The following is a 144179-nucleotide window of genomic DNA, read 5'->3' on the forward strand; positions in this document are numbered from 1 at the left end:
ACCATATCCTATGAAACTTATACACATTACTTATTACAACATGTATCACAAAACTCAGATCAAGTATAAATTTGAGTAGCATCACTTTTACCCTTCTTCAATTAAGTCCTTTTATAACTTTAAATGATATGCAAGCAGGGGCATCATCTGTGTTCATGGATCATTTCAAATTAAAGCAAGATTATGATTTTATCAGTATTTGTGTTTACAAACATCATAGATATAATGCAAATCTTAACAAACATACAATTATTTGTCAAAGATGCCAAAAACTTGTGTTGTTGAGTTTACAATACATGTATAGTACAACATGCTAGCATATACAATTTCAAAACAAAGGTAAACTTTTAAAGTATAATGAAAATACAACGATATATAAACTGAAAACAACACCATAAAAATGTCATGTGTTCAAAATAAATATCCACCTGTTCTCAAAAGGAATGCCCAAAGTCTTTTCAGACAATTTCTGATTCAAACTTGGTTTGGTAATGCACATTATTTGAAGAATATTGATTTGGATGTCATTAAGTCATGGTCAAATAAACAACCATTGTGGTTAGACTAAGTCTGAAACTTGAGTTTCTGAATGATTTAGTTTGAACCTTTTGTCCAAGTGATGCCAAACTTGCATGCTTTGATGTAGCCAAAAATATGTAATTGGGCAATATTTCAGTTTTTGATGAAATTTTGTATGCATTTTAGAACTCGTTCAACATCATGACTAGGAAAAAGAGAAAAGATTTCTGAATTGGAACCATTCCTTTTTTTGACATCTTTTCTATGGGGACATATTGTTGGACTGTTATCTCATTTTAAAATAAGAAACACAGCTCTGATTATGATCATTTTAAGTTCAGAATAAAATGCATTCACTATATCAAATCATTTTAATTGCAAAAATTATATTTAAACCCATTAAAACCGTCATCAAATAAGTTGATTCAAAAAAATCTCCTACTTAAGCTTTGTGTTTCAGATAAATAATTCAGAACAGAAAATTTGATTTTTTTTTTAAGTTATGCCCTACAAGTTCTTACTATCTGAATCATGTTGGCTGATGAAATCATTAAAGATGGTGGTTAAGGGGGGTGCTTGCACGAAAAAAACGTGAAATAAGACATAATTTCACGTTGAACGTGAAATAATTTCTGTGATGAACGTTGCACGAAAAATAAATACTTTCATGTGAACCTTTTGTGACTGAGTCACTGTCTTCTTGTATATATTAACACTTTGTTTTACTTGATATTCCCGATTTAGTATACACATTTATTATATATTTGTTTTATGGCTATTTTTACCATGATTCGTCAAAAATCCTTATTCACAGTGATTTGTCAAAAGTCTCAAATAATAATCATTATCTTTATTATAATTTTTTTTTTAATGTGATTCGTCAAAATCAGTTGATTTTTCTTTTGCTAAATGAAAGTGCATATTTTTATATCATGCAACAAAAATTACCGTTACGTCATTTGGCAAGAATTATTACTGTTATCCATCATGAAGGTATCCCCATTACCTTTCTCATATATAGTCGGCATGCAATCAATAACAAATAAAATATAATTGTTGTTTGGTTAAATTTGTCAAAGTAGTTTCAGCAAGGATTTGTATTGTATAGTACTGATCAGAACTATACAACTTACAAGTCATACAAAAAAGATGTTTAATTTTGTAACAGATTATTTTCGTAATTTTTTTTTATCTTTTACAAAGATCTTTTCCTGAAACTACTTAGACAAATTTAACGAAACTTGTTCCAGATTAATAAGAAATAGTGAATTTGCCAGCTCACTCTGGTACTGTCTAAAGAATAATTATGAATGAATTTTTAATTTTCCCGCCATAAAACTTTTTGTACGTTCGGAAATCCTCATGACTAAACCAAACCTGTTGTAAGAATCCCGAAATTTGAGATGGGCTGGTTTGGTAAGCATGAAGACTATGATTAAGACAAAATACAAATGTTTTTAATGAAATAACATTATCCAAATTGAAATTCGGGAAACAATCACACTAAGTGGAATCTCTGTGGTGCTGACAACGAATCTGAAGCACCAGTCTCCACTTTTCTGATGCAGGATCCTATGGGGGTCCTCAACAGGGTCTTCAGAATGTCGGATCTGTTTATTTCTGATTATGTTCAATATTTCGCATGTCAAGTAACTTTTCTAGATCATAAGAACATTTCTTAAATAATTATCAAGTATTATCATGATTATAAAATTTAATAATTAAAACAAACATGACAAAAAGACCACACTAAATTTAAACCCCATAATTCCTTGAACTTTTTGCACTGAGTTAGTGGTCATCAACAAAATCAAGCACAGGTACTATCAGCATTTCTTTTTATTATTTAAATATAGAATAGTCAGTTTTCTTGTTGAGCAAACAATGTAATGATTGAGTAAACCAATCTTAGCTATAGTCTTTTATGAATGATTGATACACTCTAATTTATTGCTACTCCGGCTTGACCTTAGAATTGGTGCCGCTTGAACTTTTGATGTCATACATGTACATAGCTGCTGGCTCTTAGGTCTTAAGAGCTAAGATACCATGGACAAATGATGGATACCGCAGATAACATGTACATCACCAGGCCCGTAGCCAGGAATTCCCAAAGTGGGGTTCGTTGGACTCACAAACTCGACTTTAACAGAACATTGACTTTAACAGTGCTTATTTGTTTTCAAAGGGGGGTTCGTCCAAACCCCCCGAACCCCCTCTGGCTACGGGTATGATCACTCAATATTTTATAGTGGTGTCAGATATCTTTTTAAATGACGTCAAAATTAAACGGGAACTTTGGTGTAACGGGAATTTAAGGTGTATTGATTGGAATTAACGCTTTTTCGTTGCAATCAGTTTTTTTTTGGTGGAAGCTTTTATGAATGAGTTATGTTGACCCTGGTTGACCCCAAGTAAATGTGTTCTTACTGTGTCATGATAACATAAGAATAGGTCATTTCTGGAATCATGTCTTTCAACTCCACAGAGCTGTTTTTGTCAAAATTTAATTCTAACACGTTAATTTTTACATCCCAAAAAGGTCAAGATAAGGGATTTTGGTAAAATTTGACAAAATCAGCTGGATTTTAACCAAAAAATGGACCAGGAAACACAGAGTGCTGGCCTCGACAAGCTTAATATTCAAATAAGACATGTTAAATGTCTTCACAAACATTATTTTAAAAGATCTTTGTTGTCGACGTATGCGCTCTATTTTTCCTGTCAAACAATCATTGGAAATTTACCCATTTTCCGTGATTTTTTCGTGAAAAATCAATACGAGTACAACTTGTGACGTCATAATGAAACGCAGAAACGTAAAATTTCCAACAAAATGGCTTTTATCCTATCTAGTCAATGTATGAGCTATAATTTATAGTGATATTTGTAAATAAATCCGAATTTGAAATTTACGCCAAAAAAGGGGGCCATTTTAGGACCTTTCTGTGTTTGGGCATTCCCAATGAAGGTAAATTTCGAGAAAGCACTTTGGAAACTCTAAATTTATGAAGTTTTAATGAAATTTCATAAGCATTGAAACAGATCATTTTATGAGTTGTTACATATATAGGGTTCCTTTACTTGCAGATAGCTTTTCGCTTTACCAAAAAATAGCATTGAATATAATTACCTTTTGATTCTAATAGAGTATGACTTGCTATTGCTACTTCCTGCACACAGGTGCAGGACCCTCTTTGGTTATTACTTTCCTGTCCCTGTTTCCCAAATGTGACCTACCAAATTTGATTTAATACTGGGTTTGTCCTAACAAGACCAACACAGAGGTGCCTAATGTGAAGCAGGATCTGCTTACCCTTCTGGAGCACCGGAATCAACTCCAGTATTTGTTGGATGTCTGTTGCTTAGTCTTAAGTTTGCCATGTTGTGTTTTGTGTACTATTGTTTGTAGGTCTATTACTCTTAAAAAGAGAGGCAATAGATATCAAAGGGACATTCAAACTCATAAGTTGAAAATAAAGTGACAACACCAGGGATCAAAGACTCTTTTATCCCTGGTGTTGTCACTTTTATTTTCAACTTTTTTAAGCAAAAAAAACCCATATCTAGTGGAAGGTCCTGTGAAGCCTTTTAACATTAGCTTAACAAATATTCACTTGCCAGTATCAAATGGATCAAAAGTAGAAAAAATAGAAGTACATTAAAAATATAAATATATTTGAAAATCACTTAAAAAATTATGTTATAGCTGATTAATTTTGATGACATTGACTCTGATATATATATATATTTTTTTATATACATTTTGATATTGCCTCACAAGTCTTTCCCTGTATATTGTTTATATATGATTCATTTTCTTCACATGAAAGAAAGGTTTAATATTGTTTGAAGCAATTGTTTTAGGGGTAAATATAAACTGTTACAAGTGTAACGATTTTTTCATTTTTTATAGCTGACAATGCGGTATGGGCTTTGCTCATTGTTGAAGGCCGTACGGTGACCTATAGTTGTTAATGTTTGTGTCATTTTGGTCTCTTGTGGACAGTTGTCTCATTGGCAATCATACCACATCTTCTATTTTTGTATTTAGTGTCTATGCACTTTGTTATGTATTGGTATGTAAATGGCCAGTTTTGCATACGGTACATATCATTTCCTTCTACTGGTACTTAAGAGTCATTTGAACAAATGTGCAAGTTTCTTGTTGACATGCAAAGTTTCTATAAAAGAAATTTTGATAAAAAGGAGGTTACTTTCACCTACTAGATTGAACTATTTGAAGGTATTTTTTTCTCTACGTTGTGTAAATACACGATACAATTGTCATTCAAATTATATTGAAAACAAAAAGGATAAAGGTTAATATTTTCTATAATGGGTTTAGTACCATGTATTCTTAAATGTCAGGTAAAACTAATCTATATTATGGTCTGACAAGGAGTAATGCTTTGTTAATACATTTTTCTCTTATATTCTTTTATCACCTTTTTGCATGTTTGAAATGAAATGCGTCCCCTGGGAAATATTTTGATAAACCATTTATCATAAAATATGGAAGTATAAATTGTTCATATGCCAATTTATCACAATATATCCTGATTCAAGGTCAAGGTCGGCTTTTGTTCAATTGTAGATCAATTGGCTTTGATCAATGAGGTTTGCAAGAGGGTGAAGAGGCTTATTTCATTTTGGAGGGTTTTGTCAATACTCTGATTTTTTTCAGTTCAACCTAAAATTGTGAATTTAAAAGCATCTGCCACAAGCATTCATTATCTTTTGTATTGTAGAAACATTTTTATGTTTTTTATGAGATCTGGTGGAACAAAAAAGATGGTCGATTAAATTTTTGTTTGCTCAGCCATTAAATGAAAAGGTGGTTGACTGATTGTTGAACTTCATTGTTTCAGGTCCGTTTGCCTATCAGCTCATGTCATCAAGTTTTTTTTAATGATTATTGATAAACAAGAAAGCAGCACAGTTTCTGAATGTATGAAAACCCAATTCGACCACTTCTAACAAGGATCTGATAAAAGAAGCTTGACACATCTAATAAAACATCAGTTTATCGGAAACTATGAATGTCTATTTTATAAGTAAAACATTTGAAATGAAAGTGAAAGTATAAACAAGAAAGTCTCCAAAACTACAAACAATAGGAGAGGGGGGTCGGAGGGGTTCTGATCCTGAAAACCCTGGCTTCAAAACATGAAATCCCGAGGTCCTGTCCTGAATTTACAGAAATTTAAATCCTGACATCCCTAAATTTGAAAAAAGAATTCCCGCATCCCAAACGGATCAATCCCGAAATCAGGAGCTTAAAATAAACACTTCATCCCAACGTCTCAAAAAAGGTCATGCCCTCATAGAAGCGTTTTAAAATATTTTGTTATCAAAAAAATTCATGTGTGAATCAAATCATTTATATTACAAAGATTTTTCGATAGTGTACCTTATTTTGGAAAAATATGCTATGCCCAGAAACTGTTGAAATGACAAATCAATCTGAATGAAACTTTATAAAAGTCTACAAAGTATTTCATTCTTCAAAAATTTCGGCTGTATGTTATTTGTAATTATTGATATAAAGATTTGCTTGTTATATTTGTGTTGGTCATGGTGGTAACATTATGTTTTTTATAAGTTATATAACTTATAGCAGTATATGTATAGGTGTCATGTCATAGTTTTATAGTTTATTGTTAATAAAGTCATATAATATGCAATATTTTCAAATGACGCCCCAACCATGATGTGTTATAATGGTTGTAAAACTAAAAGCAAATTTCAAAAAATAATTACAAAAAGTCAATATACCATGCAAGTCAGTTCCGCCATAATGTGCGTTATACAAACAAGTTATTGTTATAACACAGAGTTATTGTTGCAGTTCGTATCCGCCAGTGAGTGCATCTATTAAGCAATACACAATGATCGTTAAATTAAAAAAACTCCTAAATAAAGTAAATCTGATATTTATTGAATTTGTCTGGTCCATTAATATAAAGCAAAGTGAGTCAAATGTAAAGAAACGACCTTGAGCTACATAAAGGTTACAATTTTCTGGACTGATTTTAAACTGAGTTATTTATACATGGTATAATCATATATTGCTTCATTTCCCTTTGTGATATTGATTATTTTCTCATTAAATTATACAATAGACCTTATTGAACTCAGAAATACAGACTGTTTTTATTTCAAACAAACATGTAATTTTCGGTATTTATTAAACATTACTCAAATACATTTATAACCTGCAACAAGCCTTGGTTTAAAAAACCATTAGTATATACCAATTTTGTGAGAAATTTTCCAAGGATTTTGTGAAGTTTAGAAGTCCATGAATAATTTTGTCATGAAAAATCTCTTGATAATGGTTGAATATTATTTTAAGTAATAATCTAATTTGTTCAGCTTGCCTTGCTTGTAACTTGTTTTCAATTTGTATGCCTTGCCAGTTAAAGCAATTTGATTACCCAATTTTCAGCTTAAATTTGATAAGATTGTTTTGTTTGAGAGATCTGTTGACATTTGAACATATGAGAGGTTCAGTAATTTGTCATGAATTTTAACGATGTAAACAGAAAAGAAATGTATCTTAAAAAGGCAATAAAATAAAACGTTGATATCTGTTTTAGACATAGACACAGTTATACCAGTTGTAAGAAGAATAAAGTTATCTATTATTTACATCTGAAAGCAGTGACGAATTTCTTTTTATGTACTGTAGAGAAAATTGGTCAATTATGAAAATATATTTACTGTTACGCTCCCTAAATTTAGAATACAAATAAAAGGTGATAGCAACAATTAAGATTTAAATCTAAAGTGGAAGAGTTAGAAATGCATTAGAATAAATGAATTTGAAATAAATTCTTTTAATGAAGTTGTGACATTTCAAGTGTATTATTGAAATTTGATTAAAGAAAATGTACATTAAACAGAACTGAAGATTACAGTATAACACCCAATCAAATGTCATTATGTTGTACATGTATGCAAGTTGCAAAAGTTGGTTGTAATATTATGAATACTTAAATAGTGATGAAAAACAGCATGTTTGCATACCATAGCTTTTTTCACTTAAAGTCAATGAGAGTTTTCTGTTTTTCTCTTTTAGGATGTTTTTTGACACCATAGCCATGATTCTTATTATGCAAAATTCATTTGCTACAATGAAATAATTTTATTAATTAACTTCAAGTTCTCTCCAACTTTTTAATACTTTCAGGGTATAAAATTAGAAGGGCAAATGGGCCCTAAAATTTAGTGTTGGCTACTTAAATTTTCTGCTTTTCTTGTATAGGGCTATATATGTGGGCTACCCAATTTAAGCTGTGAGCTACCATTGCCAAAGTCTTACATTCTATCCCGAAGTTTGCTGCCACAAAGGTTTAATCTCCTGAACATGAAAATAATTAGTCCTTATACATGTACAAAAATAAAATATCCATGTGTTACTTTTTGGGATACTTCTTTATACATGTCTCACTTTTGTCTGTGTCCTCATTTACATACGGTACCATAAACTATTGAACCAACAATCATGTAATTTGATATACAGGTTTGTCTTGAAGAGTTTCAGTTCCTAGAATATACTCATATCATCATATATTTCTAAATGTAAATCTAAGTCCAATATAATTACTAATTCTCTGTTCCGTGTGCTTTGCTGGGTTTACATTGACAACCTGAAAGGTCAAAGCTTTGAGTTTGTAATGTAAGACAATTTAAGATCTTTGCATTAGTAAAATGTTGTAGTCACACCTAGTCTGATGTTCCACTTAGGCTCTGGTATTTTATTGCCCCATTTATGGCATTATGTTTTCTGGTCTGTGAGTCTATTTCTCTGTTTGTCTCTCATCTGTCTGTTCATCCATTAGTCCCTCTTGTCTTCCTCTTCAGGTTAACGTTTTTGTTCGAGGTAGTTTTAGATGAAGTTGAAGTCCAATCAACTTGAAACTTGGTACACATGTTCCCTATGTTATGATCTTTCTAATTTTAATGCCAAATTAGGGATTTTACCTCATTTTCACAGTCCACTGAACATAGACAATTATAGTGTGGATGGGGCCTCCGTGTACTATGGACACATTCTTGTTTTTGGTGTGTTTGTAGATATATTTATTCTGCAATACTGCCAATAGGTATTTTTTGTAAGTTATTTGACAAGGTAACCATTGTATACAGTCAAAACACAATGTCAATGTAAGAAGGTTAAGCATATATCAGATATTTTAACAGAAAGACACTGAGACTCCGACAGATACACTTGTAACTAGGGCACTGTAGGTCCAAAACAATTCATAATAATATATGGTACTGCTTTTTCATTTCTTCATGTTCTTTAACATGTTGAAAGGAAGTATCCGATTACAAGTAATGATAAAAATATATGTTATTGGTGATATGTTGCATTTTTTTTAATCATATTTAGGATTTTTCAGAAAGCAAGAACTGTAATATCATGTATATTTAATGGCTTTAATATTTAGATATAGGAAGATGTGGTGTGAGTGCCAATGAGACAACTCTCCATCCAAATAACAATTTAAAAATTAAACCATTATAGGTTAAAGTACGGCCTTCAACACGGAGCCTTGGCTCAGTACATTTGACTTGGGATGGAAAAAAAAAAATAATAATTTTGAAATTGAACATTTGTGATAAAACTACTAAATGACCATGGAGAACTGATAATAACATGTAATTTGAATGACAGGACAGTATCATGTGACCTGACAGTATCATGTTACCCTCATTGTATCACACACAAGTATTCAAACAAGTGGTACCACCAGGTAGGTGTAAATGAAACGTGTGAAATCAATGACTAGAGGGAAATCATTTCATATGAAACACTAATTTACCCCTTCTATTCTATGTTTCATTGTTGTTTTAAGGACATTTGTTCTTAGTAGGTATCATTTACTGTACTTTAAATTTGTTACAAAATGTTTTTTGCAAATAAATAATTTAAATATATATATATATATGTTGAAAGCAGGTAAATGTGTTTTTACACATGTACATTATTACTATTTGCACCTGTATGATAATTGCATTATAATGTAAATGTCTTTTTCTATTAGTTAACCGGTACATTGTCATTTTTTTGATAACACATCTGTATTGCTTACCACAAGTATCAAAGATAAGTGAAATAAGTCTCATCCCCAAACAAAGGAATGTTCAGAACTTAATCTTATCAGATAGACAGAAAACTCAATTTATTTTTGTCTCGTACCCATAATAAAAATCCTATTTTTCTACAAGATCATTTAATTTGACCACTGACCTTGCAATGCCAGACCCTCATAGGAAGTCAAGGTCGTTAAAACCCCCCTCATCATCTGATATTGCTTTAATGTGTATTTACGAATTTTGCAGTTACCTTCAGAACATTCTTATGAACATAGTTGGACTGGTTTTAAGACCACTCCATTATATTTTAGATAAACAGTCACTTATTATATTGATTTGAAAATTAAGATAAAAGGCAGTGAAAATTCAATCCAGAAAAACTGCTCTCAAAGGATTTTTTTTGGGGGAAATGTACTTGAAAAATGGTGCTTCCTGTGTACTTAGAAATGGAGCATAATTAACTTCCTGTTGACACAGAAATTGACTATAGTCACAACAAAATCAGCTGTTATTGATTTGATGAGGGGCTTTAATAAGCCTTATCTTCTGTTATAAAATTTAATATTGATTACATACATGTTATATTTACATAGTGATAATATTTTGTTACAGATTTGTGATGAAGCAGTATTGGCCATTAGTAGTTGAAGACCTTGAAGGTAATATTTTATAATTGTGTATTGACTAGGTATACATAAAACCTCTGATCCAATGCAGAAAAATGGGTTTTCCAATAACTGCATGCTATTTGATTTGGCTACTAGTTCACATAGTTCACATCTATACATAATACACTGAAGTACTAAGCTTCAGATTCAGCAACCAACTTCAGGTAAGGTACCTAGGGTAAGGTGTTATATTTTCAGATCAGATGTGGATTTAAGGGGTGGAAGGGGGTTGGCACCCTCTCTACGCCTTATGGAGCTTCAAATATAATGAATATGTCTTGTACAAGTATCATTCCAAACATTAGCTTACCAGCTCCTATATTTTCCAAATCCTGGCTCCACACTTGAAGATATTTCTATATCATATCAAGATTTGGACATACATTTAATGCTTGCCAAAGATGGAGTGAACTTTTATGAGTACTTTTCATTTATCAATAATTACATTAGATGTAAGTTTCATTATAATACGTTATTCTGATTGGCTAACATGTTATTCCGTAAACAATTGCATCAGACAATAACATTTATCATGCATGATGACACGAGGTCCAACAAAAAAAGTGCACAGGTGAATTAAATAAAACTGGATAAAAATCGTGTTTTCATGATTTTAGCTAAAAAATGTAATTATAAGTATTGAATACTTCTTTTTGAAACTTTATAGGGTTGTAAAAGTGTTGACCGAAGTACATTTTTAGAATGAAGCGCTTCCGCGCTTCATACAAAATGTACTTCGGTCAACGCTTTTACCACCCAATAAATTTACAAAAAGAAGCATTCAATTCTTAATTGAACTTTTGCATTTTCGTATACATTTTTCCTGTATGACAACCAAGGTGGTATGATTTAGACCTAGAGTTATCCAATGTACTGGTATTGATAATTGTTTTAGAAAAGTTTTTGTCACCATCATTAACAATTTATTCATCATACTAGGTCACTAAGGGGTATTGATGAGGACAAATATTTTTCATTTGTAAAAGTGTTCAAGCCTCTCAAATGCACTCAGGGTTCAAGTGTTGGACATAGACATTTTTATTCAAAAGAAATTTAGAAGTTAATTAGTATACACATTTTTATTCAAAAGAAATTAAGAGGTTGGTATACAGTCTACAACAATGGCAAAGCATCTACAAAGTAACATGCTATGTCAAGTTCTTTTAACATCACCTTGTCAGGGGAAAAAAGTTCAGTGTGAACATGTGGAGATTGCTTACTTAAAATTTTCATTCAACAACATTTATTCCAAATCCTGTATACAGAACCCGTAATATATGATATGCACTAAATGACTGCCTTAGGTCAGTTGTAGGCAAGGAACTAAGCCATATCACTGTGTCAACAGTATTTGAATGGTTTCAACAAGGCAACAAATCTTACTATATATGATAGTGCTAGTTCAAAACTACAAAAGTATCTTAAGGACATGCAGGGTAGAGGAAACACATATTATTTGTAAGCCTTTTTGCTCAAGGCTAAGTAATGCATATTTTTACCTTTATGACTTTAAATGGTCATTATTAACGCCTGTTTCACTGGTAATTACACCAAAACTTATCCTAATTATATAACCAACCATGTTAATTTGTACAATATTTAGGACAGAAATAGGCTTGATGTTGTGATGCTTTGTATTGATTGTCTCTTAATTGTATCAACTATGTCGCTAAACAATGTGTTAAACTCATTTTAGTCATTGCAAGTATTCAGAAATTTGCTTATGTCAGCATTTTGTTATTTCCAACTGATAATGAATTAGAAAAATGCCATTTACAGACAATAACAGTCTACAAGTTTTCTGATTAATATGCGGTTGTGCAGTTTTTGCTTGGAACAAATGCATTGTTAAATATTTGGTCTACCAGGTGAATAATATAGATCTTCAATATATATACAATATTTGACTCCATAGCACCTACAAGTACTTTGTATATGGAAAACCAGATAATTGGGTGTGAAGGCGTTGTGTTGATATTTGAACCCTATTTCAATATTATGCAGGTAGATAGCATTTGTTTTTCTAACTTAAATAACAATTGGACTTGATACATATACCAGTTTGGATGTAACATTTACATAATGATCTATTGGAAAAACCAGTAAGCTTGCATTATAAAGAACAAAAAAAAGACATTAACATAAATATTTTATTTAAAATACTTTTTGTGAGAAACCACTGTCATGCTTACTTAAATCTGCATCAAAATTTAAATCTTTCAGATAAAGTAAAAAAAAAAAAAATACCAGAATTTTATTGTTTTAGCTCTTTCTCAAAAACATAAATTTTTCCAATTTGTATTCTATAAAAGCAATGAGCTTTGGAAGTGTTATACATGTAATTGCTAATTTGACTAAACTTGTTCATATATGTTCAATGACCATTTTAAATTTGAATCATTTTATATATTGGTGATGACCATAATTTATAAAACTAAATAATGACATTGATGTATCAAAAATAGCCTTTGGTCATTCCCACTTTGTCATGTAATCAGTAATTTTGGACATAATTATACTTCTTAAGGTCTTACATGTAATACTTGTACTTGTTTTGTTGGTGTCAGAAAATTTGTCAGTTTGCAACTTTTCTGAAGATGATGTAAGTCCAGATTTGTGGTGAGTTTGTTGGTATTTTTATTCTGGTACATGTATGATAATGGTAAACTGTTGAAATACTATGCATTCATTTAGTCATTATGTTAAAAAATTGAGGTACTATTGTTTATGATTGCAGCATGCAGACATGTTTTAGAATACTGTAAATTCAGAAATGAGTGCATGTTTTTATTAATGCCAAAATAGGACAGTATCACTGGTCTGCGAAAACAAAATCATGTGTTACGAATTTCAGTTGTGATTTTCATCCATAACATTTTTGCAGTTGCATGAATTACATATTGCATTTTTGCCAGTGGTCAAGGATTCGCAATAATAAATATTCTGTATTAAACAAAAAAATAAGTAAAACTCATCTGATATGGAGATTGCTCCAATTGTTTTGGTCATTTCTTAATTTTTGTAGATTTTGCATTGCTGCTGTTTATTTTGTTAGGTATGTGTTATTGGAAAGTTATTTGTTGTATATATGGTTTGTTCAAATGTGATTGCTTCAAATAGATTTTGGTACCTCTGTATGTTTATAATGATAGTTGTACTACTGTTTGTGATAATTAAATGATATTTTCAGCATCTGGTAAAGAAATAATTCCATAGTTGCTCTGTAACCTTGTCATTGATTTTCTGAAGTTATTTCGTAAAGAATTGGTCCTATAATGGATTTGCATGGCATGGGGAGGGGGGGGGGGGTCTCCCCTTATGTTGTGGGGAAAATTGAAGCATGACTGAAGCATTCCCTTTCTTAGGCAGTCACTTGTGCCTTTTTTTTTTTAAGACTGGAAGTTTACTTCATGATGTCAGCATGAACTGTAAACCAATTGATTTTGCGGATACTTAATTTCGTGTTCTACCTCACAAAAGTTACAAAATTAAATCGCTCACGAAATAAATTTGGTTTACAGTTTTTATATGATTTTTTAATGAATTTTTGATTGATTTATGACATCCCCCAACAAAAATGATAAATATTATAGTTGCTTCTTCACTGTTTTTGTATAAATCCTTGTTTATATAGATTTGCTATAACTCTTTGGACTTCTTTTTTTTTAATACATGGCAATGTATTGGGGCTAAATATGAAAATAAAAATTTCCCAAATTGCATTATTTTTACTGAATGTTCAAGTGGAGGCCTTTCAAATTATGATTCATTTTGATACTGTATATCATATTAAAATATGAATTATTACTGTAATTGTTAGCATTTTATTTTTATGATCCAAAATTTGTAGGAATTAATAGTTTTTAAAAAGTCATTATATATATATATATCTATAGTGAGAACATAGATACTATTTAGTTGTAACTATTTAAGGAGTTATAAATGGATAATATATGCCATTTCTATTCACATGTTTTCATATTAAAGACTTTTATGAACTGGTTATTCTGATGGAAAATCCAGTTATGAATTTGAGGTACATATACTTACTCACTGTAGTTCATTTACAGTTGAATCCATATCCATGTCTTTAGGTCAAGGTTGTTTATAAAAAAGAAGATGTGGTATGATTGCCAATGAGACAACTCTCAACAAGAGACCAAAAATGACACAGAAATTAACAACTATAGATCACTGCACTGCCTTAAACAACGAGAAAAGCCCATACCACATAGTCTGCTATAAAAGGCCCCGAAATTACAATTTAAAAAATTCAAAACAGAAAACTAATGACCTTATTTATATTGAAAAAATGAACAAAAAACAAATATGTAACACATAAACAAAAGACAACCACTGAATTACAGGCTCCTGACTTGGGACAGACACATACATACATAATGTGGTGGGGTTAAACATGTTAGCGGGATCCCAACCCTCCCCCTTACCTAGGTCAGTGGTATAACAGTTCAACATAAGAACGAACTATAAAAATCAGTTGAAAAAAGCTTAACTCATCAGATGGACAAAAATATAAGTGGACGTGGCTGGGTGCTTGTACATCCCAACAACAAAATGACACTAGGAACATATCTGAGTAATACTTTCATTTTGGTTTTTTTACTTGTAATTTTAGACACCCCTTTGGCATCTTTCGTCTCTTTTTTACTGACAAGAACAAGTAATGGCTTCATATTTTTTTTTTTGGAAATAAATGATTAGTAAAACCAAGATATTGCTGTAGATGTTTACTCAATAGTTCATTGTTTAATGTCCACCTAGGCAGCTGTCAAGATGAGGACACAACACTACAAACACTGTTCCCATATATGTATGCATTCCTTGTATTTCATACACAATTATCCAACATATAAACATTCTTTTCATGTTGTTACCCCTTGAAAGTTGAAAATCTTACATAATATATACTTTGAGCTAAAGTTTTGATATTTTATGACTACTAAAAACCCTAAAATACAGATTAAGAATACTTTACTTAAGAAAAATTGACCACCTGCTTTTTACATATGAATCTTTTATGAAATAAATATTTTATTTTACCATGAATTATGAGATCCTTTGATTGCTTCCTAAATGATCCATTTTTCCAAGGTACTTAGTATTACAAATATCAGTGAAATAATCTTAATTAGATATACTGGCTTTTCCAAATAAGAAAAGTTGACTATATAATTAACTTTTATTAGTTGCTTTAATCGGCTTCATTTGGACTCCTTGTTGTTTATCTTGCCTTCATGATCATGTGTTACTTGCATTGTTGGCTATTTTACATTTTATCTTGTGTATCCTCCATCTCTGACATGGTATGTTGAACTTTAATCTTATTCCATTGAATTTCCATTGTATGTATTATTCTGGGGTGGACCCAGCCATTTTAAAAAGGGGGGTCCTAACCCAGGATAAAAGGGGGGGGGGGTTCCAACTATATGTCCCCATTCAAATGCATTGATCTTTCAAAAAGAAAGAGGCTGTTCCAACCCTCAGAACCTCCCTCTCGCCACTGTAACTAACATTTCATATGTAAAGCTTTACACTTGCCTTTATATTACCCTTTTATCAAGAAAACATATTATTTAATAAGCTTACATAAATATTACTTGTTCCAAAATTTAAAAAAAATAATATTAGAAAAGCAGCTAGTAATACCTGAATTCTTAACATCATATTTGAAAGGATAAAAATGCAATCTTTGACCCAATAATATACATTAGAATATAGTTTTGATCTAATATTTATGACGCTTTAGAACATAGCAATGTTAAATTAATATCTATAGGTATTATAGTTCATCTATTTCTTCACACTAAATTAATATCTTTATGCCTGTGGCTAATTAGGTTTATTAATAATTTACAAAGCAATAATCATTCGTTTTGTGCATGTAGGATTACTTAAGGTCATTATATGCTAATCGGTAGGTCACTAAGGGATAATTAACCTTATTAGGACAAATAGGATTTGGATATATACTAGAGATTGAATGGTTAGGTAAGGCATTTAATAATTTCAATATTGTAAAACATTTAAACCTGTATTTGGTATTTTAAATATATTTTGTTTTTGAGATTAAAGTGAAAATGGTTAAATTTATTAAAATTTAATTTGAAAGGAAGTTTTCTTTGTGAATGTAAGTATAGTTGTTTTTATTTTAAGATAAAAAAAAACAAAAAAAACTAAATAATCGTCTTCCTCTAGCTTTGAGATATACATATATGTATATTTAGGACAATTCATATTAGATTAGTTATACATTCATTGTATTCCAATATAGCTTTATCTGATAGTTGTACAAATAAGATATTTCGTGTTTACCACAAGTTGTCATGTGCAGATCATATAAAACATGTGCACATAAATTTCAGAAATGATGAGATCGTCTCATTAGGTTTGGTGAAAGACTTTTATTGTCATACTTTATTTAGCCTTTATTAACTTTTTTAATTCAATAGTCACTGATGAGTCTTTTGTAGAAAAAACGCACGTCTTGCATGTCTGGCGTACAATATTTTAATCCCCGTATCTATGATGAGTTTATTTACTGTATTTAAAGTGCCTCATGTCTGCCTAATATATTTGTTAACATGGTACTAATGTTATTTATTTCAAACACACATAGAATAGCATACATCTTTAAACCTTGAAAACATTTTATTTTCATGTAGTAATGAAGAATTAAGCCACTGTGGTTTTATACTTTTATACAGAGAAATAATAACGATTTTAGAAAGATAAAAAATTTGGTTCAAATTATGCAAATGTTAATAGAACATACGCTCACAAGGTTGTTTGGTAACTTTTATTAAATCTTGCACCGACAGCTGACAATAATTCATAAACATAACAGTTGTTACAACTGCTTTACTTTATTCCCATCCTTGTGCGTTTTATTGAACAACAGTTTATAATCTGTTTTCTGACATGCAAGATGAGTTTTAAAGTCTTCTTTGAACTGGCTTTTGACATTGATCAGAATGTTTTTAATATTTCGATCAACCATTTGAAATAATAAATCAACAAAAAGGCTTTGAATAGAAAGGAATAATGGATTTGGTACAGGTATTGGTTAATCATGTTATGAACTTACTATTAATGATTATAATTGAACAAAGAACTTTATATGTGGTTTTTGAAGAACAACTTTTTTTTACAAGAATGATTTTGTGATTGGATTCAATTCTACAGACAACCCTCATTACACCAGAATAAAAAGGGTTATTTCTTTATCAAAAATATATATAGCAAAGTAGAATTTTCAATATACTAATAGTATTTTAAAATATGATATTTTACATATGAAATAATAGATAGATGAGTTTTTAATACTTCCTTGCTGTGATGAAGGGAAAAAGAGAATATATTGAGGTAAAGATTTGATACTTCATCATATGAAGAAACTAATCCATAAACTTTCCAAGGAAATTTAAGGGTATTTTTTTGGTTAACTGAATGTCTGTTGCTTTCAAATGAAGGCTGTATTTAAATGGCGGACTTTTTTTATGAGAAGTAATGGTGAAGATGGTGAAAGAGTGACAGAATTATTTTTGTCATGTAGAGGCCTTTTATGGCTGACCATACAGCCTTGTTGAAGGCAGTGAGCTATAGTTGTTTTACATCTAAATTATTTGGAATCAAAATTGGTAATCATATCTCATCCCTTTATGTTATTTTTCACATTTGTACTACAGAAAATTGTCAGGAAAAGAGTTTGTTTTAGCATAAAAATCTGACTGTCTTTTAAGCAGTGAATTTTGTAACAAAAAAGAGAATTTGTTATTATGTAAATAACATTTCCTTTTCTCAGAGTAATTTATTTAATAAAGGCAGCTGTTTCCTGAAAGTCCATAGGTTTCCTCTGAGAACTGAATTGAATTTATTGCTTTTATTAATGGTTATCTAAAACAAAATGACTGTCTTCCAAAATGTGAATTAGAAAAGGAAATATGGGGTATATGTCAATGAGACACCCAACAGCAGGGGTAAAAAAGACTCATAACAACCTTAGGCCATGATTCCTTTCTAATTCAACAATTACAGTGTACTTTTACATATAGTAACAAAGACTTATGCTCTGAATGAGATACTTTTAACATGTATTCACTATTTTCTTTACGTTTGTTATAACAAATCATTCCATTTTTACACATGTAAGACAAACTCCACTTCAACAAATTCCTAGGTTGCTAGATGATGTGCATTTATTTTTATGCCCCACCTATGATAGTAGAGGGGTTTTATGTTTTCTGGATTGTGGGTCCGTTCGTCCGTTTGTTCATCCGTTCGTTCATTCGTCTGTCCAGTTTCAGGTAAAAGTTTTTGGTCAAGGTAGTTTTTGATGGAGTTGAAGTCCAATAAATCGAAACTTAGTATAAATGTTCCTTATGATACGATTTTTTTTATTTTAATGTCAAATTAGAGTTCTGACCCCTATTTCAGGGTCCACTGACAACAGAAAAGATAGTGCGAGTGGGGCATCCATGTACTGGGACACATTCTTGTTATGTAATGTTTGGGTCTATGAAAAACTCCCTTTCAATTGTGATTATTTTTAAATATGTCACTCATTTAAGTGTGATATTGTTCACTTGGAATTCACTGTCTTCCCTATTAATAATATTCATTAATTTTTGAAACCAAGAGTTATAAGACTCAGGCATAATTAAGTTATGATATTGGACCATAAGCTTTAATTGCTTTGTAAAAGTTGTTTATTATAATTACATATATAATTGAAAGGACCATTCATGGTATATTTTTAAAAAAATAAAAAAATAGACTTCTAAACAAACTTGACGTTCATAGGCCTAGTGGGAGGGAACAAAATTATGTATGTACCGTTTGTAATTACATTCTGAAAACATAACAATTAAATTTATATTGTTTGCGTGTCTTTGGTTCTTATGGAGAATAAGGAAATTTTAACGGCACGTTTGTGGGTATGGTTTATCTGAAGTAATCACACATTCTATCGTTACCCAAATAAATAGGACCTCCTTAGCTATTTTCATATCTGAAATTTACAATTAAAATATTTGTAAAAAAATAAGAATGCTGGTAGTATTGATTCGGTGCCAAAGAATAATCTTAGCCTTTTATGTTTATCTATATACTTAGTATTTATAAAGGTGAAAGGCTAATACAATAAAAGTCTAGATCTTGAAATTTTGCCAACATTTCTAAACACCACAAAATATTAAAATCACACATGATTGTATTGTTGGCTTAAGTACTTCTCTATTCCTTATTCTGTTTATTTGATGAAAAGTAAAAATATTCATCTAATATATAAATAATTTTGATAAGTCTGTATTTGGGCCTCGTCTCGATTTTCTGCTTGAAGAATTCTTTATGTAATCATTAAAATTTAATCTTTTCAACCCTTTAGGTTACTAAGCATCATAGTTTGTGAGAAAGTACAAACTCTAAAGGCATCTTTTCTCTGGCATTGATAGATTTATATGTCCCTCTAACCTTGGTCTCATGAATAGCAGTTACAGTGTATAAACAAATGTAAATATCTTCAGAATAAAAAATGTCTTTAAGACCAGGCTCTATACTTTGGATTCACAAAAAATATTTTAAAATACCGGTACATTCTGGAAATTGATATTGGAAATGAATTCAGATGTTTGTTATGTCTGAATGAGACAGCTACCCAAAACTAATGTAAGGTCATGTAATACAGGAAAGATCCCTTGTTGATAACAACTTAGTAGAACTTTAGAAATACAGTTGCTTACATCGGTTTTAAGTTCTTAGGTAAACTTTTCATCTAGTTAAGGTCAAAGCAAAACAGTACCCAACAATGGGCCAACATTACAAACAATTAAAACTTAAAAGACATCCATTTTTGTTCTGTTGTACTGTGGATTTATAATTATCCTTTGCATACCAATTTTGATGGATTCCGTGGGTACAGGGAAACCATGATTATAAATGATCAATAAATTACAAATTATCTATAGAAATTAAGTTATGCAGAATTTTGAAAAACCACAAATTAAATATCTCTGAGTTTTCCTCAATCCACAAAATTTGGTACTCTGACACCAAAATAAATGAATGATTATTGAGTTTTAAGGTTTTCTTATATCTATGAAATTTAGAGATTCTAGTATAGAACTGGGATTTTATGCTATTTTAAAACTGACTTGATAGGTTTTCATTTTTTTTTTTTTAGTCTATGCTTTTGTCGTTCTTGTATTAAAATTTGGCTGTGTTGAGCGTCTATTTTTGAATCTCCATATACCCTAATACGTTCAGTGATCTTGCTATCACATGTCAGGGTAACAGTTGAATTTGTTCACTGGAATATTGAAACAGACAATACCCAATTAATATTTTGACCTGGTTTGAACTTTTATCAGGCCAAACTATTTTTGTTTTTCGACCAAAATTGGAAATAACAGAAGCATGTTGGAAGAAGGGTGTAAGATTACATGAAGGGGCAATCAAACGTGTAGTTAAATCAATTACCGTAATGAAATCACAATGGATTAATACCTACCAGCCGAATTGTCACATTGCCAAGTATGTAATAGACTCAAAAATCCAATTAGGCTATAAAAAAAACATCAATAGATCTATAGAACAGGTAAAAAAGCTGTAACTGTAGAAGAAATATATTACATTTTAATTTAGATTATTGCTGATGAATTAGCTGGTATTGGAATATTGACAGAATTTCATACATGAATCGATGTACCATGCAACAGTATAAATTAAAAAAAACATGGTACCTGAAAATATGTTATTTTGCCTATTGACAGCTATCTAGAGCATACATATATTACACGCATTTAGTTTGTAACAGAAGAAACTTAAGAGAGAAATATTTTTAATAATGTGTTGAAATATATACTGAAATTAGGAGAAAGTTCTAAAAAGTCATTTAAATGAAATACATATTAAATATTTTTATATCTATTGGAGATTTACCAGGCAATGGTTCACTGTTGTTTATAGTGTGAATATTGGAACATTTCATCCATGTAGAAACAAAATGTCAACTAAACCTCAGATATTATCAATAAGAAAACACTTTTATTGCAGTTTTTTATCTCAACATTTTTCTGAAGGTTCTTATTGCTTACAACAAGATTGACATTCTTTTGAGCAATGACTTTTTTGGTTCTCTATAAGGTCATCTAAATCGATGGTCTAAGTTTACATTACTTCCCTTTTTTAATTTTCAAAAATATTTTTTCAATGAACTTGGAAGGTTGTTTATTTGGTCTAAATGAAAAATTAATGTAATGTCAATTCTTCTAATGGATGATAAGAATTTAGAGCCATGAAATGTATCTTATCTATCATGGGTAATTTTTTTCATTCGTTATTTATATCAGAATTCAAAGTTTGAATCACTTTTGCAATGCAGCTGATTGCATGTCCCCCCTTTTTTGAATTTTTAAATGTCTGTTTATTTGATTAATCATGGTCATCTCAGCCATTAACCACTTAGCAATAATGGGTACAAAGTAATGCCAAAATAAACTGCACTGTAAATTGTATGTACTGATTTGAATAGATAAAATAGGATACATATTATGGTTCATTAACTTATGGTTCATTAACGGGAAAGAAAACCACACAATTAAGATGTCACTTTAATCATACAGCAAACATACAACAAATTAAATTCTGTTCCAGTTAAATTAATTCAAAACTAAGATTTTGCTTTGAGATTAAAGTTGACAATATAGGTAGGCCTAAATTTTTCATTAGTTAACTTTGTGTGTGTGTGTTTGTGTGTAAGTAGCATTTGCCTTTCTTCTGATTCACTAAACTGTAATTTAGAGATAACTGTTCAAGTGACATTAACAGATAAAAATTTCTACTCCAACTATTATCACATGTATGTGTGTTTGAGTACTTTATTAGGAAATAGGAACAAAAAAACTTATATAATTTATGGTTTACTCATCAAAGTAACGTTTTCTCAATTTCCATGAAAATAAACCTAGAAACAATTTAAACAGTGACAAACTGAACGTAATGAGAGCTATTGATTTAAAGAAAACGTTTTCTATCAGCTGCTAAACAAACCGGGAATAATATCGTAAAAGGTGTAAATATTTGTTTATTATGGGGTGAGTAGTTAGGCTCTGTACACACCTATGTATTTGCTTGTGATTGCACTCTTCATTTATTTCAAGTACAATATCTTATTTACATATTTGACTGATAGTACCTATTGGTAGGGTAAAATATTCCCGTTATATTTGGCGTTTACGAGATTATCTGCATGAGTGGATCTGTATTACAAGTAGTTCACAGTGAGTTGGTAATCTGAAAGAACTTATTTATTTTTGTCATAGATGTATTAATATTTGTTGTCAAAAGATCTTGTGTTACAATTATATTTTTTCTGAACGCTTGGACTAAAGTTCATTGGATTCGAGTTCTGTTGATTGTGTATTAGATGTTTTATTTCTATGCAGTTTGTACTTTTTGTTGAATTGAAAGCTGAAAATTTAAAGGAAAACATCTCAATACTTTTTTTTCAAATTAAACAAACTAAATAACAAAACATTGATTTCAAAATATTAAACTTTTTTTGTAGGTTTAATGAATTGAAAATGTTGATAAGGACTTTATAATGTGAATTGTGTGGATGGCGTGATTCACCATGGAAAATATTATCATGTGGATTTGAATCCATTGTGGATTACAAGATGATTGCAGTGGATATACTGGCTGATAAGCTTAAGGACCAGAAACTTGAAGAATGTGCCAAAACTAAGGGAAAATCTCCGATTACATTTGTAAGTAACTTTACAAGTTACTAATACGTATTTAAAAAAATGAATAGTATGTTGGTTTTTTTTAATTCTAAACACGTATTAGATAATATTACATAATGTTGTTCATTTAGTATCAAATGTATGAGGAAGTTTGGGAATATATGTCAAAATACCATGCTTACTACCGCTTGTACCGACTTCAAAGGTATGTATTAGCTGATGAAGGAATTTAGTGCATGTTACGTGAAGGAAGGATGCAAGCTTAGTTGATTAATTGTTTGGTTAACATCCAGTGGCAAATATTTCATTTTACAATTAAAACTGGACAAGCAAATAATATAGTAATTGGAGAACAGGGAATATTATGATAACCTGAGGGCATATAAAGTCTAATAAGATTCCTTATATAGGTTGTTTTATGTGGCTGAAAATATTTGTGGTCATCAATGAGATCTCTATCATACATAAGATGTATTTATTACTGTCTAACAGATATCGGTCAGCTATCAGATAAAAATCCCTAGACTAATATATGTCATGTTGGTCAGTTATTGTATATCATGAGGACACAAAAAATAAATACACTAAAATAATAAGGATCTGAAGGGCAGGATGGGGTGAAAGGCAGACTGTAGTACAACTAAAGTCTTGGCAAAACATAAATTCCAAATACTGTTGAACTGTATGCCAATCGTTCATCCACCCTTTATCACACTGCGCAAAATATATCAGCAATTTTTTTTAAATCAAATTTAGCTTTTGAGGTATGATAGGACAAATTCTCAAGTATTTTATGAGCTAGACAAGTATTTATTGAGTGTTCAAAGATAACTTGAAGAGTGATTCTCACAATGTCAACAACTTTTATCAAACATGTCAGAGTAATTTTAACTTAATTGCCCAGTTATTAGTTGTTTGTCACCATAAAAGAAAAAGAAGGTCACTGTGATCTACTTTTGTTATTAACAGAATAGAAATTAAAGGTTTCACCTGATGTTTCAATTAGTTTGATTTCAAAAGAAACATATATTCCAGCTTTTTAATGTTCTTATGAAGATTTAAGCGTCATTGTGTTGCTTTTGTTATAAGTAAATATATTTTGTCCTTTTCTATAAAACGCTTTTAAATCATAATTGCATTTACCTTTGGGCATCGGTTATTAAAAACATGTACTAAAATTTATGATGTTCCCTATAACTTAGCCACACTATTACCAAAGAACTTAAGTAAGAGATTTTAGTTGTTTGTTGAAGGTGGAGACCGATTTCATAATGAAGCCATGACTGGACATTTACATTGTAAATTTGTAGTAAAGACTTAACATAAGTGTTTTGTAATTGTAGATACAGCCAGGAGAAGGGTTTAAATTGTCCAAGAATGCTGAGGCAGCCATTAAAGGCTCAGGTAATGTTATGCCATGATCTAATAATAGAAAACCTCTGTTTGTAAATATTTCCTTTGGGCCAACAGTATAATCTCTTCTGTTGAGTATACTGGTTGTGGACAAGTATTCAGAAATCAAATCATGGTAGTAGCAAACAAACAAAATCATATCTGGCTATTTTTCAAGAAACATCAGAAAAAGAGGGAGTTATTGCATGTTTCCTATTTAAAAGGACCCAATTCTTTAAGTAGGCCAAGATTTTTATTGATTTTTGTGAGAACTAGTCATTATTAGGTGATTTGAGGTAATTCAAAACATATTCTCACTGTTACTTTCATGTAATATTATTAGAAAAGAAGCAATAATAATCTAAATTCATTTTAAATGATCATTTTTTTGTATATATATGTTGGTCGGGATTTAGAATGATTATTTTTGGAAGGTATTTATTATCTTGATTTGAAATTTAATAGTCAGATATCTATTTTAACACCATTACTAGATTGGAAAAATTTCACTCTACTAAGTGCCCCTTAAGATTTGAAGTTTGAGTAACTATTTTACTGAAAAGGGTCAGCAAGACTGAATAACCCTTTTAATATTAGTTGTCAGATTCCCATTTAAAAGAAATCAAATTTCATACAGAGTATAAAACCATAGTATTGAAATGGGAAATTTGATGTCAGACTCCCATTAAAAAAAAATGAATTTCATACAGAGAATAAAACCATAAAGAATTGAGAATGGAAATGTCAAATAGACAACAACCCGACCAAAGAGATTTATTTGCTTACCACGATTTTTATTGTGGACAAGAAATTAAGTACCATACTTATTTTGAATTATTTTATAAGGTTTAGTGCACTTATCTCTTTTAAACTCTGAAAAGTTATGTCATCGTTGTTTATAATCACTATTCTAAAAAGTGTCCTCCCCAAATTATTAAAAGCCTAGGTAAGGTCGCTCATTTAAAAATATATATTATCAAATTATTCCTTGCAGGGATTTATCGCCAATGAGCCCTTTTATGTTTCTTTATCTAGTTCATCAGAGCGAAAATTGACGTAACAACAAATTTGATCTTCTATAGTAATGTCTTGAAGGGGTATTATTAGAAGTTGAATATAAAATAGAATTAATATCTCCTTTAGATCACACTGGAGTTGTCAATTCATTTACGTCTATTTCAAAATTGTGTTTAGTCATTTGTCATAGCACAGCGATAAAAATTTAATTTGAATGCATAGAGATAAAAAATTAAATAGGTATTTAGTCAATTCTAGTTAACAAAGTGCATTTTTATCTATATAAGACCAAAAGACTTTAAGATATAAGTTTTCTAGAGTTTTTAAGGTTATCTAAGTTTTCTCTGTAATTCAATGAATTTAAAGGCATTCCATCATATTAAATGCGTAGATAGTGCATTTTTTTATAAACGTGTACATAGAACTAATTGAAAGGAATTATACTTATGTAAAGTCAATTGAAATGATATTGTAAAGATTGTCATTCTGTGCAACAACAAAAAAAAACACTTTTATTAGTGTAATTCATCCTGAAGGTTGGTTTTCACTCCCTAACACCATCAGAAAATAAATCCTTCCATTTCTTTTCATTCAATGCTAAATTTTAATATCAATTATTTGGAACCTAGTTGGTTATTACATTCACAAAATCCTGTGTTAATCCTATTTGAATGTTTTTAAATAGGCTTGACCTATATTGTGTTTGAATTAATTAACGTTAGCAATAAAGACAATTTCCTGTTAATTTCATGTTCACACATAACACTACAAATTAAACCTGAAATCCATTTTTTTTCAAATGAAAATAATCTAGATTAATGTGTTCTGTTAAAATCATATCTATTGAATGTAAATAACCATGAAAATTTATAGCTGACATTGAAATATTTTAATTGACTTGGTGTGGTCATTATAGAAATGAGAGTTATACATGTTGCTGTTTTACAAACCTTTATGAGGGAGAAAAAAAGATTTATCCAAAGTAGTCATCAAAATCTTTATATTTTAAAAATCTATTGTGATAACTATACACCTTATTGCTATTTGTCCTCCATTACTGGATATCACAGGTTCCCGTAAAATCTTGACGTCATAAAACAAAATATCTGATGCCACAATGGAAAAGTGATTGTTGTATGCGTCAAAAGGTCGAGGGGCCGGGTCAGCCGGCCGAATAGGCTAATAGTGATAAGGTGTATTATTAAAGAATAACAAAATGAATTTTAAATATTATATTACATCTATTTATGTATAAACGATAGATTTCCTTTTACAGGGAAAAAAGTATGGACGGTTAAATTAAATTCTGGGGACCGAATTTCTGGTCTTACAAAAACAGAACCTCATTCCATTCGTAAGAAATCTGACGAGGGTCATCATAGGACAGATGGCCGACGCTCATATCATGATGACATTTTATCTAGAAAAGAGACTAGAAGATCAAGCCAAGACTTACAGAGGAGTAAACTGTCTCCACATAAACAAACAAGTCAGGATATTTGTGAGGATGAATTGTCTCAGATCTCAACAGCCTGTGATAACGGGAATTCCGTAGACCCGCCCACCAAAAGACATTGTACTGATGTGACATCAAAATGGCAGCCAAAAGAAACGGAAGTTTGGAAGCCAATTCCTGTCATTGATAAAGAACATCATTTTAGTCCAGCATTTAGTGATCATTTACACTGTGATATTTTTACACCACCGGAATCTCCCGTACCTCGTCCACTTTCAGCATCTACATATCCCGGTTGTTATGACAACATGTATAGTCCCATTGGTGCATCATGGCTTGAACAAACAACTTTTAACAAATTCAATGCTTTTAAAAACCGTAGTCTTTCTTTTGAGGATGAGATTTCGTGTAGTAACGCCTCAGGATCAACTTCATCTGTACAGTTAGTACATCATCATCACCATCACCATCATCGTAATAAAATACCTCGGTGTCGATCACAACCTTCAGTTCTCTACGACAGAAAATGTGGTATTAAACGTCGCAGAGATTATGAGCATCGACCAAAATTAAACTTTCACAAAATGACAGAGGTAATTGTGTAGATTTACTTATTATTAGTCTATCTTTAATAGTATATATACGTGGTAAGTGTCAATGAGACAGAAAACTATCTTTACTCTACATGTATATAAAATATATTTAAGTTAAATACAGCCTTGACAGTTAAGTTTTGAGTCCACAAGCCCTAACCCCAACTTTTTGTTTGTTTCTGTTGACTTGTAGAGAATATTTGTACAAGCCTGAATTTAATCTTATGAGCCTGGGCCATAAACTTGAAGTTGTGGTTAAGCGTGAAGACTGTTAATGTGCTGTTTCTAATAGATATTGCTGATGAATTCAATATTTAAAGATTTCAGTTAAATCGGTCAGCTTACTGCAGCTAAATATGTACTACATGTACTATCAAGGCTGCACTTCCCAGTAATTTAAAGAAAATAATCTTAAAATTCTTCTCTTTTTGGGGGGCAAAAGTCATTTATCATTTAAATAGGAGTAAGAATCTCAGGAATTGCTATGTTTTAACACGTACTTCATACATAATTCATAGGTTATAGATATAGTTTTCCTCTATGTATGTCAGTGTCATTTTTCAAATCAGTTTAAAGCTCAAACTGATTTTTACAGTTGTTTTGTTCAATATTTTTTTGCTGAATTGAAAGTTCAGGAACCTTTTATAGATAAATTGACTAACAGCAGGATTTTTGTTAAGCCTTTGTATATTGCAAACATAATCTTGGTTTACTTGATCTTTAAAGGTTGTATGGGTATTAAACAGAGACTGACAAAAATAGGACTTTTGAAAGAGATTTATTTAAAGAAAGTGTTTTATTTAAAGGCATGCTTATGTAATTGGTATAAATGTTAGGTTTCAAGATTGCACAAGGCTTTACCACAAAATTTCACGAATTGTAACCTTTTATATTTTTTTGGATGGAAAATTCATATTTTACAGTCTTGTAGTATTGTAGCCCCCTTTGTGTATGGTTATGGTTTGAAAAGCTGTCCTTTATACATGTTAAATATTTAATGTCCTTTATACATGTTAAATATTTAATAGAAACAGACTTGGCATTTTGAGTGGAAGTCTCAATTAGCTTATGCTAGTGACTTGTTATGTATAAAATTTACTCACTCTTTAAATAATTTACCAGCCTTGTATATACATCTTTTGAGTTTAGTGACAGAGGCCCAGACCAATCAGAGACTTCAGTCACTTCACTCTAATCTATGTCAAACTAATGGTAACCACACAATAATTTAACTGAATCCCAGTTTGATTAAAAGGAGAGGAAGAAACAACTATGCAACAAATTAAAAACAAGTCTACTTGTTTGACAGTAAATAAGTTTTGATGTCCATTTTATTGTGTGTAGTTAGTTTTCTGTCTCATTGATATTTGCCTGATATCTTTTTAAGTATTATTTTTTCTCGTAAGTCTCGTAGTGAATTATATTTTGTCAACTTTTCACCTTTTAGGTGTGTAGCACCTTTGTAAAGACCTCTATTATGACCTTTGTGAAATACCTCTAGACTATTATGTAGGTTCACAAGATTTAGTCATTATACATATTATGTGGGAGAGATTTTAACACTTTACCACACAAAGACTTTATTAATTTGATCCATTTTCACACTTTTGGATTGAAGTCTAGTTTTTAGACTTTCATAATTGATGAACTCTTACACACAACAAGGGTAGCATGATAGCATCCAAGGTCTATGGTATCATAATTTGGCAAATTGCAAAATTTTGATTCAGCAAACTATTTTGTTGTGTTTGAAATAGTATGACAATGAAAGTTGAACTTGTTTGTGCTTCATATTGATTCTAGAATTGTTTGAAATTGAAATATTGTGACCACACTTTCCTATATTCCTATTTATTTAACTTGAGAAAATTCTATAGAAATTATTGGTTACTTAAAATATCTTTTTACCACTGCTTATGTTTAACATTACCAAAGCATATAGATATATAAATAAGAAGATGTGGTATGAGTGTCAACGAGACAATTCTCCTTCCAAGTCACAATGTATAAAAAAGATAAAAATTATAGTTCAAAGTATGGCCTTTAACACCGAGCCTTTGCTCACACTGATGGCAAGCTATAAAGGACCCCAAATTGACTATTGTAAAACAATTCAAACAAGAAAACAAACAGTCTAACCTATATATAAAAACCAAGAAACGAAAAAACGCTTGATGAACCACATCAACAAATGGCAACCACTGAACAAAAGACATGTTCATTTTTATTTCACTTTGAAATTAAAAGATTGAAGCAAGATTTTCACAAGAATGAGTTAAAAAGAAAGAAGCCTTAGAAGGTCTAATAATATATCTATTGTTGATTCATTTAATTTTATGGGTACCAATTTTCAAAGATTGAGGGAAAATTGTATTCATTCTGAATTGAAATGTTGAGGAAGTTTTTCATTGCTGAAAAACAAAATTAAAATGCACAATCTATGCACAGGAACTGTATGATCAAAGGATGAAAACATTGGGTGTGAATTAAAACAAAAGCCAATGCATTCCAAACTAAATACATGTATTAAACTTATTGTGCAATTGACAATCAGGAATATTTCCTTGTTCAAAATATTATAAAACAAAGGGATGGCTTTTATCATTACAAATCAAATTGAAATATCGGTGAATGGTTTTAAAACAGGTTATTGAATTCATTACAAGAGAATGACAAGCCATCATAAAGTTGATTATAATTTCATATATATATAGAGCTATTTTAAAGGAATAAAAAATATTTTACAGTTCAATGTACATTTTTCTATTCAAACATTTAAATTGATTGTAATTTAACTGGTTATACATATAGGAATGAAGAAACCCATAAATAGTTTCTGATCAATAAACTTTGTCCTATTTTCAAACTTGAAACCACATGATATTAGTATATACAGTTTTTTGTCAACCTTTGACTTTACTTCAATGTGTATTGCTGTAATGAATATTGATGATTTTGGCTATAAAACTGTGTCTTTTGTAAATATAAAGCACCAGTATTGAATATCTAAATTGATTGTTTTTCTGCTTGATTTCACGTTTGTGTATATAAACCTTTACATTGAGAAAAATATAATTTGATCTTGCAAAAAATTGTCTTGTATTAGGTATAAGGTTCACAAGAACGTTTTTATGTATGTTTTTATGTATTATCGTCCTTATATCTGTTTAAAAGATCTTTAAAACACAGGTGACACCTTATATGTTTTTGTAAATAATTAATAATGTTTTGTTCTTAAAGTTGAAAAGGATCATTTACTTTTTACGAGTTTTGTACTATCTGGGGGATTTTTACTATCCTTTTCATTGGTTTTTATGTCGTTGCTTAAAATTTCAACATGCAATAATAGCATGCTTATAGGTAACATATAAATATTGCATGTTACCAACACATACTTAAAATCTAGAACAAGATCTAATGTAGAAAATTGTTTGACTTTTCGCCAAATCTTTTTGCTAAATGTCCATAAAATAAAGTAAAAAAATATGCACAATTAAAATACCTCAAGATTTTATTCTTCAAAAAGGGAGCTTGTCAGCACTTGTAAGACTTCAGATACATCGCCATTGTTAGGAGTACAAAAAAAATTGATGAAATGTTTTGCCTAACTTGTCAACTAATTTTGTCCAAGGCTATAGTTATGTGACTAAGGTACATAAAGTATTTTATACAAAAATAGCATGGATAATGATCATATTTTCTTTCTTCTGATCAAGATGTTACAAACACAAAAAAAAATCTGTTATGAGATAGTTCCACTTGTAGTATTGGGTAACAGAAATTTGGGTTATAATTGTTAAGAATAAATTCATTGTGGCAGTCAGAATTTGAAAATTAAGACTTGACTCAGTTATATTAAATTCAGATCTCAGACTGGATAAATTGAAACGATTATGATATGGTTGACAATGAGAACTATCCATCAAAGACCAAAATGACAGGGATGAGAACAAACTACAGCCATTTAACAATGAAAACCCTAACTGTAGTGTACAATAAGCTCCCAAGGACTCCGACTGGGAGAAAAAAAATGTGAAACATGTAGAAAAAATACCCAATGGCTTGATCTAAATTGAAACATAAGAAAATCAATGGTAGACAACCGACAACAACAACTGCTGGACTAAAGGCTCCTGCTTTAGAACCATTTTCAAATAAGATACCCAAATCTTAGCGTCTGAAATAATCTTTGTTGATTAAATAAATGGAAATGAGTGAGAGAAAGAGGGAGGGAGGTATTTCACAACCCATTCACTAGCTATCCCAATGAATACTCTGAACTACATTTAAATTCAAGGACAGACTGACTTTGCTGATATCATAAATGTCTGAAGCTCATGTTAATGTGGATAAGATAGTGTCAATTTTAACAAGTATATCACATTGTCCAATACGATGATAAATATGGTCAAGTAAAACGCTTTGACATGTTTATCCACTTTTAATGGTGTATTTAACATATGAACATTGGTCATTTTATTTGAAGAATCAATATTATCTTATCATTTTAAGGCACCATTTAAACTTAAAAGGGCTTAGTTTGTACACATAATATTGACAATAAGAGTCCAGAAGGTTAACTTTATATGTCAAGATATACTTTGGAACGGTCTACCGATAAATCAGTGACGTGGTTATTTAACTGCACTCTTACAAGTGCTAATATTGTTAGGTGCTAAATCTTTTAAGATTAGATTATAGTCCAGGGGTTTTATTATTGTATACCTCAATAAAAAAAATACCTTTAATTCAAGTTTCATTTTATTTAGGTATTAATTTATTGTTCCTTATTACGCTTTTAAAGATTAAGTGACAAGTGTATTATTTCTTTCGTCATATTTGAATATTTGAAATGAAGACCTACAAAAAAGATATTTAACACACCTGTATAGCTGAATATAGGTTGAAATGAATGCTGAATATTGCATATTATAATAACATGTGAATATCCTCTGGTTGAGATTCAAAGCTATTTTGACTTGCTAACAACTAGAAAAATATGTTTATGTCAGAATTTTTTTATTGTTGTTACGTAAAAGTATTCGAATTGAAATGACATCTCTTAAAATGTTGGATTTTTTTTTTCAGACAGCTTATGAGAAGTTTCCAAAATCAACACCAGTACCTACTTTGGGCAAAGAGGTTTGTATATTATAACAGACTTTTGAATAAGATAGATATCTTACATATAGTCCTTAGCCTTTTGACTCGGTCGATATTAAGTTTCTATACAACCTCCGGAAAAAAATTGGGATCGTATAATGGTATGATGTTGTCGTCCGAAGACACATTTAATTTCTGGACAATAACTTTAGTCCTGGTATCTATGATGACTTTATTTAGTTCAACTGAATGGATCTTTATGAACTTTGATAAGATGGTTCAATACCACAAAGGGAAGGTAGGGATTGATTTTAGGGATAATGGTTCCAAATGTTTAGGAATTAGGGGCCAAAACGAGCATTTTTCTACTTTCGGGATAATAACTTGTGTATAAGTATTTTTCAATTGCTCTGAAATTACACCACAAGTAGAAGGTTTGGATTCATTTTGGGGGTTATGGTGCCAACAGTTTAGGAATTAAGGGCCAAAAACAAACATTTTGGAGTTTCTGGCCAATACCTTACATGTAAGTGTATGGATCTCTCTGACATTGTACCAAAAAGTTCAATATCACAAAAGGAAGGCTGGGATTGAGTTTTGGGGTCATTGTCCAATTAATGTTGAAATTGGGAACCAAAAAGGGCCAAAAACAAGCATTTTTCTAGTTTCCAGACAATAACTTTTGTTTAAAAGTATGGATCTCTCTGAAATTGTACTACAAGGTTCCCTAATACAAAGGAAAGGCTGGAATTGAGTGTGCGGGTAATTGCAGAAAGAGGTGATTAAAAACGTTTGGGGGTTCCAATTATTTGCAGGGGTTCAAATTTTTTTTCAAATTTTTTTCAAAGTTACAAGAAAAATCTTCAACTGCAAGTATTGCGCAATAGATTCATAAGATCTTGACATTTATTTTGTATCAGAAATCTATACTATGTCAAAAATTTAAACACAATCCAAATTCAGACAGTATCAAGCTTGAATATTGTGTCCAAATTTGCGCCAGCTGTTCAGGGTTCAACCTCTGCGATGGTATCAAGCTGCACTCAGCGAAGCAATTTAGTAGTGTATGTATTTGCATACTTCTTTAAGAATCAGCAATGTAAATTAATGTTTTGGATTGTCAGCAATTTTAGAATTGAATTCATTTAAATAGAAAAATAGAAGGAATTCAGTTTTCAAACTGATTTGCCATTGAAAATCGTACAGCAAAGGATAATTTGGTATCTCTATTTCCTCATTAACTGAATTTGATATTTTAAATTAAGTTACTGCTAATCAGAGAGAAATAATTTAAGAAAGCTGTCAGTAATTGTTACTGTCTACTAAATTGATCTTTGAAAAATATTTCAAAGTTGTAAACATAACACTAAAAGCTACTATCAATCTCAAATCTTAAGGTAGACCAAGGGCACTTATAGTGACTAAGTTAATTTGGTTTCAGTGTTATTTCAAGGATTCATTTATTCAATTACAAAATCTGAAGTTGTATGTCAACACGAACTTGTAATTATACAAACTCTGATACCTCATAAAAACTTAAACAAACACACCTACACAACTGTTATTTCCACTTATAGTAGGACATTTTTGTGATTTTATTATCAAAATTAGTATATTTTAGATTTTGTTTATCTATTGAAATCTTTTTAAATCATAGATAAAATGAAAATTAAGAACGCACGTACTGGTACAGAAAGTAATTTATGATGACTCAACAGTTTTTGTAGTTTTAATTGTATAAATATTATAATATGTCAGCTGTATAGAAAAAAATGTCATTATATCAGTAAATTACAAAATATGTTTTTGACACAGCTAAGTCGACTTTTGAGTTCAAATATAGATAGATCAATAATAAGCTTAACAGACCAAAAACTAAATGACTGCTGTGAATATAAATACTTTCCCCATTTGGTTGGCTTGTTGGCATATCTCTTTTTGTGTAATTATAGAAATTCACTATTTATTATACAATCAATTGATGATTTAATAAAACTCAATGTGATAAAATTTGAACTTTTTTCTTTGTCTGAATAATGAATTATTATGAAGACTATGGTTTAAAACTGGATGTACTTGTGATAGTTAAGTTGTTTTTTTCAGGACATAATAAAAAAAATCCTTTAAAACAATTGAAGAGAAAAACAAAATAACCAAACAACCATTTTTAATGCTGTTTCAAAGTGTTGGTGACCTTCAACATTGAACAAAAGCTCAAATTTAGTTCAGTGTAAACCCTAGCACCATTTTAAGCAGAATTGTTTGCTTTACCTTGATAACAGTACTAGAGGAATATAGATGCAAAGTAGAAATTTACAGGTTAATTGGGACTTTCTAACATTTCTTTGCCAATCACACTATTAATTCCTTGTAATCTTAGATAAATGTTAAATCTATTCATAATCTTCATATATATACTGGTAGATGGAAATGTAATTTTTTCCCTGGATTTTCCAATTTCTATTGATTGATATTATGTTTTTTTAGGTTTGAGGTTTAGGAAGCTTAGGTTGTCATTCATATATTATTGATTCATTGTACTTTTCAATATAATAGTTGTAGATTTCCTAGGTAAAAAAAATATGCATTTAGAAACTAAGATATTCATTGATTCAATGTACATGTATGGATTTTTTTTTATTTAGAATATCCAAATTCCACAGTAACATGAATTTTGTGCAGTTTTAATCAAATTTTAAACATTATTTCAGAAATCAAGATTTCATGAAGAATTAGAGTCTGTGATGAGTTTAATGCCAATTGCTAGTTCTCCATTAGACAATGATTTTCCATTGAAAGCTGCTATGGAATCACGGACAAGTCCCATAACAGAGATGGAACATTGTCGCAGTGATAGTACAGAATTTATTGACTGTGAAAATTATGACGATTCTCTTGTCAAAGGTCCAGTAAAACTTGTTGGTGATGATGATGAAGATGAAGAAATTTTCAAGCTTCAGGAAGACCTTGATTTAGAACAAATTGAAAATCATTAAGAAAATTGATGAATGATTTTTTTTGTTGGTTGTTTTTGTTGATATTCTGCTGTGATTAAGCCTAATATTGTTTAGCTTTAAATAATGTTTTAAAACGTTCAGTATTTCTTTTTATTGATTTAAGATGTTAGAGAATACAATGTACTGGCATTTTTTTGATTCTTTTATAGGGTTTGAAATGTTTTTCATTGATAATGGTATTTAAAAATTCTAAATACTTTTAAAAATGTTCTGTTCATTTTAATTCAAGTCTTGTTCTTCTGTAAGAAACAATAGATCTCATTCAGTGTCTTGGACTTCTTCGTCAGCTAGTGCATTAAAATATAAACAAACCTATTATGGGTTGTACGTAATTTGCAAACTCAGTCACACCTGTACATATATAATCACTTGAAAGGTTAAAATGACCAAGAATTACATAGTAATTAGTGTTATCTTCATAAGATTTTGTATTTTGTATTCATTATGAATCACAATATATAATTTGAGTAATTATTATATAGTTACATGATAATTTCTGTAGAAATGAATGGTTATTTGTCAAACAAGTTAAAGATTGCACTGCAATGATATTGTGAAATTCTGCCTAGCCTTGTGATATATTGTTATCCTTTAGAAGGAGAAATAAAGGTATTATTGAAAAGGTTGTGATCAGTTAAGTGTTTCCAAAACTGCATAATGAATATCAAAGTTAAGAAAATTAGTTGTCATAATTTTCGGCAAGATCAAGGGAGGTTACTACAACAAAGAAACTTTGTCAGCATGAGTCATTATTGTAATATGAACTTCAGGCAACTAAAAATGTTCAATAGATGATGATGTCACAGTACTGTATTGTAGTTTTTAAATTACTTACATTCAAATCATTACATGTAACGTCACAGGCCATACTGCAGTATAAACACATAGAATATGACTAGAAGGTCACCAATAGTTAATTGAATGTATTACTACTATGGAGGTGTTATATTAAAAGTGTCTTGTACAGTTGACTTAGTGAATAGACCTGGATGAAGGGAAATAATTCATTTGTCAGTACATTTACCGTAATGGGTTTCCAGATGACTTTCCGGTATTTCTTTGAAAAATATCAAATATTATCTTTGTTAATTAGAGGAGGAACACCACTAATTCTTGGCCCTATTACTTTCAATGTTCTTCAACTTCCAGCATTTTAGTACTCTTTTTTTCTACTAAGGATTTTATATGACTGGATCCCATATCCTAGGTCTACTTTGTTAAATTTTGTACAAGTTTAATACTATTTACCATCACTGTGATTATTTAGTTACACATATTTATCCATCTTTTTGTCATTTGACATAAGTAGATAGAACAATACTCCAATGTATGGTAGCTAGTGTCACATTAGTTAGAAGCTAACATGTTTTACATAGTTTGACATAAATTACATTTTCATTGGTCACACTTAATTTTGAGTACTAAAACAATGGATATCAACCTTTTTTAAAATCGGGTGTATTTCACATATCTGTATTAATTGCAAAAACTGTACAGTAATTATTAAATTAACTGACCCTTCACAAGAAAATTGGTCATCACTAAGTCTGGCTGTTACAGCTTATAACATATTTGCCATCAGTTCTTACAATTCAGGGTATTTTTATAAGATATTAAAATAACATATTTCATTTGATAAATTCAGCGATTTTTTTCTAAAAGTTTTTTAATGATGGTTGAACGTTAGACATTTTCAGTCTGAGGAGAAAATATGGATGTTTTTTCCTGTTATGGACTATCATATTACACTAAACATTCCAGATTTTTGGAAACAATGCTTATGTCTGAAATATAATTTTCTGATGAATAATGTATAATTAAGTCGACCTGACCTTTTTCTGAATGCAAAATTGAAAATAAAATACAAGATTAAGCAGAAAACATTTTTCAATCTAATTTATTTTGATGACTATATATTTTTATTAAGCTTAAGATCAGATTACTGACAGAAAATTTGACAAGACTTTTGAGATTATGAATGGATTAATACCGTTAAAGGGTCAAGGTTGAGTGTTATCAATACTATGAACAAATCATGTTTTAATTAAAAGAGTACAACAGCTTATAATAATTTAATCTGTAAGTACTTATTATAAAGTTATTTGTTTACCTTTTTTAGATTTAAAAAATGAACACTTTGTGGTTTTTTGATTTATAATTTAAAATCTATTTTGTTTGAAGAAGTTTTAAAATCAGTCTGATTATGTATGAATGATTAGGCTTGGACAAATCTGTGGTCAAGATTATACTATTTCTTGACCAGTTTACAAGTTTGATAATTACTTTCAAATTTCATTTTTAAATGTGAATAATCTGACACTTGTCATAGTTAATTCTATGAATGGTATTGAAGGCACTGAAAAAAACACCATGTAAATTGTTATATTTTTGTAACGGGACCCTCTGTGTACACTATTTCAAATTTGTTTATACATGTAGATGTTTATTTTCAAGTTCAAAAGTTTTATCTACAGATGAAAATAAAAAGACAGAAATAAGCTTAATAGAGCTTTTATTTAGTCTTATTACAAACAAAATATTTAACATAATGTTTAAATTTCCAAATTCGAAGTGAGATCAAAATGTAAATGGAATATATTTGATCCTGTGTAATTTTTTGGTAGACTTATAGACTTGTCCTTCTGTTTCTTTTTGGAATTAAGTTAAACTTATATCTAAAGACACATACATGCTTTGTCAAATGATTTTATTTAATTGGTTAAAATTATGATATTGAAATATGCCTAGATTACATCTAAAAACTCATTTGCAGTGCTGTATTTCTTGGAAAGATTTTATCCATTTATTACAGAAGGAGTCAAATAAATTGGTTTAAATGGCATGGGTTCCATTAACTACACTATTTAATAGTATTAAATCTCTCATCCAAATAAACAAATACTGACTGAAAAAGGCTGATAATCTTCTAGTGCTAGGAGCGTTTAAAATTATTTTTGTCATGAGCACCAATGCCTAGTTCGAAGAGTTGCTGAGCATTTGTAAAGGGCATTAAGAAAAGATGGTTTCATTCTAATATACATTTTAAACAGTGACTGCTCTCATTCACGGACAAAATGTTAGGTATATGTGATAACCAATACACAAAACAGAGAACCAAGATATATAGTGGTGATCCTTAGAAAGGAGCTTATACAGAGTATATGATAAACATAAACTTTTAAGTACAGATTGTAGACTCCCTATGTTTTGAAATATGCAAGGTGACGGAGTTTGTGCTTTCAGAGAAAGTTTTGTTTATTTATGAAAAAGATTTGTTCAAGATTTAATTATTGAATAGAGAGATTATATGATAATCTTGTGTGATAAAGTGAGATTGTTTATAATTATAAATTATGAATATAAGATAGATTTATTTTTAATTTATTTTGTGCACAGAATATTAGTGTAAAGCAAGTTTTAAATGATAAATAGAATTTCAATATATTTGCAAAATATCTTAGTTAAATAGTCTGCACAAAGAAATTTGGACATGCTCTCTATGCCTCATGTAAAATCAGCAACAATAACTTGAAATTTAATGAAATATAAAATTTCTATAGTGACTGACAAGTACAATATCTATTGACCAATTTTTTTAGTTGAATATGGTTTATTTTATGAAAGTATGAATTGAGAAGAAAGATTGTTTTATTTTTGTGTATAATTACATACAAAGTTTTATATTTTTACTATCTATTGTATTACTACATACTTAAGAATTCAAGAGTTGTACCACTGACAAGGTTAATGAATTCAAAGCGAAACAAATAAAAGAAAATCTTAAAAACTCTTTATTTGTCCAAATTGTATTTTCAAAATAGCAGTTGCAATGCATTTATATTCCAAAGGGAGTTATCCCCCATTGTTTCCTGTTTAAATCCAGAACATTGTTAAAAATCCATTTCATTTCCAACATAAATCCATCTATTGTTTACCATTTCATGTTGATATTGTTGATGTAAATATACAGCAGATTTTTGTGTTACTATGGTGACCATATTTATTACTTTTTGTGTTGACACAATGTTAGAGTTTAATAAATAATTTAAATTTGTTTTCTTCTCTTCTTAAGATCACTCAGTGCTGGATATTCAAAGATCTGTGAATAATTTTCAAAGTAGCTGTATCACATAAAGCTTGAGGAATTGTTGTTTGCAGAGATATTCCATGTGTATTGAAAATTACACAATGATTATTCAAACTACCGGTACCTCCATAAAGAACAGGATGCCTCTGTGGCCAGATCTCAGTATGGTAGTTACTACTTCTAGCCAGTCAACACTGAGGTTGTGAGTTAGAACCCTGCTTTTGCGGGTTCACTCAAATCCAATCTTAATTCACTAGGATTGTTATTTTTTTCTTTCAAAGGTCAATGTTTTTTTCTTGGGAACTGCGGCTTCCTCCACCAATAAAAAATGACTGCCAGGAAATAGTCCAAGAGTGGCATTAAAACACCAAAAAGCAAATCAAATCCATAAAGACCACTTCGACTATAACAAGCATATGAAATAAAATAAGATTGTACAATGCCTCCTTTTCTTTGTACTATTATTTCAAGACATAGAGATTTTTGAAAAAATAGTTTGTTAATCAGCTTTTTCAATAGAAAAATAAGTTCATGCAATAACTTGACAACTGTTCTACAAATACTTTCAAATTTTAATATGTTGTTTCTGATACAAAAAATGGGAGTTTATGTGTCAATTGTGCTGTATTTGAGTTATTTAAAATTTAGAATGGAAACAGGGAATTATCAAATGACAATAATCCAACCAAAGAACAGAAAGCAGCACAAGGCCACCAATGGGTCTTCAACACAGCAGGAAATCCAGCACCAAGAGGCGGGCTTCAGTTGTCCCCTGAACAAAAATGTGAGAAATGAGAAAACTGACATCACTCTAAACTCTAAAACATATAAATGAACCAAAATTTAAAAAAAAAAACATACAAGACTTACAATGGCCAGATGTTCCTGACTTGGGACAGGCAATAACATTTTGTGTGGGGTTGAACATGTGTTATGCGATTTAATTTTAACTTTTTTGAAGATTTGCATTTGTCAACAAAAATCTGACAAAATTTATATCCAAAGAATTATAATTAATCCAATTTGTTGATACTGGTGTAGTCATGGGTATCAAGTTCAAGATAGAAGATATTCTCTTTTGCTGTTCTAGAGTTATGGTCCATGATTGATTTTGAAAATGGCAATAAGTGAGTCTAAGTTTATATGTAGTTTCCATGCAATTACTAGAGAACTACTTCGACTAATGCTGATTTTAATGTACTGTTACTGATGAAAATTCAGGTCAAGTTCGATATTAACAATATTCACATATTCCAGATTTGAGTTATGGTTCTAGTCTGTTTCAAAATAGCACTTTTATTAGCATTTAGTCAATTTGATATGATAACTTGAGAACATTCCATCCAATCCAATTGGTATATTGATATCAGACAAAATGGAGGTCAAATTGGTTTTAAAGAAAGTCACTTTTGAAATTCAAGAGTAATGGTACTAGTTCGCTGTTATTTTGTTACTCATGTTTTATTTTAACCAAAGATATTATTGTGTTGGCCTTAGTAGCTCAAAATGAGAGTAAATCATCTAAGAACATACTACAAAAATGTTCCTTGTACAGACAGATTGGTCTATAGTTAAATCTCATTCCTCAGTAAAAACATTCTACACCAGTTATTGAAAGGGAGATAAATCAAGAATCTATAGGACAAAATAAGTAAGGCATACATATTCAACAGACCGTTGAACACTTATAAATGTTTCTTCACTCCTTGGCAAAACTGCAAACAGCAATTTAAGGACTTTAATCAATTTGATTAGATAAAATAATAAATGAAAAAAGAATTTTTATATTGGATTCTCAAACATGTAAATGATATTAAAACATTGTTCTTTCAAACTTTGGGACTCATTAGCTCACAAGTTACACAGAAGATAACATTGTAAAAGTAAATGGACAAACAGTTGGATGATGTTTGCAAATTGATGATAATGACTCAAACTGTCAGTGTGAGCTAATAACTTCCTTTGGCACTATTATACAGTGTTTATATATAATTTTTTGGCTCTGCCAATGTTTGTGGTAATATTTTTGACATCATTGGAAGTAATCTTATGTATTGTTGGTAAATTATTCATTTCCTTACTACAAATGACTATAAACAAGAATGTGTCCATAGTACATGTATGCCCTATCCGCACTATATTTTCTATGTTCAATGGACCGTGAAAATGGGAAAAAAATCTCTAATTTGGTACAATGTATTAATATTAGAAAGATCATATCATAGGGAACATGTGTACTAAGTTTCAAGTTGATTGGACTTCAACTTCATCAAAAACTACTTCGACTTAAAACTTTAACCTGAAGCGGGACAGATAGACGAACGGACACCCAAACCATGAATCTTATAAATGTGTTAAAAACATAATGCCTATGGGGCATAAAAATCTTTTAAATACTGAATTCTTGCAAAGGTATAAAAAAATTGTTTTGAAGTTTGGTTTTACCAATAGAAAACTATTTCAAAGGGATAGCATATTCTCATTTTATAGAGATGTTGTTTACCGAGTCTGGAAATTTAGAAACGATCCAGGTTAACTTATCAATCCTTAAAAATATTTAATTTATTCTAAAATGTAAACAACTCAACAGTGTAATTAGATCTTCTAATATTGTATTTATTGATATTAATATTAATTTTGTTATCAGTAAATTAAAATCAAACTAAATTTTATTTTTATATACATATGCACCTTCTTGGCTCTATAATCTGTCAATACCTGTATCTTATCACTGTACAAGGTCAGGTTTTTCTCCAACTGTTTATGAGGTCTTTACACTAAATTCATTGGATGTTGGATATGTACTGATTGATATCTTAGTTTTGGTGCATGAATTTTTCATAAGTTGTTATTGGCTTTGAAATAGCTGTCAGTGACTTCCAGCACTCACAGATCTGTACTCATTGTCTTGTTGTTGTATGGATGTACATGTACCCATCCACATTCGCCCTGTGTTTTTGCAAGATTTTTTAGATTTGTATTCATCTGAAGGAAGTACATTTACCTATATTTGTTAATTTCAGTGCCATTTGGAGAGTGAGTTGTCTCATTGGCAATCATACAATATCTCCCGTTCCTGGAAGGGAGTTAACCCAATGTCTCATCACAAGTCGAAATATACTGACAATGCCATGGCAAAACACCATAAAAAACGTGAAAAAAACCAAGTGAACATAGAAAATCAAAAAAATGTGCAACATGATATCAGGTCCTCCAAAAGGGTAAGCATATCCTGCTTTACTAGTGGCACCCATCTTGATAGATAAAGAAAAGGTATAAAATGGAATCTCTTTATTTCTGATACATTACATTAAGGAAGCATCACATGGTGATCACATTATCATAGCTGACAAAATCATGCATATTCATGTTTTATAATGTCACATGGTGATCACATTATCTTAGATGACAAAATCATGCATATTCATGTTTTATAATATCACATGATATACTTAAGACAATAAAATGTTTCAAATATATTTTAAGTGATAAATCATTTATCAATATTTATAAATGAATGGAATATTTAATACCAGTATTCAATGCATTATTTATCATTTTGAGTGCCTATTCATTTTGTGAATATTGCATGTTTATAAAAGAAAAATCGGAACAATTAATCACAAATGTCAATCATTTTGTTCTCAAGAAAGAATGAAAATAAAGCAGTTACAAAGTTCTGAAAAATATGAAACCAACAGCAACACTTGATAAATTTAATGCATCTGAAGCTCTTTTCTGGATAAACCTTCATAGTGAAGGCTCAAAGCAGGACTATAATTTGTTGATATAAATATGATAAATGCATTTTTTTTTATTTAAATAATCTATGTTCAACTTGGTAACACTGTATGAGTTTTGATTTGCTTTGTTGAAAATGTTGGTTCAAATTGTGAATTGGAAGTAAGTATATATATGTTTTGCTTACGATAGTTCATTAGGATGAAGTTGTACAACCCTGTAGAAAAACAGTTTGACCGAAGGTGGACAAAATAAAGATAACTGAAGCAGCTTGTTTTCATTGTTTGAAAAAAAAAATTGAAGTATATTCTTTTAAATTTAACATGATAGGTCAAAACTATTTTACATCAATCCCCAAATGTTTAATGCAGTATAAATCTGACAGGACATAAAGCTTGCTAAAGAGTTTTTTTATAAACATGATTTGTCAAAAATAATTACTTATAATATACAAACAAAAAAACATATCATCAGTATATATTTTATTTGGACCCAAGACATCACATCACATGGTAAAACGTGATTACAAATAAATTAAAACAATTGCATTTGCCATTTTTTGGAAGAAAAGAAAATTGTATCATTTTATATGACAAAGAACTAGTAAAATGATGTTTACTCAATTTCAATGCACACAACTTTTTCAATCTCTTTCTCATTTTTTCTCTTTAGGTTTATAGCAATTTTGACTGACTGGTTCTTACTGTAACAGTAAATTAACATGACATACCAACAGAAAAGTTTAACCATAAACACAGTCAACTTTATAACATTGTCAATGAAGATTAATCATTCTTGCATTTCATCCAATGAACATAAAACGGTTTTATAAATGACCTAAACAAGAATGTGTCCAAAGTACACAGATGCCCCACTCAAACTATCATTTTCCATGTTCCATGGACCGTAAAATTGGATAAAAATCTAATTTGGCATTAAAATTAGAAAGATTATAACATAGGGAACATATGTACTAAGTTTCAAGTTGATTGGACTTCAATGTCATCAAAACTACCTTGACCAAAAACTTTAACCTGTAACTCCCACTTTCAATTTCTATGTTAAGTGGACCGTGAAATTGGGGTCAAAGTCTAATTTGGCTTTAAAATTAGAAAGATTATATCATAAGCAACAAGTGTACTAAGTTTCAAGTTGATTGGACTTCAGCTTCATCAAAAACTACCTTGACCAAAAACTTTAGCCTGAAGCAGGACGAACGGGCGCACGGACGAACGATCAATTTACTGATTGTTTTTCTTTATAATATAAAAATACATGTGCATGTACTTAATGAATGCCAAAAAAAATAAATATTCAAGACAAATACAATAGGTAGTCTTGTTTACCTTTTTCTTCTTATCAGAAAAAAAATTATAGATGATTACAAATATACATTAATCTATTATATGACCTTCATCTTCAACAAGATTTTTACAGAAATAATTTCATGAATATGTTCGTCAATATCTGACACAGATAGAGATATTTAAACAGCATGGAATTGTGATTTTTTTTTTTTTACAATATACATCAAAAGGGAATGGAAAAATAGATATATGTAAAAGTGACTTCTTAAATTGCTCATTTCTACTCTGACAACCTCGTATAGCAGAATAATTACCCACATGTTATTATGTATGTACAATTATAATCTCACAACAAATAATGCACCATTGAAGAATCACATGTGCACATTAAATACAATTTCATATTTACAATGTAAAATACTTTGGGAATCTGTTACTTATATAAAAGCACAGCCATGGACAATAAGTAAAATTAAAACTTAACACCAATCTTGTTTTTTAAATATTGTGGTATGGGAATACTGGCCCTAAAATAAAGCAGATTGTTTTAGAAAAGAGTTCGGGATAATGTGATATCTAAAATTAAAAAAATTAAGTTCTATAAAATGAAAATTGTTTGGAAAATAAGGAAAGATCAAATGGTGTTCACATGGTTTCCATATCAGTTGATACAATTTACCATGAATCATATTTTCCATTTCTGCCTTTTTAAAAATATATTTTTGAGACAATTATTTAATTTGTTGACAAAAAAGTATGACTATGTCTGTTACAATGATAAAATGGCAGAGTATATTTTAAACATTTTATATATATATAAAATGATTTTTAACACATTTTGATATGGAAAAATTTTAGTATTGTCAATGGACAAATGAAAAAAGGTCCTTGAGAAGGGTAGGTACATGTAGGTGGTCATATAAGAAATGTAAAATTTCTATGTACTGTTACTACAACATCGTACATGTTTATGGAATAAAAATATTACAATGTATTCTTTAAATCTTTAAAACAACTGTTTTTCTTGGTACACTTGCAGTCCATGAAGAGACGTTTAGTATATTATAGAATCCCATCATAATATAACACAACATGAATTTGTTTTCTTTGCCTAAAATTACAAAATAGAAATGTAAACAAATAGCAAGAATAAGAACTTCACAAAAGACCAAATTAACTTTTCCCCAAAGAACCTATAATTTAAATTATTTAAAAGAATCAGTTTCAAGCCAATGACAGTACATTTAAAAACTATTGTCATGGTAATGAAAAATATATCATGAAAAAATGAAAGTCATTAAACTAAAATCAGTAAATGTATTGTTTATAATTGGTTGATAGATGTGGTTTTACATAACCATTGAGTTGAGAGACAAAATGGATGGGTGAAGGTAAAAACATTAAATCACTATTACAATGTCTTCCATCCTGTTGGGACAAGGATTGCATTCATTGCATAATTTTTTTTAAATATCAACAGTGACCATAGTGTTATCTAAAAATAATTTAATTTTGGATGTAACGCGTCTTCTGATTGGTTGACATTGTTTTGTTATGAGCCCAGAGACATAATTTAGTCATGTGACCGTGACGTCATCATTGTTTTTTCATGGTTTTCTACGATTTGAAATAAAATTTAGAATTAAATTATAAGAAATGACTGTAATATTTTTTCTGTCTATTCGATATATAACATAACAAATGTGGTGCACACTGTTAAATAACCCCCTACGCCCATTATTCAGTGTGCACCAATTTTTTTATGTTATTCCTTCATAGACAGAAAAATTATTTCAGTCATTCCTTAAATATAAAAAAAAATATTATGGATACTTACCGTTTTATAAAATGCTTTGGACTGCATACTTAGTCCATCAGATTTTTCTATAAGATTGTCCAATTTTTCATGTCTATCTAAAACTGCTTCTATTGTGTTATGCTGGGAAAAAACCAATTAAAAATTTAATTATATATGTAGTCAATCAATTTTTGACAGAATGGTAAGCTTAGTTATATATTTTGCCAATCAAATTCTAAATACTTTGAGTATAACATAAAATCAACATTATCAATGATCCATGTAAATGAGGAAAAGATCACATGTGAACCCTTTCATACATTCCTGTTTACCTTACTACATTCCATACACCAAATATAGTGAACCTATTACTGTTGATTCATTATTATTCATTGGATACCAATTTTCGTGGGGTTCGTGGGAACAGGTGAACCACGAAATTAAATGTTCAATGAAGACCGAATTTTCTATAGGATTGTATGCAGATTTTGGCAAAACCACGAAATTAAATATCCACGAACATGTAAATGTTTCTCAATCCACGAAAATTGGTACCCACGAAAATAAATGAATCCACAGTAATTAGAATATCTGAGAACGAGAAAACTAAGCTTTAACCAATTAATAATCAAATGATGTAAGGTCAGTTTAACTCTCCCAGATAGCCTTGTACACCTTACAATCATTTCATGCACCAAATATAGTTGAACTATTGATATTTGTTTTTGAGAAAAAAACTTAAACACAAAAATTTAACATTGTCAAACAAACCATGAAATTAAGGTCAAGGTCAGATAGACCAACTCTACAATACATACCAGTATAATCTTTGTCTCATCTAGTTCTGACTGTATTTTAGTCATGGCATCAGCAGATTTAGGGTCTTGGTACTTTGATAAATATTCATCTAACTCTTTAAATGGTATATCTCTGTTGAAATAGAAAAGAATACAAATGAACACGAATCTACAATAATACACTATTAAATAAATCAAACAAAATGGAAATTTTAAGAAATGACAATCACCTCAATTGCAACATTATATTGTCTCTATTTCTATTGTTAAAAGTTTTGTGCATGTAGAAAATGTGTTTGTGCAAAGAGAAAGGTTTCTTGATATAATTTCATTTGTTACTTTGACAATACATCATTTAGATCCCATTATGGTTTTTACTATTAATGTATGATACTGTGATCATATAAAATATCATTAAAAATCCAAATATGATATAATTTCTATAAAGCATTATTCAACTACACATGAACTTTTTCCATAATTAGTGTTTTCAGGTACATTTTATTTGTAATTTACTTTACCCTTGAAAACTGAAGTTTTAAAATTCAATGTTTTCAAATTACTTTATTCATGTAGTTCACATTTTAAACTGAACTGTATCTCATTGACTACGTTTAGTTTTTTTTCAACTTTTTTGGTGAGCATATTAATTAGTAAGTATATTGAAAAGTTGTTAAGAAGTAAATTCAGAAATGTTTTCGCTGTTCTTTTTTGTTATGAAAATTTTGACAGGATAGGTTTCGCTTTTAATCAAAAGTTGTAGTCTAGGTTTTGATTGCACAACTTGAATGGCATTAATAAATGCATAAAAAACAAGAATGTGTCCCTAGAACACAGATGCCCCATCCACTATCATTTGCTATGTTCAGTGGACAATGAAAGTAGGGTAAAAACTCTAATTTGGCATTAAAATTAGAAAGATCATGTCAAAGGGAACATGTGTTCTAAGTTTGAAGTTGATTGGACTTCAACTTCATCAAAAACTTTCTCGACCAAAAGCTTTCACCTGAAGCGGAACAGACAGACAAACAAACAGACGCACAGACTAGAAAACAAAATGCCCATAAATTGGGCATAAAAATTCTGAATTGATAGCAGTACTTGAAACACCTTCTGATTCTACATGTATGCATGTTAACATTTCATCAAAAGAGGAGTGTATTAGTTAGACCATTACATACCCAGGATTACTAATAGACCACTGTGCCTTTGGTCCTTTACTTGTAAAATCATCTAAAACCTGAAACAAATACCAAAATATAAACAATGAATAAAAGAATTCATTTAATTACAGTAAAATATAAAACTATAAGATTTAATAAGATACATGTATTATATTAAAATTGAGAAAAAAATCACAAGAATTTTTCATTAAAATTGAAATATTGAACATGACTAGTTCCTATACATTAATGGCAAAACAGTACAATGTAAAGTGAACTTAGAAATAGATATAAATTCAGATGTCAGACGTAGAGTACTGAATTATTTAACGTTTTTCTACACCCAGGAATAGATTGATTTAGCCGTCTTTGTCACAACGTTTTGGGAATTATATATCTTAAATGAACTTCAACATTGTACTTGACTTGGTCTTCAAACTGTTTTGATTCAAGCACCACTGATGGGTTGGAATCCTGCTAACATGTTTAACCCACCACATTCTGTATGTATGTGCCTGACCATGTCAGATCAGGAAAACTGTAGTTCAGTGGTAACGGTTGTCATTTGTTGATGTGTCTCATATGACATATTTGTTTTTTGTGAATCTTTTGTACAAAATTAGGCCGTTAGTTTTCTTGTTAGAATTGTTTTACATTGTCATTTCAGGGCCTTTTATAGCTGACTATGCGGTATGGGCTTTGCTCATTGTTGAACGGTGACCTATAGTTATTAATTTCTGTGTCATTTTGTCTCATTGGCTATCATACCACATCTCCTTTTTTTATATTATGTAGACTAAACCTGTGTCTGATGTACCAAATAATAACCCCTGTAACTTTAATGAATTTTTAACTTTCCTTTAACAAAATTGGAATCAAATGGTGATGTGCATTGACAGAATATTTGGAATTATAAGTCCCCAATTATTTCACACAACGCTCAAGCTAATTTAGAACTAGAAATATTGGCATAAATAATTGTCCATTGATAAAAATGTTGTTTGTTATTTTGTTTTTTTAGGTTGCATTGATGTTTCATTGACATTTACCCCATGATACATTAAACAGAATGTTTTACTATCCTTATAAAAAAGTTTTGTCAAACAATTGGGGATTTCTGTAACTTTTCGAATATTTGCCATGGTTCTTTGTTTCAACATATCTAATCTTGATGACAGAAAAAAATGTCTGTTATAAAATAGTTAAAGTCATAAGAAACCTCAAATTTAAAAAAAAATATGCATATGTTTTTTATAACTAAATGGATAGTTTTCATTATACAACTTATGTACATATACTTTTTTCTGAGGAAAATTCTTTAATTGTCCACATTTAGAAGAAGTTCACTTATTTTTAATTGCTTGCTTCCAGGAAGCAATTCGCCGACATATTTTCCGTATGCATAGTGACCCGAGCGTACCCCTCCTCGTAAAAATCCAGTGACCTCAATACGCATGGATCTGTCATTGAAAAAAAACAAAAATCTGAATATACATGTTAAACACGTGCTAAATACCCATGCTTTTTGTGATTTGTTTACTATAATGTGACAATCCGTAAAACTCTGCTTCAAAACACGGCATTTAATGAGCAGCCATATTTGTTAAATCATAACAAAGAGAGAGAAAAAAAATTTAAGATTATATGATATATTTGCGAAAATAATGATAAAATCGTGCACAGAGGACTAAGTTAATGATGTATACATGCATTGGTTCAAGAATTGGACAAACATTATTTTTCACCACTCACTCGTTTCATATGACTTTTATTCAAAGTGTAATGAATGATTCCACTACTGAAATACTTAAACACACATTTACCTTATTCAATAAAGTATGAGCTACCCTGTTTGGATATTCATGGTCACCTATAACAACACCAGCCAGTGAATCAGATCTAACATACACATGACAGATGTATTCTGAAAAGAAAAAACAATATTCAATGTCAGATGAAAATCAAAATGTGTAGTTGGTTTTTCTTATCATAAATATTTCCAACCACAAAAACAAATTGTCACTTGATTATTTGGACTCTGCTATAGCTTTCATTTCTCATTTTCATTAAGGTACCAGCTGATGGGAGTGATAGCCAAACAAAAGCAAGGTATCATAATGTGGTTTCAGGTTTTTAGGTGAGTGGCAAGAATGGATGGATCAGACCATCACAGGATGGGCTTAAATTATTTCAATTTTAATTTCTTTTAAAAACAATGTTAATAGTTTTGCAATTACTTCAAAACTACAATGTGTCACTTCTGGATTCGGTTTTAATGTTCCTGACCATATGAGTATTTGGACCAAACAGGTATGGTCGGGGTAATTAACACGTTTACTTTAAATATTTTTAAACTCTTCATGATGTATGACCCTTCTAATTGTAACGTCATTAAAATGTCATTTTATTATATTTCAATAATAACAAAAAGTATCTTAATAAAAATAAGCAGTTTCACAGAACTAACTGTACAAACTATCACTGTACATTTTTAAGTACAATAAGAAGATGTCAAAATCAAATGCACATATTGTAAAAGTAAATTTTGTTACTTTACATATACTGATGGTTGACAGGGCATCTGGTGATTTACCACTTTTATGTATTGTGTAAAGTAGATGCAATCACCAGCAAAGACCATAGTTTATTTATTTTGTTCTGTGAATATGGTGTACTGCAGTTATGCTACAAAATTGTAGATCTAGACGGCTTCTAAAACACACTATAGACAAATTGGAATGGCCCGAGACCTTGATATTACTGCATGCAGTTGCAAACAATAGGTGTTACTGAAAAGGTTTGTGCACAATCAAGACGTGCAAATGCAGAAAAGCTATGGTACCATGTGGAAGTAAATGTTATCCTTAGCATACATGAAAGAGTACAATTAGCGATGAAATCTATGACAAACTGACTGTGGCTTCTATATTTTCAACGTTTATGTAGCCTTTGAATTACAAAATTAATACATTTTCGTTTAACCATCATTGTTTTTTAAGATAAAGTTTATTGTATTATTGAAATGTTTCTGATGCATGTTTGAAAAAATCACCAGCCAAATATAAGCAAGTTGATGAAGAAGTTCATGGTATATCTACATTCTACATGTATATATACAAATGTATGTTGTGTTTAATGTTAATATTCATAGGTGGATCCAGGGGGGGGCCCCCCTTTTGTTGGAAAAATTTGGTTGATTATACATGTATAGGGAATCATCGGCATGACTGGAGCGGTCCCCCCCCCCTTAGGTCAGTCTTTTGGAAAAGTTTGGGATCGGCCACTGATATTTTTAATATGTTTAAGGATATCTGTAATGTTTTTAATGTCTAGAATCTTGAGTTTACCTTGTTCTTTAGTAGATGACCTTGAACAAATTGCTGTTCTTTCTACGATAATTTTACTGGTGAAATCCATAAACTCTTTGACACTAAAAAAAAAAGACAACCTAAATAATTGTAACTACAATGACATGTACATGTAACAATATAACACATTTAATAATCTTAGAAATGGCAGCTAGAATTGTACAAAATAAACATGACAAATTAAAAGTCATGGCATCAGCTGTAATTTAAAATACATGAACCATATGGTTATATAATACTCATTTAGCTGTTAACTTCTTTTCTACCAAAAAAAAAAATAGACAAAAGTGTGCAGTTATTAAAAAAATTAGATACTTCTAAAACTTTAAAAAAAAAAAAGAAAAGTATAAAGCCATTTTATTAAGATATCTTAATGTTTTCTTGTCCTACTTAACTTTTACTTGGGGAGAAGAAAAAAACCTGGTGGTTTCAAAGTTCCATTGGTGTTTACTGGTAGAACAACATTTTAGAGGAAAGTACAATAATTGTATTAATGAATTTCATTCAAATTTCAAGTAACTAAATTTTGTTCAATTCTTGAAGAACATAAATGTCCAGATTATCCTTGACCTACTATATTAAAATGAACTTACTGATACAATGCATATGTATCTACAACTAGTATTTTACTTACCTTGACCTTTGAAAATATCCAAAAGATTGAAGGTCATGTGTAGCAGCAAGAAGCCTAACTTTCCCATTGGAATCTTTGAATAGCACTTCTATACAATAAAGCTTCATTGTTCCTGATTTTTTTTCTGAAAAAAATGTCAAAGATCAGCATTAAAATATGTTTGTAGGGAAATAAACACAGTGCATAGATTTGTTACTGTATATTATGTAGTTACTTAATAAAATGATATCTTGTCTTCATATTCATTTTTTATTTGTACAAATGTAATTGTAAACAGGTGTTCCGCAGGGCGCAGCTTTATACAACTGCAGAGGTCAAACCCTGAACAGTTCGGGCAAGTATGGACACAACATTCAAGCTTGCTACAGTTCTGAATTTGGATTGTGATCAAATTCTTGACATAAAACAAATGTCAAGATCCTTCAAATGTATTATGCACTATTGTGCAACTAAAGATTTCTTCTTCAAACTTTTAAAAAATTTGGAATTTGAGAAACTTGGGACAAAATATTGAATAAAAAGAATGGGGAATGTGTCAAAAAAAACCAACCTGACCATAGAAAAACAACAGCAGAAGGTCACCAACAGGTCTTCAATGTACAATGTAGCGAGAAATTCCCGCACCTGGAGGCGTCCTTCAGCTGGCCCCTAAACAAATATATACTAGTTCAGTGATAATGAACGCCATACTAATTTATCCATTCACTAAATCTAAAGTTATTGTCCGGAAACTAAATGCGGCTTAGGACAAAGAAAACATGATACCATTATACGATGCAAAAAAAAAATTCTGGTCGTATAAAAAGGGTGAATATGTGGTTTGCAAACCTGAAGGATGCAAATGTTTCTTTGGAGCAAACAGACCCGATACCAAGTCATACTGCCATTTACTTGAGACTTTAATTGGAAAGAATTTTATCACCTGTAACATGTGTAATGTTCATTAGTTTAGAACAACTGTACTTTCGTTTTCAACTAATTTAGATAACTAACACTTACTATATCTACACTGTTGTAATTAATTCAAATGAAAATTTGAATTTTTCAGGTTTTTCAGGTCCAAATGAAATATGTTGAACAAAATATTTTCCAATATTTTGTGATGAAAATTATGTTTCCGTAAAGAGAAATCGAAATCTCCCCTTCAAAAATGCTTTTAAGATGTGACAAAAACAAATCAAAATAGTAAAAGGGTCATTATGTTTTGAGAAATTACTATAAATGTCACATGAATCACGGGCACTGATATTTGGCAATTTTGACAACACAGGAAATGACGTTAAACTGAGTTATCTTCTCTTGATAAAATTATAAAACACAAAACTTACCGGACGCGTGAATCCGTATTACATATACGGAAAATGCTCAAAACGATAATTGACGTTATTTCTTGGTTTTCTTTATATTATATTTACAATCATCATCTATGTATGAAATGTAATCAAACGAAATCATTTCCAAACAAAATACTTATCTTTTGAATATATTTTTGGCTGAAAAAATAATACAACTGTCTTATCATTTAGTCCCAGATTATGATATTTGATCAGAAATCTTGTGATTTTCTTGAAATTATGTATACAATATTACGACTTTTTATAACTATCATCTTTTGAAGCAACTCAAAAGGGTCTGGGTGTAGGACTTCCAATTCTGTATTATTATTTATTTTTTTATTATTTTTTTTTTTTTTTTTTTATTAGATCATTCGTACTATATACTAGTATTGGTAAACCCCCGTCAAGACCCTTACCAAACACCAAACTTTATTTGATATGAGATCTAGCGGAATACTTTCTATACCACTACAGTTTATGGTGAATACTGAGCATATACTGTATATTATGTTATTACATTCACTTATAGGATGAACGGATAATGGCATATAAACCGGAGGGAAAATATGATACAAGTCCAAACCGGAAAGAATATAAACGAGTCTAAATTGAAAACTACGTTAAAACCTATGATTGCGTTGGATAAAAACCGCAATTTATATACGTGTGCATTTTAAACAAATTTCGCTGTAGAAGGGTCTAAATACAGCAGCACAAACACCATTTTCCAAAAGACCAAAAGAGAGTATATTTAAACAAAACACATTTGACTTACAGGTCGAACAACTGATGTTCATAAACCCTGCTGACTGTCATTGGCGATTGCCGAATAAAATTGATCACGATAAATCTTGTAGTGTGGGGGGGGACACACGTTTGGACCCCTAATTTGATGGTCGATCAATTAATGTGAATGGGGACATGTAGTTTGACCCCCCTAATTTTAAATGACTTGATCCGGCCCCGGTGATGGCAAGTCAATTTATTTTGCAGATCAAAAATAACTTTTGTCCATTTGGATATAAAATAGGGCCTCTAAAGAGCAATTGTAGTTGTATGTGTCGCTCATAGTCAATGTTTCTATTAACCAATCATGTTCTTTCAAACATTGCATGTGGACAAGACTAGAATTCCTGACAAAAAAAATGCTGATCATGTGAGGCTGATTACTTTGTCTGTTTGATTACTCTCTATCTTCTTTAGGATTTTTTTGCTCAAAACATAAAAAGGGGTACCAAAATACTTACTTAAGTGCAATCACAAATATGAAGAGCCCTATTAACTATATTTATAAATTTTTACTTGTTTGTGGATCTTACATTGCTTGTTGTTTTTGTTGTTCAACGTTTCTATTTATCTTCTATAATTTTATCATAAAATGCAAAACGCTTAAAAAAATGAATGGTAATTTAAAAATGGTCATAACTACAATAATGAGTAAGATTATTTCCCCCACTTGTCTAAAATGTAGATCTTTCCTTGTTAGTCACTATTTTTTAAAAAGTTTCTATCTATCTTTTACAGTTTTTAAGATATAAGGTAATGACGTAAAAAAAAATGGAAAAAATTATCACAACAAACAAATGGAAGTTTTTAACGACCTTGACTGGCTATACAGCCCTTGCACGGTCGGTAAAAATTATCACCAATAGGCAATAACTCTTATTATCGGTCGTCCCACTGTCTATATCACTCTGTTCAGCTCTTAATATTATTCCGTATCATGTCTTTGTGACGTCAAATACGTTGACCCGGCCTTTATAACTTTGACCCGGACATATCAGCGACGTCATAATGTTTGAACCGACGTTAATAACTTTGACCCGAACTTATCAAGTCATCTTTTGTGTGCTGGTGAAACAAAGAAAAGACATCTGAAACACGCAAATATAGCCCGATAAATCGATTATCAGATTATCTGCATATTATATTGTAAAATATCAGCTGCTTGAAATTATATGAAGGCTTTTTGATCTCGTTCGCTACGCTCACTCGACAAAAAGCTTCATATTATGTCTCGCAGCTGATATTTTACGATATCAACATGCAGATAACCTGATAATCGGTACTAAGAAGTCGACTGACGACTTCGACTTCTTCGAAAATACGCTCTTATTTTTAGATCTTGATTGCTACCTGTTTGCACCTTAACGTTTCTCTCTCTCTGTAATAGTTTTCAAGATATAAAGCTAAATGATAAACTGAATTGGTAAAATTTCTGTTTAAGAGCAATACATCCTATTTGAAGTCGCATGACAGTTTTGACGACAATGAACAATTAGTAGAGCTCAATATTATGAACATTTTGCCCTTGTCAGATTTAACATGTAAAAGTAACATGTTTTATGTGACATACACAAATCCATATCTACCTGTACCAAAACAACACTACAAGGTGTACGTAGAAAGGCAACATCAAACAAAGAATTCGCTAAGAGTGGACAAGCTGGAAACATAGAAACATTTTTGGCAATATTTCATTTTGAAGTGTAAGCATCCAATGGTATGATTGCATGGTCTTGCTTGTACAAGAAAGGGAAATTATTAAAAATAGTTTCGTATGTCAAAAACGTATGGAGTGCTTTGCAGTAACATAAATTGTCGTAAGTTTTATTTCGTTTTTTGTGGAGTTAATTGAAACGTCGACTTCGACTGTCAGACGAAAAAACAAAACAACTCAAAACTATAATAAAGTTTGTAATTACAATTGTGCAATACAAACAAACGTGATGGGAGCACTGCCGGCAGGGGGCCCAGGCCCCCTCTTTTTGGGAAAAAATTGGTTGCTATATAGGGAATCACTGAAGCGTGATTAGAGTGGGCCCCCTCTTAGGTCAGTCAGTGGGCCCCCACTTTTGAAAATTCCTGGATCCGCCACTGACACAATCTTATCAACCGCAGAAGTTTTCTTATTAGAATAAAGATTCTTTGAAAAATTAAAGCCAATGAAAAGGGTACCTATTCTTGATATACTTAGTTACTAGATTTTGATAGCTATAAATATCTGATGGAAAACAGTCAATATAAATTTAAGTTCTTGGACAAAATTTGTTTAAGGATTTCCACAATGATCCATTCTAGGCGCATGCAGTATTGTTTAACCTATTTCGTAATTATTTTCTTAATTTTGTAAAGGAAAGTGCTCTCTTTAACTATCCGGGTGATTGACATTCTCAGGACCAGACTTACTTTAGAGTAGGAAATTTTGAACGGTTAAATTGGTTTTGGAATTAACAGTTAAAAGCAAATTCAGAAGAATCTCACGTTTTTGCCTGTAAAAACACAGATAATCAGAACTTATAAGATTTAATTTGTTTGAGAATGACGCTAGTGTTAAAATGAAGCCAAACTTCTGTGTGTGGCAATGTTTTATTATCTTATACTTGATACTCATATTTCTGTTATATACCAGAAAGCATCAAAGCAACAGAGTGAATCGAAAGTAAACGTATTGGTAAACAATTATCATCATTTGAAGCTGATTTAATTATCTGTTAATCATCTAGTACTTCGAACTGATACGATAGTTTAAAGCATTTTTGGGGGGAATGATACTTAAAATATGAGAAAAATACAGGAACTTTATCTCTGATGAATAGAAAAGTACTCTTGAAAATTTACTTATATAACCAGGTTTACCATTATTAAGAATTAAAACTATAGAGGCTCTAAAGAGCCTGTGTCGCTCACCTTGGCTTATGAGAATATTAAACAAAGTAAGCAGATGGATTCATGACAAAATTGTGTTTTGGTGTGACTATAAAGGACAATAACTCCTAAGGGGGTCAATTGACCATTTCAGTCATGTTGACTTATTTGTAAATCTTACTTTTCTGAACATTATTGTTGTTTACAGGTTATCTCTATCTATAATAGTATTCAAGATAATAACCAAAAACAGCAAAATTTCCTTAAAATTACCAATTTAGGGGCAGCAACCCAACAACGGGTTGTCCGATTCATCTGAAAATTTAAGGGCAGATAGATCTTGACCTGATAAACAATTTAACTTTGTCAGATTTGCTCTAAATGCTTTGGTTTTTGAGTTATTTACCAAAAAAATGCATTTTACCCCTATGTTCTATTTTTAGCCATGGCGGCCATCTTGGTTGGTTGACCGGGTCACTGGACACATTTTTTAAACTAAATACCCCGATAATGATTGTTGCCAAGTTTGGATTAATTTGGCCCAGTAGTTTCAGAGGAGAAGATTTTTGTAAAAGATTACTAAGATTTGCGAAAAATGGTTAAAAATGAACTATAAAGGGCAATTACTCCTAATGGGGTCAACTGCCCATTTCAGTCATGTTGACTTATTTGTAAATCTTCCTTTGCTGAACATTATTGCTGTTTACAGTTTATCTCTATCTTTAATAGTATCCAAGATAATAAACCACAAGAGTGCACACACTGAAATGTCTCGCCTTCTTTACTAATCATTGATATTATGTTGATAGTCCTAAGTATAAAGCTTTATAAAAGTTTATTAAAAACTATCACATAAACTTAACATTAACCAAGATAACTAAACAAAGACCAATGAACCATGTAAATGAGGTCAAGGTCAGATGAACCATGCCAGGTAGACATGTACAGCTAACAATGCTTCCATACAACAAATATAGTTGACCTCTTACTTAAGAATAGTTATAGTTAAAGAAAAATAGACCAAAACACAAAAACTTAACACTGAGCAATGAACCGTGAAAATGAGGTCGAGGTCAAATAAAACCTGCCCGACTGACATATAGATCATAAAATATTTCCATACACCAAATATAGTTGACCTATGGCATAATGTATAAGATAAAAAGACAAAAACTCAAAAACTTAAACTTTGACCACTCAACCATGAAAATGAGGTCAAGGTCAGATGACATCTGCCCGCTAGACATGTACACCTTACAATCATTCCATACAATAAATATAGTTGATCTATTGCATAAAGTATGAGAAAAACAGACCAAAACACAAAAACTTAACTATAACCACTGAACCATGAAAATTAGGTCAAGGTCAAATGACACCTGCCAGTTGGACATGTACACCTTACAGTCCTTCCATACACCGAATATACTAGCCCTATTGCTAATAGTATCTGAGATATGGACTTGACCACCAAAACTTAACCTTGTTCACTGATCCATGAAATGAGGTCAAGGTCAAGTGAAACTGTCCGAGGGGCATTAGGACCTTGCAAGGTACGCACATACCAAATATAATTATCCCATTACTTATAATAAGAGAGAATACAACATTTCAAAAAATCTGAACTTTTTTTTCAAGTGGTCACTGAACCATGAAAATGAGGTCAAGGACATTTGACATGTGACTGACAGAAACTTCGTACCATGAGGCATCTATATACAAAGTATGAAGCATCCAGGTCTTCCACCTTCAAAAATATATAGCTTTTAAAAAATTAGCTAACACCGTGGCCGCCGGATCACTATCCCTATGTCGAGCTTTCTGCAACAAAAGTTGCAGGCTCGACAAAAACAGTAGAATTTCCATAACATTACCAATTCAGGGGCAGCAACCCAACAACGGGTTGTCAGATTCATCTGAAAATTACAGGGCAGATAGATCTTTACCTAATGAACAATTTAACCCATGTCAGATTTGCTCTAAATGCTTTGGTTTTTGGGTTATTCGCCAAAAACCACATTTTACCCCTATGTTCTATTTTTAGCCATGGCGGCCATCTTGGTTGGTTGACCGGGTCAAAACACACAATTTTTAAACTAGATACCCCAATGATGATTGTGGCCAAGTTTGGATAAATTTGGCCCAGTAGTTTCAGAGGAGAAGATTTTTGTAAAAGTTAATGCCAGACGACGACGGACGCAAAGTGATGGGAAAAGCTCACTTGGCCTTTTAGGCCAGATGAGCTAAAAAGATTAAGAACTGTGATATTAGAAATGTTTAAGACTTTACACGGACAATGTCCAGTATATCTTCATGATAATGTACAAATGTTTGGTATGAGTGCCAATGAGACAACTCTCAATCCAAATCACATTTTATAAAAGTAAACCACTATAGGTCAAAGCAATGCCCTTCAACACGGAGCTTTGGCTCACACCTGAAAATCAAGCTATAAAGGGCTCCAAAATAACTAATTTTTAACCATTTAAACAGGAAAAGCAACAGTCTAATCTATATATAAAACAGGAAACGAGAAACACAAATGAACCACATCAATAAACGACAACTATTCTGAACATCAGATTCCTGACTTAGGAAAGGTGCTAACAATTACAGCGGGTTTAAACGTTTAAATGATACCAAACCTTCACCCTTGTGGGAAACAATAGTGTTACATCACAACATAGAAAAAGACACTATAAAATATCAATTGAAATGAATCAACTCAATCAAGACTTATCAACACATGTGAACAGACACTGAACAAATAAATTTGATCTTAATAATGCTTATTAGTTTGCCACTCATGTTCCATTTTGCCACCCTGCAAACTTTTAATGACATCTGTAAACTGACAAGTCTCAAGGATGCTTTGTAAAACAGTTACTTCTCAAATAACAATTATAATACAATAATACAATTTTGTTTATTATATTAAAGCAAAATAAAATGTACAATAATATCATGGATATGTAAATAATGAAAACATATTCATTTGGTAAATTCAAACAAAATTTCCAAGAATTTATTGCATGGTAATGTTAATCATTGGTCAAAAAGAATAAACATTTGTTGTTCAAAATCAATTGTGCTATTGAAATTTACAATATAATTTAATTTTGTGAAATCTATACTGTTGTATACGTAGCAATTTTTATTAAAAACAAAATGTATAAAAAATCTGTGAATTTTAAGTCATAGGAAAATAAATGGATAAACTGGAGTATATGTAGTTCCTTGCAGATTATTTTCTTTTGTTAAATATGTGATACAGTTGTCAAGTTGACAGTAGAATCTTGAAAAAAAGGTTTAAATTCACAGGACAACAATTTAACTTTTAAAAAATTATCTACATTCACAGCTCAACAATGTAAATTAATAACAAAATTGTTGGTTATAAGCTAGAATGAAACATTAAAAAAAAGTTCAGACAGAAGTTATTATCTTCATTCTATAAAAAGCATATACATTTATTTCCAGGCAGGATCAGAAACATAAAATCATTACAATTATCATTGTTATTACATACATTAATCAACATTTCGTCTAACATCTAGACATGTTATAATATAGCTCCCTAAATATTTAAGTACAGACAAATTTTCATTAGTAAATAACCAAACAAATTTTGCCTCATTTGAAGGATGTATAAAATTCAGACAAATACCGTTTATCTCCTTGAAAAATATCTCCCCATCACTTTTGTATGCTGGACAACTAGTTATAAAATGTTGTTCATCTTCAACCAGATTTAGAGTACATTTCTTACAAAGCCTTTGGTCTCTTTCTATATATAATGTTTTATACCTGTCTCTTTCTATCTTGAGATCATGTGCACCGATTCTAATTTTACATATGGCACTTCTCAATTGAAAATTGTTTAAAGATAGATTCATTTCTTTCGAAAAATAAGTTTGAAATAAGTATCTTATTTACTACTCTGTGTATCTGTTCTTTTTGTGTTCCAAAATTTTACAAAACCATTACAAAGTTTTTGCTTAACTGACTTGATAAAAAAGTTGAGCTTCACCTCCAAATTATGAATATTCAGCTTTTTAAAAATGAAATGTATGGATGAATACCAGCATTCAATATTATTATTAAACATGTTTTTGTTACACATATAAGTATCATACAGTAAACCATCTTTCATATTCTTTATTCTAAACCAATATTTTAGCATTGATAATACAACTGAAAAATATAAAGGGAATCTACCAAGCTCTCCCAGCACAGCTAGATTAGAAGACTTTTTGTTTACACCTAATATATACTTCATATATCTTAAATTGGATTTATCTAAAAAATCATTCATATAAATATGCTGTAATAAATATTCACTTTCTTTCTGGCATGCTGCAGAGCTAGTTTTAAACATACCTGGAATTTTACTGCTATACATTAAAATGGTTTTTATTGTATGGTCATATATATGTAATAAGCGTAGAAATACTTGGATTGGAAGATGATAAAGATCTTTGCAATTTAAATACAGCTTTTAGTGATTTTTTGTATATAATTCTTCCTTTCCATGCTTCAAAGTCCACTAGATATAAATTTTAAACCTAAATACTTATAATAGTTAACACATTCTATTGTATCTTTTTCAAAATAAAAATATTCTTTTAAAAGTTTACCAGGTTTGTAAAATATAATTACTTTGGTTTTAGATAGATTGACCTCTAAACACCATTTAGTGCAAAAATTTGATAAATCATCAAGTCGTTTTTGAAGATCTGCCTTGGAACTAGAAAAATAACAATATCATCTGCATACATGAGGCAGTCAATCCTGCGACCGTTTATATCAACAGCATCTGGGCTTCCCTTAAATGCATCTGGTAAATCAGGTATAAAAATCTTGAAAAGATGTACAATTATGAGCCATTTGTAAAAGTCTTATAAAATCTAATCTATTTTTTAATAGTTTTTGAGAACTATTACTGGTCAATGATAAAGCTATGAAAAATCTAGAGAGAACATTTTCCACGCCCAAAATTCCAATGGCTTATAATATCTTAAGAGGCAATGTCAGAGAGCACCAGGCAGGACTGTTCAACTAAAAAAAATTAATTTGGTCAAACGTTATTTTAGCCTTTCAGTATAACATACTGACTGGGAAAATATATTTTTTTTTTAAATTTGTGAATTTGACATTTTTTTTAATGAAATTCAATATAAGGGCTCAAACTGCTAATTTTCATTGAAATGTATAGGGAAAAAGCCAGTTTCTAACCGTTTTCAATGATCCATCATTGGAGAAAAACCAACACTTATGACTTAACTACCTGTATGGAAGTCTAGTATTATGTTGGTGTAAAAAATAATGAAAATAAAATTTTGGGTATCTTCTGGATTTTTTCCTCAAAATAAGGTAAAAAAATGCTAAAATTAAAAAAAATGAGAATATTGAGAAAAGCCAGTTTCTAACTGTTTTCAATTATCCGTCATCGGAGAAAAACAGCAGATATGACTAAACTACATATATGGAAGTCTAGTACTATGTTGGTGTTAAAAATAATAAAAATAAAATTTTTGGTATCTCTGATTTTTTTCAAAAAATAAGGTAAAAAAATGCTACAATAAGGAAAATTGAAAAAAAAAACAGTTTCCAACTGTTTTTAATTATTCATTACCAGAGGAAAACACCACTTATGACTAAATGACCTATATGGAAGTCTAGTTCTATGTTGGTGTAAAACATAATGGAAATAAAACTTTTGGTATCTTTTTTATTTAAAAAAAAAAAGATAAAAAAAAAGCAAAAATAGAGAAAATTGTAAAATTGAGAAAATTATGCTTTGACAAACCAAAATGGTATCACATCGATTAAGTTGCAAAATACCATAAACTTTTGCATCTTCATTGTATTTATCATGTTTAAGTGATAGTTTTTGATGAAAAAAATTAATAAAGAAAAAAAGTTGCAGTCTCATCACCACTTTGTTCATTTGGTTGCCATAGCAACCATAAAATGTACACTTTACATTTCTTGTCCTTTTTTGTACAAATTTTCACCATGAAAGTACTTAGTTGGAAAATGCAAGAACATTTTCATTGAATTGGCATGTAGATCATGAGTCAATGCCACAGATACCTACAATACAATTTTTGGCTGTACTTTGACCTTTGACTTCAAAGTAAAAAGATGATTTTTGTTTACACTTTTGTGTAGGGAGCATGATTTGTTTGCCCTGTGACAAAATCTTTTGATATTTGGCACATGTGTGCAGCACCTCAAGATAATGTGTAGTGTTCCATGTGTAGTGTTCCATGGACCATCATCCCCAAATTTATCCCAACCTTCCTTTTGGGGCTATTTAACCTTCTTACTAAATTTCATAGAAATCCATTCATTAAAACTAAAGTTAATGTCCGGAAACCAATGTGTCTTCAGACGACACAACGATGACAACATAATACCATTATATGATCCCAAAAATTGTTTGCAGTCATATGAAAACTGATTAGATCCTCATTTTTTAACCTAATATATTCTGAACTCCCAACTGGCATGACCATCATGACCATAGATCTTGTCCATTTAATTTTTTTTTTTTTGGGGGGGGGGGGATTTAAAATCATTTTTCCAAGGTCAGCTTTAGTTAGAGGACGGACACAAGATGAATACATTAGTATATGTACATATATACTTGATAGTGACAAAATAGGCATGCTCTTGGTTTTTGGAAAATCAAATATGATATGCAGAGTGGTTATTTCTTTACTAAAGGCTGTACCTATTACTATGAACTTTTACATTGTATGGTCTCTTAATGGAGAGTTGTCTCATTACAATTATACTACATCTTCTGATTTTATTGTGTTCCATAGCAGTTTCTTTACACACTTTGGAAATAGAAGCATTGTTTATCTTCATCACTTGGTTTGTATAAAAGTCAGAATAAGACAACAGATAATTCTTCCCATACGTCACAAGGATTATGACGTAAAGATAACTATGATAGGTACCGTACATGTAGCTGTGAAATTGGCAATCGTATCAAATCCCCAAAATAAAAAAAAAATTAAAATTAAATGACATATACTTAGCTACAGTGTTAACATAACAATTAGTTTATCATGTTTATTCAATCGATGGATTTTGAACAAGATTCAAATGCATCTACTGCACAAAACAAAAAATAAACAAGGGCATACCACAATGATACTTTTATAAAAAACATTATTTTTTTTGGTGCACATATTTCTAAATTGAAAATTAAATGTGACGTATTTCAAAACAGTGTGGTCCTGGCCATTGATTGACGACCTAAATTATCCCATTGACGACCTAAATTATCCCATTGACTGGGACAGATTAGGTGAACGTTTGTCTGTAATGACCATTGCTCACTTCTTACTTATTATAAAATTTAAACTGTGGGGTCACCAAAGGTTCTTTACGCCTTTAATAATAAAATAATTCGAAAAATTATTCAGGAATAACCTTTATGTTTTGATTTATATTATTGATATAAATCAACACATCGTATTATTCCTGATTCGTTTTTCGAATTGCTTTATTTAGGTGTTGAGAACCTTTGGTGACCCCACAGATTCAGTGTCTTCAACAAGTACATAGTGAGCAGTGATTGTTACCGACAAACGTTCACCTAATCTGTCCCAGTCAATGGGATAATTTAGGTCGTCAATCAGTGGCCAGGACCACACTGTTTTGAATATGATTCTAGCTACAGTGTTAACATAACAATTAGTTTATCATGTTTATTCAATCGATGGATTTTGAACAAGATTCAAATGCATCTACTGCACAAAACAAAAAATAAACAAGGGCATACCACAATGATACTTATATAAAAAACATTATTTTTTTTGGTGCACATATTTCTAAATATCACAGAAATATTAACACAATTATTTTGAAAAATACAACTTTTGACTTTTTTTTTCCTTTTAACAGATTTGTTTTAATAAACATTGATCCCATTTTCTGTTACCCTGTAATAATTTGGAATTTTTTTAATCAAGTTCAACACATACACATCTTTTTTTTAATTCATAAAAAAACAAGCACATTGACATCTATATTTTTTTGCTTTTTTGATTCCTCAATTAATCCCTTATCAATATACTAGTTCTATGGAAAGTTACTTGTTCTCAAACTGAGCAGCAAACTTCCTTAAGGGTTAGATTAAGGGTAGGTTGAGGGTTAAAGTAAAGGATGATAGTGAGTTTAAGGGTTAAGGAAATGCTCTATTAATGTGCAATTAAGTGCTCTATATTTTGTTACTTAGTGAGATCAAAAAGAAAGAGATTTAGGGAGTTTGCTTCTCTGTTTCAAAATAATTTACTTTTCAAAAGACTTAGTTTACATTGATTGAGGATTAATAAAGGAATCCAAAGAGCAAAAAAAGAAGGTCACCATGCTCGTTTGATATATTAGCCATTGAAATTTTGTCAGGAAAATGTTCTCTCTTGACTTTTCATAGCTTTATCATTGACAAGTTTTAAAAGTCCTCAAAAACTATTAAAAAACTAGATGGCGTCCCAAAAAGTTGGAAAATCTGCAATTTCAATAACACATGTGGACATAAACCTGATGGTATTCTCACATATTAAAAATAAGCTCAAAATCTGGAGGCTTACAGAAAAAAATCTCAAAGTCCAAAGCCCATAATTTCTGCAAAAATTAGCTTACAGTCAACCATAAAAGACTTTTTTATTCTATCAAATTGTCAACCATTACAATTATAATTTTCCAAAATGATAAGTATAAATTAGCTTTTTTTTATAACTGTCATACAAGTTTTTTATTTGCAAAGGAATACACATCAAAAGCTGGAACTAAATATCTGTATACTACATTTGAGCCAAATGAATAACAGTATTCAAAGCAAAAATTTGTTAATTTACAGTAAATAGAAAAAATAACAGCATAAAAAAATGAATCATTTGGCTTTCAGAATTACCATTTAAAGATTTTATTAAACACAAAAGAGCAATATATATCTGGTCTGCATGATTGTTATTTTCTATTGGATTGACCACACAAGGGCACCTGTAAAAGAAATAAAATGATATTTCATTTCTTGACAATCCATAGTAATTTCAAGAAATGTTAAAATACATGAATAAGGTAATATTTTTAAAGTGGTAATTTTTCTTTTAAATAGACAGATTTTGTTGTATATAAAAATACATGTTTTCTATTCAAATTTATTGATTTACTAACAAGAATGTGTCCATAGTACACGGATGCCCCCCACTCGCACTATCATTTTACATGTTCACTGGACCGTGAAATTGGGGTCAATAAAACTTCATCAAAAACTACCTTGACCAAAAACTTTAACCTGAGCTTCACATTATCTGCTTCTTTGTTCAGTGGACCTTGGAATTGGGCTCAATACTTTAATTTGACATTAAAAAATTAGAAAGATCATATCATAGGGAACATGTGTACTAAGTTTCTAATTGATTGGACTTCAACTTCATCAAAATCTACCTTGACCAAAAACTTTATCCTGAAGCGGGACGAACGAACAGACGAACGAACGAACGGAGGCACAGACCAGAAAACATAATGCCCCTCTACTATCGTAGGTGGGGCATAAAAAATATTGCAATAGAAATTGTGCAGCTGAATTTGTTATAAAATGAAAATAAGCCATTTTAATAGGCTAATTTTGATTTTCAAGGTGTTACCAATATTGAATTAATCATTTATTGAGTGTCAAACAAGAGCATAAGCTATTAAGCTGAAAATTTGAAAAATTTACATACATGATAAAATTATAACTATTCAGGATATTTCGATAATCTTTCATTGTTAGGTTCTTATTTTATGACATTTACTTTGTTTTCTCCATATATTGAATGAAGAAATGATTTTTTGGGAAATTTGTATTGAAAGAAATACAAAACTGAATAAGAAGCAAAGTTTAATATAATTCAGACATCTATGTGACAGCACTTGCCATTTCATTGCAAATAAATGTGAGGTTATCTCCCCTTTTCAAGTATTCACAATTCTTTAATATGATGAAAACAATGGTTCTCTTAATGATTAAGTTCATGGTTATTAGGTAAAAGTTTAAAAATAGTATAAGAGAAAGTAGTTAAAAAGGACTATAATCCTTCTGAACATTAAAAACATCTGATTCACATTTATAAAGGCTGCAGTAGAAAATATAAATATAATTGCAAATAATAAAGATTTAGAGAAATTTAAACTGTCCATAACATTACAACAATTAATTAAATTTGTATGAAGGTATTAATGCCCTTTGTCATCAGACGTCAAGCAGTCATTATCAGGTACTGTTAATGACTTGATTGAAAAAACTTCTCATGATTTGTCAGAGGTCTCAAATAGTGATCGTTACCATTATTTTTTGGATACAAAAACACTTGATTTGTCAAAATTTGTTTGATTTTTCATTAACTAAAACTTCACATTTTATTGCATGCTCCAAATTTTACATCATTCAATAAGAATTTTTAACATTATTGGTTATAAAGGTACCCCATTACCACCCTCTTTTATGTGGACAAATAAATATATTCTCACCTCAAAAAGATCCAAATTCTACTCCAGCCAGTATTCAAAAGGACAAGCTGTGATGCTAACCTATAAAACAAAGTTGAAATAGTTATCTCTTCAAAATATCTACAGTGGATTAAATGATTTTCATTGTGATTGAGGAAAACTTGGATTTCTTTGGATATTTGTAGAAAGTTGGTTGATAGAAAATTGATACTTTGAACATTTAAGTTTGTGGTTCATAATAACTAAAGAAATCCAGTGAATCTTGATAAATAGAAAAAAGGCAAAAACAATTTCTGTTTAAAGCTTGACAGTATCTTAACTATCTTGAACCATTATATACCCCTTTCCTCTGGAGCTGAATATCTCCATGTAATTCAATCTTTATGATACATAAACCATTATTAAATTGACATCAAACACTTTTAGATTAAAATAAAAGAATATAGTTCCAATGTCCCACTTGTTGCACTTATTGAATATTTCCATAGGGCATAATTCTTTTTAAAAAAGTTGATTGTCCACCATTATAGAAATTGTCAAAGATATTATGCGTTGCGTGGGGGATAAAAATTTGGGTATATGTACCAATATGTTAGCAGTATCATATCGCCAATTCTTACTTCTAACACCATGGAATCAGTCCTCACATCTGACAGCCTATAAACAAATAATAAAAGCAATATACTTGTATGAAATATTCCTTTTACAGTTCAATCCAAACACTATAGATATTTTTCTCAAAACAGTTTTGAAATTAGTATATGGCGTTCATTATCACTGAACTAGTATATATTTGTTTAGGGGCCAGCTGAAGGACGCCTCCGGGTGTGGGAATTTCTCGCTACATTGAAGACCTATTGGTGACCTTCTGCTGTTGTTTTTTCTATGGTCGGGTTGTTGTCTCTTTGACACATTCCCCATTTCCATTCTCAATTTTACTTATAACACATACTTGTTAAACAAATCCATTGTGCTTGTAAAAAAGTCAACTGATAAAGATTTCTTCTGGATATGCCATACTGTCCTCATTAACTTCAAAGAACCATGTAATTCTGTCGTGCAGTTTTAGAGGACTTGTAGTGAAACTGTTGCAAAAGTATAGGCCAAAATTTTAAGTTCAGAGGGGCATAGCATAACTCATAGAAAAAAGTGAATCATAATTTCTTGTAAACATGCACAACTACATAGTTTATGTTTTATGAAATTCTGTTGTGTGCTTTCAGAGGAGTTGCAATGACAAGAACAATGTTGACAAACAGGACAGACAGGTCAAAAACATTATACCCAACACAAATTCACATTTTACATTATTTGAATTCAGAAATTCAAAAATCTATGTAATGATTAAAACTTACTTTAAAAGTCTGATCTAATTGCCATTTCCAGTCTCAATCCTTATGGACAAACCCAAAGCTGATCTATAATGTTTACAAATAATCTAACCTACATATTCAGTTACAAAAAAAATATTCTGGATTTATTTTTGGCAAATAGGATATGAATGATGTAAAAAACAAAATTTTGTCTTGTTTAAAAATCTAGCTTCATATAAAATCCATGGCTCCACCCCATGAAAATCAATTGGTCTGTGAATATTAATAATACTTCAGTTAAAAAAACATTTGTGTCTACTTTCTATATTAGTTTTTAATGTGCCTCGTACAAATCTAGTGTGTAAAGCCAAAAGAACCATATTTTTACCGTTTATTCTTATTGTCCCAGATTAGTGCATTGTTGAGCATTCACAAACATGTTAAATCAGTGGGAGATCCAGTCCTTTTTTATAAGGTGGGCCCACTGACTGACCTAAAAAAAAAAAGGGGGGGGGGGGGCACTCCAGTCATGCTTCAGTGATTCCCTATATAATCAACTCGTTTTTGGAGATATGAATGAAACACATTCAAATTAATATATTGTTCGATGTCTTGTGTTCTTTCATGTACATTTTCATTTCTATAAATAGTTTTCAAAAGTACCAGGATTATAATTTTATACGCCAGACGCGCGTTTCGTCTACATAAGACTCATCAGTGACGCTCAGATCAAAATAGTTAAAAAGCCAAACAAATACAAAGTTGAAGAGCATTGAGGACCCAAAATTCCAAAAAGTTGTGCCAAATACGGCTAAGGTAATCTACTCCTGGGGTAAGAAAATCCTTAGTTTTTCGAATAATTCAAAGTTTTGTAAACAGAAAATTTATAAAAATGACCATATAATTGATATTCATGTCAACACCGAAGTGCTGACTACTGGGCTGGTGATACCCTCGGGGACGAAACGTCCACCAGCAGTGGCATCGACCCAGTGGTGTAAATAGTAAATCTATAAAAATTGTATGGCTTAAATAAACTTGCCTGATTTAGTTCATGATTAAGCCTCAGACTTGGTTGATGATCTCTCTAACCATCTTTCTTAGAGCTGATATTGATTTCAAGCTGTTTTGAAGTGCTTTTGGTTTGTATGATATCAAAATCCATTTAAATACCTGAAATGTCACAAACATGTTTATTTTTTTTTTCCAATTATGATGATTTATTGGATTAAATTATAATATTACCTATTTAGTACCAGATGTGGGTTAAATCATATCTAATATTTTGAAAATTTGCAAAAAAATGGTTGTAAACCACAATTTCTTCTACCCGTAAAAATGATCATCTAGAACGTTGCTTTCTAAGCGATAGTTTTTAGTCCCCAGAAAATGAAGCAAATGCATTGGTATGCAACACAAGTATTATAAGTACATAATAAAATGAAAACTCAAACAGTGTTGCAAACATTAGGATTGGTGCTTATGCAAAATGCAAATTTAGCATTTAAAACTTTATTGGTAATCCGAATATTTCATGCCCTTCTCATAGGCGGATTTAGGGGGGGGCTCCCTTTTTGGAAAACATTTTGGTTGCTTATATAGGGAATCACTGAAGCATGACTGGAGTGGCCCCCCACTTATGAAAATTTCTGTATCCACCACTGCTTCTCGTAATCAATCTCAATTCTTTGTAGATGAGATCGTCATGTTAGAGCACAGAAAACAAAAACCAAAATGAAATGAAGGTGGATAAAAGATTAGCTGATGTTGGACCAAATGATACGATTTTTTGAATGAAACAAAATTAATGTCAGTTACCGGTAACAGAAATGAACAAAATTCGGAAATCGTAAATTTTTCAAAATAAAAAAAATCAGGGCAGGACAATTTCAGAAGGGCAGGCTGGGATGAAAATCTATCAACTAATTTTTATTGGCCTTAGGAAAAATAATATCAAACAGCTGTAACTCAAAATATTGACAATTCTATGTAAAGGGGTTCGAAATTCCGTTTGACAGCTTCAGTTTTTGACCTTTTTTAAATGGACCAAATAACCATTATTATGCTCCTAATTTATTATCCAATACCTTTTAAATATTTCATGCATGAATTATCAAATATCTTTTAAATATTTTATGCATAAAATATCAAATAATGAGTAGTTAACAGGGGTATTACCTCCTTTTAATTAAAACCCAATATTTTGATAATGAAACTGGCAACCTATAGTCAACCAAGATTGGAGTCTAGTGCACCCACAAGAGCATGTTCGCACTCACAACCTCAGTGTTGAATAGCTAGTGATTACAGTAGTTACCACTCTGCCACTGAGTCCCCTACAGCAAAATTTAATGGTTTAAAATAAATTAACTACTATTTCTTAAATTTGAAAGAATAGTTGTATACAATACCTCTTCTATTCCGTCGTATAACATTGATTGATAAATACTGCACTTAGATATGAAATAGTGCTACATACTCATGGTATATCCATAAAAAGATTGAGTCTTCTACAAGTATAGAGACAGTGTTAATAAAAATGAAATTGAAGTCAAATACATATAAAAAAAAAAACAAATTACAAAATATTTTGCCATAATTTTAAAATGCCTCAAATAAAGATTCCAAGGTGGAAATAGTTTATGATCTGAGAAAAATATGTTTTCTTTTAAAAAAAAACAGAGTACAAAATGTATTCAAAGCTAAAAAATTCTTCTTTTGGATATCACCAAACTTATGGGTATAGGAAAATGTGGTATGAGTGCCAAGAATACAATTCTCCATCCAAATAACAATTTATAAAAGTAAAGCATTATAGGTATGGCCTTCAACACTAAGCCTTGGCTCACACGAAAAACAAGCTATAAAGGGCCTAAAAAATTACTATTGTAAAACCATTCCAAGAGAAAACCAACGAGGGTTTGTATGGTAATTTAACACATTTCCTAATTGTTGTGGTTAACTTATTTTAATGATGAGCAAGTTATCTCCTTAAAAACATAGAAATGCTAAAAATTGAACAAATAAATGGAGAATGTGTCCCTCCATTCCCCTTCCACTAGTTAAAAGTAAAGATGAAATTGTTCATCTTAAACTTTCGATTTGAATTTAATTTAAGAGTAGAATCTATTTTATATTCTATGACTAAACCAATAAAATTACATTAACCAACCAAAAAGGTTTGACATTAAATATGAATTTCCTTAAAAATAATTTATTCAAACATGAAAAGAAAGGACAAGTGTCATTGCTTTTTTTTCAAAAATAAATAAGATTACCAGCCTTTATCTTGGATATTGGAGAAATTGTTGAAAACAGTGAAACTTTAAAATTTCAAGCCTCACTTTTAAAACATACATTTTTTTCTTCAAATTTATAATTTATTGATTGCATGGTTTATAACTTTTTCAACATACACAATGTTAAAGAGATTTTGATTCAAAATGTTTTTTTTAACTTTATTTTGAAAATTATAAAAAAAATTAAAAGCTTAAGGTGGTGTTACCCAACACCTTCACTAAAATTAATGGGGCTCTTTGAATTTTCATAAAGTTTTGACTAAGCATTTACTTTGACCCTTTGACAACAATATAAAAATTTTAAAAAAATTTAAACCAACCTCTTTTCAGAAAAATTACTGGTTATATAGCAGTTTGACAGACACTAATTTTGATCATTGAGAAGCTTAATATTCCCTTAACAACACAACGTCATTAAAAAATTTAGCTGATTTTACAGAGTTATCTCCCTGTAGTGTTAGGTACCACCTAACCTGGACCCCTGTTGTGTTCACTTATGGCTACACTGACAACAGGTATGGCTTAAATCCCGTGGTCATAATTCTGACCACGGTATTTAATATTTAATTATACTGATAGAAAATCAAACAGAAATTAGCACATTTATAACTTTTTTTAGTTCTTATGGGAATAAAAGATTCCAGCTCAGTTTGTCAAGAACATGTTAACACGCTCGTTAATCATTTATCTGTGCTACCACCATGCAGTTTATCAACAGATACTATTTTATAGCATCGCAGTATTAACATTTGAGGCCAATTTCCTATGACTTTAAGTGGCCAATTTTATTAGCAAATTGTTGAATTTGTAAGACTTGTCCAATTAATGACAAGGTGACAATAGCTCCAACTCGTTCCTTTGGTACGAAGCTATAGATAGAACAGCGGACCAGTTTAGGTACCACCTTAATGCACTATAAAATGTGGTCTTTTCAATCTCAATTACTATCAAATATCAAATGTATATCATTTCAAAATTACATAAAAAGACCCCTCTGAATAACACACACCATATCCTGAAAAGTGAGATACCACTGAACTATCCATATAGAATGTAAGCAAGAAACAGACATTAACACCTGACCAATCAGAACTAGCTCAGAAAACAACTATGTTACTTGTTAGAAAAGACTTTGCACTTGAAGCACAATGTATTTCTGAAATGATCATTTGATATTTGTATTGTCAATGGCAAATTGTTTTCAAATTAAAATTAATATTCTGATGCAAAATTCTACTATTAAGGTGGTACATCTGACCTTAGAAACAGAGGTACTCCTTAAATAACGTCTGGTTTTCTGGAAATCTTAAATGACTATAATGTGGAGCGCATTTCTGCTGAAATTTAATGCAAATTGATAGACAAGTGAATTTTGGCTCACTTTGCATGAATTGGTCGAAACACATTTCTCTGAATAACACACACCATATTCTCATTGTTGAAGGACTGGTCTGTCAACTTGTATATGAAGCACAGCAATAAAACAAAAGGGTTTCTTTGTTGAAGACCAAGCAAATTTGACATTTTCCCTCTCTTATTCTTCAATTTTTCCTGCTTCTTAATAACAGGGAGGTTAGAAAGAACCAATAGAGCGTATCTTTAGTTTGGCTGCATCATTTTTCCATGTGGACTGCTTCCCAAAAATGAAACCAGATAATCTCCAGAAAACTTCAGCATGACATCTCAAAGTCCCCTTCTACAGGCATAGGCAGGAAGCCTGTAGCTGTCGTAGGTCGCTAGCGAACATCCGAGCCGCCCGTCCTCGCGAATCTGCGACGTAGGCCATCTCAACATCCATGACTGTCGTCCCATTTGGAGGTATAAACCAGCTACTTCCAGGAAACGCCACAAACAGCAAAATCACTTAATCCTACTTACATGGCCAGTATATTTCTTCAAGTCTTTCACTTTGGGTTGCTTCTTCTGTCGATCTCTTTGGTAGAATTGGAAATAAAAGAAAGTCATTATTATTCAGATTAATGTACACAAATCAAAACATTTTAATACACAATTTTTTTTAAACATTTTCTCATTGTTGAAGGACTGGTCTGTCAACTTGTATATGAAGCACAGCAATAAAACAAAAGGGTTTCTTTGTTGAAGACCAAGCAAATTTGACATTTTCCCTCTCTTATTCTTCAATTTTTCCTGCTTCTTAATAACAGGGAGGTTAGAAAGAACCAAACGAGCGTATCTTTAGTTTGGCTGCATCATTTTTCCATGTGGACTGCTTCCCAAAAATGAAACCAGATAATCTCCAGAAAACTTCAGCATGACATCTCAAAGTCCCCTTCTACAGGCATAGGCAGGAAGCCTGTAGCTGTCGTAGGTCGCTAGCGAACATCCGAGCCGCCCGTCCTCGCGAATCTGCGACGTAGGCCATCTCAACATCCATGACTGTCGTCCCATTTGGAGGTATAAACCAGCTACTTCCAGGAAACGCCACAAACAGCAAAATCACTTAATCCTACTTACATGGCCAGTATATTTCTTCAAGTCTTTCACTTTGGGTTGCTTCTTCTGTCGATCTCTTTGGTAGAATTGGAAATAAAAGAAAGTCATTATTATTCAGATTAATGTACACAAATCAAAACATTTTAATACACAATTTTTTTTAAACATTTTCTCATTGTTGAAGGACTGGTCTGTCAACTTGTATATGAAGCACAGCAATAAAACAAAAGGGTTTCTTTGTTGAAGACCAAGCAAATTTGACATTTTCCCTCTCTTATTCTTCAATTTTTCCTGCTTCTTAATAACAGGGAGGTTAGAAAGAACCAAACGAGCGTATCTTTAGTTTGGCTGCATCATTTTTCCATGTGGACTGCTTCCCAAAAATGAAACCAGATAATCTCCAGAAAACTTCAGCATGACATCTCAAAGTCCCCTTCTACAGGCATAGGCAGGAAGCCTGTAGCTGTCGTAGGTCGCTAGCGAACATCCGAGCCGCCCGTCCTCGCGAATCTGCGACGTAGGCCATCTCAACATCCATGACTGTCGTCCCATTTGGAGGTATAAACCAGCTACTTCCAGGAAACGCCACAAACAGCAAAATCACTTAATCCTACTTACATGGCCAGTATATTTCTTCAAGTCTTTCACTTTGGGTTGCTTCTTCTGTCGATCTCTTTGGTAGAATTGGAAATAAAAGAAAGTCATTATTATTCAGATTAATGTACACAAATCAAAACATTTTAATACACAATTTTTTTTAAACATTTTCTCATTGTTGAAGGACTGGTCTGTCAACTTGTATATGAAGCACAGCAATAAAACAAAAGGGTTTCTTTGTTGAAGACCAAGCAAATTTGACATTTTCCCTCTCTTATTCTTCAATTTTTCCTGCTTCTTAATAACAGGGAGGTTAGAAAGAACCAAACGAGCGTATCTTTAGTTTGGCTGCATCATTTTTCCATGTGGACTGCTTCCCAAAAATGAAACCAGATAATCTCCAGAAAACTTCAGCATGACATCTCAAAGTCCCCTTCTACAGGCATAGGCAGGAAGCCTGTAGCTGTCGTAGGTCGCTAGCGAACATCCGAGCCGCCCGTCCTCGCGAATCTGCGACGTAGGCCATATCAACATCCATGACTGTCGTCCCATTTGGAGGTATAAACCAGCTACTTCCAGGAAACGCCACAAACAGCAAAATCACTTAATCCTACTTACATGGCCAGTATATTTCTTCAAGTCTTTCACTTTGGGTTGCTTCTTCTGTCGATCTCTTTGGTAGAATTGGAAATAAAAGAAAGTCATTATTATTCAGATTAATGTACACAAATCAAAACATTTTAATACACAATTTTTTTTAAACATTTTCTCATTGTTGAAGGACTGGTCTGTCAACTTGTATATGAAGCACAGCAATAAAACAAAAGGGTTTCTTTGTTGAAGACCAAGCAAATTTGACATTTTCCCTCTCTTATTCTTCAATTTTTCCTGCTTCTTAATAACAGGGAGGTTAGAAAGAACCAAACGAGCGTATCTTTAGTTTGGCTGCATCATTTTTCCATGTGGACTGCTTCCCAAAAATGAAACCAGATAATCTCCAGAAAACTTCAGCATGACATCTCAAAGTCCCCTTCTACAGGCATAGGCAGGAAGCCTGTAGCTGTCGTAGGTCGCTAGCGAACATCCGAGCCGCCCGTCCTCGCGAATCTGCGACGTAGGCCATCTCAACATCCATGACTGTCGTCCCATTTGGAGGTATAAACCAGCTACTTCCAGGAAACGCCACAAACAGCAAAATCACTTAATCCTACTTACATGGCCAGTATATTTCTTCAAGTCTTTCACTTTGGGTTGCTTCTTCTGTCGATCTCTTTGGTAGAATTGGAAATAAAAGAAAGTCATTATTATTCAGATTAATGTACACAAATCAAAACATTTTAATACACAATTTTTTTTAAACATTTTCTCATTGTTGAAGGACTGGTCTGTCAACTTGTATATGAAGCACAGCAATAAAACAAAAGGGTTTCTTTGTTGAAGACCAAGCAAATTTGACATTTTCCCTCTCTTATTCTTCAATTTTTCCTGCTTCTTAATAACAGGGAGGTTAGAAAGAACCAAACGAGCGTATCTTTAGTTTGGCTGCATCATTTTTCCATGTGGACTGCTTCCCAAAAATGAAACCAGATAATCTCCAGAAAACTTCAGCATGACATCTCAAAGTCCCCTTCTACAGGCATAGGCAGGAAGCCTGTAGCTGTCGTAGGTCGCTAGCGAACATCCGAGCCGCCCGTCCTCGCGAATCTGCGACGTAGGCCATCTCAACATCCATGACTGTCGTCCCATTTGGAGGTATAAACCAGCTACTTCCAGGAAACGCCACAAACAGCAAAATCACTTAATCCTACTTACATGGCCAGTATATTTCTTCAAGTCTTTCACTTTGGGTTGCTTCTTCTGTCGATCTCTTTGGTAGAATTGGAAATAAAAGAAAGTCATTATTATTCAGATTAATGTACACAAATCAAAACATTTTAATACACAATTTTTTTTAAACATTTTCTCATTGTTGAAGGACTGGTCTGTCAACTTGTATATGAAGCACAGCAATAAAACAAAAGGGTTTCTTTGTTGAAGACCAAGCAAATTTGACATTTTCCCTCTCTTATTCTTCAATTTTTCCTGCTTCTTAATAACAGGGAGGTTAGAAAGAACCAAACGAGCGTATCTTTAGTTTGGCTGCATCATTTTTCCATGTGGACTGCTTCCCAAAAATGAAACCAGATAATCTCCAGAAAACTTCAGCATGACATCTCAAAGTCCCCTTCTACAGGCATAGGCAGGAAGCCTGTAGCTGTCGTAGGTCGCTAGCGAACATCCGAGCCGCCCGTCCTCGCGAATCTGCGACGTAGGCCATATCAACATCCATGACTGTCGTCCCATTTGGAGGTATAAACCAGCTACTTCCAGGAAACGCCACAAACAGCAAAATCACTTAATCCTACTTACATGGCCAGTATATTTCTTCAAGTCTTTCACTTTGGGTTGCTTCTTCTGTCGATCTCTTTGGTAGAATTGGAAATAAAAGAAAGTCATTATTATTCAGATTAATGTACACAAATCAAAACATTTTAATACACAATTTTTTTTAAACATTTTCTCATTGTTGAAGGACTGGTCTGTCAACTTGTATATGAAGCACAGCAATAAAACAAAAGGGTTTCTTTGTTGAAGACCAAGCAAATTTGACATTTTCCCTCTCTTATTCTTCAATTTTTCCTGCTTCTTAATAACAGGGAGGTTAGAAAGAACCAAACGAGCGTATCTTTAGTTTGGCTGCATCATTTTTCCATGTGGACTGCTTCCCAAAAATGAAACCAGATAATCTCCAGAAAACTTCAGCATGACATCTCAAAGTCCCCTTCTACAGGCATAGGCAGGAAGCGAATCTGCGACGTAGGCCATCTCAACATCCATGACTGTCGTCCCATTTGGAGGTATAAACCAGCTACTTCCAGGAAACGCCACAAACAGCAAAATCACTTAATCCTACTTACATGGCCAGTATATTTCTTCAAGTCTTTCACTTTGGGTTGCTTCTTCTGTCGATCTCTTTGGTAGAATTGGAAATAAAAGAAAGTCATTATTATTCAGATTAATGTACACAAATCAAAACATTTTAATACACAATTTTTTTTAAACATTTTCTCATTGTTGAAGGACTGGTCTGTCAACTTGTATATGAAGCACAGCAATAAAACAAAAGGGTTTCTTTGTTGAAGACCAAGCAAATTTGTCATTTTCCCTCTCTTATTCTTCAATTTTTCCTGCTTCTTAATAACAGGGAGGTTAGAAAGAACCAATAGAGCGTATCTTTAGTTTGGCTGCATCATTTTTCCATGTGGACTGCTTCCCAAAAATGAAACCAGATAATCTCCAGAAAACTTCAGCATGACATCTCAAAGTCCCCTTCTACAGGCATAGGCAGGAAGCCTGTAGCTGTCGTAGGTCACTAGCGAACATCCGAGCCGCCCGTCCTCGCGAATCTGCGACGTAGGCCATCTCAACATCCATGACTGTCGTCCCATTTGGAGGTATAAACCAGCTACTTCCAGGAAACGCCACAAACAGCAAAATCACTTAATCCTACTTACATGGCCAGTATATTTCTTCAAGTCTTTCACTTTGGGTTGCTTCTTCTGTCGATCTCTTTGGTAGAATTGGAAATAAAAGAAAGTCATTATTATTCAGATTAATGTACACAAATCAAAACATTTTAATACACAATTTTTTTTAAACATTTTCTCATTGTTGAAGGACTGGTCTGTCAACTTGTATATGAAGCACAGCAATAAAACAAAAGGGTTTCTTTGTTGAAGACCAAGCAAATTTGACATTTTCCCTCTCTTATTCTTCAATTTTTCCTGCTTCTTAATAACAGGGAGGTTAGAAAGAACCAATCGAGCGTATCTTTAGTTTGGCTGCATCATTTTTCCATGTGGACTGCTTCCCAAAAATGAAACCAGATAATCTCCAGAAAACTTCAGCATGACATCTCAAAGTCCCCTTCTACAGGCATAGGCAGGAAGCCTGTAGGCTGTCGTAGGTCGCTAGCGAACATCCGAGCCGCCCGTCCTTGCGAATCTGCGACGTAGGCCATCTCAACATCCATGACTGTCGTCCCATTTGGAGGTATAAACCAGCTACTTCCAGGAAACGCCACAAACAGCAAAATCACTTAATCCTACTTACATGGCCAGTATATATTTCTTCAAGTCTTTCACTTTGGGTTGCTTCTTCTGTCGATCTCTTTGGTAGAATTGGAAATAAAAGAAAGTCATTATTATTCAGATTAATGTACACAAATCAAAACATTTTAATACACAATTTTTTTTAAACATTTTCTCATTGTTGAAGGACTGGTCTGTCAACTTGTATATGAAGCACAGCAATAAAACAAAAGGGTTTCTTTGTTGAAGACCAAGCAAATTTGACATTTTCCCTCTCTTATTCTTCAATTTTTCCTGCTTCTTAATAACAGGGAGGTTAGAAAGAACCAATCAAGCGTATCTTTAGTTTGGCTGCATCATTTTTCCATGTGGACTGCTTCCCAAAAATGAAACCAGATAATCTCCAGAAAACTTCAGCATGACATCTCAAAGTCCCCTTCTACAGGCATAGGCAGGAAGCCTGTAGCTGTCGTAGGTCGCTAGCGAACATCCGAGCCGCCCGTCCTCGCGAATCTGCGACGTAGGCCATCTCAACATCCATGACTGTCGTCCCATTTGGAGGTATAAACCAGCTACTTCCAGGAAACGCCACAAACAGCAAAATCACTTAATCCTACTTACATGGCCAGTATATTTCTTCAAGTCTTTCACTTTGGGTTGCTTCTTCTGTCGATCTCTTTGGTAGAATTGGAAATAAAAGAAAGTCATTATTATTCAGATTAATGTACACAAATCAAAACATTTTAATACACAATTTTTTTTAAACATTTTCTCATTGTTGAAGGACTGGTCTGTCAACTTGTATATGAAGCACAGCAATAAAACAAAAGGGTTTCTTTGTTGAAGACCAAGCAAATTTGTCATTTTCCCTCTCTTATTCTTCAATTTTTCCTGCTTCTTAATAACAGGGAGGTTAGAAAGAACCAATAGAGCGTATCTTTAGTTTGGCTGCATCATTTTTCCATGTGGACTGCTTCCCAAAAATGAAACCAGATAATCTCCAGAAAACTTCAGCATGACATCTCAAAGTCCCCTTCTACAGGCATAGGCAGGAAGCCTGTAGCTGTCGTAGGTCACTAGCGAACATCCGAGCCGCCCGTCCTCGCGAATCTGCGACGTAGGCCATCTCAACATCCATGACTGTCGTCCCATTTGGAGGTATAAACCAGCTACTTCCAGGAAACGCCACAAACAGCAAAATCACTTAATCCTACTTACATGGCCAGTATATTTCTTCAAGTCTTTCACTTTGGGTTGCTTCTTCTGTCGATCTCTTTGGTAGAATTGGAAATAAAAGAAAGTCATTATTATTCAGATTAATGTACACAAATCAAAACATTTTAATACACAATTTTTTTTAAACATTTTCTCATTGTTGAAGGACTGGTCTGTCAACTTGTATATGAAGCACAGCAATAAAACAAAAGGGTTTCTTTGTTGAAGACCAAGCAAATTTGACATTTTCCCTCTCTTATTCTTCAATTTTTCCTGCTTCTTAATAACAGGGAGGTTAGAAAGAACCAATCGAGCGTATCTTTAGTTTGGCTGCATCATTTTTCCATGTGGACTGCTTCCCAAAAATGAAACCAGATAATCTCCAGAAAACTTCAGCATGACATCTCAAAGTCCCCTTCTACAGGCATAGGCAGGAAGCCTGTAGGCTGTCGTAGGTCGCTAGCGAACATCCGAGCCGCCCGTCCTCGCGAATCTGCGACGTAGGCCATCTCAACATCCATGACTGTCGTCCCATTTGGAGGTATAAACCAGCTACTTCCAGGAAACGCCACAAACAGCAAAATCACTTAATCCTACTTACATGGCCAGTATATATTTCTTCAAGTCTTTCACTTTGGGTTGCTTCTTCTGTCGATCTCTTTGGTAGAATTGGAAATAAAAGAAAGTCATTATTATTCAGATTAATGTACACAAATCAAAACATTTTAATACACAATTTTTTTTAAACATTTTCTCATTGTTGAAGGACTGGTCTGTCAACTTGTATATGAAGCACAGCAATAAAACAAAAGGGTTTCTTTGTTGAAGACCAAGCAAATTTGACATTTTCCCTCTCTTATTCTTCAATTTTTCCTGCTTCTTAATAACAGGGAGGTTAGAAAGAACCAATCAAGCGTATCTTTAGTTTGGCTGCATCATTTTTCCATGTGGACTGCTTCCCAAAAATGAAACCAGATAATCTCCAGAAAACTTCAGCATGACATCTCAAAGTCCCCTTCTACAGGCATAGGCAGGAAGCCTGTAGCTGTCGTAGGTCGCTAGCGAACATCCGAGCCGCCCGTCCTCGCGAATCTGCGACGTAGGCCATCTCAACATCCATGACTGTCGTCCCATTTGGAGGTATAAACCAGCTACTTCCAGGAAACGCCACAAACAGCAAAATCACTTAATCCTACTTACATGGCCAGTATATTTCTTCAAGTCTTTCACTTTGGGTTGCTTCTTCTGTCGATCTCTTTGGTAGAATTGGAAATAAAAGAAAGTCATTATTATTCAGATTAATGTACACAAATCAAAACATTTTAATACACAATTTTTTTTAAACATTTTCTCATTGTTGAAGGACTGGTCTGTCAACTTGTATATGAAGCACAGCAATAAAACAAAAGGGTTTCTTTGTTGAAGACCAAGCAAATTTGACATTTTCCCTCTCTTATTCTTCAATTTTTCCTGCTTCTTAATAACAGGGAGGTTAGAAAGAACCAAACGAGCGTATCTTTAGTTTGGCTGCATCATTTTTCCATGTGGACTGCTTCCCAAAAATGAAACCAGATAATCTCCAGAAAACTTCAGCATGACATCTCAAAGTCCCCTTCTACAGGCATAGGCAGGAAGCGAATCTGCGACGTAGGCCATCTCAACATCCATGACTGTCGTCCCATTTGGAGGTATAAACCAGCTACTTCCAGGAAACGCCACAAATAGCAAAATCACTTAATCCTACTTACATGGCCAGTATATTTCTTCAAGTCTTTCACTTTGGGTTGCTTCTTCTGTCGATCTCTTTGGTAGAATTGGAAATAAAAGAAAGTCATTATTATTCAGATTAATGTACACAAATCAAAACATTTTAATACACAATTTTTTTTAAACATTTTCTCATTGTTGAAGGACTGGTCTGTCAACTTGTATATGAAGCACAGCAATAAAACAAAAGGGTTTCTTTGTTGAAGACCAAGCAAATTTGTCATTTTCCCTCTCTTATTCTTCAATTTTTCCTGCTTCTTAATAACAGGGAGGTTAGAAAGAACCAATAGAGCGTATCTTTAGTTTGGCTGCATCATTTTTCCATGTGGACTGCTTCCCAAAAATGAAACCAGATAATCTCCAGAAAACTTCAGCATGACATCTCAAAGTCCCCTTCTACAGGCATAGGCAGGAAGCCTGTAGCTGTCGTAGGTCACTAGCGAACATCCGAGCCGCCCGTCCTCGCGAATCTGCGACGTAGGCCATCTCAACATCCATGACTGTCGTCCCATTTGGAGGTATAAACCAGCTACTTCCAGGAAACGCCACAAACAGCAAAATCACTTAATCCTACTTACATGGCCAGTATATTTCTTCAAGTCTTTCACTTTGGGTTGCTTCTTCTGTCGATCTCTTTGGTAGAATTGGAAATAAAAGAAAGTCATTATTATTCAGATTAATGTACACAAATCAAAACATTTTAATACACAATTTTTTTTAAACATTTTCTCATTGTTGAAGGACTGGTCTGTCAACTTGTATATGAAGCACAGCAATAAAACAAAAGGGTTTCTTTGTTGAAGACCAAGCAAATTTGACATTTTCCCTCTCTTATTCTTCAATTTTTCCTGCTTCTTAATAACAGGGAGGTTAGAAAGAACCAATCGAGCGTATCTTTAGTTTGGCTGCATCATTTTTCCATGTGGACTGCTTCCCAAAAATGAAACCAGATAATCTCCAGAAAACTTCAGCATGACATCTCAAAGTCCCCTTCTACAGGCATAGGCAGGAAGCCTGTAGGCTGTCGTAGGTCGCTAGCGAACATCCGAGCCGCCCGTCCTCGCGAATCTGCGACGTAGGCCATCTCAACATCCATGACTGTCGTCCCATTTGGAGGTATAAACCAGCTACTTCCAGGAAACGCCACAAACAGCAAAATCACTTAATCCTACTTACATGGCCAGTATATATTTCTTCAAGTCTTTCACTTTGGGTTGCTTCTTCTGTCGATCTCTTTGGTAGAATTGGAAATAAAAGAAAGTCATTATTATTCAGATTAATGTACACAAATCAAAACATTTTAATACACAATTTTTTTTAAACATTTTCTCATTGTTGAAGGACTGGTCTGTCAACTTGTATATGAAGCACAGCAATAAAACAAAAGGGTTTCTTTGTTGAAGACCAAGCAAATTTGACATTTTCCCTCTCTTATTCTTCAATTTTTCCTGCTTCTTAATAACAGGGAGGTTAGAAAGAACCAATCGAGCGTATCTTTAGTTTGGCTGCATCATTTTTCCATGTGGACTGCTTCCCAAAAATGAAACCAGATAATCTCCAGAAAACTTCAGCATGACATCTCAAAGTCCCCTTCTACAGGCATAGGCAGGAAGCCTGTAGGCTGTCGTAGGTCGCTAGCGAACATCCGAGCCGCCCGTCCTCGCGAATCTGCGACGTAGGCCATCTCAACATCCATGACTGTCGTCCCATTTGGAGGTATAAACCAGCTACTTCCAGGAAACGCCACAAACAGCAAAATCACTTAATCCTACTTACATGGCCAGTATATATTTCTTCAAGTCTTTCACTTTGGGTTGCTTCTTCTGTCGATCTCTTTGGTAGAATTGGAAATAAAAGAAAGTCATTATTATTCAGATTAATGTACACAAATCAAAACATTTTAATACACAATTTTTTTTAAACATTTTCTCATTGTTGAAGGACTGGTCTGTCAACTTGTATATGAAGCACAGCAATAAAACAAAAGGGTTTCTTTGTTGAAGACCAAGCAAATTTGACATTTTCCCTCTCTTATTCTTCAATTTTTCCTGCTTCTTAATAACAGGGAGGTTAGAAAGAACCAATCAAGCGTATCTTTAGTTTGGCTGCATCATTTTTCCTTGTGGACTGCTTCCCAAAAATGAAACCAGATAATCTCCAGAAAACTTCAGCATGACATCTCAAAGTCCCCTTCTACAGGCATAGGCAGGAAGCCTGTAGCTGTCGTAGGTCGCTAGCGAACATCCGAGCCGCCCGTCCTCGCGAATCTGCGACGTAGGCCATCTCAACATCCATGACTGTCGTCCCATTTGGAGGTATAAACCAGCTACTTCCAGGAAACGCCACAAACAGCAAAATCACTTAATCCTACTTACATGGCCAGTATATTTCTTCAAGTCTTTCACTTTGGGTTGCTTCTTCTGTCGATCTCTTTGGTAGAATTGGAAATAAAAGAAAGTCATTATTATTCAGATTAATGTACACAAATCAAAACATTTTAATACACAATTTTTTTTAAACATTTTCTCATTGTTGAAGGACTGGTCTGTCAACTTGTATATGAAGCACAGCAATAAAACAAAAGGGTTTCTTTGTTGAAGACCAAGCAAATTTGACATTTTCCCTCTCTTATTCTTCAATTTTTCCTGCTTCTTAATAACAGGGAGGTTAGAAAGAACCAAACGAGCGTATCTTTAGTTTGGCTGCATCATTTTTCCATGTGGACTGCTTCCCAAAAATGAAACCAGATAATCTCCAGAAAACTTCAGCATGACATCTCAAAGTCCCCTTCTACAGGCATAGGCAGGAAGCAAATCTGCGACGTAGGCCATCTCAACATCCATGACTGTCGTCCCATTTGGAGGTATAAACCAGCTACTTCCAGGAAACGCCACAAATAGCAAAATCACTTAATCCTACTTACATGGCCAGTATATTTCTTCAAGTCTTTCACTTTGGGTTGCTTCTTCTGTCGATCTCTTTGGTAGAATTGGAAATAAAAGAAAGTCATTATTATTCAGATTAATGTACACAAATCAAAACATTTTAATACACAATTTTTTTTAAACATTTTCTCATTGTTGAAGGACTGGTCTGTCAACTTGTATATGAAGCACAGCAATAAAACAAAAGGGTTTCTTTGTTGAAGACCAAGCAAATTTGTCATTTTCCCTCTCTTATTCTTCAATTTTTCCTGCTTCTTAATAACAGGGAGGTTAGAAAGAACCAATAGAGCGTATCTTTAGTTTGGCTGCATCATTTTTCCATGTGGACTGCTTCCCAAAAATGAAACCAGATAATCTCCAGAAAACTTCAGCATGACATCTCAAAGTCCCCTTCTACAGGCATAGGCAGGAAGCCTGTAGCTGTCGTAGGTCACTAGCGAACATCCGAGCCGCCCGTCCTCGCGAATCTGCGACGTAGGCCATCTCAACATCCATGACTGTCGTCCCATTTGGAGGTATAAACCAGCTACTTCCAGGAAACGCCACAAACAGCAAAATCACTTAATCCTACTTACATGGCCAGTATATTTCTTCAAGTCTTTCACTTTGGGTTGCTTCTTCTGTCGATCTCTTTGGTAGAATTGGAAATAAAAGAAAGTCATTATTATTCAGATTAATGTACACAAATCAAAACATTTTAATACACAATTTTTTTTAAACATTTTCTCATTGTTGAAGGACTGGTCTGTCAACTTGTATATGAAGCACAGCAATAAAACAAAAGGGTTTCTTTGTTGAAGACCAAGCAAATTTGACATTTTCCCTCTCTTATTCTTCAATTTTTCCTGCTTCTTAATAACAGGGAGGTTAGAAAGAACCAATCGAGCGTATCTTTAGTTTGGCTGCATCATTTTTCCATGTGGACTGCTTCCCAAAAATGAAACCAGATAATCTCCAGAAAACTTCAGCATGACATCTCAAAGTCCCCTTCTACAGGCATAGGCAGGAAGCCTGTAGCTGTCGTAGGTCGCTAGCGAACATCCGAGCCGCCCGTCCTCGCGAATCTGCGACGTAGGCCATCTCAACATCCATGACTGTCGTCCCATTTGGAGGTATAAACCAGCTACTTCCAGGAAACGCCACAAACAGCAAAATCACTTAATCCTACTTACATGGCCAGTATATTTCTTCAAGTCTTTCACTTTGGGTTGCTTCTTCTGTCGATCTCTTTGGTAGAATTGGAAATAAAAGAAAGTCATTATTATTCAGATTAATGTACACAAATCAAAACATTTTAATACACAATTTTTTTTAAACATTTTCTCATTGTTGAAGGACTGGTCTGTCAACTTGTATATGAAGCACAGCAATAAAACAAAAGGGTTTCTTTGTTGAAGACCAAGCAAATTTGACATTTTCCCTCTCTTATTCTTCAATTTTTCCTGCTTCTTAATAACAGGGAGGTTAGAAAGAACCAATCGAGCGTATCTTTAGTTTGGCTGCATCATTTTTCCATGTGGACTGCTTCCCAAAAATGAAACCAGATAATCTCCAGAAAACTTCAGCATGACATCTCAAAGTCCCCTTCTACAGGCATAGGCAGGAAGCCTGTAGCTGTCGTAGGTCGCTAGCGAACATCCGAGCCGCCCGTCCTCGCGAATCTGCGACGTAGGCCATCTCAACATCCATGACTGTCGTCCCATTTGGAGGTATAAACCAGCTACTTCCAGGAAACGCCACAAACAGCAAAATCACTTAATCCTACTTACATGGCCAGTATATTTCTTCAAGTCTTTCACTTTGGGTTGCTTCTTCTGTCGATCTCTTTGGTAGAATTGGAAATAAAAGAAAGTCATTATTATTCAGATTAATGTACACAAATCAAAACATTTTAATACACAATTTTTTTTAAACATTTTCTCATTGTTGAAGGACTGGTCTGTCAACTTGTATATGAAGCACAGCAATAAAACAAAAGGGTTTCTTTGTTGAAGACCAAGCAAATTTGACATTTTCCCTCTCTTATTCTTCAATTTTTCCTGCTTCTTAATAACAGGGAGGTTAGAAAGAACCAATCGAGCGTATCTTTAGTTTGGCTGCATCATTTTTCCATGTGGACTGCTTCCCAAAAATGAAACCAGATAATCTCCAGAAAACTTCAGCATGACATCTCAAAGTCCCCTTCTACAGGCATAGGCAGGAAGCCTGTAGCTGTCGTAGGTCGCTAGCGAACATCCGAGCCGCCCGTCCTCGCGAATCTGCGACGTAGGCCATCTCAACATCCATGACTGTCGTCCCATTTGGAGGTATAAACCAGCTACTTCCAGGAAACGCCACAAACAGCAAAATCACTTAATCCTACTTACATGGCCAGTATATTTCTTCAAGTCTTTCACTTTGGGTTGCTTCTTCTGTCGATCTCTTTGGTAGAATTGGAAATAAAAGAAAGTCATTATTATTCAGATTAATGTACACAAATCAAAACATTTTAATACACAATTTTTTTTAAACATTTTCTCATTGTTGAAGGACTGGTCTGTCAACTTGTATATGAAGCACAGCAATAAAACAAAAGGGTTTCTTTGTTGAAGACCAAGCAAATTTGACATTTTCCCTCTCTTATTCTTCAATTTTTCCTGCTTCTTAATAACAGGGAGGTTAGAAAGAACCAATCGAGCGTATCTTTAGTTTGGCTGCATCATTTTTCCATGTGGACTGCTTCCCAAAAATGAAACCAGATAATCTCCAGAAAACTTCAGCATGACATCTCAAAGTCCCCTTCTACAGGCATAGGCAGGAAGCCTGTAGCTGTCGTAGGTCGCTAGCGAACATCCGAGCCGCCCGTCCTCGCGAATCTGCGACGTAGGCCATCTCAACATCCATGACTGTCGTCCCATTTGGAGGTATAAACCAGCTACTTCCAGGAAACGCCACAAACAGCAAAATCACTTAATCCTACTTACATGGCCAGTATATTTCTTCAAGTCTTTCACTTTGGGTTGCTTCTTCTGTCGATCTCTTTGGTAGAATTGGAAATAAAAGAAAGTCATTATTATTCAGATTAATGTACACAAATCAAAACATTTTAATACACAATTTTTTTTAAACATTTTCTCATTGTTGAAGGACTGGTCTGTCAACTTGTATATGAAGCACAGCAATAAAACAAAAGGGTTTCTTTGTTGAAGACCAAGCAAATTTGACATTTTCCCTCTCTTATTCTTCAATTTTTCCTGCTTCTTAATAACAGGGAGGTTAGAAAGAACCAATCGAGCGTATCTTTAGTTTGGCTGCATCATTTTTCCATGTGGACTGCTTCCCAAAAATGAAACCAGATAATCTCCAGAAAACTTCAGCATGACATCTCAAAGTCCCCTCTACAGGCATAGGCAGGAAGCCTGTAGCTGTCGTAGGTCGCTAGCGAACATCCGAGCCGCCCGTCCTCGCGAATCTGCGACGTAGGCCATCTCAACATCCATGACTGTCGTCCCATTTGGAGGTATAAACCAGCTACTTCCAGGAAACGCCACAAACAGCAAAATCACTTAATCCTACTTACATGGCCAGTATATTTCTTCAAGTCTTTCACTTTGGGTTGCTTCTTCTGTCGATCTCTTTGGTAGAATTGGAAATAAAAGAAAGTCATTATTATTCAGATTAATGTACACAAATCAAAACATTTTAATACACAATTTTTTTTAAACATTTTCTCATTGTTGAAGGACTGGTCTGTCAACTTGTATATGAAGCACAGCAATAAAACAAAAGGGTTTCTTTGTTGAAGACCAAGCAAATTTGACATTTTCCCTCTCTTATTCTTCAATTTTTCCTGCTTCTTAATAACAGGGAGGTTAGAAAGAACCAATCGAGCGTATCTTTAGTTTGGCTGCATCATTTTTCCATGTGGACTGCTTCCCAAAAATGAAACCAGATAATCTCCAGAAAACTTCAGCATGACATCTCAAAGTCCCCTTCTACAGGCATAGGCAGGAAGCCTGTAGCTGTCGTAGGTCGCTAGCGAACATCCGAGCCGCCCGTCCTCGCGAATCTGCGACGTAGGCCATCTCAACATCCATGACTGTCGTCCCATTTGGAGGTATAAACCAGCTACTTCCAGGAAACGCCACAAACAGCAAAATCACTTAATCCTACTTACATGGCCAGTATATATTTCTTCAAGTCTTTCACTTTGGGTTGCTTCTTCTGTCGATCTCTTTGGTAGAATTGGAAATAAAAGAAAGTCATTATTATTCAGATTAATGTACACAAATCAAAACATTTTAATACACAATTTTTTTTAAACATTTTCTCATTGTTGAAGGACTGGTCTGTCAACTTGTATATGAAGCACAGCAATAAAAGAAAAGGGTTTCTTTGTTGAAGACCAAGCAAATTTGACATTTTCCCTCTCTTATTCTTCAATTTTTCCTGCTTCTTAATAACAGGGAGGTTAGAAAGAACCAATCGAGCGTATCTTTAGTTTGGCTGCATCATTTTTCCATGTGGACTGCTTCCCAAAAATGAAACCAGATAATCTCCAGAAAACTTCAGCATGACATCTCAAAGTCCCCTTCTACAGGCATAGGCAGGAAGCCTGTAGCTGTCGTAGGTCGCTAGCGAACATCCGAGCCGCCCGTCCTCGCGAATCTGCGACGTAGGCCATCTCAACATCCATGACTGTCGTCCCATTTGGAGGTATAAACCAGCTACTTCCAGGAAACGCCACAAACAGCAAAATCACTTAATCCTACTTACATGGCCAGTATATTTCTTCAAGTCTTTCACTTTGGGTTGCTTCTTCTGTCGATCTCTTTGGTAGAATTGGAAATAAAAGAAAGTCATTATTATTCAGATTAATGTACACAAATCAAAACATTTTAATACACAATTTTTTTTAAACATTTTCTCATTGTTGAAGGACTGGTCTGTCAACTTGTATATGAAGCACAGCAATAAAACAAAAGGGTTTCTTTGTTGAAGACCAAGCAAATTTGACATTTTCCCTCTCTTATTCTTCAATTTTTCCTGCTTCTTAATAACAGGGAGGTTAGAAAGAACCAATCGAGCGTATCTTTAGTTTGGCTGCATCATTTTTCCATGTGGACTGCTTCCCAAAAATGAAACCAGATAATCTCCAGAAAACTTCAGCATGACATCTCAAAGTCCCCTTCTACAGGCATAGGCAGGAAGCCTGTAGCTGTCGTAGGTCGCTAGCGAACATCCGAGCCGCCCGTCCTCGCGAATCTGCGACGTAGGCCATCTCAACATCCATGACTGTCGTCCCATTTGGAGGTATAAACCAGCTACTTCCAGGAAACGCCACAAACAGCAAAATCACTTAATCCTACTTACATGGCCAGTATATATTTCTTCAAGTCTTTCACTTTGGGTTGCTTCTTCTGTCGATCTCTTTGGTAGAATTGGAAATAAAAGAAAGTCATTATTATTCAGATTAATGTACACAAATCAAAACATTTTAATACACAATTTTTTTTAAACATTTTCTCATTGTTGAAGGACTGGTCTGTCAACTTGTATATGAAGCACAGCAATAAAAGAAAAGGGTTTCTTTGTTGAAGACCAAGCAAATTTGACATTTTCCCTCTCTTATTCTTCAATTTTTCCTGCTTCTTAATAACAGGGAGGTTAGAAAGAACCAATCGAGCGTATCTTTAGTTTGGCTGCATCATTTTTCCATGTGGACTGCTTCCCAAAAATGAAACCAGATAATCTCCAGAAAACTTCAGCATGACATCTCAAAGTCCCCTTCTACAGGCATAGGCAGGAAGCCTGTAGCTGTCGTAGGTCGCTAGCGAACATCCGAGCCGCCCGTCCTCGCGAATCTGCGACGTAGGCCATCTCAACATCCATGACTGTCGTCCCATTTGGAGGTATAAACCAGCTACTTCCAGGAAACGCCACAAACAGCAAAATCACTTAATCCTACTTACATGGCCAGTATATTTCTTCAAGTCTTTCACTTTGGGTTGCTTCTTCTGTCGATCTCTTTGGTAGAATTGGAAATAAAAGAAAGTCATTATTATTCAGATTAATGTACACAAATCAAAACATTTTAATACACAATTTTTTTTAAACATTTTCTCATTGTTGAAGGACTGGTCTGTCAACTTGTATATGAAGCACAGCAATAAAACAAAAGGGTTTCTTTGTTGAAGACCAAGCAAATTTGACATTTTCCCTCTCTTATTCTTCAATTTTTCCTGCTTCTTAATAACAGGGAGGTTAGAAAGAACCAATCGAGCGTATCTTTAGTTTGGCTGCATCATTTTTCCATGTGGACTGCTTCCCAAAAATGAAACCAGATAATCTCCAGAAAACTTCAGCATGACATCTCAAAGTCCCCTTCTACAGGCATAGGCAGGAAGCCTGTAGCTGTCGTAGGTCGCTAGCGAACATCCGAGCCGCCCGTCCTCGCGAATCTGCGACGTAGGCCATCTCAACATCCATGACTGTCGTCCCATTTGGAGGTATAAACCAGCTACTTCCAGGAAACGCCACAAACAGCAAAATCACTTAATCCTACTTACATGGCCAGTATATATTTCTTCAAGTCTTTCACTTTGGGTTGCTTCTTCTGTCGATCTCTTTGGTAGAATTGGAAATAAAAGAAAGTCATTATTATTCAGATTAATGTACACAAATCAAAACATTTTAATACACAATTTTTTTTAAACATTTTCTCATTGTTGAAGGACTGGTCTGTCAACTTGTATATGAAGCACAGCAATAAAACAAAAGGGTTTCTTTGTTGAAGACCAAGCAAATTTGACATTTTCCCTCTCTTATTCTTCAATTTTTCCTGCTTCTTAATAACAGGGAGGTTAGAAAGAACCAATCGAGCGTATCTTTAGTTTGGCTGCATCATTTTTCCATGTGGACTGCTTCCCAAAAATGAAACCAGATAATCTCCAGAAAACTTCAGCATGACATCTCATAGTCCCCTTCTACAGGCATAGGCAGGAAGCCTGTAGCTGTCGTAGGTCGCTAGCGAACATCCGAGCCGCCCGTCCTCGCGAATCTGCGACGTAGGCCATCTCAACATCCATGACTGTCGTCCCATTTGGAGGTATAAACCAGCTACTTCCAGGAAACGCCACAAACAGCAAAATCACTTAATCCTACTTACATGGCCAGTATATTTCTTCAAGTCTTTCACTTTGGGTTGCTTCTTCTGTCGATCTCTTTGGTAGAATTGGAAATAAAAGAAAGTCATTATTATTCATATTAATGTACACAAATCAAAACATTTTAATACACAATTTTTTTTAAACATTTTCTCATTGTTGAAGGACTGGTCTGTCAACTTGTATATGAAGCACAGCAATAAAACAAAAGGGTTTCTTTGTTGAAGACCAAGCAAATTTGACATTTTCCCTCTCTTATTCTTCAATTTTTCCTGCTTCTTAATAACAGGGAGGTTAGAAAGAACCAAACGAGCGTATCTTTAGTTTGGCTGCATCATTTTTCCATGTGGACTGCTTCCCAAAAATGAAACCAGATAATCTCCAGAAAACTTCAGCATGACATCTCAAAGTCCCCTTCTACAGGCATAGGCAGGAAGCCTGTAGCTGTCGTAGGTCGCTAGCGAACATCCGAGCCGCCCGTCCTCGCGAATCTGCGACGTAGGCCATATCAACATCCATGACTGTCGTCCCATTTGGAGGTATAAACCAGCTACTTCCAGGAAACGCCACAAACAGCAAAATCACTTAATCCTACTTACATGGCCAGTATATTTCTTCAAGTCTTTCACTTTGGGTTGCTTCTTCTGTCGATCTCTTTGGTAGAATTGGAAATAAAAGAAAGTCATTATTATTCAGATTAATGTACACAAATCAAAACATTTTAATACACAATTTTTTTTAAACATTTTCTCATTGTTGAAGGACTGGTCTGTCAACTTGTATATGAAGCACAGCAATAAAACAAAAGGGTTTCTTTGTTGAAGACCAAGCAAATTTGACATTTTCCCTCTCTTATTCTTCAATTTTTCCTGCTTCTTAATAACAGGGAGGTTAGAAAGAACCAAACGAGCGTATCTTTAGTTTGGCTGCATCATTTTTCCATGTGGACTGCTTCCCAAAAATGAAACCAGATAATCTCCAGAAAACTTCAGCATGACATCTCAAAGTCCCCTTCTACAGGCATAGGCAGGAAGCGAATCTGCGACGTAGGCCATCTCAACATCCATGACTGTCGTCCCATTTGGAGGTATAAACCAGCTACTTCCAGGAAACGCCACAAACAGCAAAATCACTTAATCCTACTTACATGGCCAGTATATTTCTTCAAGTCTTTCACTTTGGGTTGCTTCTTCTGTCGATCTCTTTGGTAGAATTGGAAATAAAAGAAAGTCATTATTATTCAGATTAATGTACACAAATCAAAACATTTTAATACACAATTTTTTTTAAACATTTTCTCATTGTTGAAGGACTGGTCTGTCAACTTGTATATGAAGCACAGCAATAAAACAAAAGGGTTTCTTTGTTGAAGACCAAGCAAATTTGTCATTTTCCCTCTCTTATTCTTCAATTTTTCCTGCTTCTTAATAACAGGGAGGTTAGAAAGAACCAATAGAGCGTATCTTTAGTTTGGCTGCATCATTTTTCCATGTGGACTGCTTCCCAAAAATGAAACCAGATAATCTCCAGAAAACTTCAGCATGACATCTCAAAGTCCCCTTCTACAGGCATAGGCAGGAAGCCTGTAGCTGTCGTAGGTCACTAGCGAACATCCGAGCCGCCCGTCCTCGCGAATCTGCGACGTAGGCCATCTCAACATCCATGACTGTCGTCCCATTTGGAGGTATAAACCAGCTACTTCCAGGAAACGCCACAAACAGCAAAATCACTTAATCCTACTTACATGGCCAGTATATTTCTTCAAGTCTTTCACTTTGGGTTGCTTCTTCTGTCGATCTCTTTGGTAGAATTGGAAATAAAAGAAAGTCATTATTATTCAGATTAATGTACACAAATCAAAACATTTTAATACACAATTTTTTTTAAACATTTTCTCATTGTTGAAGGACTGGTCTGTCAACTTGTATATGAAGCACAGCAATAAAACAAAAGGGTTTCTTTGTTGAAGACCAAGCAAATTTGACATTTTCCCTCTCTTATTCTTCAATTTTTCCTGCTTCTTAATAACAGGGAGGTTAGAAAGAACCAATCGAGCGTATCTTTAGTTTGGCTGCATCATTTTTCCATGTGGACTGCTTCCCAAAAATGAAACCAGATAATCTCCAGAAAACTTCAGCATGACATCTCAAAGTCCCCTTCTACAGGCATAGGCAGGAAGCCTGTAGCTGTCGTAGGTCGCTAGCGAACATCCGAGCCGCCCGTCCTCGCGAATCTGCGACGTAGGCCATCTCAACATCCATGACTGTCGTCCCATTTGGAGGTATAAACCAGCTACTTCCAGGAAACGCCACAAACAGCAAAATCACTTAATCCTACTTACATGGCCAGTATATATTTCTTCAAGTCTTTCACTTTGGGTTGCTTCTTCTGTCGATCTCTTTGGTAGAATTGGAAATAAAAGAAAGTCATTATTATTCAGATTAATGTACACAAATCAAAACATTTTAATACACAATTTTTTTTAAACATTTTCTCATTGTTGAAGGACTGGTCTGTCAACTTGTATATGAAGCACAGCAATAAAAGAAAAGGGTTTCTTTGTTGAAGACCAAGCAAATTTGACATTTTCCCTCTCTTATTCTTCAATTTTTCCTGCTTCTTAATAACAGGGAGGTTAGAAAGAACCAATCGAGCGTATCTTTAGTTTGGCTGCATCATTTTTCCATGTGGACTGCTTCCCAAAAATGAAACCAGATAATCTCCAGAAAACTTCAGCATGACATCTCAAAGTCCCCTTCTACAGGCATAGGCAGGAAGCCTGTAGCTGTCGTAGGTCGCTAGCGAACATCCGAGCCGCCCGTCCTCGCGAATCTGCGACGTAGGCCATCTCAACATCCATGACTGTCGTCCCATTTGGAGGTATAAACCAGCTACTTCCAGGAAACGCCACAAACAGCAAAATCACTTAATCCTACTTACATGGCCAGTATATTTCTTCAAGTCTTTCACTTTGGGTTGCTTCTTCTGTCGATCTCTTTGGTAGAATTGGAAATAAAAGAAAGTCATTATTATTCAGATTAATGTACACAAATCAAAACATTTTAATACACAATTTTTTTTAAACATTTTCTCATTGTTGAAGGACTGGTCTGTCAACTTGTATATGAAGCACAGCAATAAAACAAAAGGGTTTCTTTGTTGAAGACCAAGCAAATTTGACATTTTCCCTCTCTTATTCTTCAATTTTTCCTGCTTCTTAATAACAGGGAGGTTAGAAAGAACCAATCGAGCGTATCTTTAGTTTGGCTGCATCATTTTTCCATGTGGACTGCTTCCCAAAAATGAAACCAGATAATCTCCAGAAAACTTCAGCATGACATCTCAAAGTCCCCTTCTACAGGCATAGGCAGGAAGCCTGTAGCTGTCGTAGGTCGCTAGCGAACATCCGAGCCGCCCGTCCTCGCGAATCTGCGACGTAGGCCATCTCAACATCCATGACTGTCGTCCCATTTGGAGGTATAAACCAGCTACTTCCAGGAAACGCCACAAACAGCAAAATCACTTAATCCTACTTACATGGCCAGTATATATTTCTTCAAGTCTTTCACTTTGGGTTGCTTCTTCTGTCGATCTCTTTGGTAGAATTGGAAATAAAAGAAAGTCATTATTATTCAGATTAATGTACACAAATCAAAACATTTTAATACACAATTTTTTTTAAACATTTTCTCATTGTTGAAGGACTGGTCTGTCAACTTGTATATGAAGCACAGCAATAAAACAAAAGGGTTTCTTTGTTGAAGACCAAGCAAATTTGACATTTTCCCTCTCTTATTCTTCAATTTTTCCTGCTTCTTAATAACAGGGAGGTTAGAAAGAACCAATCGAGCGTATCTTTAGTTTGGCTGCATCATTTTTCCATGTGGACTGCTTCCCAAAAATGAAACCAGATAATCTCCAGAAAACTTCAGCATGACATCTCAAAGTCCCCTTCTACAGGCATAGGCAGGAAGCCTGTAGCTGTCGTAGGTCGCTAGCGAACATCCGAGCCGCCCGTCCTCGCGAATCTGCGACGTAGGCCATCTCAACATCCATGACTGTCGTCCCATTTGGAGGTATAAACCAGCTACTTCCAGGAAACGCCACAAACAGCAAAATCACTTAATCCTACTTACATGGCCAGTATATTTCTTCAAGTCTTTCACTTTGGGTTGCTTCTTCTGTCGATCTCTTTGGTAGAATTGGAAATAAAAGAAAGTCATTATTATTCAGATTAATGTACACAAATCAAAACATTTTAATACACAATTTTTTTTAAACATTTTCTCATTGTTGAAGGACTGGTCTGTCAACTTGTATATGAAGCACAGCAATAAAACAAAAGGGTTTCTTTGTTGAAGACCAAGCAAATTTGACATTTTCCCTCTCTTATTCTTCAATTTTTCCTGCTTCTTAATAACAGGGAGGTTAGAAAGAACCAATCGAGCGTATCTTTAGTTTGGCTGCATCATTTTTCCATGTGGACTGCTTCCCAAAAATGAAACCAGATAATCTCCAGAAAACTTCAGCATGACATCTCAAAGTCCCCTTCTACAGGCATAGGCAGGAAGCCTGTAGCTGTCGTAGGTCGCTAGCGAACATCCGAGCCGCCCGTCCTCGCGAATCTGCGACGTAGGCCATCTCAACATCCATGACTGTCGTCCCATTTGGAGGTATAAACCAGCTACTTCCAGGAAACGCCACAAACAGCAAAATCACTTAATCCTACTTACATGGCCAGTATATATTTCTTCAAGTCTTTCACTTTGGGTTGCTTCTTCTGTCGATCTCTTTGGTAGAATTGGAAATAAAAGAAAGTCATTATTATTCAGATTAATGTACACAAATCAAAACATTTTAATACACAATTTTTTTTAAACATTTTCTCATTGTTGAAGGACTGGTCTGTCAACTTGTATATGAAGCACAGCAATAAAACAAAAGGGTTTCTTTGTTGAAGACCAAGCAAATTTGACATTTTCCCTCTCTTATTCTTCAATTTTTCCTGCTTCTTAATAACAGGGAGGTTAGAAAGAACCAATCGAGCGTATCTTTAGTTTGGCTGCATCATTTTTCCATGTGGACTGCTTCCCAAAAATGAAACCAGATAATCTCCAGAAAACTTCAGCATGACATCTCATAGTCCCCTTCTACAGGCATAGGCAGGAAGCCTGTAGCTGTCGTAGGTCGCTAGCGAACATCCGAGCCGCCCGTCCTCGCGAATCTGCGACGTAGGCCATCTCAACATCCATGACTGTCGTCCCATTTGGAGGTATAAACCAGCTACTTCCAGGAAACGCCACAAACAGCAAAATCCCTTAATCCTACTTACATGGCCAGTATATTTCTTCAAGTCTTTCACTTTGGGTTGCTTCTTCTGTCGATCTCTTTGGTAGAATTGGAAATAAAAGAAAGTCATTATTATTCATATTAATGTACACAAATCAAAACATTTTAATACACAATTTTTTTTAAACATTTTCTCATTGTTGAAGGACTGGTCTGTCAACTTGTATATGAAGCACAGCAATAAAACAAAAGGGTTTCTTTGTTGAAGACCAAGCAAATTTGACATTTTCCCTCTCTTATTCTTCAATTTTTCCTGCTTCTTAATAACAGGGAGGTTAGAAAGAACCAAACGAGCGTATCTTTAGTTTGGCTGCATCATTTTTCCATGTGGACTGCTTCCCAAAAATGAAACCAGATAATCTCCAGAAAACTTCAGCATGACATCTCAAAGTCCCCTTCTACAGGCATAGGCAGGAAGCCTGTAGCTGTCGTAGGTCGCTAGCGAACATCCGAGCCGCCCGTCCTCGCGAATCTGCGACGTAGGCCATATCAACATCCATGACTGTCGTCCCATTTGGAGGTATAAACCAGCTACTTCCAGGAAACGCCACAAACAGCAAAATCACTTAATCCTACTTACATGGCCAGTATATTTCTTCAAGTCTTTCACTTTGGGTTGCTTCTTCTGTCGATCTCTTTGGTAGAATTGGAAATAAAAGAAAGTCATTATTATTCAGATTAATGTACACAAATCAAAACATTTTAATACACAATTTTTTTTAAACATTTTCTCATTGTTGAAGGACTGGTCTGTCAACTTGTATATGAAGCACAGCAATAAAACAAAAGGGTTTCTTTGTTGAAGACCAAGCAAATTTGACATTTTCCCTCTCTTATTCTTCAATTTTTCCTGCTTCTTAATAACAGGGAGGTTAGAAAGAACCAAACGAGCGTATCTTTAGTTTGGCTGCATCATTTTTCCATGTGGACTGCTAACCAAAAATGAAACCAGATAATCTCCAGAAAACTTCAGCATGACATCTCAAAGTCCCCTTCTACAGGCATAGGCAGGAAGCGAATCTGCGACGTAGGCCATCTCAACATCCATGACTGTCGTCCCATTTGGAGGTATAAACCAGCTACTTCCAGGAAACGCCACAAACAGCAAAATCACTTAATCCTACTTACATGGCCAGTATATTTCTTCAAGTCTTTCACTTTGGGTTGCTTCTTCTGTCGATCTCTTTGGTAGAATTGGAAATAAAAGAAAGTCATTATTATTCAGATTAATGTACACAAATCAAAACATTTTAATACACAATTTTTTTTAAACATTTTCTCAATGTTGAAGGACTGGTCTGTCAACTTGTATATGAAGCACAGCAATAAAACAAAAGGGTTTCTTTGTTGAAGACCAAGCAAATTTGTCATTTTCCCTCTCTTATTCTTCAATTTTTCCTGCTTCTTAATAACAGGGAGGTTAGAAAGAACCAATAGAGCGTATCTTTAGTTTGGCTGCATCATTTTTCCATGTGGACTGCTTCCCAAAAATGAAACCAGATAATCTCCAGAAAACTTCAGCATGACATCTCAAAGTCCCCTTCTACAGGCATAGGCAGGAAGCCTGTAGCTGTCGTAGGTCACTAGCGAACATCCGAGCCGCCCGTCCTCGCGAATCTGCGACGTAGGCCATCTCAACATCCATGACTGTCGTCCCATTTGGAGGTATAAACCAGCTACTTCCAGGAAACGCCACAAACAGCAAAATCACTTAATCCTACTTACATGGCCAGTATATTTCTTCAAGTCTTTCACTTTGGGTTGCTTCTTCTGTCGATCTCTTTGGTAGAATTGGAAATAAAAGAAAGTCATTATTATTCAGATTAATGTACACAAATCAAAACATTTTAATACACAATTTTTTTTAAACATTTTCTCATTGTTGAAGGACTGGTCTGTCAACTTGTATATGAAGCACAGCAATAAAACAAAAGGGTTTCTTTGTTGAAGACCAAGCAAATTTGACATTTTCCCTCTCTTATTCTTCAATTTTTCCTGCTTCTTAATAACAGGGAGGTTAGAAAGAACCAATCGAGCGTATCTTTAGTTTGGCTGCATCATTTTTCCATGTGGACTGCTTCCCAAAAATGAAACCAGATAATCTCCAGAAAACTTCAGCATGACATCTCAAAGTCCCCTTCTACAGGCATAGGCAGGAAGCCTGTAGGCTGTCGTAGGTCGCTAGCGAACATCCGAGCCGCCCGTCCTTGCGAATCTGCGACGTAGGCCATCTCAACATCCATGACTGTCGTCCCATTTGGAGGTATAAACCAGCTACTTCCAGGAAACGCCACAAACAGCAAAATCACTTAATCCTACTTACATGGCCAGTATATATTTCTTCAAGTCTTTCACTTTGGGTTGCTTCTTCTGTCGATCTCTTTGGTAGAATTGGAAATAAAAGAAAGTCATTATTATTCAGATTAATGTACACAAATCAAAACATTTTAATACACAATTTTTTTTAAACATTTTCTCATTGTTGAAGGACTGGTCTGTCAACTTGTATATGAAGCACAGCAATAAAAGAAAAGGGTTTCTTTGTTGAAGACCAAGCAAATTTGACATTTTCCCTCTCTTATTCTTCAATTTTTCCTGCTTCTTAATAACAGGGAGGTTAGAAAGAACCAATCAAGCGTATCTTTAGTTTGGCTGCATCATTTTTCCATGTGGACTGCTTCCCAAAAATGAAACCAGATAATCTCCAGAAAACTTCAGCATGACATCTCAAAGTCCCCTTCTACAGGCATAGGCAGGAAGCCTGTAGCTGTCGTAGGTCGCTAGCGAACATCCGAGCCGCCCGTCCTCGCGAATCTGCGACGTAGGCCATCTCAACATCCATGACTGTCGTCCCATTTGGAGGTATAAACCAGCTACTTCCAGGAAACGCCACAAACAGCAAAATCACTTAATCCTACTTACATGGCCAGTATATTTCTTCAAGTCTTTCACTTTGGGTTGCTTCTTCTGTCGATCTCTTTGGTAGAATTGGAAATAAAAGAAAGTCATTATTATTCAGATTAATGTACACAAATCAAAACATTTTAATACACAATTTTTTTTAAACATTTTCTCATTGTTGAAGGACTGGTCTGTCAACTTGTATATGAAGCACAGCAATAAAACAAAAGGGTTTCTTTGTTGAAGACCAAGCAAATTTGTCATTTTCCCTCTCTTATTCTTCAATTTTTCCTGCTTCTTAATAACAGGGAGGTTAGAAAGAACCAATAGAGCGTATCTTTAGTTTGGCTGCATCATTTTTCCATGTGGACTGCTTCCCAAAAATGAAACCAGATAATCTCCAGAAAACTTCAGCATGACATCTCAAAGTCCCCTTCTACAGGCATAGGCAGGAAGCCTGTAGCTGTCGTAGGTCACTAGCGAACATCCGAGCCGCCCGTCCTCGCGAATCTGCGACGTAGGCCATCTCAACATCCATGACTGTCGTCCCATTTGGAGGTATAAACCAGCTACTTCCAGGAAACGCCACAAACAGCAAAATCACTTAATCCTACTTACATGGCCAGTATATTTCTTCAAGTCTTTCACTTTGGGTTGCTTCTTCTGTCGATCTCTTTGGTAGAATTGGAAATAAAAGAAAGTCATTATTATTCAGATTAATGTACACAAATCAAAACATTTTAATACACAATTTTTTTTAAACATTTTCTCATTGTTGAAGGACTGGTCTGTCAACTTGTATATGAAGCACAGCAATAAAACAAAAGGGTTTCTTTGTTGAAGACCAAGCAAATTTGACATTTTCCCTCTCTTATTCTTCAATTTTTCCTGCTTCTTAATAACAGGGAGGTTAGAAAGAACCAATCGAGCGTATCTTTAGTTTGGCTGCATCATTTTTCCATGTGGACTGCTTCCCAAAAATGAAACCAGATAATCTCCAGAAAACTTCAGCATGACATCTCAAAGTCCCCTTCTACAGGCATAGGCAGGAAGCCTGTAGGCTGTCGTAGGTCGCTAGCGAACATCCGAGCCGCCCGTCCTCGCGAATCTGCGACGTAGGCCATCTCAACATCCATGACTGTCGTCCCATTTGGAGGTATAAACCAGCTACTTCCAGGAAACGCCACAAACAGCAAAATCACTTAATCCTACTTACATGGCCAGTATATATTTCTTCAAGTCTTTCACTTTGGGTTGCTTCTTCTGTCGATCTCTTTGGTAGAATTGGAAATAAAAGAAAGTCATTATTATTCAGATTAATGTACACAAATCAAAACATTTTAATACACAATTTTTTTTAAACATTTTCTCATTGTTGAAGGACTGGTCTGTCAACTTGTATATGAAGCACAGCAATAAAACAAAAGGGTTTCTTTGTTGAAGACCAAGCAAATTTGACATTTTCCCTCTCTTATTCTTCAATTTTTCCTGCTTCTTAATAACAGGGAGGTTAGAAAGAACCAATCAAGCGTATCTTTAGTTTGGCTGCATCATTTTTCCATGTGGACTGCTTCCCAAAAATGAAACCAGATAATCTCCAGAAAACTTCAGCATGACATCTCAAAGTCCCCTTCTACAGGCATAGGCAGGAAGCCTGTAGCTGTCGTAGGTCGCTAGCGAACATCCGAGCCGCCCGTCCTCGCGAATCTGCGACGTAGGCCATCTCAACATCCATGACTGTCGTCCCATTTGGAGGTATAAACCAGCTACTTCCAGGAAACGCCACAAACAGCAAAATCACTTAATCCTACTTACATGGCCAGTATATTTCTTCAAGTCTTTCACTTTGGGTTGCTTCTTCTGTCGATCTCTTTGGTAGAATTGGAAATAAAAGAAAGTCATTATTATTCAGATTAATGTACACAAATCAAAACATTTTAATACACAATTTTTTTTAAACATTTTCTCATTGTTGAAGGACTGGTCTGTCAACTTGTATATGAAGCACAGCAATAAAACAAAAGGGTTTCTTTGTTGAAGACCAAGCAAATTTGACATTTTCCCTCTCTTATTCTTCAATTTTTCCTGCTTCTTAATAACAGGGAGGTTAGAAAGAACCAAACGAGCGTATCTTTAGTTTGGCTGCATCATTTTTCCATGTGGACTGCTTCCCAAAAATGAAACCAGATAATCTCCAGAAAACTTCAGCATGACATCTCAAAGTCCCCTTCTACAGGCATAGGCAGGAAGCGAATCTGCGACGTAGGCCATCTCAACATCCATGACTGTCGTCCCATTTGGAGGTATAAACCAGCTACTTCCAGGAAACGCCACAAATAGCAAAATCACTTAATCCTACTTACATGGCCAGTATATTTCTTCAAGTCTTTCACTTTGGGTTGCTTCTTCTGTCGATCTCTTTGGTAGAATTGGAAATAAAAGAAAGTCATTATTATTCAGATTAATGTACACAAATCAAAACATTTTAATACACAATTTTTTTTAAACATTTTCTCATTGTTGAAGGACTGGTCTGTCAACTTGTATATGAAGCACAGCAATAAAACAAAAGGGTTTCTTTGTTGAAGACCAAGCAAATTTGTCATTTTCCCTCTCTTATTCTTCAATTTTTCCTGCTTCTTAATAACAGGGAGGTTAGAAAGAACCAATAGAGCGTATCTTTAGTTTGGCTGCATCATTTTTCCATGTGGACTGCTTCCCAAAAATGAAACCAGATAATCTCCAGAAAACTTCAGCATGACATCTCAAAGTCCCCTTCTACAGGCATAGGCAGGAAGCCTGTAGCTGTCGTAGGTCACTAGCGAACATCCGAGCCGCCCGTCCTCGCGAATCTGCGACGTAGGCCATCTCAACATCCATGACTGTCGTCCCATTTGGAGGTATAAACCAGCTACTTCCAGGAAACGCCACAAACAGCAAAATCACTTAATCCTACTTACATGGCCAGTATATTTCTTCAAGTCTTTCACTTTGGGTTGCTTCTTCTGTCGATCTCTTTGGTAGAATTGGAAATAAAAGAAAGTCATTATTATTCAGATTAATGTACACAAATCAAAACATTTTAATACACAATTTTTTTTAAACATTTTCTCATTGTTGAAGGACTGGTCTGTCAACTTGTATATGAAGCACAGCAATAAAACAAAAGGGTTTCTTTGTTGAAGACCAAGCAAATTTGACATTTTCCCTCTCTTATTCTTCAATTTTTCCTGCTTCTTAATAACAGGGAGGTTAGAAAGAACCAATCGAGCGTATCTTTAGTTTGGCTGCATCATTTTTCCATGTGGACTGCTTCCCAAAAATGAAACCAGATAATCTCCAGAAAACTTCAGCATGACATCTCAAAGTCCCCTTCTACAGGCATAGGCAGGAAGCCTGTAGGCTGTCGTAGGTCGCTAGCGAACATCCGAGCCGCCCGTCCTCGCGAATCTGCGACGTAGGCCATCTCAACATCCATGACTGTCGTCCCATTTGGAGGTATAAACCAGCTACTTCCAGGAAACGCCACAAACAGCAAAATCACTTAATCCTACTTACATGGCCAGTATATATTTCTTCAAGTCTTTCACTTTGGGTTGCTTCTTCTGTCGATCTCTTTGGTAGAATTGGAAATAAAAGAAAGTCATTATTATTCAGATTAATGTACACAAATCAAAACATTTTAATACACAATTTTTTTTAAACATTTTCTCATTGTTGAAGGACTGGTCTGTCAACTTGTATATGAAGCACAGCAATAAAACAAAAGGGTTTCTTTGTTGAAGACCAAGCAAATTTGACATTTTCCCTCTCTTATTCTTCAATTTTTCCTGCTTCTTAATAACAGGGAGGTTAGAAAGAACCAATCGAGCGTATCTTTAGTTTGGCTGCATCATTTTTCCATGTGGACTGCTTCCCAAAAATGAAACCAGATAATCTCCAGAAAACTTCAGCATGACATCTCAAAGTCCCCTTCTACAGGCATAGGCAGGAAGCCTGTAGGCTGTCGTAGGTCGCTAGCGAACATCCGAGCCGCCCGTCCTCGCGAATCTGCGACGTAGGCCATCTCAACATCCATGACTGTCGTCCCATTTGGAGGTATAAACCAGCTACTTCCAGGAAACGCCACAAACAGCAAAATCACTTAATCCTACTTACATGGCCAGTATATATTTCTTCAAGTCTTTCACTTTGGGTTGCTTCTTCTGTCGATCTCTTTGGTAGAATTGGAAATAAAAGAAAGTCATTATTATTCAGATTAATGTACACAAATCAAAACATTTTAATACACAATTTTTTTTAAACATTTTCTCATTGTTGAAGGACTGGTCTGTCAACTTGTATATGAAGCACAGCAATAAAACAAAAGGGTTTCTTTGTTGAAGACCAAGCAAATTTGACATTTTCCCTCTCTTATTCTTCAATTTTTCCTGCTTCTTAATAACAGGGAGGTTAGAAAGAACCAATCAAGCGTATCTTTAGTTTGGCTGCATCATTTTTCCATGTGGACTGCTTCCCAAAAATGAAACCAGATAATCTCCAGAAAACTTCAGCATGACATCTCAAAGTCCCCTTCTACAGGCATAGGCAGGAAGCCTGTAGCTGTCGTAGGTCGCTAGCGAACATCCGAGCCGCCCGTCCTCGCGAATCTGCGACGTAGGCCATCTCAACATCCATGACTGTCGTCCCATTTGGAGGTATAAACCAGCTACTTCCAGGAAACGCCACAAACAGCAAAATCACTTAATCCTACTTACATGGCCAGTATATTTCTTCAAGTCTTTCACTTTGGGTTGCTTCTTCTGTCGATCTCTTTGGTAGAATTGGAAATAAAAGAAAGTCATTATTATTCAGATTAATGTACACAAATCAAAACATTTTAATACACAATTTTTTTTAAACATTTTCTCATTGTTGAAGGACTGGTCTGTCAACTTGTATATGAAGCACAGCAATAAAACAAAAGGGTTTCTTTGTTGAAGACCAAGCAAATTTGACATTTTCCCTCTCTTATTCTTCAATTTTTCCTGCTTCTTAATAACAGGGAGGTTAGAAAGAACCAAACGAGCGTATCTTTAGTTTGGCTGCATCATTTTTCCATGTGGACTGCTTCCCAAAAATGAAACCAGATAATCTCCAGAAAACTTCAGCATGACATCTCAAAGTCCCCTTCTACAGGCATAGGCAGGAAGCGAATCTGCGACGTAGGCCATCTCAACATCCATGACTGTCGTCCCATTTGGAGGTATAAACCAGCTACTTCCAGGAAACGCCACAAATAGCAAAATCACTTAATCCTACTTACATGGCCAGTATATTTCTTCAAGTCTTTCACTTTGGGTTGCTTCTTCTGTCGATCTCTTTGGTAGAATTGGAAATAAAAGAAAGTCATTATTATTCAGATTAATGTACACAAATCAAAACATTTTAATACACAATTTTTTTTAAACATTTTCTCATTGTTGAAGGACTGGTCTGTCAACTTGTATATGAAGCACAGCAATAAAACAAAAGGGTTTCTTTGTTGAAGACCAAGCAAATTTGTCATTTTCCCTCTCTTATTCTTCAATTTTTCCTGCTTCTTAATAACAGGGAGGTTAGAAAGAACCAATAGAGCGTATCTTTAGTTTGGCTGCATCATTTTTCCATGTGGACTGCTTCCCAAAAATGAAACCAGATAATCTCCAGAAAACTTCAGCATGACATCTCAAAGTCCCCTTCTACAGGCATAGGCAGGAAGCCTGTAGCTGTCGTAGGTCACTAGCGAACATCCGAGCCGCCCGTCCTCGCGAATCTGCGACGTAGGCCATCTCAACATCCATGACTGTCGTCCCATTTGGAGGTATAAACCAGCTACTTCCAGGAAACGCCACAAACAGCAAAATCACTTAATCCTACTTACATGGCCAGTATATTTCTTCAAGTCTTTCACTTTGGGTTGCTTCTTCTGTCGATCTCTTTGGTAGAATTGGAAATAAAAGAAAGTCATTATTATTCAGATTAATGTACACAAATCAAAACATTTTAATACACAATTTTTTTTAAACATTTTCTCATTGTTGAAGGACTGGTCTGTCAACTTGTATATGAAGCACAGCAATAAAACAAAAGGGTTTCTTTGTTGAAGACCAAGCAAATTTGACATTTTCCCTCTCTTATTCTTCAATTTTTCCTGCTTCTTAATAACAGGGAGGTTAGAAAGAACCAATCGAGCGTATCTTTAGTTTGGCTGCATCATTTTTCCATGTGGACTGCTTCCCAAAAATGAAACCAGATAATCTCCAGAAAACTTCAGCATGACATCTCAAAGTCCCCTTCTACAGGCATAGGCAGGAAGCCTGTAGGCTGTCGTAGGTCGCTAGCGAACATCCGAGCCGCCCGTCCTCGCGAATCTGCGACGTAGGCCATCTCAACATCCATGACTGTCGTCCCATTTGGAGGTATAAACCAGCTACTTCCAGGAAACGCCACAAACAGCAAAATCACTTAATCCTACTTACATGGCCAGTATATATTTCTTCAAGTCTTTCACTTTGGGTTGCTTCTTCTGTCGATCTCTTTGGTAGAATTGGAAATAAAAGAAAGTCATTATTATTCAGATTAATGTACACAAATCAAAACATTTTAATACACAATTTTTTTTAAACATTTTCTCATTGTTGAAGGACTGGTCTGTCAACTTGTATATGAAGCACAGCAATAAAACAAAAGGGTTTCTTTGTTGAAGACCAAGCAAATTTGACATTTTCCCTCTCTTATTCTTCAATTTTTCCTGCTTCTTAATAACAGGGAGGTTAGAAAGAACCAATCGAGCGTATCTTTAGTTTGGCTGCATCATTTTTCCATGTGGACTGCTTCCCAAAAATGAAACCAGATAATCTCCAGAAAACTTCAGCATGACATCTCAAAGTCCCCTTCTACAGGCATAGGCAGGAAGCCTGTAGCTGTCTTAGGTCGCTAGCGAACATCCGAGCCGCCCGTCCTCGCGAATCTGCGACGTAGGCCATCTCAACATCCATGACTGTCGTCCCATTTGGAGGTATAAACCAGCTACTTCCAGGAAACGCCACAAACAGCAAAATCACTTAATCCTACTTACATGGCCAGTATATTTCTTCAAGTCTTTCACTTTGGGTTGCTTCTTCTGTCGATCTCTTTGGTAGAATTGGAAATAAAAGAAAGTCATTATTATTCAGATTAATGTACACAAATCAAAACATTTTAATACACAATTTTTTTTAAACATTTTCTCATTGTTGAAGGACTGGTCTGTCAACTTGTATATGAAGCACAGCAATAAAACAAAAGGGTTTCTTTGTTGAAGACCAAGCAAATTTGACATTTTCCCTCTCTTATTCTTCAATTTTTCCTGCTTCTTAATAACAGGGAGGTTAGAAAGAACCAATCGAGCGTATCTTTAGTTTGGCTGCATCATTTTTCCATGTGGACTGCTTCCCAAAAATGAAACCAGATAATCTCCAGAAAACTTCAGCATGACATCTCAAAGTCCCCTTCTACAGGCATAGGCAGGAAGCCTGTAGCTGTCGTAGGTCGCTAGCGAACATCCGAGCCGCCCGTCCTCGCGAATCTGCGACGTAGGCCATCTCAACATCCATGACTGTCGTCCCATTTGGAGGTATAAACCAGCTACTTCCAGGAAACGCCACAAACAGCAAAATCACTTAATCCTACTTACATGGCCAGTATATTTCTTCAAGTCTTTCACTTTGGGTTGCTTCTTCTGTCGATCTCTTTGGTAGAATTGGAAATAAAAGAAAGTCATTATTATTCAGATTAATGTACACAAATCAAAACATTTTAATACACAATTTTTTTTAAACATTTTCTCATTGTTGAAGGACTGGTCTGTCAACTTGTATATGAAGCACAGCAATAAAACAAAAGGGTTTCTTTGTTGAAGACCAAGCAAATTTGACATTTTCCCTCTCTTATTCTTCAATTTTTCCTGCTTCTTAATAACAGGGAGGTTAGAAAGAACCAATCGAGCGTATCTTTAGTTTGGCTGCATCATTTTTCCATGTGGACTGCTTCCCAAAAATGAAACCAGATAATCTCCAGAAAACTTCAGCATGACATCTCAAAGTCCCCTTCTACAGGCATAGGCAGGAAGCCTGTAGCTGTCGTAGGTCGCTAGCGAACATCCGAGCCGCCCGTCCTCGCGAATCTGCGACGTAGGCCATCTCAACATCCATGACTGTCGTCCCATTTGGAGGTATAAACCAGCTACTTCCAGGAAACGCCACAAACAGCAAAATCACTTAATCCTACTTACATGGCCAGTATATTTCTTCAAGTCTTTCACTTTGGGTTGCTTCTTCTGTCGATCTCTTTGGTAGAATTGGAAATAAAAGAAAGTCATTATTATTCAGATTAATGTACACAAATCAAAACATTTTAATACACAATTTTTTTTAAACATTTTCTCATTGTTGAAGGACTGGTCTGTCAACTTGTATATGAAGCACAGCAATAAAACAAAAGGGTTTCTTTGTTGAAGACCAAGCAAATTTGACATTTTCCCTCTCTTATTCTTCAATTTTTCCTGCTTCTTAATAACAGGGAGGTTAGAAAGAACCAATCGAGCGTATCTTTAGTTTGGCTGCATCATTTTTCCATGTGGACTGCTTCCCAAAAATGAAACCAGATAATCTCCAGAAAACTTCAGCATGACATCTCAAAGTCCCCTTCTACAGGCATAGGCAGGAAGCCTGTAGCTGTCGTAGGTCGCTAGCGAACATCCGAGCCGCCCGTCCTCGCGAATCTGCGACGTAGGCCATCTCAACATCCATGACTGTCGTCCCATTTGGAGGTATAAACCAGCTACTTCCAGGAAACGCCACAAACAGCAAAATCACTTAATCCTACTTACATGGCCAGTATATTTCTTCAAGTCTTTCACTTTGGGTTGCTTCTTCTGTCGATCTCTTTGGTAGAATTGGAAATAAAAGAAAGTCATTATTATTCAGATTAATGTACACAAATCAAAACATTTTAATACACAATTTTTTTTAAACATTTTCTCATTGTTGAAGGACTGGTCTGTCAACTTGTATATGAAGCACAGCAATAAAACAAAAGGGTTTCTTTGTTGAAGACCAAGCAAATTTGACATTTTCCCTCTCTTATTCTTCAATTTTTCCTGCTTCTTAATAACAGGGAGGTTAGAAAGAACCAATCGAGCGTATCTTTAGTTTGGCTGCATCATTTTTCCATGTGGACTGCTTCCCAAAAATGAAACCAGATAATCTCCAGAAAACTTCAGCATGACATCTCAAAGTCCCCTTCTACAGGCATAGGCAGGAAGCCTGTAGCTGTCGTAGGTCGCTAGCGAACATCCGAGCCGCCCGTCCTCGCGAATCTGCGACGTAGGCCATCTCAACATCCATGACTGTCGTCCCATTTGGAGGTATAAACCAGCTACTTCCAGGAAACGCCACAAACAGCAAAATCACTTAATCCTACTTACATGGCCAGTATATTTCTTCAAGTCTTTCACTTTGGGTTGCTTCTTCTGTCGATCTCTTTGGTAGAATTGGAAATAAAAGAAAGTCATTATTATTCAGATTAATGTACACAAATCAAAACATTTTAATACACAATTTTTTTTAAACATTTTCTCATTGTTGAAGGACTGGGGTCTGTCAACTTGTATATGAAGCACAGCAATAAAACAAAAGGGTTTCTTTGTTGAAGACCAAGCAAATTTGACATTTTCCCTCTCTTATTCTTCAATTTTTCCTGCTTCTTAATAACAGGGAGGTTAGAAAGAACCAATCGAGCGTATCTTTAGTTTGGCTGCATCATTTTTCCATGTGGACTGCTTCCCAAAAATGAAACCAGATAATCTCCAGAAAACTTCAGCATGACATCTCAAAGTCCCCTTCTACAGGCATAGGCAGGAAGCCTGTAGCTGTCGTAGGTCGCTAGCGAACATCCGAGCCGCCCGTCCTCGCGAATCTGCGACGTAGGCCATCTCAACATCCATGACTGTCGTCCCATTTGGAGGTATAAACCAGCTACTTCCAGGAAACGCCACAAACAGCAAAATCACTTAATCCTACTTACATGGCCAGTATATATTTCTTCAAGTCTTTCACTTTGGGTTGCTTCTTCTGTCGATCTCTTTGGTAGAATTGGAAATAAAAGAAAGTCATTATTATTCAGATTAATGTACACAAATCAAAACATTTTAATACACAATTTTTTTTAAACATTTTCTCATTGTTGAAGGACTGGTCTGTCAACTTGTATATGAAGCACAGCAATAAAAGAAAAGGGTTTCTTTGTTGAAGACCAAGCAAATTTGACATTTTCCCTCTCTTATTCTTCAATTTTTCCTGCTTCTTAATAACAGGGAGGTTAGAAAGAACCAATCGAGCGTATCTTTAGTTTGGCTGCATCATTTTTCCATGTGGACTGCTTCCCAAAAATGAAACCAGATAATCTCCAGAAAACTTCAGCATGACATCTCAAAGTCCCCTTCTACAGGCATAGGCAGGAAGCCTGTAGCTGTCGTAGGTCGCTAGCGAACATCCGAGCCGCCCGTCCTCGCGAATCTGCGACGTAGGCCATCTCAACATCCATGACTGTCGTCCCATTTGGAGGTATAAACCAGCTACTTCCAGGAAACGCCACAAACAGCAAAATCACTTAATCCTACTTACATGGCCAGTATATATTTCTTCAAGTCTTTCACTTTGGGTTGCTTCTTCTGTCGATCTCTTTGGTAGAATTGGAAATAAAAGAAAGTCATTATTATTCAGATTAATGTACACAAATCAAAACATTTTAATACACAATTTTTTTTAAACATTTTCTCATTGTTGAAGGACTGGTCTGTCAACTTGTATATGAAGCACAGCAATAAAACAAAAGGGTTTCTTTGTTGAAGACCAAGCAAATTTGACATTTTCCCTCTCTTATTCTTCAATTTTTCCTGCTTCTTAATAACAGGGAGGTTAGAAAGAACCAATCGAGCGTATCTTTAGTTTGGCTGCATCATTTTTCCATGTGGACTGCTTCCCAAAAATGAAACCAGATAATCTCCAGAAAACTTCAGCATGACATCTCAAAGTCCCCTTCTACAGGCATAGGCAGGAAGCCTGTAGCTGTCGTAGGTCGCTAGCGAACATCCGAGCCGCCCGTCCTCGCGAATCTGCGACGTAGGCCATCTCAACATCCATGACTGTCGTCCCATTTGGAGGTATAAACCAGCTACTTCCAGGAAACGCCACAAACAGCAAAATCACTTAATCCTACTTACATGGCCAGTATATTTCTTCAAGTCTTTCACTTTGGGTTGCTTCTTCTGTCGATCTCTTTGGTAGAATTGGAAATAAAAGAAAGTCATTATTATTCAGATTAATGTACACAAATCAAAACATTTTAATACACAATTTTTTTTAAACATTTTCTCATTGTTGAAGGACTGGTCTGTCAACTTGTATATGAAGCACAGCAATAAAACAAAAGGGTTTCTTTGTTGAAGACCAAGCAAATTTGACATTTTCCCTCTCTTATTCTTCAATTTTTCCTGCTTCTTAATAACAGGGAGGTTAGAAAGAACCAATCGAGCGTATCTTTAGTTTGGCTGCATCATTTTTCCATGTGGACTGCTTCCCAAAAATGAAACCAGATAATCTCCAGAAAACTTCAGCATGACATCTCAAAGTCCCCTTCTACAGGCATAGGCAGGAAGCCTGTAGCTGTCGTAGGTCGCTAGCGAACATCCGAGCCGCCCGTCCTCGCGAATCTGCGACGTAGGCCATCTCAACATCCATGACTGTCGTCCCATTTGGAGGTATAAACCAGCTACTTCCAGGAAACGCCACAAACAGCAAAATCACTTAATCCTACTTACATGGCCAGTATATATTTCTTCAAGTCTTTCACTTTGGGTTGCTTCTTCTGTCGATCTCTTTGGTAGAATTGGAAATAAAAGAAAGTCATTATTATTCAGATTAATGTACACAAATCAAAACATTTTAATACACAATTTTTTTTAAACATTTTCTCATTGTTGAAGGACTGGTCTGTCAACTTGTATATGAAGCACAGCAATAAAACAAAAGGGTTTCTTTGTTGAAGACCAAGCAAATTTGACATTTTCCCTCTCTTATTCTTCAATTTTTCCTGCTTCTTAATAACAGGGAGGTTAGAAAGAACCAATCGAGCGTATCTTTAGTTTGGCTGCATCATTTTTCCATGTGGACTGCTTCCCAAAAATGAAACCAGATAATCTCCAGAAAACTTCAGCATGACATCTCATAGTCCCCTTCTACAGGCATAGGCAGGAAGCCTGTAGCTGTCGTAGGTCGCTAGCGAACATCCGAGCCGCCCGTCCTCGCGAATCTGCGACGTAGGCCATCTCAACATCCATGACTGTCGTCCCATTTGGAGGTATAAACCAGCTACTTCCAGGAAACGCCACAAACAGCAAAATCACTTAATCCTACTTACATGGCCAGTATATTTCTTCAAGTCTTTCACTTTGGGTTGCTTCTTCTGTCGATCTCTTTGGTAGAATTGGAAATAAAAGAAAGTCATTATTATTCAGATTAATGTACACAAATCAAAACATTTTAATACACAATTTTTTTTAAACATTTTCTCATTGTTGAAGGACTGGTCTGTCAACTTGTATATGAAGCACAGCAATAAAACAAAAGGGTTTCTTTGTTGAAGACCAAGCAAATTTGACATTTTCCCTCTCTTATTCTTCAATTTTTCCTGCTTCTTAATAACAGGGAGGTTAGAAAGAACCAATCGAGCGTATCTTTAGTTTGGCTGCATCATTTTTCCATGTGGACTGCTTCCCAAAAATGAAACCAGATAATCTCCAGAAAACTTCAGCATGACATCTCAAAGTCCCCTTCTACAGGCATAGGCAGGAAGCCTGTAGCTGTCGTAGGTCGCTAGCGAACACCCGAGCCGCCCGTCCTCGCGAATCTGCGACGTAGGCCATCTCAACATCCATGACTGTCGTCCCATTTGGAGGTATAAACCAGCTACTTCCAGGAAACGCCACAAACAGCAAAATCACTTAATCCTACTTACATGGCCAGTATATTTCTTCAAGTCTTTCACTTTGGGTTGCTTCTTCTGTCGATCTCTTTGGTAGAATTGGAAATAAAAGAAAGTCATTATTATTCAGATTAATGTACACAAATCAAAACATTTTAATACACAATTTTTTTTAAACATTTTCTCATTGTTGAAGGACTGGTCTGTCAACTTGTATATGAAGCACAGCAATAAAACAAAAGGGTTTCTTTGTTGAAGACCAAGCAAATTTGACATTTTCCCTCTCTTATTCTTCAATTTTTCCTGCTTCTTAATAACAGGGAGGTTAGAAAGAACCAATCGAGCGTATCTTTAGTTTGGCTGCATCATTTTTCCATGTGGACTGCTTCCCAAAAATGAAACCAGATAATCTCCAGAAAACTTCAGCATGACATCTCAAAGTCCCCTTCTACAGGCATAGGCAGGAAGCCTGTAGCTGTCGTAGGTCGCTAGCGAACATCCGAGCCGCCCGTCCTCGCGAATCTGCGACGTAGGCCATCTCAACATCCATGACTGTCGTCCCATTTGGAGGTATAAACCAGCTACTTCCAGGAAACGCCACAAACAGCAAAATCACTTAATCCTACTTACATGGCCAGTATATTTCTTCAAGTCTTTCACTTTGGGTTGCTTCTTCTGTCGATCTCTTTGGTAGAATTGGAAATAAAAGAAAGTCATTATTATTCAGATTAATGTACACAAATCAAAACATTTTAATACACAATTTTTTTTAAACATTTTCTCATTGTTGAAGGACTGGTCTGTCAACTTGTATATGAAGCACAGCAATAAAACAAAAGGGTTTCTTTGTTGAAGACCAAGCAAATTTGACATTTTCCCTCTCTTATTCTTCAATTTTTCCTGCTTCTTAATAACAGGGAGGTTAGAAAGAACCAATCGAGCGTATCTTTAGTTTGGCTGCATCATTTTTCCATGTGGACTGCTTCCCAAAAATGAAACCAGATAATCTCCAGAAAACTTCAGCATGACATCTCAAAGTCCCCTTCTACAGGCATAGGCAGGAAGCCTGTAGCTGTCGTAGGTCGCTAGCGAACATCCGAGCCGCCCGTCCTCGCGAATCTGCGACGTAGGCCATCTCAACATCCATGACTGTCGTCCCATTTGGAGGTATAAACCAGCTACTTCCAGGAAACGCCACAAACAGCAAAATCACTTAATCCTACTTACATGGCCAGTATATTTCTTCAAGTCTTTCACTTTGGGTTGCTTCTTCTGTCGATCTCTTTGGTAGAATTGGAAATAAAAGAAAGTCATTATTATTCAGATTAATGTACACAAATCAAAACATTTTAATACACAATTTTTTTTAAACATTTTCTCATTGTTGAAGGACTGGTCTCTCAACTTGTATATGAAGCACAGCAATAAAACAAAAGGGTTTCTTTGTTGAAGACCAAGCAAATTTGACATTTTCCCTCTCTTATTCTTCAATTTTTCCTGCTTCTTAATAACAGGGAGGTTAGAAAGAACCAATCGAGCGTATCTTTAGTTTGGCTGCATCATTTTTCCATGTGGACTGCTTCCCAAAAATGAAACCAGATAATCTCCAGAAAACTTCAGCATGACATCTCAAAGTCCCCTTCTACAGGCATAGGCAGGAAGCCTGTAGCTGTCGTAGGTCGCTAGCGAACATCCGAGCCGCCCGTCCTCGCGAATCTGCGACGTAGGCCATCTCAACATCCATGACTGTCGTCCCATTTGGAGGTATAAACCAGCTACTTCCAGGAAACGCCACAAACAGCAAAATCACTTAATCCTACTTACATGGCCAGTATATTTCTTCAAGTCTTTCACTTTGGGTTGCTTCTTCTGTCGATCTCTTTGGTAGAATTGGAAATAAAAGAAAGTCATTATTATTCAGATTAATGTACACAAATCAAAACATTTTAATACACAATTTTTTTTAAACATTTTCTCATTGTTGAAGGACTGGTCTGTCAACTTGTATATGAAGCACAGCAATAAAACAAAAGGGTTTCTTTGTTGAAGACCAAGCAAATTTGACATTTTCCCTCTCTTATTCTTCAATTTTTCCTGCTTCTTAATAACAGGGAGGTTAGAAAGAACCAATCGAGCGTATCTTTAGTTTGGCTGCATCATTTTTCCATGTGGACTGCTTCCCAAAAATGAAACCAGATAATCTCCAGAAAACTTCAGCATGACATCTCAAAGTCCCCTTCTACAGGCATAGGCAGGAAGCCTGTAGCTGTCGTAGGTCGCTAGCGAACATCCGAGCCGCCCGTCCTCGCGAATCTGCGACGTAGGCCATCTCAACATCCATGACTGTCGTCCCATTTGGAGGTATAAACCAGCTACTTCCAGGAAACGCCACAAACAGCAAAATCACTTAATCCTACTTACATGGCCAGTATATATTTCTTCAAGTCTTTCACTTTGGGTTGCTTCTTCTGTCGATCTCTTTGGTAGAATTGGAAATAAAAGAAAGTCATTATTATTCAGATTAATGTACACAAATCAAAACATTTTAATACACAATTTTTTTTAAACATTTTCTCATTGTTGAAGGACTGGTCTGTCAACTTGTATATGAAGCACAGCAATAAAACAAAAGGGTTTCTTTGTTGAAGACCAAGCAAATTTGACATTTTCCCTCTCTTATTCTTCAATTTTTCCTGCTTCTTAATAACAGGGAGGTTAGAAAGAACCAATCGAGCGTATCTTTAGTTTGGCTGCATCATTTTTCCATGTGGACTGCTTCCCAAAAATGAAACCAGATAATCTCCAGAAAACTTCAGCATGACATCTCAAAGTCCCCTTCTACAGGCATAGGCAGGAAGCCTGTAGCTGTCGTAGGTCGCTAGCGAACATCCGAGCCGCCCGTCCTCGCGAATCTGCGACGTAGGCCATCTCAACATCCATGACTGTCGTCCCATTTGGAGGTATAAACCAGCTACTTCCAGGAAACGCCACAAACAGCAAAATCACTTAATCCTACTTACATGGCCAGTATATTTCTTCAAGTCTTTCACTTTGGGTTGCTTCTTCTGTCGATCTCTTTGGTAGAATTGGAAATAAAAGAAAGTCATTATTATTCAGATTAATGTACACAAATCAAAACATTTTAATACACAATTTTTTTTAAACATTTTCTCATTGTTGAAGGACTGGTCTGTCAACTTGTATATGAAGCACAGCAATAAAACAAAAGGGTTTCTTTGTTGAAGACCAAGCAAATTTGACATTTTCCCTCTCTTATTCTTCAATTTTTCCTGCTTCTTAATAACAGGGAGGTTAGAAAGAACCAATCGAGCGTATCTTTAGTTTGGCTGCATCATTTTTCCATGTGGACTGCTTCCCAAAAATGAAACCAGATAATCTCCAGAAAACTTCAGCATGACATCTCAAAGTCCCCTTCTACAGGCATAGGCAGGAAGCCTGTAGCTGTCGTAGGTCGCTAGCGAACATCCGAGCCGCCCGTCCTCGCGAATCTGCGACGTAGGCCATCTCAACATCCATGACTGTCGTCCCATTTGGAGGTATAAACCAGCTACTTCCAGGAAACGCCACAAACAGCAAAATCACTTAATCCTACTTACATGGCCAGTATATTTCTTCAAGTCTTTCACTTTGGGTTGCTTCTTCTGTCGATCTCTTTGGTAGAATTGGAAATAAAAGAAAGTCATTATTATTCAGATTAATGTACACAAATCAAAACATTTTAATACACAATTTTTTTTAAACATTTTCTCATTGTTGAAGGACTGGTCTGTCAACTTGTATATGAAGCACAGCAATAAAACAAAAGGGTTTCTTTGTTGAAGACCAAGCAAATTTGACATTTTCCCTCTCTTATTCTTCAATTTTTCCTGCTTCTTAATAACAGGGAGGTTAGAAAGAACCAATCGAGCGTATCTTTCGTTTGGCTGCATCATTTTTCCATGTGGACTGCTTCCCAAAAATGAAACCAGATAATCTCCAGAAAACTTCAGCATGACATCTCATAGTCCCCTTCTACAGGCATAGGCAGGAAGCCTGTAGCTGTCGTAGGTCGCTAGCGAACATCCGAGCCGCCCGTCCTCGCGAATCTGCGACGTAGGCCATCTCAACATCCATGACTGTCGTCCCATTTGGAGGTATAAACCAGCTACTTCCAGGAAACGCCACAAACAGCAAAATCACTTAATCCTACTTACATGGCCAGTATATTTCTTCAAGTCTTTCACTTTGGGTTGCTTCTTCTGTCGATCTCTTTGGTAGAATTGGAAATAAAAGAAAGTCATTATTATTCAGATTAATGTACACAAATCAAAACATTTTAATACACAATTTTTTTTAAACATTTTCTCATTGTTGAAGGACTGGTCTGTCAACTTGTATATGAAGCACAGCAATAAAACAAAAGGGTTTCTTTGTTGAAGACCAAGCAAATTTGACATTTTCCCTCTCTTATTCTTCAATTTTTCCTGCTTCTTAATAACAGGGAGGTTAGAAAGAACCAATCGAGCGTATCTTTAGTTTGGCTGCATCATTTTTCCATGTGGACTGCTTCCCAAAAATGAAACCAGATAATCTCCAGAAAACTTCAGCATGACATCTCAAAGTCCCCTTCTACAGGCATAGGCAGGAAGCCTGTAGCTGTCGTAGGTCGCTAGCGAACATCCGAGCCGCCCGTCCTCGCGAATCTGCGACGTAGGCCATCTCAACATCCATGACTGTCGTCCCATTTGGAGGTATAAACCAGCTACTTCCAGGAAACGCCACAAACAGCAAAATCACTTAATCCTACTTACATGGCCAGTATATTTCTTCAAGTCTTTCACTTTGGGTTGCTTCTTCTGTCGATCTCTTTGGTAGAATTGGAAATAAAAGAAAGTCATTATTATTCAGATTAATGTACACAAATCAAAACATTTTAATACACAATTTTTTTTAAACATTTTCTCATTGTTGAAGGACTGGTCTGTCAACTTGTATATGAAGCACAGCAATAAAACAAAAGGGTTTCTTTGTTGAAGACCAAGCAAATTTGACATTTTCCCTCTCTTATTCTTCAATTTTTCCTGCTTCTTAATAACAGGGAGGTTAGAAAGAACCAATCGAGCGTATCTTTAGTTTGGCTGCATCATTTTTCCATGTGGACTGCTTCCCAAAAATGAAACCAGATAATCTCCAGAAAACTTCAGCATGACATCTCAAAGTCCCCTTCTACAGGCATAGGCAGGAAGCCTGTAGCTGTCGTAGGTCGCTAGCGAACATCCGAGCCGCCCGTCCTCGCGAATCTGCGACGTAGGCCATCTCAACATCCATGACTGTCGTCCCATTTGGAGGTATAAACCAGCTACTTCCAGGAAACGCCACAAACAGCAAAATCACTTAATCCTACTTACATGGCCAGTATATTTCTTCAAGTCTTTCACTTTGGGTTGCTTCTTCTGTCGATCTCTTTGGTAGAATTGGAAATAAAAGAAAGTCATTATTATTCAGATTAATGTACACAAATCAAAACATTTTAATACACAATTTTTTTTAAACATTTTCTCATTGTTGAAGGACTGGTCTGTCAACTTGTATATGAAGCACAGCAATAAAACAAAAGGGTTTCTTTGTTGAAGACCAAGCAAATTTGACATTTTCCCTCTCTTATTCTTCAATTTTTCCTGCTTCTTAATAACAGGGAGGTTAGAAAGAACCAATCAAGCGTATCTTTAGTTTGGCTGCATCATTTTTCCATGTGGACTGCTTCCCAAAAATGAAACCAGATAATCTCCAGAAAACTTCAGCATGACATCTCAAAGTCCCCTTCTACAGGCATAGGCAGGAAGCCTGTAGCTGTCGTAGGTCGCTAGCGAACATCCGAGCCGCCCGTCCTCGCGAATCTGCGACGTAGGCCATCTCAACATCCATGACTGTCGTCCCATTTGGAGGTATAAACCAGCTACTTCCAGGAAACGCCACAAACAGCAAAATCACTTAATCCTACTTACATGGCCAGTATATTTCTTCAAGTCTTTCACTTTGGGTTGCTTCTTCTGTCGATCTCTTTGGTAGAATTGGAAATAAAAGAAAGTCATTATTATTCAGATTAATGTACACAAATCAAAACATTTTAATACACAATTTTTTTTAAACATTTTCTCATTGTTGAAGGACTGGTCTGTCAACTTGTATATGAAGCACAGCAATAAAACAAAATGGTTTCTTTGTTGAAGACCAAGCAAATTTGACATTTTCCCTCTCTTATTCTTCAATTTTTCCTGCTTCTTAATAACAGGGAGGTTAGAAAGAACCAATCGAGCGTATCTTTAGTTTGGCTGCATCATTTTTCCATGTGGACTGCTTCCCAAAAATGAAACCAGATAATCTCCAGAAAACTTCAGCATGACATCTCAAAGTCCCCTTCTACAGGCATAGGCAGGAAGCCTGTAGCTGTCGTAGGTCGCTAGCGAACATCCGAGCCGCCCGTCCTCGCGAATCTGCGACGTAGGCCATCTCAACATCCATGACTGTCGTCCCATTTGGAGGTATAAACCAGCTACTTCCAGGAAACGCCACAAACAGCAAAATCACTTAATCCTACTTACATGGCCAGTATATTTCTTCAAGTCTTTCACTTTGGGTTGCTTCTTCTGTCGATCTCTTTGGTAGAATTGGAAATAAAAGAAAGTCATTATTATTCAGATTAATGTACACAAATCAAAACATTTTAATACACAATTTTTTTTAAACATTTTCTCATTGTTGAAGGACTGGTCTGTCAACTTGTATATGAAGCACAGCAATAAAACAAAAGGGTTTCTTTGTTGAAGACCAAGCAAATTTGACATTTTCCCTCTCTTATTCTTCAATTTTTCCTGCTTCTTAATAACAGGGAGGTTAGAAAGAACCAATCGAGCGTATCTTTAGTTTGGCTGCATCATTTTTCCATGTGGACTGCTTCCCAAAAATGAAACCAGATAATCTCCAGAAAACTTCAGCATGACATCTCAAAGTCCCCTTCTACAGGCATAGGCAGGAAGCCTGTAGCTGTCGTAGGTCGCTAGCGAACATCCGAGCCGCCCGTCCTCGCGAATCTGCGACGTAGGCCATCTCAACATCCATGACTGTCGTCCCATTTGGAGGTATAAACCAGCTACTTCCAGGAAACGCCACAAACAGCAAAATCACTTAATCCTACTTACATGGCCAGTATATTTCTTCAAGTCTTTCACTTTGGGTTGCTTCTTCTGTCGATCTCTTTGGTAGAATTGGAAATAAAAGAAAGTCATTATTATTCAGATTAATGTACACAAATCAAAACATTTTAATACACAATTTTTTTTAAACATTTTCTCATTGTTGAAGGACTGGTCTGTCAACTTGTATATGAAGCACAGCAATAAAACAAAAGGGTTTCTTTGTTGAAGACCAAGCAAATTTGACATTTTCCCTCTCTTATTCTTCAATTTTTCCTGCTTCTTAATAACAGGGAGGTTAGAAAGAACCAATCGAGCGTATCTTTAGTTTGGCTGCATCATTTTTCCATGTGGACTGCTTCCCAAAAATGAAACCAGATAATCTCCAGAAAACTTCAGCATGACATCTCAAAGTCCCCTTCTACAGGCATAGGCAGGAAGCCTGTAGCTGTCGTAGGTCGCTAGCGAACATCCGAGCCGCCCGTCCTCGCGAATCTGCGACGTAGGCCATCTCAACATCCATGACTGTCGTCCCATTTGGAGGTATAAACCAGCTACTTCCAGGAAACGCCACAAACAGCAAAATCACTTAATCCTACTTACATGGCCAGTATATTTCTTCAAGTCTTTCACTTTGGGTTGCTTCTTCTGTCGATCTCTTTGGTAGAATTGGAAATAAAAGAAAGTCATTATTATTCAGATTAATGTACACAAATCAAAACATTTTAATACACAATTTTTTTTAAACATTTTCTCATTGTTGAAGGACTGGTCTGTCAACTTGTATATGAAGCACAGCAATAAAACAAAAGGGTTTCTTTGTTGAAGACCAAGCAAATTTGACATTTTCCCTCTCTTATTCTTCAATTTTTCCTGCTTCTTAATAACAGGGAGGTTAGAAAGAACCAATCGAGCGTATCTTTAGTTTGGCTGCATCATTTTTCCATGTGGACTGCTTCCCAAAAATGAAACCAGATAATCTCCAGAAAACTTCAGCATGACATCTCAAAGTCCCCTTCTACAGGCATAGGCAGGAAGCCTGTAGCTGTCGTAGGTCGCTAGCGAACATCCGAGCCGCCCGTCCTCGCGAATCTGCGACGTAGGCCATCTCAACATCCATGACTGTCGTCCCATTTGGAGGTATAAACCAGCTACTTCCAGGAAACGCCACAAACAGCAAAATCACTTAATCCTACTTACATGGCCAGTATATTTCTTCAAGTCTTTCACTTTGGGTTGCTTCTTCTGTCGATCTCTTTGGTAGAATTGGAAATAAAAGAAAGTCATTATTATTCAGATTAATGTACACAAATCAAAGCATTTTAATACACAATTTTTTTTAAACATTTTCTCATTGTTGAAGGACTGGTCTGTCAACTTGTATATGAAGCACAGCAATAAAACAAAAGGGTTTCTTTGTTGAAGACCAAGCAAATTTGACATTTTCCCTCTCTTATTCTTCAATTTTTCCTGCTTCTTAATAACAGGGAGGTTAGAAAGAACCAATCGAGCGTATCTTTAGTTTGGCTGCATCATTTTTCCATGTGGACTGCTTCCCAAAAATGAAACCAGATAATCTCCAGAAAACTTCAGCATGACATCTCAAAGTCCCCTTCTACAGGCATAGGCGGGAAGCCTGTAGCTGTCGTAGGTCGCTAGCGAACATCCGAGCTGCCCGTCCTCGCGAATCTGCGACGTAGGCCATCTCAACATCCATGACTGTCGTCCCATTTGGAGGTATAAACCAGCTACTTCCAGGAAACGCCACAAACAGCAAAATCACTTAATCCTACTTACATGGCCAGTATATTTCTTCAAGTCTTTCACTTTGGGTTGCTTCTTCTGTCGATCTCTTTGGTAGAATTGGAAATAAAAGAAAGTCATTATTATTCAGATTAATGTACACAAATCAAAACATTTTAATACACAATTTTTTTTAAACATTTTCTCATTGTTGAAGGACTGGTCTGTCAACTTGTATATGAAGCACAGCAATAAAACAAAAGGGTTTCTTTGTTGAAGACCAAGCAAATTTGACATTTTCCCTCTCTTATTCTTCAATTTTTCCTGCTTCTTAATAACAGGGAGGTTAGAAAGAACCAATCGAGCGTATCTTTAGTTTGGCTGCATCATTTTTCCATGTGGACTGCTTCCCAAAAATGAAACCAGATAATCTCCAGAAAACTTCAGCATGACATCTCAAAGTCCCCTTCTACAGGCATAGGCGGGAAGCCTGTAGCTGTCGTAGGTCGCTAGCGAACATCCGAGCCGCCCGTCCTCGCGAATCTGCGACGTAGGCCATCTCAACATCCATGACTGTCGTCCCATTTGGAGGTATAAACCAGCTACTTCCAGGAAACGCCACAAACAGCAAAATCACTTAATCCTACTTACATGGCCAGTATATTTCTTCAAGTCTTTCACTTTGGGTTGCTTCTTCTGTCGATCTCTTTGGTAGAATTGGAAATAAAAGAAAGTCATTATTATTCAGATTAATGTACACAAATCAAAACATTTTAATACACAATTTTTTTTAAACATTTTCTCATTGTTGAAGGACTGGTCTGTCAACTTGTATATGAAGCACAGCAATAAAACAAAAGGGTTTCTTTGTTGAAGACCAAGCAAATTTGACATTTTCCCTCTCTTATTCTTCAATTTTTCCTGCTTCTTAATAACAGGGAGGTTAGAAAGAACCAATCGAGCGTATCTTTAGTTTGGCTGCATCATTTTTCCATGTGGACTGCTTCCCAAAAATGAAACCAGATAATCTCCAGAAAACTTCAGCATGACATCTCAAAGTCCCCTTCTACAGGCATAGGCGGGAAGCCTGTAGCTGTCGTAGGTCGCTAGCGAACATCCGAGCCGCCCGTCCTCGCGAATCTGCGACGTAGGCCATCTCAACATCCATGACTGTCGTCCCATTTGGAGGTATAAACCAGCTACTTCCAGGAAACGCCACAAACAGCAAAATCACTTAATCCTACTTACATGGCCAGTATATTTCTTCAAGTCTTTCACTTTGGGTTGCTTCTTCTGTCGATCTCTTTGGTAGAATTGGAAATAAAAGAAAGTCATTATTATTCAGATTAATGTACACAAATCAAAACATTTTAATACACAATTTTTTTTAAACATTTTCTCATTGTTGAAGGACTGGTCTGTCAACTTGTATATGAAGCACAGCAATAAAACAAAAGGGTTTCTTTGTTGAAGACCAAGCAAATTTGACATTTTCCCTCTCTTATTCTTCAATTTTTCCTGCTTCTTAATAACAGGGAGGTTAGAAAGAACCAATCGAGCGTATCTTTAGTTTGGCTGCATCATTTTTCCATGTGGACTGCTTCCCAAAAATGAAACCAGATAATCTCCAGAAAACTTCAGCATGACATCTCAAAGTCCCCTTCTACAGGCATAGGCAGGAAGCCTGTAGCTGTCGTAGGTCGCTAGCGAACATCCGAGCCGCCCGTCCTCGTGAATCTGCGACGTAGGCCATCTCAACATCCATGACTGTCGTCCCATTTGGAGGTATAAACCAGCTACTTCCAGGAAACGCCACAAACAGCAAAATCACTTAATCCTACTTACATGGCCAGTATATTTCTTCAAGTCTTTCACTTTGGGTTGCTTCTTCTGTCGATCTCTTTGGTAGAATTGGAAATAAAAGAAAGTCATTATTATTCAGATTAATGTACACAAATCAAAACATTTTAATACACAATTTTTTTTAAACATTTTCTCATTGTTGAAGGACTGGTCTGTCAACTTGTATATGAAGCACAGCAATAAAACAAAAGGGTTTCTTTGTTGAAGACCAAGCAAATTTGACATTTTCCCTCTCTTATTCTTCAATTTTTCCTGCTTCTTAATAACAGGGAGGTTAGAAAGAACCAATCGAGCGTATCTTTAGTTTGGCTGCATCATTTTTCCATGTGGACTGCTTCCCAAAAATGAAACCAGATAATCTCCAGAAAACTTCAGCATGACATCTCATAGTCCCCTTCTACAGGCATAGGCAGGAAGCCTGTAGCTGTCGTAGGTCGCTAGCGAACATCCGAGCCGCCCGTCCTCGCGAATCTGCGACGTAGGCCATCTCAACATCCATGACTGTCGTCCCATTTGGAGGTATAAACCAGCTACTTCCAGGAAACGCCACAAACAGCAAAATCACTTAATCCTACTTACATGGCCAGTATATTTCTTCAAGTCTTTCACTTTGGGTTGCTTCTTCTGTCGATCTCTTTGGTAGAATTGGAAATAAAAGAAAGTCATTATTATTCAGATTAATGTACACAAATCAAAACATTTTAATACACAATTTTTTTTAAACATTTTCTCATTGTTGAAGGACTGGTCTGTCAACTTGTATATGAAGCACAGCAATAAAACAAAAGGGTTTCTTTGTTGAAGACCAAGCAAATTTGACATTTTCCCTCTCTTATTCTTCAATTTTTCCTGCTTCTTAATAACAGGGAGGTTAGAAAGAACCAATCGAGCGTATCTTTAGTTTGGCTGCATCATTTTTCCATGTGGACTGCTTCCCAAAAATGAAACCAGATAATCTCCAGAAAACTTCAGCATGACATCTCAAAGTCCCCTTCTACAGGCATAGGCAGGAAGCCTGTAGCTGTCGTAGGTCGCTAGCGAACATCCGAGCCGCCCGTCCTCGCGAATCTGCGACGTAGGCCATCTCAACATCCATGACTGTCGTCCCATTTGGAGGTATAAACCAGCTACTTCCAGGAAACGCCACAAACAGCAAAATCACTTAATCCTACTTACATGGCCAGTATATTTCTTCAAGTCTTTCACTTTGGGTTGCTTCTTCTGTCGATCTCTTTGGTAGAATTGGAAATAAAAGAAAGTCATTATTATTCAGATTAATGTACACAAATCAAAACATTTTAATACACAATTTTTTTTAAACATTTTCTCATTGTTGAAGGACTGGTCTGTCAACTTGTATATGAAGCACAGCAATAAAAGAAAAGGGTTTCTTTGTTGAAGACCAAGCAAATTTGACATTTTCCTGCTTCTTAATAACAGGGAGGTTAGAAAGAACCAATCGAGCGTATCTTTAGTTTGGCTGCATCATTTTTCCATGTGGACTGCTTCCCAAAAATGAAACCAGATAATCTCCAGAAAACTTCAGCATGACATCTCAAAGTCCCCTTCTACAGGCATAGGCAGGAAGCCTGTAGCTGTCGTAGGTCGCTAGGGAACATCCGAGCCGCCCGTCCTCGCGAATCTGCGATGTAGGCCATCTCAACATCCATGACTGTCGTCCCATTTGGAGGTATAAACCAGCTACTTCCAGGAAACGCCACAAACAGCAAAATCACTTAATCCTACTTACATGGCCAGTATATTTCTTCAAGTCTTTCACTTTGGGTTGCTTCTTCTGTCGATCTCTTTGGTAGAATTGGAAATAAAAGAAAGTCATTATTATTCAGATTAATGTACACAAATCAAAACATTTTAATACACAATTTTTTTTAAAAATTTTCTCATTGTTAAAGGACTGGTCTGTCAACTTGTATATGAAGCACAGCAATAAAACAAAAGGGTTTCTTTGTTGAAGACCAAGCAAATTTGACATTTTCCCTCTCTTATTCTTCAATTTTTCCTGCTTCTTAATAACAGGGAGGTTAGAAAGAACCAATCGAGCGTATCTTTAGTTTGGCTGCATCATTTTTCCATGTGGACTGCTTCCCAAAAATGAAACCAGATAATCTCCAGAAAACTTCAGCATGACATCTCAAAGTCCCCTTCTACAGGCATAGGCAGGAAGCCTGTAGCTGTCGTAGGTCGCTAGCGAACATCCGAGCCGCCCGTCCTCGCGAATCTGCGACGTAGGCCATCTCAACACCCATGACTGTCGTCCCATTTGGAGGTATAAACCAGCTACTTCCAGGAAACGCCACAAACAGCAAAATCACTTAATCCTACTTACATGGCCAGTATATTTCTTCAAGTCTTTCACTTTGGGTTGCTTCTTCTGTCGATCTCATTGGTAGAATTGGAAATAAAAGAAAGTCATTATTATTCAGATTAATGTACACAAATCAAAACATTTTAATACACAATTTTTTTTAAACATTTTCTCATTGTTGAAGGACTGGTCTGTCAACTTGTATATGAAGCACAGCAATAAAACAAAAGGGTTTCTTTGTTGAAGACCAAGCAAATTTGACATTTTCCCTCTCTTATTCTTCAATTTTTCCTGCTTCTTAATAACAGGGAGGTTAGAAAGAACCAATCGAGCGTATCTTTAGTTTGGCTGCATCATTTTTCCATGTGGACTGCTTCCCAAAAATGAAACCAGATAATCTCCAGAAAACTTCAGCATGACATCTCAAAGTCCCCTTCTACAGGCATAGGCAGGAAGCCTGTAGCTGTCGTAGGTCGCTAGCGAACATCCAAGCCGCCCGTCCTCGCGAATCTGCGACGTAGGCCATCTCAACATCCATGACTGTCGTCCCATTTGGAGGTATAAACCAGCTACTTCCAGGAAACGCCACAAACAGCAAAATCACTTAATCCTACTTACATGGCCAGTATATTTCTTCAAGTCTTTCACTTTGGGTTGCTTCTTCTGTCGATCTCTTTGGTAGAATTGGAAATAAAAGAAAGTCATTATTATTCAGATTAATGTACACAAATCAAAACATTTTAATACACAATTTTTTTTAAACATTTTCTCATTGTTGAAGGACTGGTCTGTCAACTTGTATATGAAGCACAGCAATAAAACAAAAGGGTTTCTTTGTTGAAGACCAAGCAAATTTGACATTTTCCCTCTCTTATTCTTCAATTTTTCCTGCTTCTTAATAACAGGGAGGTTAGAAAGAACCAATCAAGCGTATCTTTAGTTTGGCTGCATCATTTTTCCATGTGGACTGCTTCCCAAAAATGAAACCAGATAATCTCCAGAAAACTTCAGCATGACATCTCAAAGTCCCCTTCTACAGGCATAGGCAGGAAGCCTGTAGCTGTCGTAGGTCGCTAGCGAACATCCGAGCCGCCTGTCCTCGCGAATCTGCGACGTAGGCCATCTCAACACCCATGACTGTCGTCCCATTTGGAGGTATAAACCAGCTACTTCCAGGAAACGCCACAAACAGCAAAATCACTTAATCCTACTTACATGGCCAGTATATTTCTTCAAGTCTTTCACTTTGGGTTGCTTCTTCTGTCGATCTCATTGGTAGAATTGGAAATAAAAGAAAGTCATTATTATTCAGATTAATGTACACAAATCAAAACATTTTAATACACAATTTTTTTTAAACATTTTCTCATTGTTGAAGGACTGGTCTGTCAACTTGTATATGAAGCACAGCAATAAAACAAAAGGGTTTCTTTGTTGAAGACCAAGCAAATTTGACATTTTCCCTCTCTTATTCTTCAATTTTTCCTGCTTCTTAATAACAGGGAGGTTAGAAAGAACCAATCGAGCGTATCTTTAGTTTGGCTGCATCATTTTTCCATGTGGACTGCTTCCCAAAAATGAAACCAGATAATCTCCAGAAAACTTCAGCATGACATCTCAAAGTCCCCTTCTACAGGCATAGGCAGGAAGCCTGTAGCTGTCGTAGGTCGCTAGCGAACATCCGAGCCGCCCGTCCTCGCGAATCTGCGACGTAGGCCATCTCAACATCCATGACTGTCGTCCCATTTGGAGGTATAAACCAGCTACTTCCAGGAAACGCCACAAACAGCAAAATCACTTAATCCTACTTACATGGCCAGTATATTTCTTCAAGTCTTTCACTTTGGGTTGCTTCTTCTGTCGATCTCTTTGGTAGAATTGGAAATAAAAGAAAGTCATTATTATTCAGATTAATGTACACAAATCAAAACATTTTAATACACAATTTTTTTTAAACATTTTCTCATTGTTGAAGGACTGGTCTGTCAACTTGTATATGAAGCACAGCAATAAAACAAAAGGGTTTCTTTGTTGAAGACCAAGCAAATTTGACATTTTCCCTCTCTTATTCTTCAATTTTTCCTGCTTCTTAATAACAGGGAGGTTAGAAAGAACCAATCAAGCGTATCTTTAGTTTGGCTGCATCATTTTTCCATGTGGACTGCTTCCCAAAAATGAAACCAGATAATCTCCAGAAAACTTCAGCATGACATCTCAAAGTCCCCTTCTACAGGCATAGGCAGGAAGCCTGTAGCTGTCGTAGGTCGCTAGCGAACATCCGAGCCGCCCGTCCTCGCGAATCTGCGACGTAGGCCATCTCAACACCCATGACTGTCGTCCCATTTGGAGGTATAAACCAGCTACTTCCAGGAAACGCCACAAACAGCAAAATCACTTAATCCTACTTACATGGCCAGTATATTTCTTCAAGTCTTTCACTTTGGGTTGCTTCTTCTGTCGATCTCATTGGTAGAATTGGAAATAAAAGAAAGTCATTATTATTCAGATTAATGTACACAAATCAAAACATTTTAATACACAATTTTTTTTAAACATTTTCTCATTGTTGAAGGACTGGTCTGTCAACTTGTATATGAAGCACAGCAATAAAACAAAAGGGTTTCTTTGTTGAAGACCAAGCAAATTTGACATTTTCCCTCTCTTATTCTTCAATTTTTCCTGCTTCTTAATAACAGGGAGGTTAGAAAGAACCAATCGAGCGTATCTTTAGTTTGGCTGCATCATTTTTCCATGTGGACTGCTTCCCAAAAATGAAACCAGATAATCTCCAGAAAACTTCAGCATGACATCTCAAAGTCCCCTTCTACAGGCATAGGCAGGAAGCCTGTAGCTGTCGTAGGTCGCTAGCGAACATCCGAGCCGCCCGTCCTCGCGAATCTGCGACGTAGGCCATCTCAACATCCATGACTGTCGTCCCATTTGGAGGTATAAACCAGCTACTTCCAGGAAACGCCACAAACAGCAAAATCACTTAATCCTACTTACATGGCCAGTATATTTCTTCAAGTCTTTCACTTTGGGTTGCTTCTTCTGTCGATCTCTTTGGTAGAATTGGAAATAAAAGAAAGTCATTATTATTCAGATTAATGTACACAAATCAAAACATTTTAATACACAATTTTTTTTAAACATTTTCTCATTGTTGAAGGACTGGTCTGTCAACTTGTATATGAAGCACAGCAATAAAACAAAAGGGTTTCTTTGTTGAAGACCAAGCAAATTTGACATTTTCCCTCTCTTATTCTTCAATTTTTCCTGCTTCTTAATAACAGGGAGGTTAGAAAGAACCAATCGAGCGTATCTTTAGTTTGGCTGCATCATTTTTCCATGTGGACTGCTTCCCAAAAATGAAACCAGATAATCTCCAGAAAACTTCAGCATGACATCTCAAAGTCCCCTTCTACAGGCATAGGCAGGAAGCCTGTAGCTGTCGTAGGTCGCTAGCGAACATCCGAGCCGCCCGTCCTCGCGAATCTGCGACGTAGGCCATCTCAACATCCATGACTGTCGTCCCATTTGGAGGTATAAACCAGCTACTTCCAGGAAACGCCACAAACAGCAAAATCACTTAATCCTACTTACATGGCCAGTATATTTCTTCAAGTCTTTCACTTTGGGTTGCTTCTTCTGTCGATCTCTTTGGTAGAATTGGAAATAAAAGAAAGTCATTATTATTCAGATTAATGTACACAAATCAAAACATTTTAATACACAATTTTTTTTAAACATTTTCTCATTGTTGAAGGACTGGTCTGTCAACTTGTATATGAAGCACAGCAATAAAACAAAAGGGTTTCTTTGTTGAAGACCAAGCAAATTTGACATTTTCCCTCTCTTATTCTTCAATTTTTCCTGCTTCTTAATAACAGGGAGGTTAGAAAGAACCAATCAAGCGTATCTTTAGTTTGGCTGCATCATTTTTCCATGTGGACTGCTTCCCAAAAATGAAACCAGATAATCTCCAGAAAACTTAAGCATGACATCTCAAAGTCCCCTTCTACAGGCATAGGCAGGAAGCCTGTAGCTGTCGTAGGTCGCTAGCGAACATCCGAGCCGCCCGTCCTCGCGAATCTGCGACGTAGGCCATCTCAACACCCATGACTGTCGTCCCATTTGGAGGTATAAACCAGCTACTTCCAGGAAACGCCACAAACAGCAAAATCACTTAATCCTACTTACATGGCCAGTATATTTCTTCAAGTCTTTCACTTTGGGTTGCTTCTTCTGTCGATCTCATTGGTAGAATTGGAAATAAAAGAAAGTCATTATTATTCAGATTAATGTACACAAATCAAAACATTTTAATACACAATTTTTTTTAAACATTTTCTCATTGTTGAAGGACTGGTCTGTCAACTTGTATATGAAGCACAGCAATAAAACAAAAGGGTTTCTTTGTTGAAGACCAAGCAAATTTGACATTTTCCCTCTCTTATTCTTCAATTTTTCCTGCTTCTTAATAACAGGGAGGTTAGAAAGAACCAATCGAGCGTATCTTTAGTTTGGCTGCATCATTTTTCCATGTGGACTGCTTCCCAAAAATGAAACCAGATAATCTCCAGAAAACTTCAGCATGACATCTCAAAGTCCCCTCCTACAGGCATAGGCAGGAAGCCTGTAGCTGTCGTAGGTCGCTAGCGAACATCCGAGCCGCCCGTCCTCGCGAATCTGCGACGTAGGCCATCTCAACATCCATGACTGTCGTCCCATTTGGAGGTATAAACCAGCTACTTCCAGGAAACGCCACAAACAGCAAAATCACTTAATCCTACTTACATGGCCAGTATATTTCTTCAAGTCTTTCACTTTGGGTTGCTTCTTCTGTCGATCTCTTTGGTAGAATTGGAAATAAAAGAAAGTCATTATTATTCAGATTAATGTACACAAATCAAAACATTTTAATACACAATTTTTTTTAAACATTTTCTCATTGTTGAAGGACTGGTCTGTCAACTTGTATATGAAGCACAGCAATAAAACAAAAGGGTTTCTTTGTTGAAGACCAAGCAAATTTGACATTTTCCCTCTCTTATTCTTCAATTTTTCCTGCTTCTTAATAACAGGGAGGTTAGAAAGAACCAATCAAGCGTATCTTTAGTTTGGCTGCATCATTTTTCCATGTGGACTGCTTCCCAAAAATGAAACCAGATAATCTCCAGAAAACTTCAGCATGACATCTCAAAGTCCCCTTCTACAGGCATAGGCAGGAAGCCTGTAGCTGTCGTAGGTCGCTAGCGAACATCCGAGCCGCCCGTCCTCGCGAATCTGCGACGTAGGCCATCTCAACATCCATGACTGTCGTCCCATTTGGAGGTATAAACCAGCTACTTCCAGGAAACGCCACAAACAGCAAAATCACTTAATCCTACTTACATGGCCAGTATATTTCTTCAAGTCTTTCACTTTGGGTTGCTTCTTCTGTCGATCTCTTTGGTAGAATTGGAAATAAAAGAAAGTCATTATTATTCAGATTAATGTACACAAATCAAAACATTTTAATACACAATTTTTTTTAAACATTTTCTCATTGTTGAAGGACTGGTCTGTCAACTTGTATATGAAGCACAGCAATAAAACAAAAGGGTTTCTTTGTTGAAGACCAAGCAAATTTGACATTTTCCCTCTCTTATTCTTCAATTTTTCCTGCTTCTTAATAACAGGGAGGTTAGAAAGAACCAATCAAGCGTATCTTTAGTTTGGCTGCATCATTTTTCCATGTGGACTGCCTCCCAAAAATGAAACCAGATAATCTCCAGAAAACTTCAGCATGACATCTCAAAGTCCCCTTCTACAGGCATAGGCAGGAAGCCTGTAGCTGTCGTAGGTCGCTAGCGAACATCCGAGCCGCCCGTCCTCGCGAATCTGCGACGTAGGCCATCTCAACACCCATGACTGTCGTCCCATTTGGAGGTATAAACCAGCTACTTCCAGGAAACGCCACAAACAGCAAAATCACTTAATCCTACTTACATGGCCAGTATATTTCTTCAAGTCTTTCACTTTGGGTTGCTTCTTCTGTCGATCTCATTGGTAGAATTGGAAATAAAAGAAAGTCATTATTATTCAGATTAATGTACACAAATCAAAACATTTTAATACACAATTTTTTTTAAACATTTTCTCATTGTTGAAGGACTGGTCTGTCAACTTGTATATGAAGCACAGCAATAAAACAAAAGGGTTTCTTTGTTGAAGACCAAGCAAATTTGACATTTTCCCTCTCTTATTCTTCAATTTTTCCTGCTTCTTAATAACAGGGAGGTTAGAAAGAACCAATCGAGCGTATCTTTAGTTTGGCTGCATCATTTTTCCATGTGGACTGCTTCCCAAAAATGAAACCAGATAATCTCCAGAAAACTTCAGCATGACATCTCAAAGTCCCCTTCTACAGGCATAGGCAGGAAGCCTGTAGCTGTCGTAGGTCGCTAGCGAACATCCGAGCCGCCCGTCCTCGCGAATCTGCGACGTAGGCCATCTCAACATCCATGACTGTCGTCCCATTTGGAGGTATAAACCAGCTACTTCCAGGAAACGCCACAAACAGCAAAATCACTTAATCCTACTTACATGGCCAGTATATTTCTTCAAGTCTTTCACTTTGGGTTGCTTCTTCTGTCGATCTCTTTGGTAGAATTGGAAATAAAAGAAAGTCATTATTATTCAGATTAATGTACACAAATCAAAACATTTTAATACACAATTTTTTTTAAACATTTTCTCATTGTTGAAGGACTGGTCTGTCAACTTGTATATGAAGCACAGCAATAAAACAAAAGGGTTTCTTTGTTGAAGACCAAGCAAATTTGACATTTTCCCTCTCTTATTCTTCAATTTTTCCTGCTTCTTAATAACAGGGAGGTTAGAAAGAACCAATCGAGCGTATCTTTAGTTTGGCTGCATCATTTTTCCATGTGGACTGCTTCCCAAAAATGAAACCAGATAATCTCCAGAAAACTTCAGCATGACATCTCAAAGTCCCCTTCTACAGGCATAGGCAGGAAGCCTGTAGCTGTCGTAGGTCGCTAGCGAACATCCGAGCCGCCCGTCCTCGCATATCTGCGACGTAGGCCATCTCAACATCCATGACTGTCGTCCCATTTGGAGGTATAAACCAGCTACTTCCAGGAAACGCCACAAACAGCAAAATCACTTAATCCTACTTACATGGCCAGTATATTTCTTCAAGTCTTTCACTTTGGGTTGCTTCTTCTGTCGATCTCTTTGGTAGAATTGGAAATAAAAGAAAGTCATTATTATTCAGATTAATGTACACAAATCAAAACATTTTAATACACAATTTTTTTTAAACATTTTCTCATTGTTGAAGGACTGGTCTGTCAACTTGTATATGAAGCACAGCAATAAAACAAAAGGGTTTCTTTGTTGAAGACCAAGCAAATTTGACATTTTCCCTCTCTTATTCTTCAATTTTTCCTGCTTCTTAATAACAGGGAGGTTAGAAAGAACCAATCGAGCGAATCTTTAGTTTGGCTGCATCATTTTTCCATGTGGACTGCTTCCCAAAAATGAAACCAGATAATCTCCAGAAAACTTCAGCATGACATCTCAAAGTCCCCTTCTACAGGCATAGGCAGGAAGCCTGTAGCTGTCGTAGGTCGCTAGCGAACATCCGAGCCGCCCGTCCTCGCGAATCTGCGACGTAGGCCATCTCAACATCCATGACTGTCGTCCCATTTGGAGGTATAAACCAGCTACTTCCAGGAAACGCCACAAACAGCAAAATCACTTAATCCTACTTACATGGCCAGTATATTTCTTCAAGTCTTTCACTTTGGGTTGCTTCTTCTGTCGGTCTCTTTGGTAGAATTGGAAATAAAAGAAAGTCATTATTATTCAGATTAATGTACACAAATCAAAACATTTTAATACACAATTTTTTTTAAACATTTTCTCATTGTTGAAGGACTGGTCTGTCAACTTGTATATGAAGCACAGCAATAAAACAAAAGGGTTTCTTTGTTGAAGACCAAGCAAATTTGACATTTTCCCTCTCTTATTCTTCAATTTTTCCTGCTTCTTAATAACAGGGAGGTTAGAAAGAACCAATCGAGCGTATCTTTAGTTTGGCTGCATCATTTTTCCATGTGGACTGCTTCCCAAAAATGAAACCAGATAATCTCCAGAAAACTTCAGCATGACATCTCAAAGTCCCCTTCTACAGGCATAGGCAGGAAGCCTGTAGCTGTCGTAGGTCGCTAGCGAACATCCGAGCCGCCCGTCCTCGCGAATCTGCGACGTAGGCCATCTCAACATCCATGAATGTCGTCCCATTTGGAGGTATAAACCAGCTACTTCCAGGAAACGCCACAAACAGCAAAATCACTTAATCCTACTTACATGGCCAGTATATTTCTTCAAGTCTTTCACTTTGGGTTGGCTTTTCTGTCGATCTTTGGTAGAATTGGAAATAAAAGAAAGTCATTATTATTCAGATTAATGTACACAAATCAAAACATTTTAATACACAATTTTTTTTAAACATTTTCTCATTGTTGAAGGACTGGTCTGTCAACTTGTATATGAAGCACAGCAATAAAACAAAAGGGTTTCTTTGTTGAAGACCAAGCAAATTTGACATTTTCCCTCTCTTATTCTTCAATTTTTCCTGCTTCTTAATAACAGGGAGGTTAGAAAGAACCAATCGAGCGTATCTTTAGTTTGGCTGCATCATTTTTCCATGTGGACTGCTTCCCAAAAATGAAACCAGATAATCTCCAGAAAACTTCAGCATGACATCTCAAAGACCCCTTCTACAGGCATAGGCAGGAAGCCTGTAGCTGTCGTAGGTCGCTGGCGAACATCCGAGCCGCCCGTCCTCGCGAATCTGCGACGTAGGCCATCTCAACATCCACGACTGTCGTCCCATTTGGAGGTATAAACCAGCTACTTCCAGGAAACGCCACAAACAGCAAAATCACTTAATCCTACTTACATGGCCAGTATATTTCTTCAAGTCTTTCACTTTGGGTTGCTTCTTCTGTCGATCTCTTTGGTAAAATTGGAAATAAAAGAAAGTCATTATTATTCAGATTAATGTACACAAATCAAAACATTTTAATACACAATTTTTTTTAAACATTTTCTCATTGTTGAAGGACTGGTCTGTCAACTTGTATATGAAGCACAGCAATAAAACAAAAGGGTTTCTTTGTTGAAGACCAAGCAAATTTGACATTTTCCCTCTCTTATTCTTCAATTTTTCCTGCTTCTTAATAACAGGGAGGTTAGAAAGAACCAATCGAGCGTATCTTTAGTTTGGCTGCATCATTTTTCCATGTGGACTGCTTCCCAAAAATGAAACCAGATAATCTCCAGAAAACTTCAGCATGACATCTCAAAGTCCCCTTATACAGGCATAGGCAGGAAGCCTGTAGCTGTCGTAGGTCGCTAGCGAACATCCGAGCCGCCCGTCCTCGCGAATCTGCGACGTAGGCCATCTCAACATCCATGACTGTCGTCCCATTTGGAGGTATAAACCAGCTACTTCCAGGAAACGCCACAAACAGCAAAATCACTTAATCCTACTTACATGGCCAGTATATTTCTTCAAGTCTTTCACTTTGGGTTGCTTCTTCTGTCGATCTCTTTGGTAGAATTGGAAATAAAAGAAAGTCATTATTATTCAGATTAATGTACACAAATCAAAACATTTTAATACACAATTTTTTTTAAACATTTTCTCATTGTTGAAGGACTGGTCTGTCAACTTGTATATTAAGCACAGCAATAAAACAAAAGGGTTTCTTTGTTGAAGACCAAGCAAATTTGACATTTTCCCTCTCTTATTCTTCAATTTTTCCTGCTTCTTAATAACAGGGAGGTTAGAAAGAACCAATCGAGCGTATCTTTAGTTTGGCTGCATCATTTTTCCATGTGGACTGCTTCCCAAAAATGAAACCAGATAATCTCCAGAAAACTTCAGCATGACATCTCAAAGTCTCCTTCTACAGGCATAGGCAGGAAGCCTGTAGCTGTCGTAGGTCGCTAGCGAACATCCGAGCCGCCCGTCCTCGCGAATCTGCGACATAGGCCATCTCAACATCCATGACTGTCATCCCATTTGGAGGTAACCAGCTTTTTAAGAGGAAATGAATGTTTTTTGTGGATCAAATCAGTCAATCAAATTGATTTACCTTCTTTTCACTTTCAATGATGACATTCTTTTCCTTTTAATAACTTTACACATATAATTCAGGTGCTATTCATATCCAGCTAAGATGTCAAATTGAAGTTCACATGAATATGGATTCAGTGAGGTTGAATTATTCACTTGCAAGTGAATAATTCATAATCAATGTTATTAAGCTGATTTTGAAAATTGAATCATGTTGTCTGTTTACAGTGATTTATTATTTCACTTTTTGCTTTTCATTAATGATTGAGCCAAAAAAATAACATATTAGATTTTTTATATTTCTCATAGCTAGTGCCCCTTTAAGAGTAGAATCTATTACAAATTCTACGACTAAACCAATAAAAAACCTTTAACCAAACAAAAAGGTTTGACATTTAATATGAATTTCCTTAAATATAATTAATTCAAATATGACAAGAAAGGACTAGTGACATTGCCAATTACAAGCCTTTAACATGGAAATTCGATTTTAAAGATTGGTATCATTTTCAACATTCACAATGTTAAATAGATTTTGATTCAAAATGTTTTTTCAACTTTATTTCAAAAATTATAAACAAAATTAAAACCACCTTTATCAAAATTAATTTGGCTTGTTGAATTTTCATAAAGTTTTGACAAAATATTTACTTTGACCCTTTGACAAATATAAACATTTCAAAAAAATTGAACCAACCTCTATTTTATCAGAAAAATTACACTGGTTATATAGCAGTTTGACAAACACTAATTTTGATCATTGAGAAGCTTAATATTCCCTAACAACACAACGTCATAAAAACAATTAGCTGATTTTACAGAGTTATCTCCCTGTAGCGTAAGGTACCACCTTAATGCACTATAATATTTGGTCTTTTCAATCTCAATTAATATCAAATATCAAATGTATATCATTTCAAAATTACATAAAAAGACCCCTCCGAATAACACACACCATATCCTGAAAAGTGAGATACCACTGAACTATCCATATAGAATGTAAGCAAGAAACAGACATTAACACCTGACCAATCAGAACTAGCTCAGAAAACAACTATGTTAATTGTTAATTGTTAATTGTTAGAAGAGACTTTGCACTTGAAACACAATGTATTTCTGAAATGATCATTTGATATTTGTTTTGTCAATAGCAAATTGTTTTCAAATTAAGATTAATATTTTGTTATAAAATTCTACTATTAAGGTGGTACATCTGACCTTAGAAACAGAGGTACTCCAAAAATAACCCCAGGTTTTCTGGAAATTTTAAATTAGTATACTATGGAGCACATTAATGCTGAAATTTAATGCTAACTGATGGACAAGTGAATTTTGGCTCAAAATGATTGAAAAATATCTCTTTTAACAAAAGTTTCATTTCTGCAAATTTGTTGGTTAAATTAAGTTAACAATGATATCAAAAGCACTATCTTGTGTTAGAGTAGGTCTTCTTTTACATATGTTCTAAATTTGAGGGAGTAATTAGTGGTCTGACGCACACACGACACTAAGAAGATAACTCTGTAAACAGAGCTGAACGTTTTAATCACATTCTTTAGTTGAGGAAATATTAAGCTTCTCAATGATAAAAAATAGTCTTTGTCATACTGCTATATATCCAATGAAATTTTTCTAATAAAGTGTGTGGCTTAAGTTTTTTGAGATTTTTATATTTAAGAGTCAAAGCAAATATTTTGTCAAAATTTTATGAAAATTAAAAGAGCAAAATTTATTTTATTCAAGCTGTTTAAATCAAATTAATTAAAAGTTAATGCTGTTTTACAATCTATCACGATGCATTCAATAACGAAAAAATTATTTCACCAATATGCCCGTTATATCCTCAGGATCTTAAAAATAATTTTGACTGAAGCTGTCCGGAAACTCTATATGAAAGTTATTTCCCCTTCTGTATTTAAAAAATAGGTAGAATGTAATTATAATTGGTAAACCATAAGTAATAGAGACCTAGGTTTCTTTTGATTTGAAATCCTTGGATTAAAAAAATAGAAAATAGTGTCAAGGTCAAAGGTCAAGGTCATTTCCAAGTTTTTGACTTTGGCTTATTTTCACCTTTTTTCAAACACGATATAAGATATAAAATCTCGACAACATATTTTTACTTAACCCTTTCGACGATGAGTCCTGGTTTACCGAGATTCACGCTTCAGACTGCTGACGATGAGTCCCGTTTTAACGGGATTGAAATACATCTTTTATATTTCCTGCTGAACACAGTGCAAACATGAGTAATCTTTCTTTGATGAAAACCCGGATGAAAGTGTAAACATGGCGCTTCCGTTTGTTGAAAACGGTGTCAAAATCAGAGGAAATTTACAGAATTTACGGGAATTTGAAATGAGGGAACATTTTTTGTTAAAGAATATGGAAGAATTGAAGCCAAACTAGTATACTTTTTTTACATCAAATGTCGTTTTATGTCCAAAACACTTGGAATGGACATCGTTCAGTGTGAGGAATTTGTACAGCCTCATTTTTTTTTCAAAATTTTGCCGTTTTGGGTTAAAAAATTACGATTTTGGGTCAATTAGCAGAATTTACAGAATTTCACTAAAATAATGCCAAAAAATTGAAACTTTGAATATTTTATGAGGAAAAAAATATCAAAACATAAAAAAACCTGTGAACATGGTGTTAGTGAATAAAATAGATACACAAATAACGACAAACAAGTTTTTATTGACATTTATTATGAAGATCTCCGACTTGAGAAAAAATTTCCAGGGAAGCCATCGTCTCAGAGTAGCTTCTGTCTGGGCAGCAATCGATGAAAGGGTAGTTAGTTGCGACATGTTGTAACACATATATATTGGTTTAAAAGGGTACCCTTACTTCAAATTAGTTTTCTCCCCTCTTTTTTTTTTTAAATATGCATAAGGTGATATAACTCATGAACCAAATATAGTTAAGACCTAGGGTCTTATGATTTGAGGTCCTTGGTTGATGACCTTGAAATTGAGCCCAAGGTCATAGGTTAAATTGACATTCTAGATTTTGACCTTTGCTTTTACCTTATATGTATACATGATAAAGCCATGGGACTTTTTGCATTAGGTTTCAAGCCATTTAACCTTTGAAAAGCCAACCAGAAATGGCCTTGTGTAAACCAGAAGTAGCTATTTTTTGTACTTTATTAATATAAAAGTATATAAAACCAGATATTTTTGGAATTAGTGTCAAGTAAACTTTCAAATAATACCAGAAGAAACATTTTTCAAACCTGAAGTAACAAATTATCTCCCTTATTTATAAAAAATATTTCATAGAAACCATATATTTTTGGAAAAAGCGTTCAATAAGCTATCACTTGATACTGTAAATTACATTTTAAACCGAATTTCAATACTTTCATATCAAAATACATGTTTTTTGGTAGAAAGACCTTTAATTGTTCTCTGAACAATTGGTTTTTAATGTTACTTGAATCAGTGATTTAGAAAATCACTCATTTAAGTAAGTCCCCTGACTGATTAAATCAATTTACTAATACTTACATTGCCTTTATTTCTTCCATTGCACCAAGTCTTTAGCTGCTTTTTCTGTCCTCCTTGATAGAATTGGAATAAAATAAATAAAAGGGTTTCTTTGTTGTACACCAAGTGAATCATATCCAGAAATCAAGGCCACTTTGCTTTTTTGAATATTATACTAAAGAAATCGGATACAGGTCACGGATATTAAATTAAAATGATAGGGAATTTTGAAAAAATGTCTGTTTTAATTTTAATTTAATTGATAGACAGGTTGCCGGGGCAGAAAATAAATATACACAACAATATACACCATTTAAACGAAACATAATGACTGTTGTTGCAAAAATACAGGTTCCTGAGCTTTTTTAAAAATCGAAGAGAGAGGCTTTTAACATTGCAGTGTAAAATACAGGCTAAAATGGCTGAAACGTCAAATTTGCAAACTTCATGTTGAAAATTGGCTTACAAGGTCTTTACAAAAACAGGTTGCCGGGGTGAAATTTGAAACTTGCATTTCCAAAGAATAAGCAAGTCCAAACCTTGTATGTGTAGTTGTTGAACTCTAGGTTCCCACGTCAAATTAAAATGTCACTATTTCAAGAAGAATAAACTCACGAAAGCACAAAAAATTCACTAAATTCACGTTCATTGTTTTGATTTTGACCGCCTGACAACTTTACGGAAATATCAAAGTGATTGTAAATAAGGACTCTGTGACGGGCAACTTATAATATCCGTGTTTTAAAGATTTTAATGATATCAAGCCTATCAAGCCAGTCCAGTTCAAACTACTATCACGTGGTACAATTCTCATTTACATATTATGAATATTAATTAGCAAAACCACTACTAATTTCAGGCTATGTTTGACATTTTCCCTTTCTTATTTTCTATTTTTCATGCATGTTTTTCTCAACATCCATGACTGTTGTCTCATTTGGAGGAAACAAGCTACTTCGAGGAAATGCCACAAGCAGCAAAATCATTTAATGGTACTTACATTGCCTATAATTCTTCAAGTCTTTCACTTTCTGCTGCTTTTCTGACCTCAATTTTTTTAAAACCTTTTCTCATTGTTGAAGGACTTGTCTGTGAACATGAATATCAAAAGATATAAACAATTCATCAAAGTTCATTTAAATTGGTTAAAGTGTTTTTCTGGTTAACATCCAACATGTCCCAACCGGGGGACAACGGTATACCATGATACGTCCCATAAACAGGCGAATAAAATTCACTTATCTGTTTTCTGCACTTTTTTTGACATTCATGAAGATATAGATTTGATAATAGGTATATATTTTTGTTATAATGACATGTTAACTACAGTCCTCAAGACATAGTTTGAATTTTGTTAGGTCTGATGATTTGCTGTAGAGTTTTTAGTTCCTTCGACTTAAAAATTCAATAAAAATAATTAATTTTCCGATTTGTTTCTGATTATATGATACTAGTATCCAGTTTCCAGAAGTAAATTTTTTTAAACCAAATCCTTTTTATCCTTATTTTACTTATAAATGGACTTCTGCCAATAAACAGTACATTCACTCTGTGGTTTAAGTTTTAGATTTCTTATAACTTTCTTCCTACCTTTGATTACTATCATACTTGGACGAAAGCTTGTTTATGATCAAAAACTAGTATCTAGATGGAAATTTTGTAAAATTTATTTTCTGTTTTTTCTTATACATGTATAACATATATGGACTTTCTTCCATTACGTTATTATACAGTATGCAGTTAAACAGGTTCGGGGAAAAAAACCAAATGAATGTTATCCCTAAAATGAAGGACTGTTCTTCAGACAAGGGGTCATTTTACTGTTGTAGAAAAGTAGAAGCCCATCACTGAAGATTAACATAACTGTTAATGTCTGTGTTATTTTGGTCTCTTGTGGACAGTTGTCTCATTGGCAATCATACCACATCTTTTTTTTAAGTACACAAAGTCAAAATAATTCAGAATACCAGGCGTTTTACTTAAAGAAAAAAGGAAGGAACCAGAAACAAAATGAACCACATAAACCACAAAACATATTTATAAAGAAAAGCTTGATTCAGGAACACTTTATTAACAAAGTGAATTTTTATGAACGAATCTACCAAGATTTACAATTCCCCAAATCATACACTTCACCCTATTACCAACACAATTGAAAGCAGTACCTCCCTTGGAGCGAAGCCAGTGGAGTGCTGTCTAATTTGGAAATGAACTGACATTTTATGATCTACTTTCATCATTTCTACAATATTACCACTAGAAACCTCCATGAGAACAACTACACAGACATGTAAGAATAGCAGCTAACCACATCGTTAATAACTCTATTGACTAACTTTCACTTTTAACTATTTATTCTAGATTCTTATTTTACTTTCACTTTCTATTTATATCTATAAAATCGTCATAACAACCTTTATTGTTATGTTACTTTCGGCGAACCCAAACCGCAAAATTTGTATTTCACAGCTGTTTGATTGCATGTGTAATATTGTCCTTAAGTTGCCACCCTTGTTGTTGAAACATGTTGACTAAAATAAACTCTTTCCATGCAGTAATTGATGGATGTTGCTGTCTTTATTATGCAGGAGAAAAATTCATTATATTTGGAACAACTTTTCTAAAAGAGGGGTCAAATTATTTTAAATAATAAAGAACATATAAGTCAAGGAATATTACAAAATTCTTGGACATGTTTATTCTTGGACATGTTTATTCTTGGACATGTTTTGGCCATATAATACTAGATAGCTGTATGGTTCTTTGGGAAATTTCTTCAAAATAATATAAATATGTGCTGATCATATGTACTAAAAAGTATGTTTTTTATCACTTCTAATGTACCCCTCATTAAAGGGATAGTCATTTCATTGATGAGAACATATAGTTTTTTTTGTCGTTCCCAACCTGTTAAAAGTTTTAAAGCATTTATTTCTTGTACAGAAGCTTTTTACAATCAAAAGATAGTATCTGGAGGTTTTTTTTAAATAATTTTCATTTTTAGGCCACACCAATTTAATTTCTTGTTCTACGGAATTTTGGACTCCAAAATATGGGGCGAGCGAGGGATTTGAAAATTTCAATAAAAAAATATTTAATTTGCAAATTTTTGAGGCGAAGCTTGAAAAGTAAAGGCGAGCGATTTTTTTTTTTTGTAAGCATTAAAAAGTAGATTTTGACAATTTTAAAACTTGATTTATCACTTGTACCTTGACA

The 144179-nt window shown here is 34.4% G+C and overlaps 2 protein-coding genes and 1 long non-coding RNA gene across 7 annotated transcripts; 1 reads left to right on the forward strand and 2 right to left on the reverse strand.

Moving 5' to 3' along the window:
- The first annotated feature begins 1884 nt into the window (after positions 1–1884).
- Positions 1885–39691, forward strand: LOC134715971 (protein FAM53A-like). Of its 5 annotated transcripts, XM_063578582.1 has the most exons (7): positions 1885–1935; positions 10240–10286; positions 22879–23080; positions 24403–24463; positions 26745–27517; positions 32606–32659; positions 35332–39691. In XM_063578582.1, the coding sequence occupies exons 3-7, from the start codon at positions 22991–22993 to the stop codon at positions 35614–35616; spliced, it is 1263 nt and encodes a 420-aa protein (XP_063434652.1). In that variant the 5' UTR covers positions 1885–1935; positions 10240–10286; positions 22879–22990; the 3' UTR covers positions 35617–39691. The 5 variants fall into 5 exon arrangements, with proteins under 5 accessions (XP_063434652.1, XP_063434655.1, XP_063434653.1 ...); XM_063578585.1 differs by lacking the exons at positions 1885–1935; positions 10240–10286 and adding an exon at positions 12804–12914; XM_063578583.1 differs by lacking the exons at positions 1885–1935; positions 10240–10286 and adding an exon at positions 16324–16443.
- Positions 39692–43000: 3309 nt separating this feature from the next.
- Positions 43001–53835, reverse strand: LOC134715972 (synaptobrevin homolog YKT6-like). Its single transcript, XM_063578587.1, has 8 exons — positions 53532–53835; positions 52533–52656; positions 51878–51960; positions 50354–50454; positions 48549–48607; positions 47389–47500; positions 46610–46711; positions 43001–45883 (listed from the first exon to the last, which is right to left on the reverse strand). The coding sequence occupies exons 2-8, from the start codon at positions 52637–52639 to the stop codon at positions 45848–45850; spliced, it is 600 nt and encodes a 199-aa protein (XP_063434657.1). The 5' UTR covers positions 52640–52656; positions 53532–53835; the 3' UTR covers positions 43001–45847.
- An 11049-nt stretch (positions 53836–64884) lies between these two features.
- LOC134714182 (uncharacterized) lies at positions 64885–69773 on the reverse strand. The gene is made up of 3 exons (XR_010106508.1): positions 68615–69773; positions 68051–68110; positions 64885–66538 (listed from the first exon to the last, which is right to left on the reverse strand). It is a non-coding gene; the product is annotated as an uncharacterized LOC134714182 (long non-coding RNA).
- Between the last annotated feature and the right edge of the window lie 74406 nt (positions 69774–144179).

This window comes from Mytilus trossulus, chromosome 4, assembly GCF_036588685.1.
Source record: "Mytilus trossulus isolate FHL-02 chromosome 4, PNRI_Mtr1.1.1.hap1, whole genome shotgun sequence".
Taxonomy (NCBI): Eukaryota; Metazoa; Mollusca; class Bivalvia; order Mytilida; family Mytilidae; genus Mytilus; species Mytilus trossulus.

Excerpts from the sequence above, each read along its gene's own strand:
- LOC134715971 (XM_063578582.1), top strand. The coding sequence starts at position 22,991 with ATGATTGCAGTGGATATACTGGCTGATAAGCTTAAGGACCAGAAACTT. Across the intron at positions 24,464-26,744 it reads GGCAGCCATTAAAGGCTCAG|GGAAAAAAGTATGGACGGTT; the intron begins GTAATGTTATGC and ends TTCCTTTTACAG. Across the intron at positions 32,660-35,331 it reads TACCTACTTTGGGCAAAGAG|AAATCAAGATTTCATGAAGA; the intron begins GTTTGTATATTA and ends ACATTATTTCAG.
- LOC134715972 (XM_063578587.1), bottom strand. The coding sequence starts at position 52,639 with ATGAAGCTTTATTGTATAGAAGTGCTATTCAAAGATTCCAATGGGAAA. Across the intron at positions 47,501-48,548 it reads TGGTCTATTAGTAATCCTGG|AGATATACCATTTAAAGAGT; the intron begins GTATGTAATGGT and ends CTATTTCAACAG. Across the intron at positions 46,712-47,388 it reads ATGAGACAAAGATTATACTG|CATAACACAATAGAAGCAGT; the intron begins GTATGTATTGTA and ends GTTTTTTCCCAG.